At 37.3% G+C, this 115372-nt stretch overlaps 16 protein-coding genes and 3 pseudogenes across 22 annotated transcripts; 12 read left to right on the top strand and 7 right to left on the bottom strand.

Annotated features, from left to right (window-relative positions):
* Window positions 1-503: 503 nt before the first annotated feature.
* On the top strand, window positions 504-4208 carry LOC121746900. The gene is made up of 9 exons (XM_042140855.1): window positions 504-851; window positions 1398-1579; window positions 2002-2180; window positions 2336-2620; window positions 2702-2760; window positions 2854-2890; window positions 2970-3041; window positions 3114-3438; window positions 3678-4208. Exons 1-9 carry the CDS (start codon window positions 740-742, stop codon window positions 4086-4088), a joined length of 1662 nt encoding a protein of 553 aa, XP_041996789.1. The 5' UTR covers window positions 504-739; the 3' UTR covers window positions 4089-4208.
* Window positions 4209-4820: 612 nt separating this feature from the next.
* Window positions 4821-9537, top strand: LOC121746526 (sulfhydryl oxidase 2-like). The gene is made up of 11 exons (XM_042140405.1): window positions 4821-5302; window positions 6382-6406; window positions 6481-6573; window positions 6753-6934; window positions 7138-7207; window positions 7308-7376; window positions 7466-7539; window positions 7623-7761; window positions 8089-8129; window positions 8464-8610; window positions 8689-9537. Exons 1-11 carry the CDS (start codon window positions 5055-5057, stop codon window positions 9167-9169), a joined length of 1569 nt encoding a protein of 522 aa, XP_041996339.1. The 5' UTR covers window positions 4821-5054; the 3' UTR covers window positions 9170-9537.
* Window positions 9461-11261, bottom strand: LOC121746525 (wall-associated receptor kinase-like 8). The gene is given in 3 exon segments (XM_042140404.1): window positions 9461-10357; window positions 10516-10779; window positions 10781-11261. Coding segments are annotated over 3 exon segments (1632 nt in total). The 5' UTR covers window positions 11252-11261.
* A 2205-nt stretch (window positions 11262-13466) lies between these two features.
* Window positions 13467-16145, top strand: LOC121747744 (wall-associated receptor kinase-like 3). Its single transcript, XM_042141842.1, has 2 exons — window positions 13467-13662; window positions 13744-16145. The coding sequence occupies exon 2, from the start codon at window positions 13765-13767 to the stop codon at window positions 16069-16071; it is 2307 nt and encodes a 768-aa protein (XP_041997776.1). The 5' UTR covers window positions 13467-13662; window positions 13744-13764; the 3' UTR covers window positions 16072-16145.
* Window positions 16146-17039: 894 nt separating this feature from the next.
* On the top strand, window positions 17040-26314 carry LOC121748202 (annotated as a pseudogene).
* Window positions 26315-26458: 144 nt separating this feature from the next.
* Window positions 26459-29478, top strand: LOC121748200 (pentatricopeptide repeat-containing protein At4g02750-like). Its single transcript, XM_042142429.1, has 2 exons — window positions 26459-28108; window positions 28540-29478. Exons 1-2 carry the CDS (start codon window positions 26591-26593, stop codon window positions 29344-29346), a joined length of 2325 nt encoding a protein of 774 aa, XP_041998363.1. The 5' UTR covers window positions 26459-26590; the 3' UTR covers window positions 29347-29478.
* Window positions 29479-29535: 57 nt separating this feature from the next.
* Window positions 29536-31533, top strand: LOC121748201 (annotated as a pseudogene).
* Window positions 31534-32875: 1342 nt separating this feature from the next.
* LOC121749523 (ATP synthase subunit beta, mitochondrial-like) lies at window positions 32876-36310 on the top strand. Its single transcript, XM_042144095.1, has 9 exons — window positions 32876-33402; window positions 34024-34099; window positions 34187-34275; window positions 34390-34507; window positions 34589-34692; window positions 34783-34941; window positions 35031-35255; window positions 35336-35647; window positions 35862-36310. The coding sequence occupies exons 1-9, from the start codon at window positions 32944-32946 to the stop codon at window positions 35973-35975; spliced, it is 1656 nt and encodes a 551-aa protein (XP_042000029.1). The 5' UTR covers window positions 32876-32943; the 3' UTR covers window positions 35976-36310.
* A 735-nt stretch (window positions 36311-37045) lies between these two features.
* On the bottom strand, window positions 37046-39027 carry LOC121748531 (CAX-interacting protein 4-like). 3 transcript variants are annotated; one of them, XM_042142946.1, is made up of 3 exons: window positions 38900-39027; window positions 38596-38655; window positions 37046-38155 (listed from the first exon to the last, which is right to left on the bottom strand). In XM_042142946.1, the coding sequence occupies exon 3, from the start codon at window positions 38103-38105 to the stop codon at window positions 37236-37238; it is 870 nt and encodes a 289-aa protein (XP_041998880.1). In that variant the 5' UTR covers window positions 38106-38155; window positions 38596-38655; window positions 38900-39027; the 3' UTR covers window positions 37046-37235. The 3 variants fall into 3 exon arrangements, with proteins under 3 accessions (XP_041998880.1, XP_041998881.1, XP_041998882.1); XM_042142947.1 differs by having other exon boundaries at window positions 37046-38119; XM_042142948.1 differs by having other exon boundaries at window positions 37046-38119; window positions 38596-38658; window positions 38904-38992.
* A 5586-nt stretch (window positions 39028-44613) lies between these two features.
* On the top strand, window positions 44614-48532 carry LOC121748993 (2-oxoglutarate and iron-dependent oxygenase domain-containing protein CP2-like). The gene is made up of 9 exons (XM_042143599.1): window positions 44614-45173; window positions 45795-45842; window positions 46207-46383; window positions 46472-46622; window positions 46715-46801; window positions 47083-47207; window positions 47374-47492; window positions 47613-47724; window positions 48241-48532. The coding sequence occupies exons 1-9, from the start codon at window positions 44844-44846 to the stop codon at window positions 48274-48276; spliced, it is 1185 nt and encodes a 394-aa protein (XP_041999533.1). The 5' UTR covers window positions 44614-44843; the 3' UTR covers window positions 48277-48532.
* A 5617-nt stretch (window positions 48533-54149) lies between these two features.
* Window positions 54150-54955, top strand: LOC121746870 (E3 ubiquitin-protein ligase RHA2A-like). The gene has a single exon (XM_042140820.1). It carries the CDS (start codon window positions 54235-54237, stop codon window positions 54703-54705), a length of 471 nt encoding a protein of 156 aa, XP_041996754.1. The 5' UTR covers window positions 54150-54234; the 3' UTR covers window positions 54706-54955.
* A 3747-nt stretch (window positions 54956-58702) lies between these two features.
* LOC121747291 (zinc finger CCCH domain-containing protein 15-like) lies at window positions 58703-60919 on the bottom strand. Of its 2 annotated transcripts, none has more exons than XM_042141302.1 (3): window positions 60804-60919; window positions 59733-60674; window positions 58703-59429 (listed from the first exon to the last, which is right to left on the bottom strand). In XM_042141302.1, exons 2-3 carry the CDS (start codon window positions 60354-60356, stop codon window positions 59103-59105), a joined length of 951 nt encoding a protein of 316 aa, XP_041997236.1. In that variant the 5' UTR covers window positions 60357-60674; window positions 60804-60919; the 3' UTR covers window positions 58703-59102. The 2 variants fall into 2 exon arrangements, with proteins under 2 accessions (XP_041997236.1, XP_041997235.1); XM_042141301.1 differs by lacking the exon at window positions 60804-60919 and adding an exon at window positions 60675-60791 and having other exon boundaries at window positions 59733-60406.
* Window positions 60920-64997: 4078 nt separating this feature from the next.
* LOC121749564 (lipid phosphate phosphatase 2-like) lies at window positions 64998-67983 on the bottom strand. 4 transcript variants are annotated; one of them, XM_042144135.1, is made up of 9 exons: window positions 67814-67983; window positions 67654-67692; window positions 66860-67084; window positions 66681-66768; window positions 66454-66575; window positions 66274-66367; window positions 65911-66099; window positions 65755-65814; window positions 64998-65373 (listed from the first exon to the last, which is right to left on the bottom strand). In XM_042144135.1, the coding sequence occupies exons 3-9, from the start codon at window positions 67073-67075 to the stop codon at window positions 65258-65260; spliced, it is 885 nt and encodes a 294-aa protein (XP_042000069.1). In that variant the 5' UTR covers window positions 67076-67084; window positions 67654-67692; window positions 67814-67983; the 3' UTR covers window positions 64998-65257. The 4 variants fall into 4 exon arrangements, with proteins under 4 accessions (XP_042000069.1, XP_042000068.1, XP_042000071.1 ...); XM_042144134.1 differs by lacking the exon at window positions 67654-67692; XM_042144137.1 differs by lacking the exon at window positions 67654-67692 and having other exon boundaries at window positions 66466-66575.
* A 4928-nt stretch (window positions 67984-72911) lies between these two features.
* On the bottom strand, window positions 72912-75483 carry LOC121748465 (lipid phosphate phosphatase 2-like). Its single transcript, XM_042142839.1, has 8 exons — window positions 75113-75483; window positions 74475-74699; window positions 74295-74382; window positions 74097-74206; window positions 73808-73898; window positions 73514-73702; window positions 73348-73407; window positions 72912-73202 (listed from the first exon to the last, which is right to left on the bottom strand). Exons 1-8 carry the CDS (start codon window positions 75164-75166, stop codon window positions 73036-73038), a joined length of 984 nt encoding a protein of 327 aa, XP_041998773.1. The 5' UTR covers window positions 75167-75483; the 3' UTR covers window positions 72912-73035.
* Window positions 75484-78448: 2965 nt separating this feature from the next.
* LOC121749840 lies at window positions 78449-81862 on the top strand (annotated as a pseudogene).
* A 4310-nt stretch (window positions 81863-86172) lies between these two features.
* LOC121748967 lies at window positions 86173-88622 on the top strand. Its single transcript, XM_042143562.1, has 2 exons — window positions 86173-87455; window positions 87582-88622. The coding sequence occupies exons 1-2, from the start codon at window positions 86245-86247 to the stop codon at window positions 88450-88452; spliced, it is 2082 nt and encodes a 693-aa protein (XP_041999496.1). The 5' UTR covers window positions 86173-86244; the 3' UTR covers window positions 88453-88622.
* A 4913-nt stretch (window positions 88623-93535) lies between these two features.
* LOC121746875 (uncharacterized protein C24B11.05-like) lies at window positions 93536-95430 on the top strand. Its single transcript, XM_042140827.1, has 8 exons — window positions 93536-93640; window positions 93878-93949; window positions 94056-94121; window positions 94215-94312; window positions 94396-94521; window positions 94619-94885; window positions 94980-95045; window positions 95135-95430. Exons 1-8 carry the CDS (start codon window positions 93538-93540, stop codon window positions 95285-95287), a joined length of 951 nt encoding a protein of 316 aa, XP_041996761.1. The 5' UTR covers window positions 93536-93537; the 3' UTR covers window positions 95288-95430.
* A 7700-nt stretch (window positions 95431-103130) lies between these two features.
* On the bottom strand, window positions 103131-106028 carry LOC121746903 (receptor protein kinase-like protein ZAR1). The gene is made up of 2 exons (XM_042140858.1): window positions 104255-106028; window positions 103131-104136 (listed from the first exon to the last, which is right to left on the bottom strand). Exons 1-2 carry the CDS (start codon window positions 105711-105713, stop codon window positions 103463-103465), a joined length of 2133 nt encoding a protein of 710 aa, XP_041996792.1. The 5' UTR covers window positions 105714-106028; the 3' UTR covers window positions 103131-103462.
* A 1851-nt stretch (window positions 106029-107879) lies between these two features.
* On the bottom strand, window positions 107880-109051 carry LOC121747426 (reticulon-like protein B9). The gene is made up of 5 exons (XM_042141459.1): window positions 108895-109051; window positions 108576-108756; window positions 108356-108479; window positions 108197-108266; window positions 107880-108126 (listed from the first exon to the last, which is right to left on the bottom strand). Exons 1-5 carry the CDS (start codon window positions 108998-109000, stop codon window positions 107957-107959), a joined length of 651 nt encoding a protein of 216 aa, XP_041997393.1. The 5' UTR covers window positions 109001-109051; the 3' UTR covers window positions 107880-107956.
* Between the last annotated feature and the right edge of the window lie 6321 nt (window positions 109052-115372).

Below are 115372 nucleotides of genomic sequence, written 5' to 3'. Positions count from 1 at the left end.
ACTATAATTTCTTTTTAATTAATTTGGAAATTTAAATTATTTAAATATGCATGAAACCTACTCCTATATGAAAATATAGTCCACTTTATAATACTATGAACATGTTAAAATAATAACAATAACCATACTCCACTATATGAAAATATAGTCTACTTTGCATAACTGAATGCCTAAATCTATTATGAAATACCTGATCATAGACTTATTCTTTATCGACAAAATTTGAATTTTTTTAAAATGAAATATTAGTATAATACTAGATAGCTGCCACAAAATTAAAACAATTGGAGTATAATTTTCAGCATATAGAAATATACTTAGTAATTTTTAATTCACGTACAAAATATAAATTTACTAAGTTAAAATTTTGAGGTAATAATGCTTATAATAATAAAATAAAAAAATAAAAAACCACAACAATGAAGAAACGACTAGCAACTACAGACTTCAGTAGCTCTATAATTCCATTCATTTTCTCTTATTTGCATCTGCCCCGTTGGCGCCTATATATACATAGACATGATCATGATCTGTTGTTGAGAGACTGAGATCTCCGATAATCAGGGCCTCACTAGTCTAGCGACTTAGATTTGCTCACTCCTCATTAATCTAGAAACTGCTAAATAAGAAAATCAATGAAACGTCCCTTTCATTTGTTTGCCATGTGCGATAATAAGTAACTACACGGATGATATGATTATCTCCAATTGTTGCAGTGAGATTTGCTGCTGCGGTGAAGATGGGGAAGTGGGCTTCTTTGTATTTTGCTGTTTCTCTCATTGCTGTCTCCATCTTCTTCAACTCAAGTTTTGTGCTTTGCCACCCCAGTGATCCTCTCAACTCCATTCTAGGTTGGTTTTTTATTGCTCCTTTTGCATATTCTTGAGAATTTTAGTGTTATTGCTGCTGGGATTCTTGATGCTTTGCTTCAATTCTTATTCGGTGATTTAATTTGCCTTTTTTTTGAGGTAAAAGTTTGGATTTTGATGGGGATTGTTTCTGTTAGTTTTGCTGATTGTAACCTATTAGGTTCTTGGAAATTATACTTGTCGTTTTCCAAATACTACTGTACAATTTATACTACTGTTTAGAATAATCAGGTTTCTTGATAATGCAACAGTGGGACAGATATCTCATTATTCAGTTAAGTTCATATTTTTCATGAAATGGGACGTTTTTAGCATGTTTTCTATGTAATAATAGAGATGGGGGCTTAATTGTGTCACCAAATGACTTGATTCTTGAGAGTATGAGGTTTCGTTTGTTTGGAGCTTTTGAATCATGTGGTTTCTGAATTCTGGTTTTATATATCGTGTCCTGCCATGTGTTCTCTAATTGCAGTGAAGATTTCATCTTTGTTTAGCATAAAATTATGAATCAAAGTGTTGAATGTGTAGGTCAAGAAAATATGGGATCTTGGAAGGATCAAGCGTTGAGTTCTAATGGAGAAGCTCTGGGGCCTGCCAATGATGTAAGCACACTTGTATTGGCAGCGAACAGGACAAAGAGGCCTGACATTCTCTCTAAGTTTCATAAGTACAGAGGTGGATGGGATATTGCCAACAAACATTACTTGACTGTGAGTTCCCTTTCTCACTGTTTGCTGGATTTCGTATGCGTGGGGGTTGATCTTTCTTTTGATTGCCTGTGTTCATGTTGATATGGTGGAGGTTCTTATTATATATGACACTCTTTGCTAGAACTTGGTGTGTGCTGATGAAGTTCACATAATTTCTGATGAATTGTTTAGATGATTAAAGCACGTTTAGATGTGATCTTGATATAATTTCAAGAAACGTGTTAGTTTTGTTTGGTCTAATTCGTTTTCTGTTGCTAGTGGTTCACAGTATTTTAAATTTGGAACAGACTCCCCAAATACCAAAACTGTTCAGCTATATCTTGTTATCCCTAATCTTGTAGTACTTCTTTAGTTTGTTTGATGAGTACTATATTTGAGGATGTGAATTTAATGTATCATGTTTCTGACCCTCGTTTCTTTAGTCTGTTGGATTCACAGGTGTAGCGGCTTTTAGTCTTGCTATTTTATGGTTTGTTTCTTTCGGTGTGGCTCTTCTGGTGCACTACTTGTGCGGATGGAAGATAAACATCTCCGGCAATGAAGCAAGCTGGTCTCTCAGGATATGCCTTTTACTTCTCATTCTCTTCACCTCTGCTGCAGCGTAATAATCTAATCTTGCACCTTCGGCTATTGATCATCTATTTTCTTAATCATAGAATGCAATGTTGATCATTTGATAATTAACTACCATCTTTGCCTTTGTCAAGAAATGTGAGGTTGATTCCTTTGCTCATGATCTACATTCTCTCTCAACAGCATTGGGTGCATTCTGCTTTCCGTGGGACAAGTCGACTTTCATGGCGAAGCAATGCATACTCTGGATTACGTTGTGAATCAATCAGATTACACCGTGGAGACACTTAGAAACGTCACAGGATACTTATCACTGGCAAAAACCGTTAGTGTGGCCCAGATTTTCCTTCCATCAGATGTCGAGAATGATATTGATCGGTTAAATGTAGAATTAAACTCTGCAGCAGATACATTGGAGCAGAAGACTAAAGAGAACTCAAGCAAAATCCGGAAAGTCCTCAGCAAAGTGTATGTTTTCTGCTACAACAGTAAACAAAATTTTGCTGCATTTGCATACTTAAGCATTAATTAACCTTTTGCTTATTGTAGGAAGTCTGCATTGATCATTATCACTGCTGTGATGCTCGTTGTATCAATCTTAGGTCTCGGTATGTATTGGTGGAACGGAACACCTTTGTGACCATTCTTTCCACTTCTTGGCTTCATAATCTTGTTAACCTTCACCTTTACTTGTGCTGCAGCATTGTCTATCTTCGGCCATCAGCACGTGATGCACGTGTGAGCCTCGTTTCTTGTTCTTCGTCTTTAATCTCTTTACGCAGTTGATGATCATTTTGTTACATCTTTAATTGTGCAGATTCATTATCTGTGGATGGCTACTTGTTGCTGTCACTTTCATCCTTTTGGGGGTTTTCATTATTCTCGACAGGTTAGGAAAACTAGCTCGTTTTCTTATTTCGTAGCATAGTCACCGTTGCCTCTAATCTGCGTCTGTGCTCAGCGCGATTGCTGACACGTGCTTGGCGATGGGAGAGTGGGTCGAAAATCCTCACGCAGAAACGGCTCTCAGCAACATCTTGCCTTGTGTCGACCAGAGAACTACAAATCAAACCCTTTACAAGAGCAAGCAGGTTATCAATGATATTTCGAATATGGTCAATGGATTCGTGGGCTCGGTTGCCAATTCGAACCCTCCTCCCCAGGCCGGTTCAAGTTACTACAACCAATCCGGCCCGGTCATACCTCCTCTGTGTTATCCCTATGATGCCCAGCTGCAGGAACGGATATGTTCAGCCGGGGAACTCTCCGTGGAAAATGCTTCCACAGTAAGTGGTCTCGTTTACTTTAGTAAACTCAATTCACACTATAAGGATACAAAAATAGAGACACAAAAGTCAAAAGAAAGCGTCCCCAGGTTGGGGACAAATAATCTTAATATTTTGCTTTATTAGGACGCTTCTGTTTGCTGTCTTATAATTTTAGTTACGACACCAACAATAAAGACGGTTTTTAAAGCGTTAGTGGTATATTTAGAAATACAAATTAGCATCCTTGATGTTTACAGGTGTGGCAAAACTATACATGCACCGTATCCTCGTTTGGCCTCTGCTCTAGCATTGGGAGGCTGACTCCGGCCTTGCACGCGGAGCTGGTGACTGCAGTGAACGTGAGCTACGCCCTCGAGCACTACACTCCGCTGCTGCTGAATCTCCAAAACTGCAACTTCGTGCGGGATGCCTTCCGCAACATCACCTCAATCTACTGCCCCCCTCTAGAGCACTATCTCCGTGTGGTGAATACCGGGCTAGGGCTGATCTCGGTTGGGGTGATGCTCAGCCTCGCCCTGTGGATACTCTACGTTAACCGCCCCCAAAGGGAGGAGGTGTTGGCAAAGATCTCTTCACATATACGCCGCGGCTGCAGAAGCCGGGACGGTGCAAACTCTGCAGCCGCGGCGCCTCGGCGTGGAGTTTAGGTTGATATAGACACTAGTCATGTGTTCTTAGGCCGAATTTGGAATGGGGCGAAGCGCCATTTTAAGTTACGTCCGATTGATGTTGTACCAATATTAATTTTATTTCATTTACCTCTTAAATATTCACTCAAATGAGAAGGATTTCTAATTAAATTAGTGAAAAAGATAATATAATGATGATATAAATAGAAAGTTGCGTTACAGTTTTGGATGGAGAGGAAAGTGAACGGAATATTGAATAAAGAGAAGATGTTGACATAACACGTTACAATTTACCTGAATGGAGTAGGAATTTAAGCAACAAACCCCCATAAATTAAGATGTATTCTTAGATTCTAAAAATGATTTCCGGTTATGGCAAAAACTAATTTTGTCGGTTTCATACTATTTCGTGCTAATAATGGAGTAATATTCTTCAGTAAAAATTTCTATATAAATCCCTAGTATAATATTTTGATTATCGTAACAATCCTGTCATTTGACATACAAGCAAGTCCACTATTTGAATTTTGACGAATTTAAGATAATTAAAATATACTAATTTATTGAAAAATAGGAGTAAAATTTAGTCGGACTCATTATATTTATGTCGATCATTTATTAAGGCGATTAAATGAAAAAGTTTGCTTATAACGTAATAATAGAATTGATTTAAAGTCAACTCTAATCCATAAATAATGTGCGAAATAACTATTAATTGCCATTTATTTAAGTAGACGTACAACCATTAAAGCCCAGGGTGCCACAAAAGTATCATAAGCAGGAAGCTGGTGTATCAATGGAGTACAGTGACGTTACTCTTTGAATTCCCAATATTTTCAACTTTCCCTTCGCCGTTGCCGTCGCCATCGCCAAAAACGGCGATCGCCGGCTATCGAAACGGCACCGTATCGCCTCTAACCACGTGGACCTCTGCGAAATATACACATACGCGATTTTGTATCTATATACGTCAGTGTTAATTCCATGTCGTCTGTAACCATTATCACTCTGTTAATCCAAACGCTGTTTTTATACACCGGCGCAGCGTCTCCGGCGACGGATATTTCGGTTCTGGCGCCGTTTGCAGCTGGATCTCGTTCCCTGCTGCGATCTATCGACGGCGATCAATCTGAAAAACCTGATTACGCGGTGGAATTGAACGCCACGAACTTCGATTCCGTGCTCAGTGAAACCCCCGCTACTCATGCTATTGTCGAATTTTTCGCTCACTGGTTCGTTTGCTCAATTCGTTTTATTTTTCACAAGTTACTGTCTTTCTCTTCGTCTCTTCTGTTTAGGCGGAAATATGCTTTCTTAATTATGTGAATTGCGTTGGTGTTCATTGGATTTGGCTGTTTAAGTTCTGATTTGGTTTGGTGAAGTCTATGGCTATTGCGAAAACTGTGATTTGTGGAGGGAAATGGATGTAATTTTGAAATTAAATCGCACTGTGCATAAAGAATCAAGCTAGGGTAAGAAATTTGAAGGTTTAGGTTGGGAGAAAGATGTTTGATTTCCAGCTAAATAGTGACTGACAAGGTTGGATCGCATGCATTAATGAATATAAATACAACTAAGAAACCAGAGAATGCCGGATGCATCGAGTTAGCTAGAAATTCTGCCATCATAAGCTTAAACAAATTTGATATTTTTTATTTGCTTTCCTTTGCTTTGAGTACTATTTTTGCATACGACACGGTTAAAGGAAGTTGAATTTTTCTCTATTATAGTGATCCCAGGTGATGAAATGTTCCCTGCAACAACTAAGTTCCAGTTATTCTAAAAAACCCATTTCCAAAGTGCTAAATAAAAAAATAATAGTACTGGCTGCTCACAGAATGTGATTTTCGCATGGATAATGGAGTTTGTGCCTTATTTGTACTAATATTCTTTTAGTTATCTTTAAAAGGCCTGTTTTCAAGTTGCAAAAGAGGCATTGCTCTAGTTAACTCTAAAGTTTAGTATGGAAATCCAGTTTTTGCTGTATTTGTCTGATGGAGCTTGTAATGTTCATCTAATTGGTAAATATATAAGTACAAAGAAAGAAAGGGGTACGTGCTGCCTTTTCCTGTTCTTTTATTTGTGAAGCTGTGCTTGACTGAGAATACTGGTTGCTGAATTGACTTTGTGATTCCTATTGTGAATAATGAAGAAGCATGGTGTGTCTGTTTGTTTTTCTGAACACATGTATCTGCTGCATGGTGTGTATAGTAAATGTCTGTGTAGGTATTCTTTTAAATTACAGACAATAGGAAAGCAAAGTTACATAAATTCACACTCATAACATGCTTATTGTATATCTCTTTTGCAGGTGCCCAGCTTGCAGAAATTACAAGGTATGTTAGGTTTTGAATGTGTTTTTCTTCCACGTGCCAATAATGGTTGGTAACATAATTCAGAATTTGTGCAGCCCCAGTATGAGAAGGTTGCAAAGATTTTTAATGGAGCTGATGCTGCCCATCCGGGAATTATATTGATGACCAGAGTAGACTGTGCCCAAAAGGTTCTAATGCTATATGCTTCTTCATGAAATTAAGAGCTCAGATGTTTGTGAAACAGCATAGGGATAAAGAAATAGGTTTAGCTTGTAATTCTGTTTCGTTGACACCCAAATGCTGTGAAGATATTTGTCAGATTATATGTTCTTGATTGTTTCTCCAACTTACATGCTTGGCAGTACAGATAAATACTAATCTTTGTGATAAGTACTCTGTCGGGCACTACCCTACACTTCTGTGGGGACCACCTTCTAAGTTTGTGCACGGAAGTTTTAACCCAAAGCAAGGAAAGGGTGAAATTCTCTCTATTGAGGATGGACGAACAGCCGAGCGCCTGCTAAACTGGATTAATCAGCAATTGAACAGGTATAAAACCTCGCTTCATGTTGGCAATTAACTTTGTTTATGGAGTGGTACCCATTTATTTGCTATTAAGTACTGGTGTTTATAACTTTGGAGCATATAATGCTTGGGTAGTCGAACAAAGGATATATGTATTTCTTGTATTTGACAGTGAGGGCACATATTAGGGCCTAATATATTTTTGTATCTTCATTTTTACATTACAGCTCATATCTGTTGGATGACCAGAAATATGAGAACGATCAACTTCAGAAAAATTCTTCAGATATTGGACAGGTGCTTTTAGAACATCTCCTAAATGCTTAACTAAATTTATAAAAATATAACTCCAACTTTGTGTTTACATCTGACATATTCTTATGTTTTCTGGAGAAAGATTGCGCGTGCTATTTATGATATCGAGGAGGCAACATTCACTGCTTTTGACATCATTTTAGACCACAAGGTGAACATCTATTGTGCATTTATTTTATTTTATTTTATCATTTTATTTTTGCTTTTTAGTGCTAGTATTTAGCAAAAATCATGTCTCAGATGATCAAATCAGAGACTCAACTGTCGCTTGTGAAATTCTTTCAACTTTTGGTGGTCCATCACCCTTCTAGAAGGTCAGCATCCATTCTTTTTTTCTTATGCTTTGGTTGGTACTGTGCTTTTTTGCTTGTAACATGGTTTTGGATATTCTTGTTAGATGCCGGAAGGGAACTGCCGAAATACTTGTTGATTTTGATAATATTTCAGTCAACAAGAAGGAAGCTGAAGGTGGCGTCGAGAAGGGAGAACCCAGGCATTATGACATTTGTGGAAAAGATGTACCTCGTGGATATTGGGTAGGTTTTGTTTAAATTTAAGAATTTGTTTTTATTAGCTACATGGTAGCTATCTCGCCTTAAGGTGACTATATATATTTTCACCCTTGCTGTGAAGCGAAGATCACCTCCAATGTTTGTTTAAGCATAGTTAAGTAGGTGGATTCCAACCTATGTATATTTGATGTCTTGAGAAGGCATCCATATACCTACATGTGAAGGATGCCATATTCTTAGATATTTTAGTCTACTCTGTTTGGTTCTCTATAAACAAAAATTTCCATGTCATCTTTTCATGTGTTATTATTATTTAGTAATTTTCTGAATGTGGCGATTATTTCTATGCAGATGTTTTGTCGGGGAAGCAAGAATGAGACAAGAGGTTTTAGGTAAGCGCATTTATTATCTATTCCTAATATCTACAGTGCAAATTGCATATTCATGTGTTTAAGATCCCAAATATAGTAGAGAGGGATTTATATATTATAATATGATTGTTGATGGGGAGGATTCTATCCTTGTAACTGCTAAATATGGCCAGATCAGAGATTTATAAACTGCAACGCATCCAGCAGCTGGATGTTAAGTACGTTCTTTCAGTTATTGAGCCACATGCCCATATTTGGTTTAAAAATTCACAGGAAACATAGTGAAAATCTCTAACCTTCTTCTGTTACAGTATCAAACATATGATAATCTACTGATTCTTTGTTTCTGTTGCAGTTGTGGTTTGTGGGTTTTATTGCACTCGCTCTCTGTAAGAGTTGATGATGGAGAAAGTGAGTTCGCATTCTCTGCCATTTGCGATTTCATTCATAATTTCTTCATCTGTGAGGAGTGTAGACAACATTTTTACAGCATGTGTTCAAGGTAATCAGACTAATGCACTTACCTTACAGTCAATATTTTTTTTAAAATGTCAATTAACTGAAAGTATCAAACCTGCAGTGTTTCTAGCCCTTTCAAGAAATCCCGTGATTTTTCCCTCTGGCTATGGAGTACGCACAACAAAGTTAACGAGCGACTCATGAAGGAGGAGGCCTCTCTTGGAACCGGTGATCCAGAATTTCCCAAAATCATCTGGCCTCCAAGACAGCTCTGCCCTTCTTGCTATGTGAGTAAGAGTGGGAAAGACAGTAATAAAATCGAGTGGGATCACGATGAGGTGTACAAGTTTCTGAAGGGCTATTACGGGAAGGCACTCGTAACATTATACAAGGAAAAGGAACCTCTTGTAGAAAAACGATCAGTTGGGTTGCTAGCTGAGGATTTGACAGCTTCAACCTCAGTGAACGCCCTCGTTGTTCCACTTGGAGCTGCATTGGCCATCGCTGTTGCCAGCTGTGTGTTTGGAGCGCTTGCCTGCTACTGGCGCCAGCATCAAAAGAGCCGGAAGTATAAATACCTACACTCATTAAAGGATATCTGACTGAATATGATAAATCTGAAGGAAAAGGGTGTTTGTAACACTGGGGAGTTCTTCACGCAAATGTTTCAGGCCAAAGAGAAGCTTGAAGTTAAATACCTAACTGAATCTATACACTGATGAGAAATGGACACTTTTTATTCATGGTTTCGGAGGGGTGCGGTCCAGTGGGGTTGGAGGGGAGAGCTTGCCTTTCTTCTCAGGCTGAGTTCCTGATTGGAGGTACAGATTTTGTTTGTATCGATATGGAGAGATTTGTAGGGAAAGATTACATAGTGCCATCATGTTTAAGTGTTATTGCAAAGATTTGTTAGGAGATATTTTTGTTATTGCGCGATATTCGTCAACTAAGAGTATGTTTTTCGACTTGATATTGCGGTGATAGATAGGAGCTGATGCAGAAGAGTGCAGGTAAGCAAGTGAGCCTGCTACTTCTCTTGCAATTCTCAGTCTCATTTCCCATGTCAAGGGAAAATCATCACTTGGCTCATGAATGTGTTGGAAAAGGGTTCCATTTGGGATGAACTCGTAGACGAGAAGTGGAACTTCAGTCTCGAGACAACATCCTAGTAACTTAACCACATTCCTGTGGTTCACCTGTGATAGAATAACCACTTCATTAATGAAGACTTCAAGGTCACCTTCATCTACTTTCTTCGATTTCTTGACTGCCACGATCTTACCATCCTTTAACATTCCTTTGTAGACCGTACCTTGGCCACCATGGCCAAGTATACGGTTCTCGTTATAGCGACCAGTAGCCAATGTCAACTCTTTGGAGCTATACAACCTTGTCTTATCAAGGCCATTATCAGTTGCAGAAAGTTGTTCCAGCAACAATCCTCCATCTCTCTTGAAAAACTTGCGTCTCCGGTTGGCCTTGATTCTTCTTCTAATGGCTTTGGCCGACCTCCATGCTACAAGGAGTAGAATTAGAGCGCCGAGACTACTGCCTATACTGATGAATGCTATTTTCAGACGAGCTTCATATTTAGCATTCTGATCAATACATCGAAAACTCCCTCGCAGATTGTTACAAGACAATTCTCTACCGCGATTTAGTGTTTCATTCAGGCACTCATTTATATCAGTACAACGTCCGGGTAGATACGGGTTACCTTCATACCCGTCAGGGCAAGAGCAGTATTTGATTGAAGATGCATAAACAAATCCTTCATTATAAAGTACATGCTGATACTCATAATCTGCACTATATGATTGTAAAACACTATCAGATGGCGATCTGCATTCATGAGCCCCAAACTTTGAAGGATACATGTTACATTCATCTTCCAAATGTTTACGCAAACAAAACCCATAATTAGTAACATTTCATATCCCACATTCACCAGGATAAGAGAGGCAATAATCACAGCATATGTGCAAATACTATCACTAAAACCTTTCAGTTCACCAAATTCCCACTCAAGTACCAGAGGGACAAATCCGAAACCTCGGTCTAATGCTTTGAAGCTCTTGTAGTCATTCGCTAACCATATCTTCTCAACTGGGATAACATAGCCACAAGAGCTATCATTGCAAGTTTCAGTCATTTTGTACTTATACTCGAGCTCTTGGAATCTTCACGATGGAAGTGTTATTTGGCAGCTGTTTAACGCCATTGCAACTAGTTTCTTTGGAGTTGGCAGCACACATGGATGTACATCCTCCTACAATATTTGTCTTATCAGCTTGCAACCACACTGAATTCTTGCATCCCAACACGGCCAATTTGTTGAAGCTTGCTGAGATTGTAAAAGGACTTCCTTTGAGGGATGTCGAGAGATGACCTGTAGTCATATTAGGCGAGCAACTCATAGGTGAAGGCACTGGCTGCTTTACTACAACTGTGCCTAAGATGGAAATATTAACTACTTCCATTTTGATGCTGCTCAAGAATGGTGTTTTGGAGCTGCAGATGATAGTGAAGGAGGCATTCGCACTACAGTTGGAACCAACCCTAAATGGATAGGGAATGATGACATCTCCACACTTTTGATCACAATTAGGCCTCGCCAAAGATACTGACGACGACATAGTCAAAGTTATGCCATAGCTTAGCAAGGATAGCACAAGAACTATCATCAACACCTTCATTCTTCCTTCCTATTTCTTGAACAATCAATATGCTATAAACTTCGAGAGTTAACGGAATATCTATACTCAGCATGATACCATATACGATTGATGATGATCTCTCGAAAGGGACTAAATATATGAATATTGATCAAACTATATGGAAACCATATGAGAAATACTTGATGAAGCAACATGTAGAGATATTCAAGAAACTTGATGATTTTATATAGAATATAGGATAATAGTAATTAGTATTATTCACAGTACAACGTATAGTTTACATGTCAATAATCTATATACATCCAAAATTATTCCATCAACCTCATATTCTCAAAAGGAAGCATATAAATTTAGTTCAAGAATGTCCAATGTACCCTTTACTGCACCAAAGTGTTTCAAATTTAATTTCCATCAAAGTAATCGATTTGTGTTGTACTCCATATAGTAGTATATGTTTGATCAGCTTATTTTTCTAACTAAGAGATTCATGCAGTTGTCTTATTTTCCTAGTATATAACATGTTGGCAGCCATAAAAACTCTTACAAACCAACTGCTAATTGTTTCAAATATTTTAGTACTATGGGATTCTGATAAAAAGATAGAATAATAGCTACATATAAAAACTAATAATGGGAAGGCATTGAGTTATACTAAAATTAATATAGATTAGCTACAAATTGTTGCTAATCTATAAATAACTATAATTACATTTACATAGTATTAATTAAATTAGCAACAATGCATGCTATTTAACAGGAAAGTTCACATACCTGGTTTCTTCTGCAATTATGGTGTGGATACAGGGCCGTCCCGACAAAATCAGAAGCCCTGTGCAAAAATCTAAAATGAGGCCTACCACTATAGAAAAAAAGACAATGCATTTTAAAGCTATATGATAATTAAAGAAATATACCATTTCGAACGTACCTGCCCTGATGGGATGATCGTCGTCTCGTTGAACAAATTGATGCGTTTGCGCTGCTCACAATCGCAATGGCCGACGATGGCAGGCGCTGCAGAAGCGATCAACGATGGCTCTGGTGAGCTGGTCCCTGTTGCGGCGTTTGTCGATGAGGAACACCGAACACGAACAGGCGGCTCCCAGGTCTACGATCGGGAAAAGAAACCGATCAGAATTGGAGTCACGGTGCTAGAAAAAGGCCTAGGCGTTGCTTTACAAGAGAAATAGCTTTGTTGGGCTGAAAAAATAGAAACACATGTATATGGGCTGAAATATTTCAGAGGCCCCTGAAAATTGGGGGCCCTGTGCGGTCGCACAGGCCGCACGGGCCAAGGGACGGGCCTGTGTGGATAACTTCCAAGTGCAACCGCACGGGCCAAGGGACGGGCCTGTGTGGATAACTTCCAATTGAGAATGATTGAGATACTTATATCCATTAAGTGGGAAACAATATTTTTAAGTAGTAGCTAATATATCTTGAGATAAGATTTATTTACTTTGTTGTGTTGTTTCTTGGTAATTGTTGAGTGGTAAGATGGGCTGTCCAACTTTGAACAAACCCATCGCGTGTATTTGTCACACTATCACCTTTTTTATTTTATTTTTATGGATACACTATTGGGAAAAGAAACTTTTGTGGACGGCGAAGACATTTTTTCATACACATAAACGTGTTTATGTAAAGATTTGTTTGGTGGCGCGACATAACTTAATTCCATCTTTCATTGTAATACTAGTATTTTTTACTCAAATGAAAAAAAAAAACTAATTTGTAGTATATTTTATCTGGATCTATTCGAGATTAATTGATTGTAATATTTGGGAAGTTTCCATTAACAGTTATTTTTATTTTTTTCTTTTCGCTCTATTGACGCAGTATCAACAACGAAAATATTGTCCAAACATACCATTATATTCATGAAACTTCAAAGGTTTTTCCAAAACCTGATAAGTCACAATAATGGACTAACTTATAATATAGGGAATATATGTGTATGTATATGAGAATGATCAAATGAGAATGCTAAATATTCGTGAGAAATGAGAAATATGCGTAAGCATGAATTACGTTGCATAAACACATATAATCCATGAATAATAAACGAACGAATAAGCATCAGAGTTCAAATCCCATTTAGAGCTAATTACTGGTTCATCTCTAATTTATGGAATTTATATGTTTATGCATGTGTAATTCATATATATTCAAATTTTCTCATCTTACCAATGCACAAATTTTCCAAATACGAATGGCGGAAGTTTCCCAAAACTCTGTTTTGAAAAGTAAGACCTTGGAATGAGTCAGAGTTTGACTAGTACAAATATGGACTCAATATCTACTTATCATAACCAACCTCAACTCTACACTATCAAACATTTTCCAATCATAAAAACTAGAAGCTGTAAACCCTGAGAAGCAGCACTTCTGATTGATCAGCAAATTTATCACGAGAGGTATATACAATTAAGCATTCTTTCTAATCATGTCACAGTTAAACTTAAACTAGTACTTAAAATTCTTTCATCCCTCTGCAGATTGTTTCCTTAACACCACTGATGTTTCCCTCAATCCTCGTGTTCATTTCTTTCCTCTGTCTAACTACAACAAAGTCCCAAGAAATATCTTGGACTATCAACAAAGACTGTCAGACTAAGTGCGGTAACGTCACCATACCTTACCCTTTCGGAGTTGGCCCCGGATGCAGTTTCAACGCCTCCTTCACCATCACCTGCAACACCACCACCACCACCACTCCGGAAAGACCATTCCTGAGCAGCATCAACCTCGAAGTATTGAACATTTCTGTGCACGGCGTAGTCATTGTAAACCAGCCCGTCTCACCCGTGAATTGCTCAGCTGACCGGAGATTAGAATCCATGCCCATGTCCCTCCAAGGCAGTCCATTCACAATCTCACCACGCTACAACACGCTGGCTGTGCTAGGCTGCACTAACGCCGTGTGGATTACTACTTCTAGTGGCACCGCTACAGTTGGAGGATGCATGTCCATCTGTGAAGCCAACAGCAACAGCAACAGCAGCAGCAGCAGCAGCTGCGATGGCCTCAACTGCTGCAAGGCCACAATCCCAGCCGGGCTTAAGAGCTTCCAGTTTAGCTACAGAAGCATACAAAGCAACAATGAATTCTGTGGCTACGCCTTCCCTGTATACCAGAAATGGTTCCGGCAAGACTACACAAGATACAGAGGCCTTCAGATCAACCAGTCCTACCCATATGATCAAAATTTTGTGTCTGCACCACTTGTGCTCGAGTGGGAACTCGACATCCCAGCCATCGACGACAGCCTTGTTGTCTGCAAACTTGCTGCTAACTACCGGTACCCTACAAGCAGTGACGAATACACCGATCCTTCAACATCATTTTATCTTTCAAACTATTATAACGAATACGCATATGGATACATATCCTCCACCAAATACTGCTCTTGCCAAGATGGATACCAAGGCAATCCTTATGTATTCCAAGGTTGTATTGACATTGACGAATGCGCCCTTAACGAAACGAGAACATACGGCAATGTAACCAGGAATTACTACTGCAGCACAGGGACTTGCATCAACAAAATTGGGAGCTATACTTGTCGCTATGCAGACAACGATGCCAGCACCAAACCTAAAATTGCCCTCATCACCATTGGCGCCGTGCTGGGCGGCCTGCTTCTGGCCTTGGCGGGCTGGAAAGCCGCAAGGGCCATCAGGAAGAAAATCAAGGATAAGAGGAGGCAAGAGTTCTTCAAGCGCAACGGCGGCTTGTTATTACAGCAGCAGCTTTCCTCAACCGACAACAGCCTCGACAAAACCAAGGTGTTTACCTACAAGGAGCTGTCTAAAGCCACTGATAACTACAACGAGAATCGCGTCCTTGGCCGTGGCGGCCAAGGAACGGTCTACAAAGGAATGCTGACGGATGGCAAGATTGTCGCAGTCAAGAAATCCAAGATGGTGGAAGAAGGGGATTTGCAGGATTTCATCAACGAGATTGTGATTCTCTCCCAGATCAATCACAGGAATGTGGTCAAATTGCTGGGGTGTTGTCTAGAGACCGAAGTTCCTCTCCTCGTCTACGAGTTCATCAACAATGGCACACTTTTCGGGCACATCCACGATCCGAGCGAGGATTTCCCCCTTTCCTGGGAATTCCGCCTCCGAATCGGGAGAGAAGTCGCTGGAGCTATTGCTTACCTTCATTCCGCTGCTTCTGCGCCTATCTATCATCGTGATATCAAATCAACAAATATTTTGTTAGATGATAAATACAGAGCTAAGGTTTCGGATTTCGGAGCTTCACGAACAATATCCATTGATCAAACTCACGTCACCACACGAGTGCTGGGGACGTTCGGGTATTTAGATCCAGAGTATTTCCAGTCGAGCCAGTACACAGAGAAGAGCGATGTGTACAGCTTTGGAGTGGTTATGGTTGAGCTTCTCACCGGAGAGAAGGCGATATCTTCGATTAGAGCGGAAGCAGGGAGGAGTTTGGCGACGCAGTTTTTGGATCTGATGGAGGAGGATCAAGTGTTTGATATTATTGATGAGAGGGTGGTGAGAGAGGGGAAGAGAGAGGAAATCATGGCTGTGGCTCAGCTGGCGAAAAGATGTCTGCATTTGAATGGGAAGAGAAGGCCGACGATGTATGAGGTGGCGGCGGAATTGGAAGGTATTCGGATGGTGAAATTGAGAGAGGAAACGGAATTGCAGCAAAATGAAGATTGTGGTAAAGAGAGTGAAGCGATTGAGGTTGATGAAATGTATGAAGACTTCTCTTCCATCACCGGAAGCATGCGCTTTGATTCCAGCTCCATCACCGTGGATGATGACCGGCGATTGCTAGGTTCATAAATCATGATTGCTTGTATTTGTGAAATGTTTGATTATTGGATTGCATTGAATTGAATAATGCTGCTTATTTATCTAGTAAATTTAATTTGATTACAATTAAAAAAAATTTAAATTTGAATTTGAGATTGAGATCGACAAATTCCGATCAGGTGGAATAACTTGGGTCCATAAATTGCTCGTCCAAGTCCGAGATAACATCCGGACCCCCGACACCCCCACCAACGATAGCATCTGCAACGGACTCAACTACTGCAAGGCCCCGATCCCAACACCACTACAAACTTTCCAATTTACTTACAAAAGCAGTAACAAGGACAGACCCGGGTCGCGTGCGGGTACGCCTTCCCCGTCGACAAGAAAAGGGTTGAGCAAGACTACAATGGCCTTCACACCGACCAATATGATCAGGAACTCGTGTCTGCGCCACTCGTGCTCAAATGGGAACTCGACCACCCCAATATCAACATGCTTGCTATATGCAACCGCGCTACTAACTATCGTTCCTTTTCAAGCAGCAACGCCTACACTGATCCTTCAACGTTGTTATATATCGTATGAATCACTACAACCAACGAGAACACGAATATGTGCCCTCAACCGGGGTACTGCACTTGCCTCCCATACAACGGTGACATTTCTCGTCTGCACGAGGGAAGGAGATTGCGCATCGTGAACAGAACAATTGATTTCCAATGCGGGTCGGGGACTTGTATTAACGAGGTTGGAGGTTTTAGTTGTCGGTATTTAGAGTGATTGATTATTCGAAAACCAAAATCACATTTTTTTTGCCAAAAGTCGAATTGACTCAAAATTATCTTGGAAATTTCAAAATAGTAAAATGATTAGAAACATTGAGTATCTACCAGAATGATTTTTGTTTTTTTCCAGAATTTTTTTAGTAGAATCTTCATATTTCAATATATTTACCAATAAAAAATTATGGAAATTTGTTACTCCAATGACTCAAAGGTGCACGCGCCTCACTCAAATTAACCAATTGAAACTCTATTCATATCAGCTACACTTAACCAAAATCGCTCCTCGCGTTTGGTGATAAATTCCGGCCAAATCTCCTCAACTCCGGCCAATCCCCGCCGGAGTTGTTGTATCCTCAGCTACGACGTCATTTGAATTCACTTTCCTATTTGCATGAGCCTCCTTTGTCTCCACTTTCCCCCTCTCCATTTGCACTCCAAAACCCTAATACCTCACACCGCCGACCCTCCACCGGCGCGATTACTCTTCAGAATGAAGGACCGACCGCCGTCTGCTTACGGCGGGATCTACGTGCCTCCGCACCACCGCTTCCCATCTTCGAACACCGTCGCAACCGCATCCGCTTCGAATGATTCGAAGTCTATGAATGTGACTACTCAATGTGATGCTGAGAAACGAGAGTCGTTTAATAGTGTAAGAGTTACCAGTAATGGCAACAGTGAAGCCGCAAAATCTTATCCTTACTTGCCACCTCATCACTATCAGAAGCAAGTTCAGCAGCAGAAGGAAAAGTCAGGCCGCGAGGAGGTGGCTCAGCAAGTTTCTGATCGCCCAGTCGTGTTTTCAGCACAAACTGTATGCTAATTTTATTTATTTATTAGTATTATTATGTGTATTTTACTTGTTTGCCTAATTTGTTTGTGTAAAATGGATTTGTATCGCAACATACATCTTATATATGCTTAGTTAGGGTTGATCACGATCGATGCCAATCGTGGTTTCCTTTGATATATAATACAGAATAATGAAATATGTCCGTTGTTCATTGCAAACACATTTTAGCTTTGAATCGTACCGTTGGCTTCGAACTTGGATGACCTCTCACTATTTTTTGAAGTTAAATTTGTCTTTGACATTCTTTTTGGACCTACATGCTTTATGCATGCTGCATTGGTGCTCTGCTTGTGTCTCATGTAACAAATTTATCTACTACAGTAGTTTTTTTAACTTTCTTTAATTTCAGGGTTCTTTATCCTCAGAGAATGCTAATACATGGGAATGGAGGTTAAATGCCCTGTTACATGATAACGATAAGCAAGAGGTAGTGTCAAGAGAGAAAAAAGATAGAAGAGATTTTGATCAAATAGCAGCTGTAGCTAGTAGAATGGGCTTATATAGGCATCTTATCTGTCTCTTCTATTGCACTCCTTTGTTTTTAACTTTTTGAGTTTTTAACTTTTAAACATGTACTCTACAGCCACCTCTATATGAAGGTAGTTGTCGTCAGTAAATTCCCATTGCCGGACTATCGGTTTGATCTTGATGACAAACGTCCCCAGAGAGAGGTACTTGCTAGCTTTTGATCTTTCACCTGTTGTTTATTTGGTTCTGCTTTCCTAGTCGTTTTTCTTGAGTTATTTTGATGACCTATGCATGAGTGGTTTCTTTTGCATTCTTGTCATGCTATTAAGCTTTATTAACTCTGTGATAAATTAAATAATACTCTTTCAACAGTTATCTCCCAATCCTAGGTCCTAAATAGTACTCCCTCCATTTTCCTTTTTGGGCCGTTTCCTAAAAATATAAACGCTCCATTTTAGGAAAGTTCTTTTTCTCTATGAGGTGGGACCCATTTCCACTAACACACTTTTTCTTTCTATCTCTCTTACTTTACAAATTTTGCATTCAAATCCATGTCATTCCAAAAGTTCCTATTTTTAGGAAACGGAGGGAGTATTAGAATAATAGAAAAACTTGTTAAGAAAAAGAAATGAGATTCAGAGAGTCTGAGCAGATGTGCACACTCCAATGGAAGTCTCTGTTTAAATGCTCCATTTTTGTGGGACAATCAGGTAATCATGGCTCCTGGTCTGCAAAAGCGTGTGGATGCATATCTTGTCAATTACATTTCTGGAAAGCGTAAGAGCATGGATGCTAGTCAAGATCAAGTAATAGTAATGGTAGCATTGCTACCGATGACAGCCTTTTTGAGCAACCAGAGCCACTTCCACATAGCAAGACTGCCATGGAGAAAATTTTCTGGAGAAGAAGTATGGAGATGTATGAGAAACAACGCAACTGGCAGGTTCAGTTATCTGATTTCTAGTCTCATTAATTGTCTACGTAATCCAAACACTGATTTAACCCATAATAAACCTCTTAAGATGTTTTGATTTCTTGACCTGACTTAATTTATCACCAAATTTCTCCCATTAACGTTCTGTTTATCGGGGTCACTCGAGTGTAATTGGTAGGCACAACTATTGTATCATAGTTTCATTTGTTACAGGAATCTCCTGAAGGAAGAAATATGATGGAGTTCCATAGAAGTCTCCCTGCTTACAAGGAGAAAGATGCTATGTTAAGTGCCATTGCACTGAACCAGGTATTTCATGTTTGATGTGATACCAGTGTTAGTTTTTATTACTTCTATTAGTATGGTTTCAAACCAATTGCTTTATTTTGTTAAATAATGAATTTTCATTCTGATGCTTTTCTGTAGCCAGTTACGTAATTTAATATTTGGCCAATGAATTTAGCTTAGGTCCTTTGTTGTTGCTGCCGTTTGTATTTCCATGTTTTCTTGGTCGTTACCTGTATAATCCTCTAAATACATCACTATTGCGAATAAGAAGTGAATTTCTTGCATGTCTTTTTCTGATCTCTTAAATTTGAAATACTATCAATTACTATGGAGAGAGTTATATTTTTTACTATCAGAAAGGATCCATTTACTTCGTAGCTGTCTTTATTTCCCATTCTCCTCTATGATGGATTCTTCTCGTCCAGTGCCTTGATGCATGCATGGGTGGTTTATGAATTCTATTTACATAAAATTATTCAAGTGCAAAAGCTTTATGGCTGTCTTGAACTCACATTACAGATGATTTCTAATATCATTATATAAGTTTTGGTTATTATAATTATGAATGACAATTTGGAGCTTTTTAGGTTGTCCTCATATCTGGTGAAACTGGTTGTGGTAAGACCACCCAAATTCCCCAATTGATTTTGGAATCCGAGATAGACTCTCTGCGTGGGGGCATGTGCAATATTAAATGTACCCAACCTCGAAAGATATCTGCCATGTCTGTATCTGAGAGGATTGCAACAGAGAGAGGGGAGAAATTGGGGGAAACAGTGAGTCTCTTATTTTCATTATTACCTGTACAGGTACTTTTTTTTGGCATGTGTGAATCCCGTGTAAGCATAACTACATGTTCCTACTCTTGGTATCTCACTCCAGATTGGATATAAAGTTCGGCTAGAGGGTATGAAAGGAAGGGATACCCACCTCCTCTTTTGCTCAACTGGCATCTTGTTGCGCAGATTATCACTCGATAGAAGCTTAAAGATCGTAACACATATTATTGTTGATGAAATTCATGAACGTGGGATTAATGAAGGTATTTGTTCTTTACCTGCTTTGTAAAAGTTAAGCTGGGTTTAGTGTCATTCTTAACTCTTATGTTTTGTGACAGATTTTCTGCTTATTGTTTTGAAAGATCTTCTTCCTCGTCGACCGGACCTAAGGCTTGTCTTGATGAGTGCAACCTTAGATGAAAAACTCTTCTCATCATACTTTAGTGGGGCTCCAAGGCTCCATATTCCTGTTAGTCTTTGGTTTAACTGTATACTATCATCTCATTTGTAGACTAATAAATAATTACTTATTTTCTACGATTGATTTTGGCTAAATTTGTATGATTATTAACATATTTCAAGGTTCAGAGTTTTTCACAATGGATTTACTTAGAGGCATACTCCCCCCGTCCCAACTAAGTTGAGTCGTATTCCTTTTTGGGATGTCCCAACTAAGTTGAGTTATTTCCTTTTTTGACAAAAACAAAACATCCAATCACTCTTACTTTGTTCCATCACCTACTTACTTTTTACTCTCTTTCCTATTTTATTCCTCTCTCCTATTTTTCAACACAATTTCTTAATCTCTGTGCCCAAAAGTTTTGACTCACCTTAGTTGGAACGGAGGGAGTACAAAATAATGAAGGGACCCTAATTCATTTATGTTGTTACTGTTAGGGATTTACTTATCCAGTTCAGACCTATTTCCTAGAAAGTATTCTGGAGATAACAGGATACAAGTTGACGCCCCATAATCAAATAGATGAATATGGTATGGACAGGGCATGGAAAATGAGCAAACAAGTACCTAGAAAGAGAAAGAGCCATATTGCTTCGGCAGTTGAGGTGATCTGCGTTGTTGTTTACTCTGGTGAAATTATGGTTTATGTCTTTGTGGGGTGTGAGCAATATATCTGTGAAACTGAATCAGGATACACTTAGTGTTGCTGATTTCAAGGACTATAGTGCTCCGACAAGGGAGTCTCTGTCTTGCTGGAATCCAGATTGTCTTGGTTTCAACCTTATAGAATATCTTCTGTGCAAGATATGTGAAAACGAAAGACCAGGTTCTGTTTTAGTGTTTATGACTGGGTGGGATGACATAACAGCTCTGAAGGACAAGCTTCAAGCTCATCATGTTGTAGGAGATGCAAATCGAGTTTTGTTACTGGCGTGCCATGGTTCTATGGGCAGTGCAGAACAGGTTATTTGAACATTACTTGTTAAATGTATCTGCTGTCTTTTGATTTCTTACTGAGTTAATTAGTTGTGCGGTGTGCCATATATATCAGTTTGTTTGTTACATGAACATTTTGCCTTTCTTTCCTTCCTCTAACAAACCCATATTTTTGCTAAAGATTATTGCATGTATAATCTTGTATGCTAGATCACTAGACATTTTGTGGTTTGGCCATTTCCTTGCAGTTTCAGCTATGCAGGTCCTCAGGTTAAAAAAGGAAATGTTGAAATGGGTGTCATTAAAGTTTTACCTTTGACATTCTTCCTGATTGTCCATTGTCTATCGTCATATAATCTGATAACTACCCAGTAACCTCTCCCAGCATTCAGTTGCTCAAGGACATGATTGCGTGAAGTGTGCCCTTTTAGCTTGTAATGCCATGTACAATTAAATTATTTTCTTGTATAAATCAAAATAGGTCCTTATTTTTAGCAGTAAAATTTCATTCTGTTTCCTGACCATGATATATATAAGTTGCCTGTTCTTGTGCTATAATGCATGGGTTTAAGGGTATAAAATTTTAAGTTAGCATACTTTTTTTAAATATATTTTTTTACCTTGAACATTGCAGAAATTGATTTTTGACAGACCCCCAGATGGAATAAGAAAGGTTGTTCTAGCCACAAATATTGCTGAGATTAGTATCACTATTGATGATGTAGTTTTTGTTATTGACTGCGGGAAGGCAAAAGAGGCATCATATGATGCGCTAAACAACACTTCTTGTTTGCTTCCTTCCTGGATCTCAAAGGTTTCAGCCAAGCAAGTATGTAACAGCCAGCTTATTTTTCAGTTGTCAGCCATCGGCACCAATAAGTTCTTTAACACTGTGTGATATTATCAATGCTCTTTGTTTACCACAATCTAACCATAGAGCATATTAAGCTAATAGAGACATTGATAGTGCAGACAGTTCTGAGATAAACACTTTTTGGTATTGGTTTTTGAATGCTATTTAAATAAACCAAAAGTAAGTATGAAAAGAGAGTGGTGACTAAGAGGATATAGATGGACTAAAACTTTACCTAAAAAGCTTTGCATGGTTTTAAAGCACGCTAAGGTTATATTTTCGTAGGAGGTTCTAGTGATAGAACTTTCAGCATTCACTTGGGTTGCTTTTTATTTCCTCTGTTAATTTTCTGTTTCCCCCTTTCCTTTTTCGGTGTTTTAAATAGAGAAGAGGAAGTGCTGGTCGTGTTCAGCCAGGAGAATGCTACCATCTCTATCCAAAATGTGTATTTGATGATTTTGCTGAATATCAATTACCAGAGATTCTGAGAACTCCACTGCAATCCCTTTGTTTACAAATCAAGAGTCTAAAGCTTGGGGGTATCTCTGAGTTCTTATCTAGGGCATTGCAGTCACCTGAATATCTTGCGGTAATGCTTACATGTTAGCTGGAACATGTTTTCTTAGCAGTTGGCACTATTCACAAATGCATTTCCATCAAATTCCCAGCTTTAATGTTGTCATGACTTTTTACTTGTTTCATGTGTCTGCCTCTTATAACTTCTTCTCTTTATTGTTAGGTTCAAAATGCTATAGAATACCTAAAGATTATTGGGGCTTTAGATGAGAGTAACTGTTTTGGGTAAGTTAACAAGCAATTTTACTTATTCGTCCATTTTAAGGTTATGTGATGATGCACTTCCGTTCATGAATCTACCTCATCTGTTTTGTAGGTCTCTACTTGACAATGCTTCCCATGGAGCCCAAACTTGGGAAAATGCTTATATTAGGTGTCATTTTTAATTGCTTGGATCCCATATTAAGTGTTGTTGCTGGTCTAAGTGTCCGTGATCCTTTCTTAGCTCTCCATTGGATAAGAAAGATGTAAGAGACATTCAACTATTGCTCTTTAAAAGGACATTTTTTATACATAGGGCTTAGAGGGCCCTGGTAATTGCACTTCTGTTTTTATTGGTCATACATGGGGCTATAATCAAATCCAAATGTGCTCTAATTCTTTATTCATAAGGGTTGTCAAATAATCTTATAATTTTTTTGCGTGTCATTTACCAATGAACATGGAAAGTAAATGTCTGAGGCATAAAGCTGACACAGAACTAACAGCTCATAACATTTTTTCCCTTTATTTGTTATAGCTGGCAGAGGCGGCAAAAGCTCAGTTTTCACATGACTTCAGCGACCATCTTGCTCTTGTCCGAGCATATGAGGGTTGGAAAGTTGCTGATAAAGATCTCAATGCATATGAATATAGTTGGAAAAACTTTCTGTCTGCACAATCAATGAAAGCTATTGATTCCCTTCGTAAGGAGTTCTACTCTTTGCTGATGGACGCAGGACTTGTGGATAGCAACCCAATTACTTATAATGTCTGGAGCTATGACGAGAATCTACTCCGTGCAGCTATTTGTTATGGCTTGTATCCAGGGATTTGTTCTGTTGTGGTAAGCATGATTTTCGATCTTACAAAGATGTTAATGTTGATAACATGGTTGTGTTTTATTTATTTTGGCTGGCCTGGCTATGTAATCAAGCTATCTTTAATGGCAATCTTATCTTCCAAGCCCTTAAATGAATAATGTATTAAGCATATTTACTACTCCCCCCGTCCTCAAAAAATAGACCAACTTATAAATGGCACGGGTTTCACTGTGCAATTGGTAAAGTAAGAGGGGGGAGGTAGTGGAAGGAGTGTTAGTGGGTTGTGGGGTCCACATTATAATGTGTAGGATTATTATTTGTTGAAAACTTTCTATATTTAGACTTGGTCTAATTTTAAGGGAAGGCCCAAAGTGTTAAAACTAGCCTATTTTTTTAGGACGGAGGGAGTACTATATAATTCATAAAATCAGTTGACAATTACTTGCTGATTTTTTATTTTTTAATTGCATGATATGAACTCACTGACAGCACAATGAAAGATCCTTCTCTCTCAAAACAATGGAAGATGGGAATGTGCTTTTGTACTCTGTAAGTTTTCAGCTAGCTTGATGTCTTAAATTGCGTTGATGCTTAGGATTTATAGACTAATGGAGAGTCCTTTGGTTCCTTCCAAATTGGCTCAGAACTCTGTGAATGCACGTAACACAAGAATACCATACCCATGGTTTGTTTTCAATGAAAAGATCAAGGTGAACTCTGTGTTTCTGCGTGATTCAACAGCTGTATCTGATTCCATGATTCTGTTATTTGGTGGAAACATCTTGAGAGGTGGCACGGTAAATTTCTCAAACTTCGTATACATTGTAATCACGGTGATGGCATCTTGATCATGGAAATATATGCCGATGAGAATAATTTGAGTTCACATGATGGCCACTTAAAAATGTTGAGTGGATACTTTGAATTCTTTATGGATCCTGCTCTGGCAAAAATGTTCCAGAGTTTGAAGCTGGAGCTTGACGAATTAATTCAGACGAAAGTGAGTGAAAAGAGTTCAACTATCTATTTTATGTACACTGTCTTCAGTGTTTTTTCTATGTTTTTTTCAAGCTAAACTGCATTTTCTTGTATATTTTGTGGATGTTTAAACTAAAATCTGGGTTGCTTGTTTCATGTGTTAATTCATTAATTATGTATACTGTTTTGCAGCTTCTAAACCCCACGATGGACATACACTCGTATCACGAACTCATCTCTGCCATCCGTCTGCTGATCTCGGAAGATCGTTGTGGTGGCAGATTTGTGTTTAACCCTCAGTTGCTGCTGCCTTCGAATCCACCCCTTGCAGCAATGACAGAAGCTCAAAAATCAGCTTCAGTACACAACACAGAAAGTGGTCCTGGTGGCGATAACTCTAAGAGCCAGCTACAGACGTTGCTGACACGTGCAGGCTATGCCGCACCCAGCTACAAAACTAAGCAACAAAAGAACAGCCAATTTCAGTCGACAGTTGCATTTAACGGCATGGAGATAATGGGGAAGCCTTGCAACAACAAGAAGCTAGCTGAGAAAGACGCAGCAGCTGAGGCTCTGCAATATCTGCTTGGAGGGAACGGATCATGTCATGACCATCTCGACCTTGTGTCGATAATGTTGAAAAGAAGCAAGAAAGATCACAAGTAGTCTTGCATATATTGTGGCATCCTGCAGGCGGCAAGGTATCACAGATAGCTCCCACCGTCCCTAGCTAGATATGATTTACTGCAATGCGAATTCCCAAGGTGGTCGTGAAACATTATCGACCTTGTGTCGATAATGTTGAAAAGAAGCAAGAAAGATCACAAGTAGTCTTGCATATATTGTGGCATCCTGCAGGCGGCAAGGTATCACAGATAGCTCCCACCGTCCCTAGCTAGATATGATTTACTGCAATGCGAATTCCCAAGGTGGTCGTGAAGCATCGGAGTCCAATGCTGAACCATCAACCAAGAAAGTTGCAGGTTCGAGATGAAGTCTACGATCGAAACCTAAATCTTGTGCAGAGGCTGCTATGTACTGTTTAATGTTGTGGGTGTTGGTACAACTGTGGTTTGCTGCATCTACTCACTGAGGACCAATGGTTTTTGACCGATGAAGTCTAGGATCCCGTTGGACTCGGAAATGAACGCGAAGTTTTGCCTCTAGTCAAGAAATGGTAAATACTTTTAATCCCCTTGATCCCTCCTTTTTGTATACTAGTCGTAAATTTTAATGGTCGATTGTATCTTTTGCTTCATCAAACAGTCAACCGTTTGTATATGAATACTTACAACATGATTTTCCCATTTCTTCTATCAACAATTAGTTGTCCTTTTAGGTTGAGCTTGTTGTGGAGTATGAAATTTGGTTATTTTGTCACAAAAATTGATAGAAAGAAAAAGAAATTGTTAAGTGGACCATGATCCTTCACTAAAAATATACACATTCTCTTGCTTTTTCTACTTTTTAACTATTGCGATTTGTGTCGAGGTACTGCTACTATTTTGATACGACTATATTGATTTGTTAGATGAATTTTATAATTTCGAATTTCGAAAGTAGCACACGCTTTTAAGGATTTTTTTCGAAAGTTGGTTTTCCTCGTATGATTCCATGCGTTTCAGACATTTCCACACCACCATCATACGCTCGTCGCAGAAAAGAACAAGAATTATTTCACGGAGTGCTACGCCGCCGCGCCGCGGTGCTACCTACTTCTTCGACCCACCGGCCAGTAGGGAGCCGCCGAGGCCCAAAAGCAACAAATTTACAGACTCCGACATAGTGAAATGCAACATTGCTATCACAAGCCACTTGCGCAATGGCCAATGCGACGCCGCCTTACACTTGTTCAACTCCATGCCTAGCAAATCAACGATCTCCTACAATACTATGATTTCCGGTTACTTGTCCAATGGCCAATTTAAGCTAGCCCAACAGGTATTCGATGAAATGCCTGTGAAGGGTTTGGTCACTCGGAATATAATGATAAGTGGTAATATTAAGAACAAGAATCTCGGAGCTGCACGGCGGCTGTTCGATGAAATGCCAGAGAAGGATGTTGTTTCGTGGAACGCGATGTTGTCTGGGTATGCACAAAACGGGTTCTTGGATGAGGCCAGGAGAGTTTTTGATGCGATGCCGGAGAAGAATGAGATATCTTGGAATGGGATTCTTGCAGCCTACGTTCAAAATGGGAAGATGGAGGAGGCAAGGAGGTTGTTTGAGAGTAAAGAGCATTGGGCGCTGGTTTCTTGGAACTGTTTAATGGGAGGCTACTTGAAGAAGAAGAGGTTCATTGAAGCGAGACAGATTTTCGAGCATATGCATGTTAGAGATGAAGTTTCTTGGAATACGATGGTTACATGTTATGCACAAAATGGGAATATGAAAGAAGCAAGGAAATTGTTTGAAGAATGTCCAAGCCGTGATGTGGTCACATGGACGGCAATGGTTTCGGGTTACATACAAAACGGGCAGTTGCATGAAGCAAGGAGGATTTTTGATGAGATGCCAGAGAAAAATGTCATTTCGTGGAATGCAATGATTGCAGGATATGTGCAGAGCCAGAATATGGATTTGGCAGGAGAGTTGTTTGAAGCAATGCCGAGCAAGAATATTAGTTCTTGGAACACTATGATAACTGGTTATGCTCAAAACAACGATATTGCCAAAGCTAGGAACTTATTTGATAGGATGCCACATAGGGATTGCATCTCTTGGGCGGCAATCATAACCGGGTACATTCAGAATGGTGATAGTGAGGGTGGATTACGGATTTTTATTGAGGCGGTGAGGGATGGGGAAAGGTTAAACAGATCTGCATTTGTTTGTGTTTTAAGTACATCTGCCGATATTGCTGCTTTTGAGCTTGGTAAGCAAATACATGGGCGTGTAGTTAAAGCTGGATTTGAGTCTGGCTGCTATGTGGGAAATGCTCTTCTTTCCATGTACTGTAGGTGCGGAAGAATCAAGGAGGCCTATGAAGTTTTTGAGATAATTGGGGATAAGGACGTGATCTCGTGGAATACAATCATTACTGGTTATGCAAGACATGGCTTCGGCAAAGAGGCTCTCCAACATTTTGATTTAATGAAACAAGCCTCTATACAACCTGATGAAGTTACAATGGTAAATTTCAATTGCATTTTCTGACTTCTTGCTTCCATTTACTGATTTACTTGAGTTGAGACTGCATTATCTCAGAATCAATTTTCGTTTGTGATGCATCCTGTCTCCAAGTTGATGATTTCACAATACTTTCTGAAATGTAAATTGTAGATAAAACAAAAAGTAAAAAAATGGTTCAAAAACAGAGTCAAGAAAAGATGCAATTTTATCTGAAGGAAAGAACATTGGAGGTGTGTATTAAAATCTGTCTTTCTTGATCAATTTTCTTGCAACACATTGGAGGTGTCTTTCTTGATCAATTTTCTTAAGGTAAATTTTCTATACAAGTGAGCGTGGAAATTTTCATTGATCGATTGTTCTTTATGTGAGAAATTCCTGTCCATCCATCTGTTGATCAAAAGTATTGACTTGTAGAGCTTGTTTTGATATAGGTTGGTGTTCTATCTGCTTGTAGTCACACCGGCTTGGTGGACAAGGGAAAACATTACTTCTACTCCATGAGCAAAGATCACGGCATAGTGCCAAACTCAAAGCATTATACCTGCCTGGTTGATCTCCTAGGTCGAGCTGGGCGCCTAGACGAAGCTCAAAACCTAATGAAAAGCATGCCCTTTGAGCCAGATGGAGCAACGTGGGGAGCTCTCCTTGGCGCTAGCAGGATTCATGGAAATACAGAACTGGGAGAAAAGGCTGCTGAAATGATCTTTGCTTTGGAGCCATGGAATTCTGGGATGTATGTTCTTCTTTCCAACTTATACGCAGCTTCAGGGAGATGGCAAGATGTTAAGAAGATGCGTTTAAGAATGAGGGATACGGGTGTTCACAAAACTCCGGGGTATAGCTGGGTTGAAGTGCTAAACCAGATTCACACGTTTTCTGTTGGAGACTCGACCCATCCTGATAGCGGTAGCATCTATGCTTTCTTAGAAGAGTTGGATTTGCGGATGAAAGAAGAGGGATATGTTTCAGCCACAAAACTGGTACTGCATGATGTGGAGGAAGAGGAAAAGCAGCATATGCTCAAGTATCATAGTGAAAGACTAGCTGTTGCTTATGGGATTATGAAGATACCGAGTGGGAGACCTGTTTGCATTTACAAGAACTTGCGCGTCTGTGAGGACTGCCACACCGTGATCAAGCTCATAGCCAAGATCACGGGGAGATTGATCATCTTACGTGATCCTAATCGCTTTCACCACTTCGAGGAAGGATCATGCAACTGTGGTGACTATTGGTGAATGCAGCTTCGGCACATTCTTGCTCTTGCATTCCTGCAGTGAAAGAATATCAAAATAGGCCATCTGAAAAAAAGAAACCAGGACTGGTGAATTATTAAATTTTTTGTTTCAATTTTTATATACTTCTGTACACCAATTTTGTTTAAGGTTTAAGTCTTATGTGAATAATAGTAACATTTAGAAAGTATTCAAGAAATTTAGGTTTTCGGAGAAAAAAAGAAAGAAGAGAAAATCGATTAAGTGAAAGCGATCAATTTTGGCCATTTCTTCCTATAAACACGTTTTAGGTATTTAGCATTAACCAATAGAGGCGCGCATAATAGCCCACCCATGATTCTGCTCCCTCCCCCAACAATGGCGACTGCGCTCATCTACCATCCTCATCTCAGCAGAAACATGCTCGATTTCAAATGCTCTAACTCGTATTTTCTCTCTAGAACTCTCAAGCAGACACCGCCCAATCCTCGGAGCTTCTCTAGTAGGAAGCTTTTCAAGCGATTCGGAAGATTGTCTTGTTCTGCTGTTGAAGATGTGACGCAGAAACAACAAGAAATTAGTACAACCAGCAATGGTGCGTAGAAACTCTTAATTTTGTAGTTTTATTTTCACAGATACAACATGAATTGGTAATTTGTAGGAGTTAATTTGATTGCTGAATGAAAACCCTAGCTCTTTGAACAAAATTTCAGTAAGTTAGAACTCGAATTTCTGGCCCATTTTTTACAGTTGGGAAGTTTGATCGTCGAACCTATTTCATCTGGTATTTTATGGGAAATGATTATGCAATCTGTTATACGTTGAATCTATTTTTAATTGAAATATTTCTGTCGTTTTGGTAGAGATGTTAACATCATTGCATATTTTTTGTTCGAGTATCTAAAACACAAACTAGATGGAGAAATATTTGAACTACTATGATTAACCTCTGTAATTACAGAGGCTAGCAATGATGCAGAAGAAAATCCTTTTCTGAACAATAAGTTAGATGATGAGGGAAATTCCATCTACAACATTCTTTATGCGAGCAAAGAGCTTCTCCCAGACGATGTAGAAATGAGTGTATACGACCATTTAGAGGTGCTGAGGCAGAGAATTATTGTCTCAGTTTTGGCTGTTGGAGCTGCCATTGTTGGTTGTTTTGCTTTTTCAAAGGATCTCATCTTGATTCTCAAAGCTCCGATCAGTGCACAAGTCGTTCGTTTTCTACAACTTGCCTGGAGAATTTTTCTTCACATCTCTTAAGGTTTGTTTGTATCCTCATATAATTGATCAGTTTAGTTTCAGTAAGACAACTGACGTTCTTCAATTTGTGTAGCTCATCGTGTTATGAGTTAGTTTGTGATAGAATGATGAAATCATTTTCTCATTCATTAGTTTTTACTGTAATATCCATTCATGAATAGGAGTGAGTAGCATATTTTGGACTAAAACTCGAAGCAATATCACCTTCTTTTACAGGTTTCTGGATACTGTGGCCTTCTAATAGGGATCCCTGTGATTCTCTACGAGATCATAGCTTTCGTTCTTCCAGGTTTAACAGTGGCGGAAAGAAGATTTCTGGGGTCGATTGTCCTAGACTCGTCTGTCCTCTTCTATGCAGGCATCGCCTTCTCCTACCTCGTTCTCACTCCAGCCGCCCTGACATTCTTCGTTAGCTACTCCGAGGGGGCGGTGGAGTCACTGTGGTCAATTGATCAGTACTTTGAGTTTGTGCTTGTGCTCATGTTCAGCACTGGCTTGTCTTTCCAGGGTTTTCTCATTCTTTTATGCCAATTTGCAATGTTTGTCTACTTTTTCTTGAAATGTCTGTTTTATAACATGTCCATTCATGGAATGATTTTCAGGTCCCTGTTATACAACTGCTTCTTGGACAATTGGGGTTGGTTTCTTCGGCTCAAATGCTGTCGATATGGAGATACGTTGTGGTAGGCTCAGTGGTTGCTGCTGCTGTGCTCACACCCTCGACCGATCCTCTAACTCAGATGCTCCTCGCTGGCCCTCTTATGGGTCTCTATCTTGGTGGCGCGACGATGGTTAAAGTCATCGGGCGATAACTGTTGCTTGCAAGAATAGGCGTTTCTGGCTGTGTGTGTGCTTGTATAAAGATTTTTTTTGGTAAAATCGTAGAATGTGTATACAGTATACGTCCATTTGAAGAAATCTTGAAATTATTTGAGCTTTTTGATATATATAGGTAATCAGATTTCAAAATAAAATGAAGAGAAAGATAGGTATAGGTAGTGGGCCTAAATTGACGAAGATTTGATTCAATCATATTCATGTATCATACACATACGTGAACCATTTTGACATTTCTTCGGACTCGAGAGTCCTATCGCAGTGGAACTCCTTTACTTTAACATATTGTATCGTGATCGCCGTGCCACTAATAATTACTACTCGTATTATTATTAAAATATTTTTATGTAAATGCATCATCACCTTTCAATAAGTTTACCAGTAGTATGATTTTTCTCCCAGAATATTCTTAAAGTTAAATACAAATAGACATAAAACGAACTTAGTAACTCCAATCAAATGAGAAGAGTGTTTATATATTGAAATTAACAACTTGCATTAGGGTTATTTTTATGATTGTTGATTATAAGAATATACTCCTACATTAACATAAATTAGGGTCAAATGAATTTATGTTTTGAGAAGCTTACAAGTTGTTACATGTTAAAGGATGTTTTTACAGCTTATATTGTCAGCATGGATTAACAGCAAGTTTGTAAAAGTTACCAATTAAAGCCCAGATTTCAAAACTGTTAATTAGTACATGTAGATTGACATTAGTTTCATTTATGCAAAGACTAACTATTGGTTGCAAAGCTGTGGTGTTATTGTGTTCAAATCAAATACTTCAAGTTATGCATTGTTCACAATCAGTTTCCAACTTGTAGTTTCTCTGATTCAACGAAGCATCAGCACACTAGATTTCAACTTCATAATACTCACTTGTTTGTAGACTGAGAATTGAGAAAGAGAGCATGCATCTGAGTTTCAAGTCTTACTACATGTTGTTGCATTTTTAAGGTTCACAGTGAAATTTTCACTACAATCATGTTATTTGATCCAACGATTCGCTGATATGCGCAGGACCACATCACATAACACACTGCAGGCCGATTTGATTGAAGAAGTGTGGGCACGTAGGGGAGATGGTGGCGCAGTGTAAACATGTTAGTGATTTGTACTAGATTAAATGTAGCGGGTAATTTTAATTTTAATTTAGTGTGTAATTTTAATTTTAATTTTACTTCGTATAGTCGTGTTCTTCTAATTACGTATAGCCCGATAAATTTGTTCATAATTACTTGAAATATTATAAAATGAAGTTGATTATAGAATTTGAGGGCTATTGGAGGTGTCCACTATAGTGACGGATACAAAATTTTTGGGCTATGGACAACAAAACTGAGGCTATGGATAAAAACTGAAATGGGGCTTGGGTGTGTCCGCCTTATAGTGGACACTCTAAGAGACAACGTTTCGGATGACTTATAACCAACCCCCTTTGACACAAACCCTAGCACCCATTTCTCCCCACCATTTCTCCATTCTCTCCAAATCTCAATCATCAACTCCTCCGCCATGGCTTCCCGGAGGCTCCTGGCCTCGTTCCTCCGATCCGCCGCCGCTCGCCGCCCTAGATCTCCAATCCCCTCGGCCCCGAGGCCTAGCTCTCGGCCTTCACCCGCCGGCCACTTCCTCCATCGCTTCGCCAACCACTACGCCACATCGGCAGCTCCGGCTGCTCCTCCCTCCAAGGCGCCATCCAACGACGGCCACACTGGGAAGATCACTGACGAGTTCACCGGAAAAGGCGCGATCGGGAAGGTCTGCCAGGTCATCGGTGCCGTCGTCGATGTGAGATTTGAGGACGGTTTGCCCCCGATTCTGACGGCGCTTGAGGTTCTGGATAACCAGATCAGGCTTGTGCTTGAGGTGGCTTCTCACTTGGGTGAGAGTGTGGTGAGATGCATTGCTATGGATGGAACTGAAGGGCTTGTTAGAGGCCAGCGCGTGCTGAACACGGGGTCTCCAATTACTGTGAGTTTTAATGTGTTGACGTCGTATTGGATTTACATTTTTTTAATTTTGATTTTGTTATTGAGATTCTGTTTTGTTATATTGTTTGAATTAGAGTTTTGTTCTTAGAGATTATACTGAAATCGAGTTTTTTTTTAGATTATACTGAAATCGAGTTGAATTGATTTGTATTGTAGTATTGGTTTTATCCTGGTGTTTTGTTTGATGGTTAGATCTGAGGATAAGCTATTCGTTTCTCATGGTCAATTGATGATAAATGAGCTTTTTAAAACGCTTTGATTTATCATATTAAGTCTTTTTGTTCATACATGGGCTTGTCTGAGATTTAAGCTTTCTTAACTTTATAATTTCATCAAAGCAATGAGTTTGTTGTTCTCGATGACACATTTTGTCACTTGACTGAAATTATATGATCTAGTAAAAGTTTATTTACTGCCAATGGGGGTGGCATTTGTTGGTCTCCTGATTTTGATTGGGGTTACTTTACTTGAGCAATTTCCACTGGCTCTTGTTTACCTAGAATCAGGTGTAAAATAACACTTTTGGTTGTCAACTGTGCCAATTGCTCAAGTCATTGTTGTAGGTATATTGTCAATTAACAATTATATTGCATGATTGTAGGTTCCTGTTGGTAGGGCCACTCTAGGTCGCATCATTAATGTCATTGGAGAGCCCATTGACCACAAGGGTGACCTTAGTAAGTAATATTGCCTTTTGGGAAGAAGTCATTTCTTGTTGGTGATTGGAAAAAATGTAGCTTTACCAATGAACTGTTGTTATGCAGAGACTGAGCACTTCTTACCCATTCACCGTGAAGCTCCATCCTTTGTGGAGCAATCTACCGAACAAGAAATTCTTGTCACTGGTATCAAGGTACTTTTGTACTGGTCATTGCAGTGATCCTCTTGAACGGCCAAATTTACCTCATTCTTCTCAATCTCAGTGGGTTTCTCTTAGACATTACTTTTCTAATTTTGAAATTTCCAGGTTGTCGACCTACTTGCACCTTACCAAAGAGGAGGAAAGATTGGGCTTTTTGGTGGTGCTGGTGTTGGAAAGACGGTGCTTATCATGGAGCTGATCAACAACGTTGCCAAAGCTCATGGTTAGTTCTTGTTGGATTGCTGCATTTTAGTGATGCATCACTCAACAAATATCTCATTGTTGTTGCTGGTTTGTCTGTCAGGTGGTTTCTCTGTCTTCGCTGGTGTGGGAGAACGTACACGTGAGGGTAATGACTTGTACCGGGAAATGATTGAAAGTGGTGTCATTAAGCTAGATGAGAAGCAGGTCAGCAACTCAGCAGCTTATTCTGGATGTTTTCTATTATCCAGTTTGGTATTACCTTTTTACTGAGGTTTTGCCATCTTACTTGTTCAGGCTGAGAGCAAATGTGCTCTTGTCTATGGTCAAATGAATGAGCCCCCGGGTGCTCGTGCTCGTGTTGGACTTACTGGGTTGACTGTGGCTGAACATTTCCGTGATGCTGAGGGGCAGGATGTGCTTCTGTTTATTGATAACATTTTCCGTTTCACCCAAGTAGGCTTAATTTGTTATAACTATTCATTGTTTAGCCAATTTGTATTTTGCATGTTACTGATGTTACATATTGTGTAATATTTTTCCAGGCCAACTCTGAAGTGTCTGCTTTGCTTGGACGTATTCCTTCTGCTGTCGGTTATCAGCCTACTTTGGCTACTGATCTTGGAGGTCTTCAAGAACGTATTACTACGACCAAGAAGGGTTCTATTACATCAGTCCAAGCTATTTATGTGCCAGCTGACGATTTGACAGATCCTGCTCCTGCAACCACCTTCGCTCACTTGGATGCCACCACTGTGTTATCACGATCGGTATGTATATTTGGTTTATAACTTGCTTCAAGAAATTTTACGATCGTTTTTTTATATTATTTTTCTGTCTGTACTTGTAGATTTCTGAGCTTGGTATTTATCCTGCTGTCGATCCTCTGGATTCAACATCTCGCATGCTTTCCCCACACATATTGGGAGAGGGACACTACAATACAGCTCGTGGTGTCCAGAAAGTTTTGCAGAACTACAAGAATCTTCAAGATATTATTGCCATTCTCGGAATGGATGAGCTCAGTGAAGATGACAAATTGACTGTTGCACGTGCTCGTAAGATCCAACGATTTTTGAGCCAGCCTTTCCATGTCGCAGAAGTTTTCACGGGTGCCCCGGGAAAGTATGTTGAGTTGAAGGAGAGCATCACCAGTTTCCAGGTAAATATTGTTACACTCTTGTCTTTCATGAGATCAGTAACTCTTATGTGTACTGTTTGTCAAGTGCTGTTGCTATGATACAGAGTGGATGTGTATATTCCTATCTCCCTTCTGTTTATATTATGCTGATAGACTCGTTAATTTATGCACCTTTGAATTACATGGTTCGTATATTTCATTATTTGATGTGTCTCTCTTGATTGTTCTGTAACAGGGAGTCTTGGATGGTAAGTATGATGACCTTTCAGAACAGTCATTTTACATGGTTGGAGGAATCGAGGAGGTGATTGCCAAGGCTGAGAAGATTGCCAAGGAGTCTGCTGCTTAGATATAGGTCAAACTTTCTCTTTTGATGACATCTTGCTCTGCGCTGCTGATAATTGCGATAATAATTTAGCTCTTGGCAATGCAATGCCCACATGAAAGATTTTTCTATTTTTGGGGATATTACATTTCTGTTTTTGTTCTATATGTGCGGGAAAATGTTTCAATGGCTCTCTGCCAAGCCCCCTATCCGATTGTCTTGTCGTGTGACATAATAAGCTGGGGGGACATCAGCAGACTTGTATATTTTTGCTTCAAGTTGTTTCCTGAGAATTGGATTCACCCCACTGCTATGTTGTTTCAATGTGTTTGGATATCTCAGCATCTTTGACATGTTTACATTTCTGTTGTCGAAGAAATGATTCAGCTTTCTGCATTATGAAATCTCAATTGATTTGTTCAAAATCGGAAGATTGTGTTTGAAGTTCACTATTTGGCTCCTGATATTTATTTGAAATTTAGCTACAGTTTTAATGTTGATCCCACATGTTTATTTAAATGATATCAACCATTGATATTGTACCAGACTACCGAGCAACTGGACTTATCTTAAAGTCTAGAGACAGTATATTAACCTATAAACGAATCAATAAAAAATGAAATAAATAAATCAAATTATTTGCTCTTATGCGGTTAATTATTAGGTTACATGTCCTTGTTTCAGTAGGATACATTCTCAAGGTTTCATCACCATATTTTATGAAGCATGTTATACTATTGGACTTCTAGAAAACCGTAAAATGAGACTTATTAGTTATTCCCAATTCAAGAAACGTAAATATGTGAATTTAGATCTGATAAACTCAAAAATAGTGTAGTAGTAACAAAAAACATTTGTTCTATTGGGAATATTAAATTTAAATCCCGACACATTTTGTCAATGCTAGTTGCCAAATTAAGAGAAAATCGCATCCAACTGACAATTGGCTATTATTACTCCAATAACATAAGTAATTGACTAATAATTTACCAATTCGGTTTCTCTAACCTGTACATTGGTTTCTCACGATTTGTTTTCTATACAAGTTATACCTATTTGATTATTTAGGTTCATATAGATACATAGTCGAGCACTCGAGCAAGATCGTAGTCAGTTTTATAAGAAACGAATGTAAGGTTCCAAAGCAGATGACAATTTTGAAAGTAGTCAAGATACAGACATTCTAAGAATCAATGACCATGGAAGTTTCGTGCTAGCCTAGCACAATAAATTACAAGATAACTAGAGCAAATGACCAGTTGTTTCTTTGGCTTTCCATAACATCTAATCTTGGCCATTTATATTGGCATTTTTATCTTCAATACGCTGCAAGGCTTCATCTTTGTTGGGTGTCATCAGCTCATGTGACCGTTGGCGACCATTAGTGTGATCATGATGGTCGCCTTTTCTGTTATCATCATCAGATGATCTCCCCAGAGACATGCTCCTCCTACCCCACCGGTGCCTATCAGAATCAGACTTGTTGTGCTTATTACGCTGTTCCCTTCTGCCTGTCTCCTCACTCCAATCAGAATCACGCACTCGTCCATGATGATGATGGCTGTGGTGATGTTTATGATGCTTTCTACTGCTTTTTCTTCGAACAGCATGACCATCCTCGTCACTGTCGGAATCAGAACTTGAAGCTGAGTGTGAATCATGCCTGCGTTTCCTATGGCCATGCCTCCTCCTTTTCTCTCCGAAGTCACTGCTATATCCATCACTGCTGTCATCATCCGATCGCTTTGGCTTCTTCCTCGATTTCCTATCCTTCCTCTTCTCCTCCTCCAAGTCGTACTCATCGCTGCTTTCATCATCAGAGTCATATGATCGTCTCTTTGGCTTCCTCTTGGATTTCCTATTCTTCCTCTTCTCATGGTCTGAATCCGAATGGCTGTGCCTTCTTCGCTTCTTGTGGGACTTCCTAGTCCTCTTTCTCTCCTCACTACGATCACTATCACTGTCGGTATCAGACACTGATGTAGACCTTCTCTTGTGCTTGGCAGCTTTTGCCATCCTCGCCTTGGCTTCAGCATCAGCCCGTGCCTTTGCAGCAGCTTCGAGCTTTTGTTCCCATTTCAGGGGTGCTTCCTTCTTGGCCAAAACTCTCTTTTTCTTCTCCTCAACAAGCTGCATAAATTTCTTGGCATCCATAAACACAAGTCTCGCTGCATTTGGTATGATGACGACGACCAGAAGTGCATCTCAAAGAGAGAAGGAAATAATGTTAGTTCCTCCAGCACTAACACCAGACTATTAAGATGTAATGCTAGTAACAAATACTACTAGAAATCGGATTCCACTTCAGAATATAGATCTGCCAGTAACTTAAGTGACAAAATTAAACCAATCAAATCAGTTCAAGATTCAACATATACAACTACAACAAACTTATCATGTCTATGGCAGTTCAAATTCTTGATCATAAATCTAAGTGAATTAATTCAACCAATTAAATCAGTTTAAGATTCAGCATATACAACACAACTATCACAAACTTATCATGTCTATTGATATTCAAATTACTGTTCCTAACTGACAAATTTCAACCAATCAAATTACCTTAGAATCACAACAATATTCTAGAATCGTAAAATATATCTAAACAGCAAAATACGATGTCTAATAGTAGCACGTTTCTCACCTTTTGACAACCAAGGGAAATCACAAAAGCCCAAGAGTAAGACCACCTCTCCGCCCTCAACTGTTCAAACAAGAACATAAGCTTCAAATTATTACTAGTAACCCAGATTTTTTGGGGGGGAAAACCAGTCAAAACACAAAATTGAAGAGGTCGATTTCACACTATTTAAAACATAAATCGGCAGTTCAAAGATTCAGTCTTTTCGCAAAACCCTAAATTATAACAATCCGTTCGCAAAGAAACTATAGATCCAAGGCAAAACAAGAAACATATAGTAAAAGAGACGGAATTCAAGAATCCGCACCTGAAAAAAAAAACAGATCAAGATGAAATCGGAGGAGGAGCTGATGTTCTTGACTAATCTCGTGAGCTGATTGACCTTTTCTTTCTCTAGAACGTTCCCGAATTCAAATTTACACTATGACTAACCCGTTCTGCTAAAACATATTTATACCCATCATATAATAAACCAATAAATTTAAATTCTCTAGTAATCGCTCCGTCTCAACTAAGTTGAGATAAAATTTTTGGGACGGAGATTAAAAAATTGTATTGAAAAATAAGAAAGAAAAATAAATTAGAAAAGATAAAGAGAATAAAACAGATAGTGGAATAAAGTAAAAGTGATAGGATATTTTATTTTTTATTTAAAAAGGAAATGACTCAACTTGGTTGGGATATCCTAAAGAGGAATACGACTCAACTTAGTTGAGACGAAAGGAAATACCCAGTAATCCCTCCGTCCAATAATAGATGGCATACTTGGGGATTGACACAAGATTTTAGAAGATGTTGTTTTGTGTTATGTAGAGAGAGAAAATAGTAAATTTATATTAGTGTGAGAAAGAGCTTTTAAAAAAAGGAAATGTGATATATTTTGTGGGACAAAGATTGTTAGATTACTTATTTTCATATGTAAATTTATTTAGGAAAAATTGTGAATTAAATCATCATTTTTGTTTGACTTCTGGTCAATTCCATAACTTATAAAAATAACTAATTAAATCATAATTTTCATACAAAAAAAGTTGAAACCCCCACCCTAAGGGTCCCACACATCCCGGTCCGACAGTATTGCGAGGGGTGTTAAATCAGGGTACGCAATGACTTGCTAAGGGGGAGGGCCTAACCCACTGCCTGCCAGAAGCCCACCTCCCAAGGCCTCACACTTGTGCATGAGAAGTGTTGCAACTACACGACAGTAGTGGAATTTGATCTTTGGCCAATCATACAAATATGCCCCTCCGGAACCAACTGCACTATGCCCCTGCGGACAATTAAATCATAATTTTGATACATTTCTCAGTTGTCTCATTCAATTAAAATTTTGATAAAATTTGTTGTGACTTTCACCGATTATATAATAATCATCTAAAATCGATTATCATAATATTGAGCAAGATTAAATTTATCTAAATGGAAGCACTACAGTGACATCATAGTTAAAATGACAACCTAGACAAGCAATCTGTAATACATATCCAAGCAATCTGCGATACGAAATCAGAGCACTATTGTAAAACTATAGTTAAAATGACAACCTAGATAAACAATTTGGGATACATAAACAAGCAATATTATACATGGGCAAGCAATCTACAATATATAAGCAAACTACTCGGCATATGGTTCCAAGCAATCTACGATCCGAAATCAAATATGATCAAGCAATATGCGATACATAGACAAACAAGCATGCCACGTGACAGGCTAAGGTTTAATTTACTCCAAAATCTAAGGATTCACATTGGTGGTACATCGTCATTTTAATTGTGGTTGTTATTTTAGTATAACCCTTTATCCAAAAAGCTAACTAAAAATTGTGATTTAAATGACAAATTTCATCAAAATTTTTATTGTCTAGGACAATTGAAAAATATACTTCATCCGTTCTATGTTAATAGAGTTATTTTACTATTTTGGAAAGTTCCAAGTTAATTGAAAAATATACTCCATCTCTTACTTTATTCTCTCTTACTTTATTCATCATCCACTTAACACACTATTTTTAAACTTCGTGCTAAAAAGAAACGTCTCTATTAACAAGGTGGATTGCTGAAATCGCTCAATTGAAGCCAAACCGGGTTCCTCGATAGAGTCTATATTATAGGTAAAAGCTATATATCCGTGTAATATTACATCATAATTTAGCTGTTATTTTCTCTAAATTCATGTCACAGTTGGAAGATATATTTTGACCATGAAGTGGACTCTGATTCTGTTTCCTGATCAAGTATACTTAATTAATTTCAACAATTTCTTATTTCCTAAAACCGGATTATCTCTATAGATTAATTTCCTCAAAGATTCCATGAGCTAGTTTTATAGTGTACGTAGATCAATTTAAATTACATATTAAAACATTTTGTGTATGAGCGTAATTAGAAGTTACCACCAAACTTCCATTATAGTAATATCTACTTAATTGTATTTGATTATGTGTCTTGACTCATAAAAAATTAGTGAGCTATTAACGTTGGTTGACGTATCAATTTCATTTTCTTTATTAGATATTATGGAGAATGGAGAGTCCCACGAATTTCTCGATTCAGGTGAGATCCAATGTAGATCCACTTCTTCCTTGACTATGGGTGGCGTGAGTATAAAATTACTATGATTTGATTAGTTACTTTTATAAGTTATGGGATTGATTAGAAATCAACAATTTTTTCTATTTAAATGGCAATTTTCCATTTATTCAATGTCGATACGCATGGAATACTTGGAAAATAATTAAATTAATACTAATACTAACATAATAGAAAATTCAAAATCCCGAAATTCCATCATTCAATCCATTGACTTGGAAATTACACCAAATTCTTTCGTAAAATTATAAAATAAACTGAATACTTAATTATATTTACAGTTTAATTCAGTCACAACACCCACAATAAATGCATCGATCGGCGCCTATTGTAGCCAGGCCACCAATCAACGGCATTCTCCCACCGACGTGCTCCCGTCCGCGCCCGGATGCGATCATCGGTCGATCGACACTCATTGCGGCGCTCACCGCCGATCTTGCGGCCATTTTTTTTTATTAATTACAGTATTTTTTTTATCATTTTCAGTCGCTGTATCTATTTCATTTTTACGTCACACCTCTCTATTCTTTCATCTCTACTTAAAGACCATGTTTGGTTGCCAGGATTCTGTCTGGGAAAGTAATCTGATTCCTTAAATTTTAAATTTCTGTGTTTGTTTCTGTTTTTAATCAAACTGGGAAAGTAATCAAAATCCTGAAACAAGGAAAGTTAGTACAACTTTCCAGGATTCTGAATCCTAACTTTTCTTAGGTATTCTTTTTTCTAGTTTTAGTATTCTTACATATATAATGCAATATAGTACAGTTTATTATTATTATTATTATTATTATTATTATTATTATTATTATTATTATTATTATTATTATTATTATTATTAGATTATTATTATTATTATTATTATTATTATTATTATTATTATTATCATCATTATTATTATTATTGTTATTATTTATTACAATGTTTTAAAAATAATTAAAAAGTATAAATCATACTTAATTTCAGAATAATAAATAACTATAATTCAAATTATCATAATTATAACTATATTATTAATATTTATTTTTTTATTATCATAATAATAATAATTTATTAAATAATTAAATATAATTATAATTATATAATAATATAATATTATTAATTTATAAATTAGTAATTAACAATAAAATTGTAGTGAAATTTTAAATTATAAAATTTATTCAATTAAAAATTAAGTAAATATAATGATAATAATAATCTTATTTATTATTATATTATTATATATTATGATGTATAATCCATATTTAAACTATCCATCGTAATAATAAATAAAATAATATAATTATTATCATTTGTAATTAATAATTTATTAAATAATATGTATTATTATTTTTTATAAATAAAAAATGATAAGTATATTTTTAGTTTAGTGTTTAAATTAAATATATACTTTCAAATCTTGATATTTTCCAAACACGAGAAAGTAAAGTTATTAGAAATCATATTCCCAGGATTCATTTTCCCAGGAATCATTTTCCTTGCTAACTTTACTTTCCCGCCAACCAAACATGGCCAAAAAACTTTCTCTATCTATCTCTCTCTTACTTTACCAATAATGCATTAAAACTCATGCCAAACACAAAGTTCATACTCTTTGGGGACGGAAGGAGTATATTCTACGTTATTATCTATGTTTATTTTCCAACAACTAATATAGAGCCTTTGATGCGAGTAGGAGAAGTCACGAAGTATAGACGATGGGTCCCATAAGACACCAACCAATGGTCGTGGTTGTTGACACCACACGTAGGATGTAGGCATCGCCGGGTGTGGCTGAGGGTGAATAGGCGCATTGGGCGGGGACGAGCAAGACGACCGGGGGACACAGGGGCAAGGCGCAAGAGAGGCATGGTATTGAGCGCAAGCCAAATGTACCTTGGTCATGCGGCCGAGCAGTGAAAGCATAGCGGTTAGTGACCTGTCGATGTCGGAGCAAGCGGACAACTAGAAGGTTAGGTCATAGGTGATGCTAAGTGGTTGTTGCTTGGTGCATATCAAGAAGATGTGGTTCCTTGAGAGTTCTCAATCTCCAAGTTGGAGACTATTGAAGTATAGAGGGTGATGTATTTTAGATCTAATATATTTTCTAACTTGTCTAGAATTTGTTTTCTTAGAATATACTCCATTTTCTAGTATTATCATGATTAGTGTTCTTTGTATTGCTTATATATAGAGTTGTTTCCCAATTGTAAACGGCGTGACCAAAAATGATATGAGACCTATAGCTTTTGGCATCGCCTACACATTGTATAGAGCTAGATAAATGAGCATACTTGTATTCGACTCTATTATTTGTTATCGTGATTATACGTTTTAATTTCCTAAAATTGAAAAAAATATCATTTTTTCCAAAATTCACATTTATCTCCTTATAATATATTTTGAATCTTATATGATGCTATGACACGACGAAATTGATATGTGACATTTCTTACATATAGTAAAATATATGATGTTGAGCTATGTAACAAGAAAGGTGTGATTTGAAAAATGTGTTTAAGCTACCATTACAATTAGAATATTTTGGAGATGTTTTAAGAATTAAGAGTATAATTATTGTGACATATACTATATTATAAACAAGTAAGAAATGCTACATGTGAAACCAAATAATCATTCATTCAGATGGCGAATTTTTTGTTGGAAATGAACGTGAATTCTCGGAGATACTTAATGGATTTGCAAGGATTTGTTGTTGGAAATGAACGTGAATTCTTGAAGATACTTAATGCGATTTGCCAAAAAATTTTATTGGATTTTCGTTGATACTTAACACGATTTTACAGTTACACATATATTGTGAGATGTGTATTTTCGAAAATACTTAGTGTTGTTTGCCGAAATTTTTTGTTGGAAATGAACGTGAATTTTTTAGAGATGCTTAATACGATTTTAAAGTTACGCTTATAATAAGATGTGGATTTTCGGAGATACTTAATGCGATTTGCCGAAATAATTTGCCAGACATGAAGGTGAATTTTCGAAGATACTTAACACAATTTTATAGTCGCGCTTATATTCAAATATAACATATTCATATAACGATTTCTTAAGTATAGAAAATACTTATGCGGCTTGCCGAAATATTTTGTTAGAAATGAAAGTAAATTTCCGAAGATGCTTAACACGGTTTTACCGCTACGCTTATATTAAGATGTGAATTTTTGAAGATACCTAATGCGATTTGCAGAAATGTTTTATAGGACATAAACATTAATTTTGAAGATACTTAAAACGATTTTACAGTTACGCTTATAATGGAATCTATCATATTCGTATAACAATTTGTATGCAAGATAACTAATGCGATTACCGAAATACTTTGATGGACATGAACATTAATTTTCGAAGATATAACATGATTTTACAATTACGATTATAATGAAATTTATCATATTCGATTTCTAAGAAGAAATACGAATCAATTAACTTATATGGGGTCAAATTCATCTTATACAATCCTAAATTTTGCATAACCTGAAACCCTAGCACTCATCATCATCATCCCCTTCACCAAACCACCTGCACTTTCACCTCAGCCCTAAACGCCGCGATTCAGCTTTCCGTTCCTCCGAAAATGCCTGTTTAAGCTCCTATATCAATCCTTCCAATCCACACACATTTCGCAAAAATCCGGTGGAAACATTTGTTGATCGATCCTCGATGTCTTTCGACGGTGCACGTACAGCAGGGGCATCCGGCGGGAGGCCCGAGCGAGCAATTGGCCGTGCCAACGGCGGCGCCCTTGCCCCGGGGCTAAAAAATGGCGCCGCGCCGCCGCCGACGTACTTGACGCACAGACTGAGGCTGAACCCCAATTCGGATCACAGGCCAGACAATTATGAGGATTTGGACCTCGAATTCAGCCCCTTGATCTTCAGCTCGCTGGAGAGGTATCTCCCGCCAAATCTGCTGCATCAGGCGCGTGATGTGAAGCTGAATTACATGCGCGAGATCCTTCTCCGGTACTACCCCGAAAACGAGCGAATTAGGGTAACTGTTCCTACGCCATTCTCATTTATTTAGTGTTAGTGTTAGTGTTAATGTATATGCATTAGAGTCTAATTAGGAAACATGACACGTGATGTTCTGACCACTCAGTGAAAAATTTAGCTTGTTACTGAGTATAACGGATATCTGGTTTTTGATGAAAGGGATTTTTGCTAAAATTTCAAATCTTTGGTTTTTCCAAATATTTATTGCTAAATCTCCATTATATGAGTGTTTGCATGGGGCATCTGGACAGAGCATTTCAGCACGGACTTAAAATTGCATGATTGCTTACAATAAGAACCTATATGATTTAAACAAGCAAACAATGATAACAAGCCAGGCTACATGAAACTCGACTATTGGTTGCTAAAAGCTTGTTTATCTCAATAAATTAGATAAGCAAACAGGTTACTACTATTGCTCTGCTATGTTTGTTTTGCTTTTCTTTTTTTCTTGTACTGATTTTTAATTCTGTTTTAGAATAAGCAAACTTAGAACGATTTAGTTAGAAAAATAAGGATGTTATGTTTGAAAGATCTAGCTATTCGAGTATGATTAAATATGTAAACCAAGATCATTGCTCAACAATGACATTGACCTTTTGACTTCTTCATTTAACAGCTTCAGAAGCATCGGGAGTACAGACAGAAGATTATATCCAACTATCAGGTATACTTCTCTTAAAATCTAATTCTCATTGTATCCTTACCACACACACTTATTTATATAGGATCGTAATCATTTGGTAACCAATTCTTATTGCAAAACTACTAACCATGAAATTTTATGCACTTGTAATGAACAATGTATGGACTTGTATGCACTTGTAATGTTCATGTGCATAAAATGTTCATTACAAGTGGATAAAATGTTCATTATAAGTGCATAAAATGTTCATTGTTTGTAGTTCTGCAATAAGAACTGTTTGTATTTTAACCCACCCTATATATCATCATTTCTTTGCATTTGAACTCCTGTCCTAGGAAATATCTTGTTATTCTAACAAATAACCACACCATCTTTCTCTTTTCAGCGTCTCCACCTTGGCCTTTATAATATGCATCCGACAAACTTTTTCGTGCCTTCATTCCTCAAGGCTATCAACGAAAACACTGAACAGGCTTTTAGAAACATAATGTCGGAGCCCTCTCCCGGAATATTCACGTTTGAAATGTTGCAGCCACGGTTCTGTGAAATGTTGCTGGCCGAGGTATTCCCTTATTTTCAATTATCGTTCAGCATCTTAATATTATTCTTCCAACTAGTTTATATTCTCTTACAATGTTTCAATTGCTTAGGTGGAAAATTTTGAGAAATGGGTGCACGAGACGAAGTTCAGAATCATGAGACCCAGTACAATGAATAAGTACGGTGCTGTTCTTGATGATTTTGGCATGAAAAACATGCTTGAAAAGCTCATGGAAGATTTTATTCGCCCTATGTCAAAAGGTGGCTTAGCTTTTTGGTGACAAGTTTGAATACATCTAACGTTGTTGGTACTCGGTTTGATACTAATTAGCTCCTGTAAAAATCTGTTTCAGTTTTCTTTCCTGAGGTTGGGGGATCAAACCTTGATAGCCATCATGGTTTTGTCCTTGAATATGGGATTGATAGAGATGTTGACCTTGGTTAGTGACTGTGTTCTAGTTTGTTCTTCATTTTACATTTTTATGTTTTGTATGTTCAATCATTTCCCAATTTAATTATTATTTTCTTGCCAGTGGGTATTATTTTATGCTAAATTGATACAAATGACTTTCTTTTTGAAGTACGAAGCTATTGTTTAATTACCTATGCCCTGTTCTGATCTGTGTACTTTACAGTGCAACCACAGTGCCACTCTCTTCAGCTGTTTTAAGTTGTATAGTATTTGATTGTAAAAGTTCTCTTTCAATATGAAAACTCGTAGGTTTCCATGTGGATGACTCAGAAGTGTCCTTGAATGTCTGCGTGGGTAAACAATTTTCTGGGGGAGAACTCTTTTTTCGTGGAGTACGATGTGATAAACATGTAAATACAGAAACACAGCCTGAGGTAAGTAGTTTGAGTAGTGTTTCTTTCTTTTTGGCGAAAAATACTCCTATTTAAACACTGAAACCTTCATTTCGTTTGATGGTATTGATGAAAATTTATGTCAGTATTGATTGTTATAACTGAAAATAGGCTTCATCTGTAGGGCTTTGTCTTGTCTGTTTTGTAGGAGATATTTGACTACTCGCACGTGCCAGGACATGCCGTTCTTCATCGTGGTCGTCATAGGCATGGTGCTAGAGCCACTACATCTGGAAATAGGATAAACCTATTGTTGTGGTGTAGAAGGTTTGACTACTATTCTCTTTCGCTGTCTATTGTGCCTTTGACTTCTAAAGATATTCTGGTGAGTTAAGTGTAGATCTTTCCTTCACCTTATTAACACAACTGTTTGATCTTGCAATACAGTTCTGTATTCAGAGAATCCAAAAAATATCAAAAAGATTTTTCCAGCTGGTGTGCAGAGTGCCAACGCGATAAGAAAGAAAGACAACGGCAGTCAGTTGCTGCTATTAAAATGGTAATTCTAAAATCCGTAGTTTGGGATACACTGCTTTTCTCTTTACTATCTGGCAAGGACAACACCGTCCTGGTTTCCTCTTCAATACTAACAATTTATTCAATGTCCGTAGCTTTTAAAACAAACCAGTGAAAATTGATCCAAATTCTACATGGTGACTGTTGCTGTTTCAGTTTTTTGCAAATTATAGAGCAAATAGTGTCATCAGAATCTAGATACTAAATTGAGGGTGTGGAATTGGTATTGGAGCCTTCAATTCCAAATTAGTGTTTGGTATCATAAAATACTTGGAACCTCCAATTCCAAATAATTTTAAAATTAGATACCTGCACACATTTTGCACTGCACACACTGCAAACACATCCTTTCAGAGGGTTATATGTGCTGAAATTATCAGTTATTAGAAAGATGGGGTATGGTTGTTTTTGAGAAAGAGATCACAGATTCAAAAATCAAATAGAGATTGCCATAGTTAACATTATCATGATAAAAAAATGTAATGTGTTTGTTTTGCAGGATTTGCTGAGGAGGGAGGGGCAAACTGCTACCTGAGCTGAGGTGGTTGTATATTTTGTTGTTGAAGCTGTGTATTACTTTAGAAGCCAACTCATAGCAAATATTCACAATCAGCAGCATCTAACAATGATCATTTTGTTGTCTGTTTCATTTGCAATCCAAGCACATATGTAAAAGGAATTAGTTAGGTGCAAGAATTCTGTATTGGTCCTATAAAAATACTCTACAATTGACTCATGCGGTTAAAAACCAGCCAGCCTTGTTTTGTATCCAATTGTTTCGATTTTCTTTATTTGTGCTTTATTTGAAAAGAACGTATACAACGTATTAATTTGGTTATTAGACCAATGGTATTCACAGCGAACCCAGTGATTATATCCTGATTTGTAGGTAGGTACCTCGAAGATGGAATAACTGGGCAGGATTTAGAGTTGCTCCATACCTAAAGGTGGGCGGAGGGGCGGATCTATGTGGTGTATTAGTGGGGCAATTGCCCCTCCTCAAAAAATATATATCAATGCTAATTTTTTTAAATTTACCAATTTACTTATGATTTTCTCTTAAATGGTCATTCTCAATATTTCAAAATTTGTTGATAATATATTTTTGCCCCTTCTCACGTCAATTTCTGGCTTCGCCCCTGAGTGGGTGAGATAGTTATCCAAGGATTTAAAGCTGTTTCATACTCGAGTCTACTCCCCATATTCAAGTCCACTCCCATGATCATTATTTCATTTACTAATTTTGCATTAAAAACTTGTGTTGTCCCTAAAGTCGAGACAAAGAGAGTACTCCCTCCGTCCCAAGATATTAGACTCATTTCTTTTGGCACAAGAATTTAGGAGGTTTTGTTTAATGGTGTAAGTGGAGTTGATAATAAATTAAAATTTTACCATAAATAGAAATTAGGGCTGGCAATTTTCGACACGACACGATAATCTGACACGAATCCGCACGAAATTATTGAGTTGGGGTCAAGTCTTATTGGATCCGTGTCCTTATCGGATACGGGTAACCCATTAAAAATAATAATATTATTTTTATTATTATATAAAAATATATATATATATATATATATATATATTACTTTAAATTTTAAATTTCTTATAAATTAGGTTTAAATAGTATAAAACGAATTTTAATTATGTAAATTAGGTTAAAAATTAAGGTTTAATCGTGTAATATTAGGTTTTAATTGTGTAATATCAGGTTCGGGTTGTTATCGTGTCGTGTCAACCCATATTATATCGTGTCGATAACGGGTTCGTGTCGGGTGCGGGTCATGTTCGGATTTGAAGGTAGCAGGTCGGGTTCGTGTTCAGATTTACAGTTTCCTTAACAGGTCGGGTTCAGGTTAGGCCTTATTGGGTTGGGTCACTATCAGGTTGACCCGATAACGACCCAATCCGCACGATTTGCCAGCCCTAATAGAAATGACTCAAGTATGTTGGGACACCCCAAAGTGGTTGATGCGAAGCATTTTTCCATATTTTTTCCCCTTCGTTCTTCATACTTTTATACAAATTATGACTCATCAAATCGTGTTTTCATCGGAGTTTAGGTTGTGAAAAGTTGTGTGGAGACTCCAGAGCTCATCACTCAGTCGGGTGAAATTGTGGGTGCAAAAATTCACCCGGCCGGGTGCAATTTGGAACACGTAAGGAGTCCAGATGGGAAGGAATTGCTATCACCCGGTCGGGTGAATTTGTGGAGTTAATATTCCACCCGGCCGGGTGAAATTCATAAGGCGTGAGGAGTCCAGAACAATCACCAAGTCGGGTGATTTCAAGTGTCAAAACACCCGGCCGGGTGAAATTCATTATGAAGCTCAGAAGCAATTCGCCCGGTCGGGCGATTTTGACTATCAAAACACCCGGTCGGGCGTCGGGTCCTTAACTGCAATTTGGCAGTTTATTGGCAGTTTGGCTGAAGAAAAAGGAGAAACGAGAGTGAGAGAAGGTTTTTTTAATAGGAAATTAGAGAGACGGCGGACGAGAAATGAGTGGAAAAGAGAGGAGACAGGAAGAGAGGAAGATTGGAGGTGCAATCATTCAACTTCCATCATCCCCGAGGAGATTTGCTACCATCTACACATCAATTTCATGAGTTCTATGGTTCTTCTTCTTTGGTTGTGGATGTGTAACTAAACTCTTACGTTGCTCCTAATTTGTGAAAGATGTGAATTACTTTTGGATTCTATGGATTAGTATTTTTTTATGATCTTTTTCTATGGTGCTTTTTACATTGAACTATAATTCCGGCCTGATTTATTGTTCAATCATGTCTTTTAGCCAATGTCTCTTTAACTTGGTTAAAATGTGGAAACGTAGATAAAGAGTTTGCGATTTGTTTTGTGTTCAGCATATGAATCTTGGATAAGTTAATTTACATGTCTTTACAATAATTGTTGGACATTTACTGTGCTTCCGTAGGAATGTTCAATTGATTTTGTGAAAGAATCATGTACGTTGGAACTTAGAAGTTGGGTTAGAGCTTACTATGCATCTGTAGGAGTGATAATCCGATTAGTAAGAATTTGATCTTAGTGTCCAGCAAGGTTAAATTCAAGCATCTATGAACATGTTCAGTGTGAGTAGAATGAACGAGATTATTACAACTTTCATTAGATTAATCTTTAATCCATAGGTTAATTGGTCCATTAAGTTAATTTACATCTGGAGCATATTAGGAGCAATGTTCTTTATCTCTTGAGTTTCTCTATTTTCGTACTTTAGTTCTTAAATTTAGTTTATTAATCTTGTCAATTCTTGTTAAATAATCAAACGCTTCCCTGTGGTTCGACACTCTTTTACTACAACTACATCTGTACTCTTGCAGAAATGTTGTAATTTTAGAGCTATTTGATTTACTTGTGTGTTATTAGTTCATTGATATAAACGCTCGAAAAATACACATCAGTGGTATACGAGTCTAATATCTTGGGATGGGGGAGTATTTGATTAGTACTAGAATGTGTTATACTCAGCCCAATCATAGCCTAAATTCTCTCTATAATGTTTTTTCTTACAAATACTTTTTCAAAATTATTTTAAGGCCTTTCACACTCAAACTAATATTTGTAAGGACTAAATGACAACACATCCTTCACAGCTTGAGTTGAACTGGATGTGTTTTGATATCACGTGACACGATAGCGACTTACTCGCACGAATTGAACCATTATCACGTGAATTTTAATACATTTGGGCCCATTCCATTGAAAATCCAGCCCAATAATGGGCCCATTTCAGGGGGGTCTATAGGGAGTATAGTTGTAATGAATGCTCAGAAAGATAACGTCGCTGATTAGTAGTTCTCTTTTATCAAATATCAATTCACATTTTAATATTTTATTCACTTATCACTGTCACTCATTGTCAAAATTCATCCACGACAACCTCAAAAATCCCATCTTGAATTTTCTATTTTCAACTCATCTACAGAAAAATTCATATTAAATGCCCAATTATTACAAAGTTAGTGGAAGAAGATAGAGATTAGAGTTGTAATTAAATATAGGTGCTATCTCTTTGCATCCCACTTGTGCAACAGCTTTTATTTAATCAGACTTTTAAAGAATTGCTTCTTTGTTTCTCAACATGATTTTGAAGAATTAATTTGTGATTCGTGACCCATTTTGCATTAGTGATATGGTATACAGTTAGTTAATCAGTCGAAGATTAATTTAAGTAATTTTTATTTATATGCTGATTTACACTACCTGTTTATCTTGTAATTGTTATAAATGATATTTTTTGGAAATTCCAGGGGTGCAAATAATAAAAATAATTAAAATTCGAGTTTAACAAATTGGACGATTCCCACAGCTATATATTTTGAGACATAGTATTATCTTTACTTAAACCCTATTTCACATAGAGCTTGACTATGATCATGACCTGACCATGATAATGATATATAGATGTTGAGTATAATTTGGTTTTAATATATATAAGGAAAAAATACAAACTTAATAAATATATAAATCAAAGAAGCTGGCAATTAGCACACTCGGAGGTGGCATGGAAAGTTCCACTGATGAAAACATACAAAATTAGTGAATTTTATTTTATATCAACTTGAGTAATATTTTATTACAGTTTGGGACAAATAAATGTGTGGTCGGCGGATATGAAGTCTTTGAAACAGATGGTTTGCTTATATATAAATTCCCAATTAGCTTTAATTTATCTAGAATTCTTGCTTAAACTCTAATGATATCATGTGCCAATACTTAATTTATTGCTGCAAGTTGCACAAGAAATCTTAGCAAATCTTTTTTTGTCAGATGGTCGTTTTCTAAACCACTTCATTGTCACCGCCCTAACGCGTTATTTTCTCATTCTTAATTATTTTTTAATTCGAGTTTTATTGTAAAGTACATTATTAAGTTATCAATGCTCTCTTACGTTCCAACTTAGAAATCTTGCGTGGCTACAAATTACAAGTGGAGTGTTACTCTATTTTTAAAAAATACATATTTGCCCACTAAGAATACTGTGCAAGAATTGACTTGTTACGACATCCACAAATAATGTACTACTACTACTACAAAAATATATTCCCTCCGTCTCAGATAATTCGTCTCACTTTAACTAGGCACAAGTTTTAAGAAATGTAATGAAAAAGTGAGTTAAAAAAGTTAGTAGAATGTGGATCCTACTTTTATATATTAATTTTATAATAAAATGTGAGTAGGAATGAGTTAGTGGAATATGATGTCCACTACCAAAAACGATAAAAAGTGAAATGAGACAAATTATGTGGGACGGACTGAAATAGAAAAATGAGACAAATTATCTGGAACGGATGGAGTAATGTACTACTACTACTACATATTTTCTTTTTTGAACAAAACCTCTTTATAATTTACCGTTTACAATATTCCTTATTTACAAAACAAGTCTACACACATTCTACCATCTTAATCCACTACTAGATTCAATTTATTGTTTTTTTTATTTCGACATGCATGTTGTAATATTATTTCATTTGTAGCTGCATTATTTTTTTGATAAAATTCAAGTTGTGGATGATTTCATGCCGTTCACAGAAGATACCAAATATTGATTAGGTGCAACTAATTAAATTCGGTACAGCTTGATCAGCTTATAGTATAATATTACTCCTTGTTTTGCTTGATTAAGCATAATTTGAACATATTTGAAAAAGCCATACGCGTAGGTTTCGAAATGAATATAATAGTAATAATTTTCGCCAAACAACAAAATAAATGACATCACAAATTGAAAATCAAATAATGATTTTTTATTGAGACCGAATAAATGGAGGTTTGGAAAGAAAGATGGAAAAAATTATAGCATATGTGCTACGAAGATCTTGTTATTTCTATATATATACAACCCCAATCAAATAAAGAAGTTGCCAAATTCCAAAACTTTATGCAGCAACTCCACAAATACAAAATGCTATGGATAACAACATTATTACACGAAGTAGAGTAGCTTAAAATATGAAGTATAGTACTATAGGTATTCAACTCCCATTCTAGAAAACAAAAAACACAAACACAAACACTAGAGGGTTTCTTCCACAATCTATGATTCTATGTCATGAAAACCCTAATCATGATGATAGTTAAGAAGTTATTAATGAACTCGATTCAACAAATGACTTTGATATCAAGCTATCCTATTTAGGTGATATAGTACTATAAACTATAGTAGGAGTACAAGATTAGTATAAACTCTACACAAATTAAATATCTAAACAAATGAAATAGCAATGATGGCAAATTACACATGAAAACAAAAACCCTAATTAAACAACATAATAGTTGATCACCAATTTTCACATGGGCCTTCACCTCCAACTTGTTAGGCCTTGACTTGTCCACTTATATCTATGCATTCTCTCTCATAATTCATTCCCCCTATATATACATACACCACACATTTACATACACAATCACTTATCTCTAACCCCAAACTTCCCAAAGCCTTTTACTCAATTGCATGAACGAATAAATCAAAAATGGGTTTGCAAAACCAGCTCTCCGACGTGTCATCCGAATCCATCCTCATACTCACAGTGGTGCTAATCGCCAAAAGCGTACGTTATCTCCGATCCCTTCTCTCCACTATCTTGCGCACAATCGGCGTATTCTCCCCCGACCGCACCCATTCCGGCGCCGTGGGGTCCGGTCTGGCCGGAGTCATCCTTCTCTGCGAGCAGATGAATCTGAACCGGGCCTATCCCTACGCGAACCGGTCAGGCCAATGCGCTTCGGACTGCGTGGTGTGCCTGAACCGGTTCGAGGATGGGGAGGCCGTGCGCAAGTTAGCGTGCCGCCACGTGTTCCACAAGGACTGCATCGACGGCTGGCTCGACCAGCTGAACTTCAGCTGCCCACTCTGCAGAGCGCCGCTCGTGGCCGAGGAGCGCGTGGATCGCATGAGGAGGCGCGTGGCCGGCGACGTCCTGGCTTGGTTCCCCTTTCAGTAACGAATCCATCGGTGGCGCGTGGTGATCAAGTCGCCCCTTTTCGGTTTGTGCCTTGTTTATTGTCAATGGTTTTTCGACCATTGACTTTTTCATTTAATTTTTCGTTTTCTCTTTCTTTTTTCCCTCTTTGTTGAGCAGCCTGAGAGGGTATTTTTTTTCCTTTGTTTTTTGAAGAGTCGCGTAGGCGACTCTTTTCTGCAGCTGTACAAAATATTAGCCGGCCGACTCTTTGATAATGCTAATTTAAAAAGTAAATGAGTGATTGTCCTTCTTCAAATTTTAATGGTGGAATATGCTTTAGCTTAATTAATAAGTAGTACGACTATATTCAATTAAACTCTACTTAATCATAAAGAGGTACTCCCCATACAAAATTTAAAGACCTCAAAAAAGAAAATGATCATATTTACCCATTGCATATTGCCAAACATAAAAAAAATGGAATATTGAAAATATCGAGTAACCAACCAGCCAAGCTTCTTTCATTTCATGTGTAGAAACAACTCTAATTTAGCCTTTTCAATGTTAAATCCGAATATCGAAATTGAACTATATAAAATTGGAATATATTACGATTTTAATTTAAATATACATCTACTAATGATACAACATTTATAACTGAACTCAATATATTATAAAGATAATTTCATATACTTGTATATGATGAAAACCATATTTATTACAGGAAAATTATTTTTTGAAATCCTTGTTATAGGGAGTAGTATTGAGTGTAAATTGTGTACTGTAGAACAATACAAATTCAGTTATTGCATACATGATCTGCAGGTGTAAATTTGCATCATGTATAGACAGACCAAAATGAATAAAGAGTATGATGAAAATACAGAAGCTCCAAAAAAAAGAAAGAAAAGTTGGAGAGTAAAAAACAGCTAAAATGTCACTACTATACATATTTGCTTTGCACCGGTTTATCTATTTATTTTATTTTTTATTTGTCCCTATTTGCATAAATGGACCACTAAAATTTCCAGAAGATAAAAGAATGCCTTTTGAAGCTCACTATTATTTGTTTTACTAAAAAAATATGAACTTTATACTACAAGAATTAGACAATACGGTGATATATTATCGTCTTTTAACTTACGTTCGCAACCTCCATGATTTCTTTTTCGATGTATATTTTGATCAACCCTTGGTGATTGATAGTTGTGCAGCAACCCCTTGGATTTCTTTTCCATTTTTAGGGGTTTGAAAAATGAGAGTAGAGAGACCTTTCCATTTTCTTAATCATTCATTTCTTCCCAGTTAATACAGATCGGTAATTGTCACTTTTTTCCTCTCAAAAGAAACCACATTAAAGAATTTATGATCTCTATTTCTTCTCCTGAAGATATGCCAAGTTTCTACACACATAACGCATATACCAAGTAAACCATAAAATTTAACCCAAACATTATGTTACGAAACCCATATATTAGGAAATCCCAATTATTTAGTTACCTTTTGTTTCACATCTTTGATTTCTTATTCAATAAGTTAGGATAGTCAGGGTAATAGTATTCTAGTATTATAAATATGCGAGATTGTTATCATTTTAATCATTCAAATGAATATATTATTTTGGCCAAATACCTTGCGATATGCTTTGAATCCATAATTCCCTACGCTACCTGCTGCCCGACGGAATCTCTCCGCGCGCAGCCGGAACGTATATCTGATCTGTAGCTGTTGTCCGACGGGTTAGAACCCGCGCACAACCGCCCAGATCCTTATCCCCGCCGACCCTCACGGGCGCCGGATTCTCTTATCTTGTTATTTTTCATTTTATCGGTTCGTTAGGGATTTAAGTCCTTAACAACTGGTGCTTTCATCCGTGCTCATCCTCTGTCTACTTCATCCATAACTCATATCTCACCAATAAAAAAAAAACCTTCTTCACCAAAAAAATACCACCGAACCCCTCCACTCCAACTTCATTCTTTTTCTTATTAGTTATGCGTATTCACCACCAATATCAGCCCCCGCACCAGATGTACCCTATTTTTGCAAAATTTGATCGCCTATTGGACATGATGGAATCCCGTATGGCGCAGCAGATCGGTGCGTGGAAAACCTTCGTCGGAAAAAATACCCCAGCCCACACCAATATGGGCGGTCAGGAAACATCCCCCACGTCTTTTTCAGCCGCCATCTGGAGGATGCAGCCAATCGCTGCGTTGGCTACCCTCGTGCACCTCCTCTGCCAGAGCCACCGCCACATCCGACTCCAGCCCCCCCGGTACGCACAACGAACCCGCCGCAGCTATCTGCCCCACCGTCAGCCACCGTCTGCACGCTCTAATTCAACAGGTATCCCGCCCCGGAATGTCCACCAGCCGCCGCCCATCTCCTTCCCTGCTGGGGATCGGTTCGGGGATCAAGAGCTGGGCCGAATCCCTAACCCGGGTAGTTTTTCGTCAGAGTCGCACCAGCTACAGTTTCTGCCATCAAAAAAGCCGACTTGCCGGGACCCGCCAATTCTGAAACAGTATGTGGGGTTTCCGGTCGATGATGCTCCACGGACACGCCCAATCATGTGTGGGGATCCGCCAAAAAAGTGCATTCGGCTGCGAGTGTCAGATTACAAGCCACGGCCCCCGACCGGCTGGCCTCTGCGACCACAACAACCGCCCTTGCATCAGCCCACCTGTTAGGACCCGCCGAAACAGCAGGAATACTCGTCACATGAACCACCAACACATGTGGATCCCCTTGATCGTGGGTTTGTAAAATTCCGACCTTTGCCGCAGCCACCACTGCATGCCGCTTTCAGAGTGAGGTAGATGAGGGCAGATGTTATGGAGAGGTCGTTACTCACATGCATTCGCCAACACGAGACGGCGACGGGGAGCTTTGTGATTCAGAGGACTCCATCATAGATGCAGAGCTTTGTGATTCAGAGGACTCCATATTAGAGGAGGGGCGTTGTGATTTAGAGAACTCCATATTAGAGACAGTAGCAAAGAAACTCATGGATCGTGGCTTGCCTAATGAGAATCGGGGATCTAGGGAAGGTAGAGATGGCAGACTCGAAGACCAACAAGTTTCATCTTTTGATGAAATCTACCCACAGTGCAGCCCCGATATGAGTAAAGAGAAGGAGGAAGAGGCATTGTTAGACGATGTAGAGGAGGACGATTCCACTGATGAAGTGAAGAAGGTCATCGCCTCACTCAATGTTGTTCAAGTGTCATCCAAAAATGTTGTTGGAAATTGTTGGGGCAAGAAAGGAGATGGTGCTTACACCGATTTGCCCGTAATTGCTTATGTCTATGTGGATTTGAATGTCGGTGATGTTCCAAGTATGAATCATCGATCAACATCGCTCGACACAGATGCAAGGTTGATCCCTCCGCGTAATGACATGCCATGTTTGAGCATTCTGGGAGGCATGGACAAGCTTTTCGATTTGGTAAGGAATTTTTCGACAACGTTGGGTCTCCTTTGTTGATTTTTTATGAAGGTGATAAAGGGAGACGGAGAGGCCTCGCCAAAGTTTTTGCTTTCAACTCTCGTCGTTGGTTTGTGGCTTCAACCTTGAGGACAAGGTGAATTTCAATGGTGGGGGAGTTGTTACGAATCTCATATCTTAGGAAATCTCAATTATTTAGTTATCTTTTGTTTCACCATATCTTTTCCATATCTTTGTTTTCTTATTCAATAAGTTAGGGTAGTAGTATTCTAGTATTATAAATAGGCGAATTGTTATCATTTTAATCATTCAATGAATATATTATTTTGGCCAAATGCCTTACGATATGCTTTGAATCCATAATTCCCTACGCTACCTGCTGCCCGACGGAATCTCTCCGCGCACAGCCGGAATGTATATCTGATCTGTAGCCGTTGCCCGACGGGTTGGAACTCGCGCACAACCGCCCAGATCCTTATCCCCGCCGACCCTCACGGGCGCCAGATTCTCTTATCTTATTATTTTTCGTTTTATCGGTTCGTTAGGGATTTAAGTCCTTAACACATTATTAAAAAGATAAGAGTAGAATATGGAGGCCTTTGTCCATTTAACATATCAAATCTGGATGGGCCACTAAGGGATCAAGCTACCAGCCCACTATATCATCAAAGTAAATACAAATACTTAATTGACATTATATGGCACACCGCACACACATTAATATCAATGTGTGACAATAAACAAGACACAACAAACATTGGCCACAAATGATTACACAACTGAAAAATGCTCTAATAATCAGCGTAGCAATGCATTATTACGACTAATGACATTTTAAACGTAAAGAAACGTCACAAAATGATGAAAGCACACAATAATTCTATGTTTCAGATCCTAAGCCATTCAACATTCTATGGAAAGAAAGCCTCTCTGTTTGATGCTTATTTACTTACAGCATCGAATCCCATTCTACTTAAAAGAGTAGTTACCGGCAGCTCATAGGTTGAAGAGAGTTGGAATTCCTGCCCCTCACGAGCTCCTCCTCCTCGGTGAGAGTGTGGCGGAAGTGGCAGCGGTGGCCATAAGGGCAAGGGACGCCGTGCAAGATCATGCGACAGACCTCGGTCTTGTAACGAGGGTGGCGGATGACTGGCCGGAGCTCTGCAATGCCATGAGCAAACTGGCAGTCATCTCCATAAGGGCAAGCTCCAGTTTGTTGCCATTTGTTGCACAGCTCAGTCTTCAACATACCTTGATTGTACACTTCCAGTTCCACCGCTTGCTCCTCCTCACCTTTCACATACACCTTTTGCTGCATTCACAACATAAGAAGGCCTATATAAGATCGACTCCAAACAGAATCAGGAGCTACAGAAAATGCCTTTGGATTTCATGAATAATAGATATAATGTTATCATTCAAAGGTCTATTAGACGAATTTGGTTAATAACAACAGCTATTAGACACAGTTTATTCTCAGTCACAAGTTCCTGTTTAAGAATACCAGTCTCTTGATGAAATCAATATATAACAATAGAAAGCTAGCATAATCCAACATGGCAGCATATATATACCATATAGTATATTGAAACTATGTAAAGCAAATTTTTTTTACCGTCCCATTATTTTCGTTTGATGGTTTGACAACTCCAGAGCCGCTGACATTGCCATAGGCCCGCGCTGCCTTAAGATAGCCATTAGAACGAACTGAAATACACTTTGGAAAATGAAGCTGTTTCTCTCCTAGTCCACCCTGACCGGAATCCATCACACTAGTGGGGCTCTGCGCCACCCCCACCGCCTCATTCTCACTCGTCCCCTCCTCTTCCGCACTCATCTTCCGAAACCTGTTCAGTATGTTATCCAAACCAGGAGGATCAGACTCCACGCCACGAAACGGTGGCAGCGAATTGAGTAGCAGATTCAAACGATTGTTCAAGTCAATGTTGGCCATTTTGAGATTGACGTTCTCCTGCCGGAGCGTCCGCGCCTGCTTCGCCACGCTGCGGAGGCGTGACAGGACCATCCGGTGGCGGATCGCCAAGTCCTGATTCAGCAGCTGCTGGAATTGGGGCAAGCACGGAGATGACGCTAGGGCTCTCTCGCTCTCCGCGGAAGAGTAATTAGAGGATTCGTCGCTGTGAATGTAATTTGACGAGTACATCGACGGATCGAAATCGAATTCGCCGTTGAAAGGCAGAGTGGAGATGCCGGATGAGATTGAGATTTCTCTTTGCATCGTTCGTGCGTACGAATTCTGCGAACTTAGCACTGCTTCGCAATTCACCACTACCAGAGAGAAGAGGCAAAAACATGAGATTTCATGAATATTCTTATGATATCCGTAGCTGTGTTTTCAGAAACTGAAGCTATTTCTTTGAATAACCGAATTAAATCGTAGTGCATTGAAGAAAAATTGAAATTGAGCACCATGCGAACAATATCAAAGTTCTAAACACCGCAGAATTGATCTGTTCCAGAGCTAGATCATAATCTCATCCTTGAATTGCGTCGATGAACTGAACTAGGAGTCTAGTACCAGTTTAGATGAGCTCACCTGATTAAAAATCAAAGTTCACGCGTAAGCTCAAAATTGATCTCGAAAATACCTTCTGCTCCTATACGAGAGAGAGAAACTATAAAATCGATAAGTGGAGAGGATGAAGAAGAAGGCGTAAATTTATACAGTGAGACATTTAGTTGTATCAGACGCGACGTGCCCTTGCAATTGCATGGTGAGGGTGAGCGCTCTGCGATTGCATTAAAGGGTACTTTCGTCATAAAAATTGCCTGGATATTACTATGTGGTTTGGCGGGAATGTTATGAATTAGATTAATAAGTATCATATTAATGTACTATCATTCTTATGGATTGATATATTATATCAAGCTAATAAAACAAATTTCGTATTATTAAACTCTCCTATTTAAAAAAAATTCTTTAAAATATTGTTATGTGATTGTGAAATAATTCATGCAAAAAATTTAGCAATTTAAAAGGATAATTGTGTCATCATACTAACAAATACAGTAACTCTAGCGTAACCCAGTTTGTCCATCAAAGTCACGCATTTTCACGTTACTAATTTACTATTACACCAAGTCACCAACTATGTATTAAAGCATGTATGTTGGCACTTAATCTCCATCCGTCATTAAATATCTCATATTTGACTGGGACGGATTTTAAGAAATTGTTTGACTTTATGAAGTAAAGTGGGTAGAAAAGTTAATGGAATATGAGACCTACTTTTATATATTAGTTTTATAATAAAATGTGAGTGATATGAGTTAGTGGAATGCACGTCCAATTGGTAAATATGGTAAAAGTGAAATAAAACATTTATTGGTGGGGGACGAAAAAAGAAAAATGAGACATTTAATGGCGGACAACTGGAGTATAACCGTATAAATTTCATGGATACTAAGGGGATGTTTGAGTTATGAAACAAAAATACAAATGACATCAAATTGTACGATTAAATGTGGGTTTGATGCGGCCATTTCCCCTATTAATTTTGACTTCTCGATGCTTCAATTATTTAATTTTACACTTAAACATGCATTTACAAATGGTGATTGGTGATTGGTGATTATCCTTTTCATTTTTATTACTACTATATTTTTTTAATCTGGTTGTATAAAAAAGTTATCCATCTTTTAAAGCACCAAATTATAATATTAAGCAATTACTAGTTGTTAACGTGCGGGATATATATATATATTTGTGAAAATAGTTTGTTAGGGGAACAAAATCCATCATATCTCAATCAACTCTTTTCATCGATCTTACTCAAAATAATTTCCAGTTAGTTGAAAACCACAGTTACAACACACGTTGTAGTTAGCAAACACCCATTTTAATTGATTTGCCTTTTTCATCTAGCTTGTTATAGAATTTACAATGTTGTGGGCAAGACTAAACCCTGTTGGTGAGCTTGCAAATTCTCACATTTTGTATCTTTATTAGAATTTTCTCATTGGAAAGCTGGATTAAATTAAGACAGAAGCCACTTGTAGCAGACAAAACACTCATGATTGTGCTCGAGCGACTTTGCTTCTTTAACACAACATTAAACTATCTCTTAAGATCTGGTGAAACTTAGCAATTATCTATTTTGATTTGGACCAATTACAAGTCCCTTTTTGTTGTAACGTCATGGTTTGTTAAGCTCCTGCTATTTTTCACTGACCTTCACATATAAGTTTCATCTTCCCCAGCATTAGGGTTATAGTCCGGATCCAGTTCGATGATTGGTACCAGTGTACCATGTTTCATCTCGTATTTTATTTGAAGCTATACACACAGAAAGCACGGCACTAAAGGCGGATTAACGACGTTGTCCAATGTCATGGATTTCATGAATGATGATGTCAGGCCGGAGTGTGGGGGCTGCCAAGGCAACAGAATCGCCTTTTTTTGCTGCAATGGATTTCATGAATGATTTATGACGGCATTTAATTAATTCTAACTATATGCAAAATTGTGGGATGGAGAAGGGTTCAAATTAAAATCTTCTTTAAAATTAGTATACATTGAGAAGTGAGAACGATTGCATTGAATGTATAAACATTATGCACTAGTCTAATGCATAAAGTATATATATATAATGGGTCATGTTAGGTTGAGATTTTTTAGCTTAATTGAGAATTGAGATGCATTTTCATCCACTCATTCATAACATTTTCGAAATATCAACTGCAAGTAGATTATGTGAACTCGGGGGTATTATCGTCAATAGCATGCACATCAAATGTCAACAACTTGTAGTTGACATTATATGTGTATAGTTGACATTATATGTGTGTAGTTGACATGGATTGTACACATAGTTGACATTATATGTGTGTAGTTGACATGAATTGTATATGTAGTTGACATTATATGTGTGTAGTTGACATGAATTGTATATATAGTTGACAAAAAAAGTTTTGAAAAAATATTTAAAAATAAAATTAAAAAATTAATTTTTTTAAAAAAATTAAATTAAAAAAAGTATTTATTGAATAAAATGTACCATGAAATTACCATTCTGCCCTTTCATAATTAATTAATCTAAAAATATTTTCCATGTGGCAAATTCTGGACCACTCATTTTTATAAAATGAGTGGTCCAGAATTTGCCACATGGAAAATATTTATAGATTATTTAATTATGAATGGGCAGAATGGTAATTTCATAATATATTTTATTCAATAAATGTTTTTTTTTAATTTAAATTTTTTTAAAAAAAATCATTTTTTTTGTCAACTACATATACAATTCATGTCAACTACACACATATAATGTCAACTATGTGTACAATCCATGTCAACTATGTGTACAATCCATGTCAACTACATATACAATTCATGTCGACTACACATATATAATATCAACTACATATACAATTCATGTCAACTATACACATATAATGTCAACTATAAGTTGTTGACATTTGATGTGCAGGCTATTGACATTTGATGTGCAGGCTATTGACGATAATACCCCCGAGTTGACATAATCTACTTCCAGTTGACATTTCAAAAATGTTGTGGATGAGTGGCTGAAAATGCATCTCAATTCTCAATTAAGCTAAAAAAATCTCAACACAAGAGAACCCTATATGTATATATAGTTCTACTTTGATATATGCATAAAGTATATAGTTGCATTTTGATATATTATATAGAAGGTGTTTTAATTAGTCATTATAGCTTTCTGATAATGCAAATATTTGGTACAAATACTTCTTATATTAAATGCAATGTTTTCATATATTCTCAAGACAAGAATGTTCTCACAACCAAACTCTTTAATTATATTATTACATAAAGCATATAGTTATGAAGATTTGAAGATGTATGGACGTTTCAACAAAATTTGGAGGTACAACTTTGCATTACGTACAATGAGAGAATAACTTAAACCATTTTCAACCAAGCTTAATACTATATCAGTTTTAAATAGTTTGCACATTTGACATGTACACTCAATATCATGTCTTGGTTACGTACATTAATATCTCAAATTCATAAATTCAAGAATATTTTGGTATGATAATTTAGATTCAAGAATCTTATACACTATTTGTTTATAGGAATTATCTCAATTGATGCGCTTTATTTTCCGAGAAAAGAGCTAATCTGGAGCAGTGGATTTTCATGGATTCTGAATAAATAAAAGCAAACTTATAAAGCGCACACAGAATAATTCAGGCAGATGCTTCTCAAGATGGAATAGTTTAAATTGATGTTCATCAACAATTATTGAAAAGGTAGAATCTTCTCAGATTTAATTATGTATTTCAATTCGACAAAGAAACACCAGATTTATGAACACATAAAAAGATACTCAAAATATTTGTTTATCACTTTATAATGGAGAAAATAGTTTGTTTCATTTTTGCATCAATTGCACTCTTTTCTACAAAATTCTTGTCTTGAAGAGTTTCGAGAGATGGATCATGAAATACAGCTCCTACCATTTTTCGAGGCCTTCGGATTCCACTGCTTGATGGTGAGATACAGATCGTTGTTACAATTAGCACCACAATTGGAAAATTATTCCTATTGAGGTACATGTAAGTTTCCTTTTTTCCCTCTTCATTTAATATACTTATATTGGAGAAATTTAAAAGATATGAACTGTAGATGTCTGCAATATGCAAGAACTTCAAATTTCATAGTAAAAGTTTTGCAACCCTCAAAATTTAGATAGTATCGATTTTTTCTTTCCTTGTCCCCATTGTCCTTTTGCTTTCTTGTTGGATACTTTTGTGCTTTTACTCATGTTACTATTATCCACAATTGTTACTTTTATTCATAACAATAGCTACCACCACTGAACTACCCACAATTGAGTTGTCCATTCCCAAGAATAGCAGATCATGGCTGAAATTGAAATGCAAGAAATGGACTGTTTCAACTTTCACGTTATCAAGTCCAAAATATCTATAGAATTCAGCAAGTAGAAAAAATCTAGTAGCAGCCATACTTGACAATCTTCATAATACTATTAAAATCTGCGAGTTTTGCTACTGATCATTGCCAAATCATCATAGTAAGAGTAGTTCTACTTCTAGCAAATGTAATAGCCTCTCTCTACTATGTGCATTCACTAGCTCATTTTCTGGACTCCCATACTTGATATAAGAGACTTACACATTCTCAAATTCCGACTCTTGTACAGCGAGATGGATTCCATGGTTCGAAGATGCGTGGTTTGCACTCTGTGACTCTGCCACCATGTCGAGATATGCATGAGGTGCCCAACCTGCATCGTTATCACAAACGAGAATTTACAAGCATTTCGTTTTAACCTATATCCTAAGGTTTGATTTCGGAAAATTCTGTGATCAAAACATACAAATAAATACTCCTACCATTCCCTATTCTAGGTTTGAAGATGAGATGGCACATTGCGTTTATGAGGGAAGATAGAACATATAAAGATGGGTAGGCAAATGATGTAGGCCTTAATATTCTATTACTACTACTTCACAGCGACTGATGCTTAACTTTATCACATCTCTAACAACATTAAGCATTTATTGATAGCTATCAACCATTCTCAAGATATTAACTTGAAACAAAAAACAAAATTTCTTTCAAACTCTAGCAATCACTGACAGAAAATAAGTGTGGAGAAGAGTACCGTCTATGTCATATGGTGGAGGAAAAAATTGCAAGTAACAAAATGAAGCAACTGTCAACCCTGCATGTAGAGCAACCACAGATTATTAGTAAAAGAAAGTAAAGACCTAAACCACGTAACTGAAACCGAGGATACCCAAGATTGTTTATGAAATACCTAGTAGACCTCCAGCAAAGACATCCTGCCAGTGATGCCAATAATCATCAACTCTTGAAACTCCCACTAATGCTGCCAAGAGTAATGGAAAAAAGACGAGACAGAGCTTTGCTACATGGCCTCTGCGATCAAACACTTTAATTTTACCAGACAAATACCAGGCCAGGAAGCCAAGCCCAGCAAAGGACCCTAAGAACAATAACCAAACCAGTATTTGGTTAAGACAACAAAGCTCGTGTAACAGCATTAAACGGAAATTTTAGTGTTCACTGATTAGTAAATGTAGATAGCAGCGACAGCATATGAGACTAAGAGACTGATTTCTTGCAATAGGAGTATCAGGTGTCACAAGGAATCACTCACATGAAGTATGTCCACTGGGAAAACTTTTATGACCTTCTTTTATGACACTCTTTGATCCAGTGCACTGGACATTCCCTGTCACATTATGAAAAAGCTATCCACCAAAGTGAAGTACAGTCACTGAATGCTAGTGGCTGCAAATGCAGTAGAAGTTGTTGCGGGTCTAAAATCACAGCATACCAACAGGACTACCGGTTTACCATCAGGGAAGCAACGCCAGTAGAAGTCTGGTCGAGGTCGGCCAACAGCATCTTTAATTGCATCAGTGAGAACACCAGTGATAAGTACAGAAAAAAGCAGTCCTGAAAGTGGATGCACACAAACAATATTACATCAATTCTAAGCTTTTGATCAATGCGATTGGCAAAGGAAAAGAAAAAGGGCAGGCAAGAAAATGAGAGCCATACCCAGCAGAGCATGGTGTAAATCATAGACATTGTGTCGAATGAAGTAGAAGACAAGAATGACAGTGAGAGGCAATATTACTGCAATTATCTGTCACATATTTTATTAGAGGAAATAGTAATCAGTCTAAAGGTATCACAATTTATATGCAGTAATACACCGATTTGAAGACATTGCATACTGGAACAGCCCAAATGGGAACGGTGTTATCTTTCAACGGATACTTGAGGTCAGTCATCATATCTTGACCAACAAACCGGTGAAATGGTTCGATGACATTCAGGCTGATGTCGATCGCCACAAGCAGAAAAAGTATAAACCAATCATGCATGTGAAACCTGGCTACTTGAGCACCATGAGATCTTAATGTGTGAGCACCCAACTGAATCTCCGGCATCTTGACAGCCTAGAACAAATTCAAAATAGTACAAAATTGTAGTAAATGATTCAGACACTAAACCAAAACTTTAGAGGTTGCCGAAAAATAAATTCCTCTGTTATCATTTGAGAAGAACATATAGCAGTTAACAATCACATAAACACTAGTTCATGCAGGCGAAAATGCGGGAATCAAATTATATTTACATTAACAAGCATCTGAACAAGGTAATTATATAATCAGTTCAATTTCTTGCAGCACAACAACACTTTAGTCGCTAACTCCTTTCTTCCACTGAGATTTCATTTTTGAATTTCTGATGTTCCTGAAAAATTCCGTTTGTGAATTTCTAACGTCGGTATTTCGATTGATAGAGTTCACTTTTGCTATCAAAAAACACAAACAACAAACTGTGCCAAATTTTCATTATTGCATTTTTACTCCAGCTGCGATCGATTACATCGGAGGAATTCGTAAGTTCGTCTTTGCTCTCCAAGCATAAGAATAACAAAACTGTGCAAAATTTTGTTCAGAATCACGTTTGCAGCAACCAAAAAAGTACTCTGTACAAAAGAAGCAACACGCACAAATCTCACCAAGAAAAAAATTCATGTGTGAGCGGCTTCGGCGAAAAGCTGATGAATGACAATTGATTCCAACCAAATATTCAATTAACTCCAAGAAGTTATTATTCAAAAAATAAAACAACAGTATTTGACGATTTTAAAACAAAAGCAACAGTGAAACATAATTTACCTGAGAAGAGCGGCACTACATGAATGCGCGCTCGAGAGAGACGAATAAGATATACGCTGAGCACCCAATCTCTATCAATTTTGCGAAATTCCAAATTTCGAATTCAGAGAGAGATTGTTGATTGCAAATATTCTTGAGTCAAATAAAGAAAGCAACCCCAGTCCAATGCAGTCCAGATATTCTGACTTTTAACAGAATAATCGTTGATTATTTAAACTCGATGAAAATTCACTTGATGCTTAGAGCATCCGCAGCGGTGCTCACTGGCACGGCACCTCTCTGCTCGCCGCTGGCACGGCGCTACTCGATGCATCGAGGTCGTCCGTGCCGTTGAGCAGGCGACGTGGCATGTTTCTATTCGCCAACGCATTTTCCGTTGGAATTATTTTTTTTTAAATTGAAAATAATACCGAAAATAATACCAAAAATTTTTAAAAATATATTTTCAGATTCCCAAAAATATAGCCGTTTTTTATCGTTTTTTGGAATTTTTTTTGTTTTTTTATTTTTTAAAACCTCAAAATCATCTATAAATACACACATTCATCATCCATTTTTCACATCAAATTTATCTCTCATTCATCCTTTTTTCATACAACTCATCTACATCTTCCTCTCTCACTCAAACACTCTCTAAAAATGGATTTTACCGATATCATGGCTGAAGCGGAGCTCGAAGAACAAGAATACTATGAACAATATCGTGTCGCCTATGAAGCCTATGTCGCCGCCACCACCCCCGCCCCTCCTCCTCAACCAACTAGATCAATTCGCCGCTACATCCCTCGTGACCGGGAGGGAGCCAACAAAAGGCTCGTTGCCGACTATTTTTCCGACCAGCCGCGGTTTTCGGAAGATTACTTCCGGCGCCGTTTTCGCATGTCAAAACGGTTGTTTATGCGTATTGTCAACATATTGTCCGCCCGTGTTGAATACTTTCAATCAAGTAGATACGCAACCGGTCGGCAAAGTCTCTCGACGTTGCAAAAGTGTACTTGTGCCATCCGACAACTTGCTAATGGACAAACGGCTGACCTCTTCGACGAGTATTTGCATGTGGGTGAGTCAACTGGAATCCTATGCCTCAAAAATTTCTGCGACGGCATTCGTTCTGCTTTCAGTGAGTAATTCCTTCGGGCACCCACCACCGAAGATTGTCAACGGCTGCTTCATCTTCACGAAACAGTCCACGGTTTTCCCTGTATGTTTGGCAGCATTGACTGCATGCATTGGAAGTGGAAGAATTGCCCGACTGCTTTGAGGGGGCAATACTTAAGCGGCCACAAAGGCGGAGGCCAAACGCTTATCCTTGAAGCGGTCGCCGACTACCGCCTATGGATTTGGCATGTATATTTCGGTGTTGCTGGATCCAACAATGACTTTAACGTGATCTATTCTTCACCACTCTTCAATGATGTTTTGAATGGTGTAGCACCGGCGATCGACTTCACCGTCAACGGAAATGCATACCACACGGGTTACTATCTCGCCGATGGTATCTACCCAAGGTGGTCTACTTTCGTGAAGACGTTCAGCAATCCGCAAGACCCGAGACGGGTTCTTTTTTGCGCAGCGTCAAGAGTCGGCTCGGAAAGACGTCAAAAGAGCTTTTGGGGTCCTTCAAGCCCGATTCAACATTGTGAAGGCCCTGTCTCGGCTATGGTACGTTAAGAATATCGCCGACATCATGTACACGTGTATTATCTTGCACAACATGATTATAGCTGACGAAGGACCGAAGGCGGCTAACTTTTACGACGAGGATGAAGCCGGAAGCTCAATCGCTAGGTCTCCCCCACGCCGAGGTGTGCATACGTCGGTGGGCGAGAGGATCGAAACAAGACACACAATGCGCGATACCAGAACCTACACTGAGCTACAAGAAGACCTAATCAAACATATTTGGGCGAAATTCGACAACGAGTAGTGTGTTTTTTTAATATTATGAATTTAATTATGTATTTTTTAATTTTTTAGTAATTTGTAATGGTATCGGATATTTTTAATGCATTTTAATATTGTGAAAATGTTTTTAGTAATTGAAGTATTTAAATTAAATAATAGAATGGTGGGACCCTTGAGCACGTCCTTTTGGAAGAGCATGGATGTGGGTATTGTGCTCTTGGGGAAGAGCAGGGAGAAAAAAAGTAATCAATGTGGGTCCGGGCAACATCCGTGCTCTTTGGATGCTCTTAAACTTAGAACCAAATTTTAAATCAGTAAAACATAGGAGTATTAAATTCGGCTAAAATTTACTACTCCATGATATTAGAAATCAATAGTCTAATTTAATTTTTTTTTATCATTTTTTCATATTTTACACCATATTTGTTTCAATTTTTCAAATATTTTAGATGTTTTACCATAACATTTCAGATCCAAATTATCTCATATTTGCATTTAATTAACAGGATTTACAAAATAGTAGTACTTGGAAGTCTCCCAGAATAAAGTTTCACAATGGGTAAAACATGTCTGATGGACCTTCGATATAGACCTTCGATGGTCTATTGCCGAAAATCAAAGAGCACACGAAAAATAGAAGCTGAATGGAAAGAGATAAACTAGGTGCTAGGTGATGATTTCTGCCAGAACCAAGAATGAGAATAAGTTTATACTTTATTTCTTAATGAATTAAAATTTTATAGAATTTAATGAATCAAAATGTTATAGAATTTTATTATTTATAGAATTATAAACTCTAAACATATCTTGCTAATAGATAATTAAATAAAAAGAATACAAAATATATGGAAATTAAATAAAGATACCTAACTAAAATAAAAGATATGAAATTGGGATGATCTTCGGCGAGATTTGCTAAATCGAGGACCAATGTCACAATAGATTAAAGATCTATTAATACATTTTAAATGTCACAATAGATATTATTTTAAATTTATTAGGCAACTTAAAATTATAAGTGTGATATATATCATGCCGATGCGCACCATAGGCGCGCGCACACACGAGTTTTGGCGTATTTTAAATAGGAGACTAACTCTTTATCAAATTAAAACCGTATTATCAATTTTCAGAAATACTTAAAACTTATCATAACGTAGACACAGATTTTCTCATAATTCGAATGAGATACATCATATATTTATATTTGTACATATAAAATATTCATAATTATATAAATCATAGACAAAATTAATTTTAGAATATGTTCTCAAATAAAAAATACTGCTACTATTATTCAAACCGTCCTAATAAAAATGACTCATTTCTAAAAATTGAAACACAATTATCTAGGGGTGGGAAAACGGTTCTCGGTTCTTGGTTAACCGAGAACCGCTTAACCGAGAAAATAAGGTTAAGGTTCGGTCTCGGATAGTGGGTTTAGGATTTAGGTGGTTATCGGTTCTAACCAAGAACTGAAAGGTTATAACCGAAGAACCAATTAGTAAGTTTAATTTTAATTTTTGTAGATTCATTTTAATTTTATAAACCCTACACCTTTCAAGTTTCAAAAAACAATGTTGTGATAGAAACCAAAGTCTATGTCCTTTTAATTTGTCTGCATTTCAAACAAGAGAAAACACAAATCAACTCTCTGATTTAATAACCAATCTCATGACAGCAACTTTGTTTATTAAATTTGAAACTTCAACGTATTAGATAAATATGGAGCATTAGCAAATAACTTAAAATTCCCATACTGATATAGATACATTGACTTATCTTTCATGAAAAAATTATCTAGCGTTTGCAATGAAGTCAATTCAAATATCTCGTGAGCTCTCTTATCTAAATTCTCGTAGCACACCGGCACCGCTACTCTCTCCCACGCCGACGACGACGAGGCTGCTGCTTTCTCCTCGCTGCGCTGCTCTCTCCGACGAGGCAACGAGAGGCTACTGCTCTCTCCACACCGCTGCTCTCTTCGACAAGGCTGTTGTCCAACTCTCCACGTCGATGCTTTCTCCTTCAGTTCCTTTGGCGGAACCGAAGATCCTGTTGGTTGGGACCGATCGGTTCCTCAAGGAACTGGACCGACTAAAGGTTCAGTTACGGTTCTCGTATTTGGAAAAATAGGGAGTCGGTTAACCGACTAATTGGTTCTGTTAGAACCAAACCGATCGTTTCCCCATCCCTAGAGGTTATCCTCTTATTATATTCTCTTTTCACTTAAAACACAAAACAACACTCTGTAAATCATACCCTTAAAAATTGATTCATCTTCCTTGAGACGGAGATAGTATAATATAATAATATTATTATTACATTATAAAAAATAACAAAGTTATTGGTCCATAATATTACAAACTTTGAATGTATTTAGTATGTTTTTTTACGGGGTTTCATAATTTTGTGCAATCAAATTTAAATTCTCAAAGATACCAAATTTTGTTCAAAGTTTTGATTTTAGTACTCCCTTAAAAAATAATGAAAAAGCATTAATTTTGAATCTTCAAATAGGATAATTTTTCGCTATACATTGTTACATTTAAATTAGGTTCATTTTATTTTGTAATGGAAATTAATTATAATACGATTCTATTTCCGAAAATAGTTGAATACTTTCAACTGTCGTCACCCACCACAATCGGCAGTTTCATCTGACTCCACAATTAACTTAGCGTCATATTTGTGTTTACTCAATGAGCTTACTTGGCTAATTAGCAAAAAAAAATGTATCAATTTAGAAAAAATATATGTAATTTTCTTTACGTAAATTGCCAAATTCAATAAAAAATGAGCGCCATCATTATCACGATTGGATTTATATATCACGCCTTATTTCCTTTAATTCCTTTAGCATGTGATAAAGACAAAGCTATTCCAAAAAGTAAAAATTGCTTGAATCCCTTACACTCCTCTTTATTTTCTTTTAAGTCTTTAAGCTATATGATCCTTCTGCACATTCCTCAAAGAGCCTTTATTTTTCATAAATCTTCATTTAACAAATTTAGAACTTGTTGAGTCGCTAAACGAGTCATTCGCAGCTTGATCGAGCCACAAACCAGCTTAATAACGCTGGAAGTAGTCATCCATGAATCGAGCTCAAACCGGACACAAAGCTTAATAGCTTTGGTTCGAGTCGAGCTCGAGTGTGTTTGAAGCCCTATTTTTTCACTCGAACAAAAGTGCATAGGTAAACCGTGGATATCAGGTTGATGATAATTACGCTTTTGGTTAAGATGATTTACAAAAAAAAAGGGTAAAACAAAGAAAAAGAAATTTGATAAAATGCCACAAGAGTTGAACAAGTAGTTTTACTTTCTTCCTGTCTCCATGGCATCAAAGGCTGAGTCAAGATTGGAACCAACGACGCTCGTTGCTACTCGTTGCTGGTTCGTTCCTAGCATGGTCATCGCATCTGGTGGTAGAGAGTTGGAACGAAGGTCCTCCACAGCGCGGAAATAAGCATAAGGACCCCATCCTAGCAAAATCCCTCGTTACATACCGTGTTTTTCTTTTTGGGTAACATTAAATTTAAAGACCACGCCGCAGCAGAGGCATTAACCACTCTACTGCTAGGCCAACACACATACATTTTGTGTTTCACTACAAGATGAGAAGTGTACCTTCATTCTGGTATGGAGGTGGGAAAAACTGCAGGTAGCAAAAGGTAGCAACTACAAGACCTACAATTAACAACAGTTGTGAAGAAAATCTGAAAATGTGAGCAGCATTTGTAGTCGTTTGGTGAATTTTCAAACTGTTGCGGTGTCAAAAGGGGAACGAACGTACCTAGGATGCCGCCGGCAAACACGTCTTGCCAGTGATGCCAGTAGTCGTCCACACGAGAAACACCAACGAGGCAAGCAGCGAGGATAGGGAGGAAGACGATGCACAGCTTTGCCACGTGCCCTCTGCGATCAAAGCATTTGATTTTTGCTGACATGTACAAGGCCAGAAAACCTAGACCTGCAAACGACCCTGCAAAATATCGTAGAATAATGAAGACCATGAGCTTTGATCTAGACCATAACACGCGCGTGTCTTCCTTTTTATGTTTGTTTTGAGTGGAGAAGGGGTTCTTACATGAAGTATGACCGCTCGGGAAACTCTTGTGCCCTTCTTTTATGTCACCCGGTTTTCCATGGCACACCACGTTGCCCCAACGATCATACTCCTGTCGAAGAGAAGATAATAGTACAAGATAAGATAGTATGTTCATCTCTGTCCAAAACATGAGCCCTTTTGTTTTAGCAAATAAACAATCGTGTCACTGTGGAGTCGAACATAATGCCTATGTATTGGTTTTCAAACCAAAAAACAACACTCCAAACTCATATATAAACTCAATAATGCAGATATTAAGACGACATACATCACGTCCATCAGGAAAACAGCGCCAGAAAAAGTCCGGTCGGGGCCTGCCAACTGCATCTTTTATGGCATCCGTGAGAACTCCCGTTATCAATACAGAGAAGAGCAGCCCTGCAGTTACATCGCTAGCTTTTCTTCATTGACCCAATAAACGAAAAGCCTAAACTTTACTAGTCCCAAAAGGTCGAAATAACTATACCTAGCACGCTATGGTGCAGATCATACACATCATTTCTCCGAAGGTAGTAGAGAAAGAACACGGTCATAGGCAGCAAAACTGCATACAGCTAATTCACCACAAGATATACACAACATGATTTGAAACAATTTTAGCTTATGGTGGTAACCTTAAACAAACTACTAAGATGTTTCTACTCACAGGAACTGCCCAAACGGGAACAGTGTTTTCCTTCATCGGATACTTGAGATCTTCCATCATGCCTTCTCCAACGAACCTATAGAATGGGTTGATGACATTCAGAATGATCTCTATGACCACGAGTAGCAACAAAATGAGCCAGTCGTGCTTGTGATCTCCAGCAAGTTTCCTCCCGTGAGACCTAATAGTGTGTCGACATTCTAGCTCAATCTGACTTGGCCTAACCTGTTTGGTAGCGCGCAATACATATAAGTCTCGTGTCATTCGTGAAAGTAAAGACTAGCAAACTCAATTATTCGACAAAGTTGGATCACTCTTAACCATATGTTACTGCATCAAGAAAGAACTTTTAGTGATCATATATGGTACCAACTGAACAAAATTCTTGATAAACCATTAACAAAATGAATACAAATTCTTGATAATCAATCTAGAGGTTGAAACCAAACACCTCTAGATTTTTACACCATATTCGTGAACACAACACCACAGTTTTATTCATGTTTTTTGGTTGTTGGTAATTCTAGAAATTGAGTTACAGATAATCCAAGCTAAGTTTTTGGCCACTAAGAGCAAGTCATATTTTCAACAACCAACTGAACAAAATTATTGATAAAGAAAAACATAAACTAACAAACCTGAAACATTGTCCGGAGATTCGTGTTGGGACAAAAAGAAATCTTCCAACCCATTTGCGCCCAATAATCGAAGCAAACCCACCAAACCAAACCTCAAAAAATCAAGAATTTTGAAGGAGAGCTGACCCACAAAAAAAAGCAGAGTGGGTAAAACGTTGTTTAGAAAAGACGGTAAATAATTACAAGACGCGTAAAGATACTGAACCCAAATAGCAAGAAAAATAGAATCTTTTTATCCTTAACAGAACAACAACGAATGGCATTGCGATTTGGTGGTAAAACCAAAATAAGTGATTCTCCTATTTAAGGAAATTTTGGATGGAGATATTTTTCTCATGTTGCTGTCTAAACTTCAAATTGATGGACCCCAACTTCATCAAATCTAGCCTACAATCATTAAGAGCTTTTACTCAAAGAGGGTCACTAATTATCACGATTAGTAAATTATTTTTAGAGGTAATGAGATATTGGAAAACAACTCCAGAAATAGAGCGAGGGAGAAATGATGAAGACTTGAAATTGAAGTGGAAAAGAACTGATGAGGCGCATGGCCTTCGTTTGGGTCATGGGGCAGTTGTACCAATCAAATATCAATAATGATTTTGAGTCGGTAAAGGCCATGTTGTGTCTGTCGTGGAACGGGTATTCATTGAGTTTTATTTCATTTTATATTTATTTGAGAAAACCAGTTGTACTTAGGCATGCACAAACCGAACCGGATCGCCGGTTAACCGACGGTTTGAAACTGCCGGTTCATGAATATTTTGTGTTTCACTTTCGATGTGGGACAAACTATGTTGAATTATTTTCTCTTATAAGTACATGTTTAGATCATTCATTTATCTTTTTCCACGTAGGATACAAAACTTTCATTTGTTTTCTATTTTTCTTTATTTTTTACTATATTTTATTATTCACTAATTTTATCTTTATTTTTGTTATGATTTATTTTCTAAGACAAATTTGAAGATAATAATAAAATCAAATAGAATAGTTCAATTAAATTTGAATGTTGCATGTTGCTCATAATTTCTATATTTATAGAATGTGGATGTGTTTAGATAATAATAATAATTGGATTTAAATGTGCTCACTTTTAAGAATTCTAAGAAACCATTCTTGGTTGTTTCTCTTTTATAGAGACATCCTTGAATATTTTTTGTTTCACTTTCAATGTCGGACAAAATATGTTGAATTATTATTTTTATAACTACATGCTTAGATCATTCATTCATCTTTTTTCAACGTGGGATACAAAATTTTTATTGTTTTCTATTTTTTTTTATTTTTTACTACATTTTATTATTCACTAACTTTATCTTTGTTTTTGGTATGCTTATTTTTCTAAGACAAATTTATAGATAATAATAGCATCAACAAGAATAGTTTGATTAAATTTGAATGTTGCATGTTGCTAATAATTTGTATATTTATAGAATGTGGACGTGTTCAAATAATTGGATTTAAATGTAAGTATATTGTTAATTTTTTTCAATATATTGATTAAAATGTGAAAAAATAACAATTAATATAATTGGTATAATAATGATAAAAATAGATAACTAAAGAATGATTTGTTTAGTGGTATAATATAGTTAATATATATTAGTAGTAGACTAATAGTATGATTTTGTATAATAGTTGTTATTCTAATAGATGTAGTATAATTTATATAAATAAAATTATTATTTGTGAATATATTTTTGATAGATAAGAATAAACAATTATTGAGTAATATGATTTGTATATAGATAAATAATTATTCATATTATAGTTATCACTAGATTAATACAATTTGTATAATAATTATTCTCTTAATGTGTATAAATTATAATGGTATTTATTAGTTAATATACACATAAACTTATACACAAACAAATCGATAATGATAAAGAATTAAAGAATAATACTTTATGTAATTATATTTGTTGTTAAGTTATAATAATATAAGATAGTTAAGATATAAACTAATATAAACAAAGATGATGGGGATGTATCATGTAGTTATAAATAAGGAGTTTTATCCCACATTGAAAGAAAGAGCAACACATCTAAGAACATGTAGCTATAAAAGAGAATCATCCAATACACTCTCTTTCAACCCAAAAGCTCAAGTCCAACATTAAGTGTAAATTGTAACTTATAAGTTGTGACTTGTAGTCTCGTTGAAATAAACACTAAAACGAGAAATGCAAAAAAAAAATAAAAATTTACGAACCACCTCGTGAACCGGAGATTTTTTTAACCGGAACCGGCACCGGCGGGACCCTTGGCGGGCCGGTTCCGGTTCATGGGAATGATGAACCGTGAACTGCCGGTTCATGAACCGAAACCGGCGGTTTCCGATCCGTGTGCATGCCTAGTTGTACTCCTAGTTCACATTTACCCATGAATGATTTTCCCTAAATGATTAAAATTAGTAAAGATTTTAGCGTTATAGATACATTTGGAACGAAGGTAGTAGTAATAGAAAAGGATGACGAGATAGTCATCCCTTCGAAATGTAAAATGAAAGTCTCATGCACAATTTCAATTTTGATTTTCGGCCTTATGGTAATGATTCTTTTGACATTGCGATCTTCTTTATCATAATGGTGTTATCTAATAAGTAGATCATACTCCTACTGTTTTATTTATTGGACGTCTATCTTAAGTGATAGGATGAACTCATACAAGATTTAGACAAGTCATTGTTTTTATAGGTTTTCATGAAAAAATTAAACTGCTTTACATATTTTTTTATTGTTGGGGTCTGGCCACAGAATTTCCTTGCACGAAAGAGTTCAAATACTAGTAGGAGTACGTTTCTTCATCGAAGTGCAATTTCAGAATTTACCGAAATAAACAAAATTTAAAAATTGAATAACAAATTAGTATAAATAAAATATATTTAGCAGGGGCAATTGCTCCTTAACCTCTCTAAGTAGATCCTCCCTTGTGGCAAACAGAAAATACTATATAGATAAAATATTCAGTTACTTAAACAACGTCATTTAATAGACATAGTCAGCTATGTCTTTAATTTTTATATATTTATACGTCACATCAATAAAGTCAGACACGTAATACGCCATAATTTATTGTCGTGATACAATTTAAAAAGAATAACAAAATTATAATATAAAATTATGGAATTAATAAAAAATTGGCAAACTTGACATTTTGACCCTTTCAAAAAAATACAACATTGTAAATTAGTACTACTATTGATCATCGACTAATATTGGGCCTGTTTATACTATCATAAATCAGCCCGTATTTTATACTCCATGAGCCCAAATCTTGAGCCCAAAATCATTTTTCTGTCGCTTTTCTTCTACAGAAATTCTCAAAACATTAAGCTAACTAAATCATTAGTCAAGCTCCATCAATGGAGTCCTTCAATCCCAATAGGCACCTTAAAAAACAGTGAGTACAGTCGAAAACTTGATCTTTACTTTCAGCTCCTTTCAAAATTGCCGTGCTAATTTGAAAAGTTTATGAGATTTATCGTCAAAAATCATTACTTGTTACAAATTCGTGAGTAACTTAACGGGCTCTTCGAAGCTTGAAATTTTCTTTCTGATCACAAATCTTTCGGTTAGTATTTAGCTATGCAGTGTTCTCGGTTTTATTGTTTGCGTCGTGAGCTCATAATTGTTTTCGTGCTCTTCAGATTTTGGTTCTTATTAGACGTTGCATCGGATTCAACTGGATCAGTAATGGTAATTACATTGTTGTGGGCGCTAATGACAGTTTTTGAATGTTCGCAGTTGTGAATTCTCTTTGTTGTTTTGTTCATTTCGCATGATGACTTTAGTTTAATTTTTTCGGTCATTTTTGGGGAAATTTAGGCCATCCTAAGAAAGATGATAACGTTGCTGGTGGTGGAAAGAGTTTCAATGCTTATGTTGCAGTCTTACTTATTGATTATCTCTGCATTGCTATGCCTTATATTTTATATCTGACTGTAAGTACTCAAAATCTACAAAAGAAAACTTGAATGTTAAGGTACAGTGGAATTCTTTCGGTGGTTTGTAGTTAATGGAGTGACTTGCTGATAACAGGTTTTGGCACAGTCTTGATGCTTTTGCTGCTGTTTTGCCTGAAAACATTTGATAGGTAAAATTGTGAAGATTCCTATTAGGCTCTTTTTAATACCAATGATGGAGTAGTATATAAGATTCTTGTGAATGTTAGTGGTTCTAATAGTACTTCAGTAGATTTTGCATTTCTCATGTTTTTGGAATTAATTCAATCTTTAGAACAGAAATCGACCTTCATTCTTGCAGGAAGGTGGTGTAGACTCTATTAGGGAAGATATCACATCTTACAGGGTCTCTATGGTACATGGTCAAACTTTTGTTAATCAAATACATTGTTTTCTTTACTGTTTTAACAAGGATGATTTAGTGCAGATGCTTGTTACATGCTTCTCTATTTTGGCTGTTGATTTCAAGATATTTCCCAGAAGATACGCGAAAACAGAAACATATGGGACTGGCTTGGTTAGAATTATGTGCTTACTTTAGCATAAGTCCTCATTTCGCGTGTTTGCTTTTATCACCGTCTGCAATAGTTTTCACTCTTTTGTCCAACTTTGAGCTTCTATTAGTTTGGGGATAAACTATGATATTCTATTTGCATGCTAGATGGATCTTGGGGTGGCGCATTTGTAGTAGCAAATGCCTTGGTTTCACGACAGGCACGTGGCATCGCAAATATGTAAGAAACTAAAGTGCTTTTCCACTTGTGTGCTTGATTGCTTTCTATATCTCGCGGCAGTCCTTGAGACCAGAATGACTTGGTTCTGGTCCCAATTAGCTTAGTTTCTTAAAGTTGCAGTTGCATTTATCTATTGACTATTACCAAGGTACTCTTAATTTCTTGTATTATTCAATGGCTGTTGAGTTAGATTTTAGTTGCCAGTTCTGCAGCATTTTGTACAATATCTTTTGTATGTTATTATAATTGATCGGGTACTCTTACTTTCTAGTTCATTTGTGCCAATCTAGGACACTGAGTACTGGTCTTCGTTCAACTAGCCCGTTGATTATTTTGGGGTTTGCTTGACTTGTCTCTACTTCAAGTGTGAATTACCAGGTACAGTAATCTGGGATTTTCAACTTATTTACCCTTCTGCGTTCGATGATCATCCTCTGAATTTGCTGATCCCACGCCCCTAAAATGATTGTGTTTGCTTGTTTTCCTTCATTTTAGCTTGTGTTTTTTCCATATAGGTTCATGTTGGTGCATATGGTGTCCATTGGAACTTCTTTTTTACTCTAGCTGCTGTGGCTATCCTCACATTAATTGTTAACGTCCATCCCAAATACTGTGGCATTCTAGGTTTGTTAATCCTAATAGGTACTGCCCAATTTCCAATTTCCTGTCTATTCTAGCTGAGGTCCTTAGCTATAACAGTTGTATAAATCATACTCCTATAACTTGTTTCGTTTAACATGTGTAGACTGTATGTGATATCAGGTTATCAAGCCTTACTATTGTGTGGGATGAATTTATATCTTCTTTCTAAAGAAAGGAAAAGTGACATCTTTAGCCAAAACAAGGAAGGGATTTTTAGCATATTTGGCGAGGATCTCTCTGTAGTTTGGGTATTCCTTGTTGCTTGTCCTTCTCTGTTTCTTCTTTATACATTTCTCCTAGGAAATATTGTGAACATAAACATTCTCCCATAAATGATATGCAATTTTAACTTTATGCCATTGGTTTGTTCTTGGTTTCAGGATATTGGGGTATGTATCTTATTGGTGTTAGAATTGGAAGCTATGCCTTCTTTGGAGACAATGCTGATGCTATATTGAAAACTAAGACATGGACGAGAACTAGAGTTTGGGTTCTTTGCATGTTTTTCTGGTAAGAGGACTTTGTTTTGGTCCCAGCAGTTATTTCTTTATTGTTTAATTGAACAATTTACCAAGTCTTTTGGTCCTTTTCTTCGTCTTGTTGCAGGTCACTAACTTTGCTTCTAGACTGGTATGTTGAAGCAACATCTCGCCGAATGGTAATGCCCACTCTGAAATGTCACACTCTTACACTTGTAATATAACCAATGTGTATCATCCTATAATGCCGTCTTGAAAGGATAGAAGATAATGACTTTGAGATTTCTGTGCAGTGCAACATGGCATATGTTTCTCTTATCTTGGCTATCAACCTTCAGGTAACTTTTTCGTATTTTGATTCATGAAAAAGATGATCCTGTTAAATTATTTTAATCATGCATAAATTTGTATACTAATTTCTTTATATTCTAGTACATTGATGTTACTAAATTGATATCAGTAATGAAAACTGTCTTCTTTTCTCTGCATAATTTTTGCTGCTTCCAATCAAGCAATAACTACACATCACTCCCTCAGGGGTTAGGCATTGTGATGATGTTCGACTGTGTCCCGCGATGCAAGAGTTCAGCCATGGAAGAAGCTTTTAGTCGAAATATGCTGGCATCGTTTCTACTGGTTAGAGAGATAGTAGCACCCACCCTTGCTCATGGTTTGCATACATATGATGATTCAGGTCTCGATCGAGCGACTGACCACCAGTTTTCTGAATGTGTGCAGGCTAATGTTCTTACAGGATTGGTGAACTTGTCCATTGACACTCTATCAGCTTCATCGATCTCAGCTCTAGCGATCTTGTTTGCTTATGCCTTCATTTTATGTTTTGTTGTGGGAATTGCAAATTTTTTTGGCATGGGGTTCAAGTTTTGGTAGTCAAAAATCTCATCACCGTTTGCTTGCTTTCCAATCTTGCTTCACAGTCTTTCTCTCTCTCGAAATCGATCCAAAATACGGATTATGTCGTTAAAGGTGATAGATGTGATAATCTTTTCAAATATTCGAATATAACTTTATGTAAATGTTTCCACAACCGATAATAGCATAAACCAAAATAATCGAGTTTTTAATGATAAAAACGGACTAACGGAAAGGTAACGTATCCTTTTCAAGGGGGCATTTAGTTTTTCCAAAAGAGATGCAAAAACAACAAATTGATAGTACTACAATAAACTGCAAGTGAAGTGGGTCACTTTCATGGTGATCATAATCGCAAAACGAATTTAATAAAATAATATTAATATTCCCGTCATACTATATTAATTTCTCAAAATCCTGAGATATTAAAAAACAAAAATTATTAACACATAGCAGAGTCAGCAAGTACGTCCATAACAATAGCTTCTCCTATCGGACTGTTGATTTAATTATATACTCCTATCACACAACGACCATTATCATTTATCAGGTATGATAAAATAATATGGCTTCATTTATCTTATCCTTATATACGAATACTTCAACACAAAGAAAGTTGGGAGATAAGATGATCAATTGATAATTTCAAAAGTATGCTAGCTATCACTATCATGCGCAGTTTCACTCTCCGATTTTGCTAAATTGTTTGAATTAATCAAAGTTGTTCAAATTATTGGGAATGACACGCGATAATGAAATTAAATTGGATTAGTATACACTATTCCCTCTGTTCCACTTAAGATGACAAGTTTTCATTTTTAGTTTGTCCCAATTACGATGACACATTTTCTTTTTAAGTAACTTTTTTTCTCCAATTAATACACTCAGTCACTTTTTCTCACTCCTATTTAAATATTCATCTTTCTTTATCTCTCTATTTTAATCTTACACCCATCTTGTCTCTCTCTAATTAAATACATTAACCAATAACTCCTAAAATCATGTGCCGGCTATCTTAACCGGGAAGGAGGGAGTATTACACAATTAGCATCTTTCGTGAGTCTCCCTCATTTAGTACAAATTAATTGTGTATTATTTTCAACCCATTTTATTAAATTAATATATTAAAATTATTATTTACATTATTATCTTTTATAAATTATACGTATAAAAATAAAATATTAGATTATGGAGTATATTTTATTTGTAAATTTAAATAAATGATTAAAATATTAGATTATGGAGTAGTATATTTTATTTGTAAATTTAACTAAATGATTAAAAAATGTATATCGGCTTTACAGATACTCATATCTGTAAATGTACCTATCACAGCTAATATAAAGATTAAGGAGAACTGACATTGGAATCGGAGAGGAATATTTAACTTTTAATACTAAAAATTTGATATATCTATCATACAGTTATTAACACTGTTATAAAGTTGATTAAATAAGTATGACGTGAAAATCGCGATGCACGGAAAAGTGTCGCCAATGACGACAAAAAATCACCTGGCGTGTTACCCCAACCAGCATATTATAAAATAAAATAAATAAAAGGAAATTTCATAAAATTTTCTATCGGTTAAATTTGATCAAAACTTATATAGAATTACTTAACTACAACTATTACTAAATTTAAAATAGTAATATATATTTAATTATGAAAACTAAAATCAGCTCCTAACCATATAACTCCCACGAATATTCCATTTCTACCCACAGTTTGTAAACGCACGGACAGGGTGCAGATCTCCTATTGAACGTAGAGCACGCGAATTCCAGGGTTTGGAGGTTAGGGTTTTACCGAGACATATACTATGCCTATTTGAATAGCCCATTAAATTTAAAGAATTTAAAAGTATAAATTTTTAATCTTATAAAATTTTAATTTCATTTTGGAAAGTCCATGCAAATTAAACATTTCCTTACAAAGATGCATTTTATTTTTCATTATAAATATATCAGTATTTTTTTATTTCTCTTTTATTAATAAGGCTATTACTAAGGCCATCCACAATAAGAATAACCCAGCAATAGTCTAACCACAAACTCCTCATGCCACATCATCAACACTAAAAATCCTCCTGCCACATCATCAAAACAAGCAAATAACCCAGCCATAGGCTAGCCACATCACTAATAACAATTATATAAAAATAAAATAATTAACAATCACACAATATAAGGAATTTAATTTACGAGACATATACGGGAAACATTAATAATACTATTAAAATTTTTAAAAGTACAATAATTTTAAAAAAGTACAATAATTTAAAAAAATTACAATAATTAAAAAAAGTACAATAATTCACTCATCGCCTTCGTCGTCGTTTCCTCCGTCGTTGTCGCCACCATCGCCGCCGCCTCTACTCCCGCCGGTATCCCTCCGTGCCGCCTCCAACTCGTCCTGCATGCTCATGAGAAGAGTTTGAAGCAAACTCTTCTCCACGGGGTCCACCGCCGCCCGCCATTCGACCAACGTCTCGACCATCTGATTGCGCGTTTGTTGACGCGCGAAGAATTTGAGATCCGCTGTGGATTGGCCAAGGGGGATGCCGACTGGACCTCCTGTGAACCCCCGGCTGCCCCCTCGCCTCCCGTTGAGCCCGCTTGTGCCCAACCGGGCGAGTTCGGCGAGGGAACGAACGAGGGGTCGGGACCTCCTGGGCCGTCTCGTAGAGGTCGTGGGAACCACCGCTGCTGCCGGTGTAATCACCAGTATAGTTCAGTCGTTGCTTCTTCGGCCAGCCAGCGTCGACACCTATTCGGAACTTCTCGGAGTCGTTCAGCACAACATAGCAGTTCCAGTAGGTGAAATCCTTATACAACCCTTTCTAGGGGAAGACTTTCTCCGCTATCCTTCTGCAGTCTTCCTCCGTTTGGCCACTGCTTTGCATGTGGAGGGCGTGGGCATACAACCCCAAAAATCAGGAGACGGCAGCCCTGATTCGGTCCCACCCCTTCCGGCAGTCCTCACCGGTGCGTGGCCTCCCCTCCGGACAAAATGTCTGGTATGCTGCTGCTATCTTGCCCCACAAGTTGACGATCCTCTGGTTGTTCGAAACGAGAGGATCGTCGCAAACACTCACCCACGCCTTGGACAGCGCGACGTTCTCCGCATCCGTCCACCTCCTCCGTACCGAGCAGTCGTCCTCACCCGGCTGCGACGACTCGCCGACCTTCTTCCCCTTGCCCTTCTTCTTTGGAGCGCCACGACCCTGCACTGCTCCCCCGTTTGAACGGGCGTATCCGGAACTCCGAGAATATCAAACCCCAACTCCTCTAAGGAAAAAGCATCAAATTGCGTGAACTGCGCATCCGTTGGGGTCGATGTGTGCGAAGAAGCAGTCGAAAAATCAAAACTGGGTCGATAGACGTCCCCCTCCCCCGGCGTCCCCTGCGTCGCCGGTACCCCCTGTCGGGTGCTGCATCGCCGTCCCCCCTCCCCCTCCCCCGCGGCATCATCTGCATTCCTGGCGCCCACCCCGACATCATCTGCATACCGGGTTGCATCCCTGGTACCCCCTGCCACGCCGGCATACTCCCCCCAGCTGCCATCCCGGGCATCATGCCCTGCCACGGGTACATGTTGTAGTACCCTGGCATCGGACCCCATCCACCTCCCACGGGTACCGGGGGAGTTTGAGACCCGCTCGTCACTGGAATACCTTCGTTGGTGTTCTCAATTCTCGGTGTTGATCTTGTGCAGAAAGTAAGATAGAGAGAGAGTACTCGTTAAAACAAGTGGTGCGAATGAAAATGACGTGCAAACCGCGTATATATAGTGTTTCGAAAATAAAAAAAAATTCCGCTCGGCGATCCGGGAGCTGCAATAGCGCCGAGCGGATCGCCCAGCACACTGCCTAGCGCCGCGAAACCGCCCAGCGCTCGGCAATTTTTAATTCCGAAATCCGTTGGACGGTTGCAATGGACCGCCTAGCGGACCGCCTTAATATTATTAATTACATTACTTTTTTATAATTATATAAATATAAAAGCTTCATTTATTCATTTTACTATATACTAGTAATACTCCATCTATTAGGCCATCCGCAATGGCGCCTAGCGGACCGCCTAGCGCCGGCGTTCGGCTAGGCCGTGCGCTTGGCGCCTTTGCGGATGGCCTAATAGATGGAGTATTACTAGTATATTACTATAGTAAAATGAATAAATGAAGCTTTTATATTTATATAATTATAAAAAAGTAATGTAATTAATAATATTATACTTGTTTTTTAAAATAATGATAATATGAACTCAATAGAAACAATTCTCATAGATTTACCATAATATTTCAATTATTTAAAACAGCAGGAAGGAAGGTACTATAGAAAAATATAAAGTCCTCCAAAAAACCTACTCCACAAATAATTAATATTCTCATTTCTCAACTCGATTCGACCTTCTATCTTAACTCTCTCCTTCAATGGAGGCCCCACCACCACTCCTTCCCGCCGCTCCTCCCGCTCCGGCGCCCACCGTCTATGCCGATTCCGTCGACTCCTCCCCTCGCTCCCGCCACACCGACTCCTGGGACACTGAGCCGCCTCCCCCGCCGCAGAAGCTCCGTCTCATGTGCAGCTATGGCGGCCACATAGTCCCCCGCCCCCACGATAAATCCCTCTGCTACATCGGCGGAGACACTCGCATCATCGTAATCGACCGCCACACCTCCCTCTCCGACCTCCGCCACCGCCTCTCCAAAACCCTCCTCAACAACCAATTGTTCTCCCTCAAATACCAGCTCCCCAGCGAGGATTTGGATTCCTTGATTTCGGTCACTACCGATGAGGATCTCGAGAATATGGTGGAGGAGTACGACCGCCTCAATAGTCCTGGCGCTGCCGCCGGCGGGATGAAGCCTGGCCGCATCCGCCTCTTTTTGTTTCCCCAATCGTCGGCGAATATTGAGCAGCTCCTCGTTGAGACGGCGTCGACTAAATCGGATGATTGGTTCTTCAACGCTCTCAACGGCAAGTCGAGTACGATGTCGGCGGCGGCGAGTGATCGCGGATTTTCCGAGTCTTCTTCGGTTAATTGCCTACTCGGATTGGACGATGAATCGATGGCGAAGGCGACGGCGGCAGGAATAGATGCGGAAGGTCAAATTGAGGTGGCGAAAGTTGGGGGGAATGGAAACAGTGGAGCGAATCAGGATGTGCACTCTGTTCCCGATTCTCCAATGCTGGAGACGACGTCATCGTTTGGGTCGACTTCTAGCTCGCCATCGGTGGCGAATTTGCCGCCGATTAGGGTTCATGTCGATGAGAATCAGAAGATTGGGGCGGTGGGAATTGAGGATCAGTTTCAGCAGGTGACTGTGGGGGTTGCGGCGAATGTCAATTTTGCAGCGACTACGAAGACGGACGAGGCAGGGGGTTTCGTGGCGGTCGGAGTTTCTGCCGGTGGGGTGGTTGCTGGGGTACCGATGGTGGTTGGTGGCGATCCCCCAAATCGGGTAATATCAGACGATGAGAGATTAGATCCTGGAGGATACATGAGGGTACAACAAATCCAGACGCATGTACAATCACCAATGCAGCAACAGCAACAGCACCAGCAGCAGATTTCTCAGGCTCAGTTTCAGCAGAAACAGAGTGGTGGCTTTGATTTGGCTTCTCCAGATTCCGCTTCAAGGTATGTTGTTCTATTAATTTGTGGCAATTCTTCAATAGTTATCCTAATTTCGTATAATTGATGCTCTTACTTACACTATTGCGTGGATAATCTGAATCGGGCTTTTTGATGATTTGATTCATACAGTGAAGGAGGTATAAGAAACCCCCTATCCAGCCAGAGACAACCTGTTTATCAAGAGCAAATCTTACAAATTCAATCTGGAAACAATGTGGTTGCTGCTAATCAAGCTGAATTGAAATCTGGTGATCAGAATGCTAATAAGATTCAGATGCAGCAACAAGTTCAAGAATCGGGCTACGTTATATCGAACCAATATGATCAGAATCACCCCCAAATGCACCATCCCCAACAATTTGTTCATTCCGGCAACCAGTATATACCCGCTGGAGCGATGCCGTATGGGTCATACTACTCCGTTTATCCTTCCCAGCAGCAGCAGCAGCACCATCAACACCAGCAGCCCGTGCTCGACCAGCAGCCATTCTACTTCGTCCCTGCTAGACAGCCACAACCTTATAACATGCCTATACAGCAACAAGGTTATAGCGAAATGGCCCCAAATGCCCCTTCCGTTCGCCCTCAGGCTCCTCCTGCTGCTGCAGCCACCCCTCACGTGGCTTACAGCCAGCAAGTAAACGCTCCTTCCTCCAAACTCGAGATGGCTACAGGGGTGTACAGAACGGCAGCTGGAGCTACTCAGCATATGGTGCAAGTCCCGTCTAGCCAGCAACATCAACCTCAATATGTCGGGTTCACTCCGATTCATCATCAGTCTCAAATGATGGCTCCATCTTCAGCATCCAATTCTGGTTATACATATGAATTTACTGACCCGACACAGGCTCAAATATATTTTACTCAGGCTATGCCGCAGCAGTTCTCTGCTCAGTACCAGACCTTGGCATCAGCACCTCAAGGCGTTTCGCCTGATGCTTCGTCTCATGCTTCATCGGAGAACATGAAGCAGCAGCAAGTTAGGACTATGCAGCAATAATGACAAGTAAGTTTGGGTTATTGATGAAAATTTTTGCAGCAGTGGGTTTGATTTTATGTTTGGAGTTTATATTATACAGTGTCAACAAAGTGTTTACTACTATTCTTCTTATTGGTTTGTGGTATGTAAGTTCATTAGTTAATAAGAAACTCGTATTTTACTTCTGTTTATATTGTGTCTGCCATTACTGTTATGGTGTCTGATATCATACTGTAAAAGTTGAACCTCAAATTTACGCGATCAACCTTATAGCACTTATTGAATAAGTATCAGAAACTTTGAACCAATTTAGTGAATTTACTCTATTTGGTTTCTGAGCTCGGGGTTTTATTGATTGCTGATGTCCAGTATCATATCATACTGTAAAAGTCGAACATCAGAAGTTACGTGATCAACCTATATAAAACTGTAGACCAACTTCATTAAATTACTCTGTTTGGTTTTCTGAGCTCAACGGGGTTTCAGTGATTGCAATCTTGTTTCAAGTACGTTAAGACATCGTGTTCTTGCATGAATCTTCTATTTGAAGCTTCAGTTAGGTGATCCTATAATTTTCTATAATCACATTTCTTGGATCTTGCTTTGTATTTCGGACTCAGTAGTTTTACAATTATTATTATCATCTGGCCTTTGTGGCAAATCTTATCTTTAACGACAGGTTTAGTTAGCTGCCTCTATGATTTTTATGGTGCAGTTGAATCTGTGTGGCTTATTATCTGTGATATTCTATATAGCTGGAATGGCTTATCTCACAGATCATGCATTTGTTGATGTTTTGTGCTAACATTGCATATTTCACGTGGTAATGAATGAACGTATGCTTGAAAGCATGTCCTAAAGAAATATCTTTAAGACATCTGCAGACCCTTTTTTAATGTTCATGAAACCTTCTATTTTAATTTGTATTGTAGTTTTCTATTCCCACTTGACCCACACCACATACTAATACTATTGAAACAGTAAATGTCCAACTTGTTTTAGATAGATGGTTTTAACTGTTTATCTCGTTTCAAAATATAGATTGTTTCTCTAACCAGAACAATTTTTTCTTAAAGTTATCCTTTGTATTCTTGTTTAGTTTGTCTTCTATGGAACACTTGCCTTTCTGTGTTAATCCATGAGTTTCTATTTGCCTTCTGTAACACACTTGAATCCATGCTAGTTTCTTTGGTAGTAGTAAAAAGCTGGAGCTGGAATTTCTGAAAATATTTTATTTTTGAGCAATTAATTCGACGATCAAAATGCTGTGTCTATTATTACATGTCAAAAGCAGATGCAATTGGCAGACATTTTTGGATATTTTAATCCTGCATCACGTTTGATGCATTTTGCACGTCAATAGTCTTTGAACTTTAAAAATTAAAAATATCATGAGTAGTCGATGGACTTAAGTGTAATTACATTCATTGTAATTTTTCACTATTATTTTTGAACTTTCATAAAAATGAGATATATAGATATTGAATATGATATTTTCTCTATCTTTCTCTAATATTAGATATGATATGTTCTTATAGTTTGAGTGTCTGGAATGATATTTTTCACTTCACATTTTCAATCACTTTATCTCAAATCATCGTCTAGTTAAACTTTTAGAAAGTAAAAAACTAAAATAAAAAATACGGAGTATGATTTAAATATATTAATTATAAAAATTAAATTTATAAATATAATTGTCAAAATAACTTGTAGCTAAATTTAATTTTGATTGTGATTCAATTATTTTTTAATATTATAAAATTAAAAATTAAAATAATTGAATCACAATCAAAATTATAGTATCACATTTTTTATTTTAATTCAAGATTATATTACTTTAATTTAATTTTAATTGTGATACCTATTAATTGCCCTTTATGATCTTAAGGGTATTTCTGAAGGGAAAAAAAGTAGCTCAAATGATATTAAATTGAAGTTGACGGACCTCAAAAGATATTTTCAAAATTTACGAACCAAAAATGATAGTACTAGTTTGGCAAAGTCACGGACTAAAAAAATATTTCTTCTTTAAAATAAAGTGTACTCAATAGTAGTACAAGGAATGCACAAATATATCACTCGATTATTTCGTGTTGGAGAATTTGTGGATTAGTATGAAGAACAAATCAAACGGACAACAACAGTAATTTCAAAGTCCAACATTCGACAAACCAGCAAAAAATGGGGGACATAAAAAGTAGACAAAATGTTCCAAAACCAGCAAAATGATCTTATGCGCATGGCATGGGCCAACTAGATCGAATATTTGAATCATAAAAAGTGCCAAAATATTCAGTCAAATACACTGAATTCAAAACTTCGCTGATTCGTTCTAAACTTATGAGATAAGTAAGATTTATGGTTAGATCTTCTGGATTTGGAGTGTTTACTCGGTTTCATGTGAATAAAATATGAGATTTAAAATGACCACAAATTCTAGCATTGTAGAACGCGTGGAGTCGAGAAATCATCAAAATTCCAAGCTCAAATATGACGGCTTTCAAATTTAAAAGTAGTGGAGAAATATGAAGGATTAATGTTCAGTGTGATAGACTATGTATAATGTATTTTGTATGTATGTATGTATGTATATACACAGATGCATGCACTTTATTTATGAAAAGAACGCTACATGTGATCTGGTAAGATCCATTTGGGTCACAGGGGCATGGTCAATCATACCTCATAACTGCTTCATCTTTAGTAGTTTCACATTAAACATACTACTACTAATAGAGGAAAATGAGGGAGAGGTTTAACCTTTTAAGCTTGTGATTGTAGCTTACCTTTGTCGCCTTGTCGGACTTAAATTAGTTGGGATTTGGGAAAATGAATATCGATTTGCCAGCCAATTGTAGAAAACAGAAAAAAGTCCTTGATTTTGGGAAGGGAATAATAGCTCACAGGCCGGGATTACTTCAAAATTCAAATGGCCCATATAAAAACTTTCTTGAGCCCAACACTATCTCATTGGGCTTGTGTCTACTGATCTGAATATAATAGGATAATTCTTCTTGTTTTAGCTTTTGAAAAGATTTACTTTAATTAAAATTATGGGTTGTAGAACTATATTTTCAATAAGATTTATTTTGGTTCACTTGGCAGACTATATAATAAGAGGATGTTTTTATTATTAGTTTCGTATGAGTTTCGGAAAAGTGAAGAAGAGAAGTTGTTAAATATTTTCTTAAAATATCCAGAAGTAATCATCTATCATAAGTAAGGGGAAAAAAATAAACATTTTTGCTTATTAAATTTTGCAGATTTAATTTGCCGTGTACCATGTATACAAAATATTTAGATTCAATTCCATACACAGCAAAAAAGATATAGATAAAAACAATCGGTTTAAAATTCAGGAAGAGATGAACAAACCCAAAACTAAAAAGAGACCAAACTCAGTTTTCAGTTTCACTTTTTTCATGCTTTATTGGAATGAACAAAACTATTTTATGTGCATTTCTAAAGTCATCCACATCTTCCGTTATATAAAAAAGGTGTACAAATCTTCATAAAATATGGAGATCTATTTTTGTATTTAACAAGTATAGCAAATCAGCTTTGCGTGTTCAGAGTTCAGTGCTCACAATAACGTTTATGCATATTAAAACGTGCAAGTAAAAAAATAAGAGACACCAAACCTAATCCGTCATTGAAAATCAGTGTGTAGAAGGAATCACTTTAATTGTTTAATTGCCTAATAAACAATTACAACACAATAATTCATCATATACAAATACTATACAAGCGTATGTGAGTAGCCAATCATGCAATTAATTATTAGTTGAGTGTCTATTTTTTTGAGGGGATAGCAAAGTGAATCAATACTATATAAGGTCAATTATATTTTGTCAGATTAAACCTCATTTTATACTATCCACAATATGTCATATGTGAAAACTATTTTTCTCTAGCTACCAAAAGTTGTTACTAATGAACATGCTCTGGGGTCTGGATATCTCGATTTAGTATAAAAACATGTCAAGATATATTTTGTAATTTTTGTTCACTAATTTGTTGAAATTGATAATATACCGTGTGTTTGTTGAAAGTTCTCTTAGGTTCTATGCATAAAGATCTAACACAAAGTGTTATGCTTGATACCCAGGATTATACTTTATTACCTTACTCGTGTAATAAAGAACATATCCTCGGCTGCAAATATTCTTATCTAATATCCACTATTCTAATTACTTTGTTTTCTGTTTAGAGAATAAAAATACAAGTGGAGACATACCAAGCAAGCAGTTTCTATTGCTAAATCCACTCATATCATATCACTATGAATCATCACAATTCTTTTCTCACAAGTCCTGCAATACTTTTTTAGTGTATAGTTTTTTATGACAACCTAAATAAAGCATACAGAACCAGAATAAAGTAGAAAGAGGTGTGGTGTGGATCATGCATTAGATTATGACACACATGAATCATTATTTGGCTATTAAATAGTATTACATGATTTCCTTGCTTGTGGTCTATTGCTTCAGATTTGGTCCTTCCTCAGTATTTCCTCTTAATTGGTAAAACAAAGAGCAAGTAGACTAAATATTTGACATAATATAGTATTATGTATAAGTTCTCTTTGGGGATTAATCATTATACTAATTACTTTCTGTGGACAAGTGTCACTTTTCCCCCAGGAGAAAAAAGACTGTTACAGAGCAATCTTGTTCTAGATGGCAAGCAAACAAATTTTCTGGAGTTTTTTTATGCCAGAATTATTCTATTCCTGTAATGATATCTGAAACCAATCAAGTGAAAATGAAATCTAATAAATTTCATTATTTATACTCCGAAGAAGAGGCCATTTTCCACAACAATTTTCACTTACAAGGTGGATTACACACCTAGAAGATTAATGGGGACATACTTTATAATACAAATCCTGAGATAAAAATTATTATTATAGCCTATCTTATGAAGTTTCTTAATCATGACTAATATAAAATCAATAACAAGATAACGACCCATATAGTCATATAGAATTGATTTAAAAAAATCTCTTATAATAGTGGCTACACATGCTTGCCACCTCAGCAAGTGCATGGTATAATTGTAACCTCTAATTATTCTTTATAATGGTGGACACTCCATTATCAAAACATGATCTTCTCCTACTCAGCTATAAATATGTGCCCCCACTATGGCTCATATCCATTGTGCAACAAACTAAGAGCCACTTCTCAAAAAACAAGCTTAGTTCAAGGTAATCTTATTGTGTGTTTTTTTTCATGTTTCTTTCCTATCAAAGTTTACTCCTCTAGTTTCCATGCATGGATTTCATCAAGGCATATACCTATTGCCAGATTCTATCCTGTGTCAGTATACCTCGGAACAAGATCATTTGTCTCGACAAGACACCTACGGAAAAATATGTTAATTTTTTGAGTAAAACTATGGATGCAGATATTGAAATACTAAGGTGAAAGTGAATGTTTTTCAGGTTTTGGTTTTACTCTTACTAAAATGGAAGGTGGAAGCTCTAATGGTCCTAAATATGAGTGCTTGCTCTTCGGTATGCTGCTGATCCTACTCTTTTCTCATTACAAATCTTTTCCTTCAAAATTTAAGTCTGCAATATATAGCTAACTATTGAAAATGATTTTCCTGTTTTTCATCAGATATGGATGACACTTTATACCCTTTGAGTTTGGGGATCAATATGGCCTGTCGCAAGAATATAGAAGGTACTACTGGCATCCTTTCCTATGCCCTATTTTGAATGGATTAAGTGAATTCGCAATGATTGATTGCCTAATCATGGTTCACCTTAATTTCAGAGTATATGCTGCATCATATGCAAATTGAAGAAAGTGAGGTCCCTAGGCTGTGCTTAGAGCTGTACAGAGAGTACGGGACAACGATGGCTGGCCTTAAGGTATATAAACAAGTAACAGAGATTAAGCTCAGGTAATATGGAGTTAAAAATGGAATAACTTACATCCATGTCATTTCTTGCAGGTGATGGGATACGAGTTTGACAATGATGAGTTTCATGCTTATGTTCATGGAAGATTGCCATATGAGTTGCTAAAGCCAGATCCAGTGCTACGTAACCTCCTGCATTCCATGCCCCAACAGAAAATAGTATGTTCAAATTCCTCCATTAAAAGAGTACTATATGTTCAGTCCAAGAGATGTATAGATGGAAATATTAAATTTACCACTTGTTTTCTGGCTGCAGATCTTCACTAATGCAGACGAAGCACACGTAGCTCAAGTGCTTAGCAGGATGGGATTGGAAGATTGCTTCCATGGTGTGATATGCTTTGAAACTCTGAACCCTCCTCCATCAGAACCAGTTAAAATCAAGGATGGGACTGTTGAAGTTAAAGATCCACCTGAGATGAATAATGGAACCTCGAGTCGTAAGACTCAAATCCTGTGCAAGCCATCTGTGGAAGCAATGGAAGCTGCTATTCGTATAGCAAACGTGGACCCAAAGAAAACAGTTAATACAAAAGCATACTACTACTAGTTAACATATTACTAACTTTATGTGAAAGCATATGTGACTAATGAAAGTTTCTCTTTTTGATACTCAGATATTCTTTGATGACAGCGTTCGTAACATTGCTAGTGGCAAAGCAGCAGGGCTCCACACCGTAGTTGTAAGTTCAACAGATCTCCCAGGCATATTCCTACAGCACGAGAAGTCGAGAATTATTCCCCTTTCTAACCAACTTGAATGAAAATGCAGGTGGGAAGATCTACTCTAGTTCCGGGTGCAGATCATGCTTTGAACAGCATACACAATATAAAAGAAGCCTTACCTGAGATATGGGAAGATGAAGTGGAGCACTTGGAGCAAGTAATCCAATCTTCTGCAGTAGAGACTGTGGTCCTAGCATAGTCAACACTCATATGAACATGCTATGTGCACCATAAGAATCACAAAAAAATGTGACACCTATTAATTAGAGGAGACTACTTACCAGATATACTGTAATGATGTATTGCCTATTATTAATCAATAAAGTTCCATTATTAATAGTAGACTAAAGTCCCAAAATGGTCCTTAACATATGACGTTTTTTTTTTTGGTCCAAAACATTATCTTTTGAATTTTTCGGTCCCTCACATTTGAAATCTGGCCACATTTAGTCCAAAATTGACGGAATGTGAGGGTCAACGTAATTTTAATCAATTTTGACCAGATTAAGATTTATAATTATGTTTTATTAAGGGCTAATATCTAATTAACCTAACCTAAAACTTAAAATTTTAAAATATAAAATAATTTAAAAAATAAAACATGAAAATAGATTAGGGCTCTTTCTCTTCACAATCGACGTAGCGTCCTCCACACTTCACATCCACACTTCGAACAGATTAGGGTTCCTTCTCTTCTCAAAATTCGAATAGATTAGGGTTCTTTCTCCACATTGCACATATCACCACTAAACACACAACAATTTGTTACGCGAGGAGCAACAAATTCAGTAAACAAAAGACAAATTCCCAGATAAAGAAACTCGTAAAACGAAAAATAACAAGCAAACCACAAACGCATCTAAAAACCCAGATCAATAAAACGCAATCCACGCGACAAAAACCCAGATTCCAACCGAAAAACCCAGGTCAAAAAGGCAGGCTTGGAACTCGAAATCGAAATCGAAATCAAAATCCCAACAACCATCCATGATCTACGAGTAAATCAGAAATCCAAAAAAAAAAGATGAGAAGCAGCGGCAACTCACAGGTGTGGAGGCATTCGATAATCGTGGTGGCGTCGCGGAAGAGCTTATGGCAGAGAGGGCATGTCAGACGAAGAAGATGAATGAAATAGAGAGAGAATTAAAACTAGTTTCATAAATGAAAAGCAATTTATTTTATTAAATACTATAATTTAGCCCTTAATAAAACATAATTATAAATCTTAATCTGGTCAAAATTGATTAAAATTACATTGACCCTCACATTCCGTCACATTTTAACTATTCCGTCAATTTTTGACTAAATGTGGTCCTATTTCAAATGTGAGAGACCGAATAATTCAAAAGATAATGTTTTGGACCAAAATAAAAAAAAAACGTCGTATGTTAAGGACCATTTTGGGACTTTAGTCTTAATAGTATGAAATTGGCATGGCCACAAAATCAGCACAAAAATTGCTAAAGCAATTAGCTATAACAACACTCTGAAACTTGCATCTTCCACATTCATGCTTCCAAAGCTCATTAGTACTACAAGCTAAAACCATCCATATTTTATGACAGATTCAGTATTTATTAGTAAAGCACTAGGCATTTCAAGTTGTAGATGAGTACTCCAATCCTAAACAGCCACCAGGAATATTGATATATAGCAATAGCATTATGCAACAGAGGATCATCTATCACCTAATTTGCAGTATCAAGTAAGCTAAGTTCCTTGATCTCTCTACTTACAAAGTAATCCTTTCTTCAAATTCATTGCTCAATACACAATCACTGGCTTCCCCGATTCTAGCAGCATTGCAACCATCACAAAATGATAACAGATCACACATGTATTCAAATAAGGTAGCCTCCTGAAAGTCACAAAGCCTTTTTTTCAGATGGATTACAAATCGAAAGTACTGAAGTTGTTACTATCTGGGTGAAGTTTTCGATCTTTTTGAGGATATGAGACATCTCCATCTCCATCTCCATCTCCATCTCCATCTCCATCTCCACCTGTTTAGAATTTACAGCTCTCCCTTTGTTTTACGCAATCTGGAAGAGAATTCTCCAATTCACTAAAAAATCAGTAACGAAACTCGATTCGTAGTTTAACACTGTTGCTTCAATGCTTAGAAATCTAAAGGCAAGCCCAGCCCATAAAGCTGATAGTTAATAAGGCCCATATTAGTCCACTTAGTGTTTGATGGATTTGATTTATTTAAATACTCCAATATTCGAATTATATATTGTAAATTGTTTTTATTTATATTCAAATGCTAATATTTTATTTTTATTATTTTTAGTAAAAATGAAATCATATACTATTATGATTATTATTAATAGCTAAATTCACATTTTGCATTTTTATCTCCCTAGAAAACCGGAATACAAATTCCAGTTATATATTTATTTATTTTTATTACGTGAATGTCATTATTTTTTTTCTTTTGTAATTACCATGGATATCCACGGTAGGGCATAGGGACTAATCTATTGGAGAATTTTATATTTATTGTCATTTTCTCCACTATAATCAAACGGACCATATCATATTCAGTCTCAACTTTCAAGTTGCTGCATGATTAGCGGCAGCGCCGTGGAGTCCTAGTATAGGTAGTAAAATTCTATGACTGCATTAGGTAGAAATCCAAATTTTGAAGACTATGTCATTTTTTTCTAATAACCTAAGGTTAAAGTCAACAGTTTCAAACTTAAAATGCATTCAATAGGCAATGCAATAATTAAAAATGAATTCACTGTGATTAACAAGGAGTATCACTTTTAGAAAAAGATGAGGTTTACCAAGAAAAAAGTTGTATTAATTGTTTAAAGATTATTAAACAAATCATAGTTATTTTAATTCAGAAATTAAGAAATGAATATTTTAAAAATTCTATTCACACGCACGCAATCATGCTGAGTCAATGGCCCTTTCTTTTCAGCCCTATTATGAAATCTGGCTAAATTTTTGCTACATCACACATGTGCGCTGAGTAGATCCTCTGCTGTGGCAAAAACACAGCAGCTAGCCACAACAGAGGGCGTGCTGTGGAATAATACGACGAAGTTTTAGTCAATATACGAGTTGTTAGAGCATCCACAACGGTTGAATTCCGCCGTCCGTCCGTGCCAGTGGCAAGGACACTCTTGTCCGCCGCTGCGCTCTTGCCGCTGGCACAGCGCTGCTCTTAGCTAAGAGCACGTCTGTGCCAGCGAGCAGGGCGACGTGACGCGTTTCTATTGGCCGTTGGCATTTTCTTTTTAAAAAAAAACGAAAATAATACCAAAATTTAAAAAAATATATTTTGGATTCCCAAAAATATAGCCGTTTTATTACCATTTTATAAAAAAAATTTGAAATTTTAAAAAAAAAATAATCCCAAAATCATCTATAAATACACACATTCATCATCCATTTGGACGAAATTCGGTCACTTATGAATTTAATTATATATTTTTTAATTTTTAGGATTTAAATTATGTAATTTTTAATTTTAATACTTTAATTATGAAATTTGTAATTTTTAGGATTTTAATTATGTAATTTTTAATTTTTTTAGTAATTAGTAATAGTATTTTGGGTATTTTTAATGCATTTTAATATTGTGGAAATGTTTTTATTTAAATTGAATAATAGAATGGTGGGACCCTTGAGCATGTCCTTGCGGAAGAGCACGGATGTAGATATTGTGCTCTTGCCTAAGAGCAGGGAGTAAAAGTGGGTCCGGGCCCACATCCGTGCTCGTTGGCAAGAGCACGGATGTGGATGCTCTTATGTTTTTCTTCTTTCTACTATTTGTGATTTTGCTTCTTTTGTTATTTTTTCTTTTATTTATATTTTGCCTTTATTATTTCACTCATTTAACTCACCGATTTAGTCATTTAGTTCAAACGTGAGCTGATTTATTTCAGATCCTTCTGTTGTTAAATTTCATACAACTATTAGTAAGGATTTTAGTGTTTCAATCTTTTAATTTCATATTTATTCTTTCATGTTTTTGCTTTTTTTTCTTTCACATAATTTAACTTCGCGATTTTCTTATCAATAAGGGTGCTACTACTTTTTATTTTCAGCTTAAAAATGTGGTGATAAAATATAACTCATTATTATTGTATAAGCTCAGAAATTATTTATTATACTGGCGTAGAGTTGGAGTTAAAATCACAATATTCAAAATTATTGTGATGTTTATGAATTGAAGAGTAACATATAATTTTTCGCTTAATGTTGGACTAATCTCGCAAGTTTGTTAAAAATAATTTTATCATGATATTCGATTTAACTAATCTTAGAGTTCATATACTCTTTCCCATTTTGCCATTTTCTTCTATCTATTAGTAAATTTTCAATTTGCTTATTACTACTTTTGGTAATGGATCTCACATTCCACCAATTTCATCTCACTCACTTTTTATTACTATAAAACTAGCAATAATATATAAAAGTATGATCCATCTTCCCCTAACCTTTTCAACCAACTTTTTACTGCATTTATTAAAACTCGTGTCGAGTCAAAACTCCCCTTGTATTGATGGACGAAGAGAGTATTATATGCTAGTAGTCCCAAATAAGATTATCACTAGATTGTACAATGTGATCATTAGTGTAATATTTTAAGTTATAATTTATACTCCCTCCGTCTCCAAAGAGTACGAAATTTGGGATCGACACGAGTTTTAATGCATTATTGGTAAAGTAAGAGAGAGATAGATAGAGAAAGTTTTTTAAGTATTGTTAGTGTAGAATGGATCATATCTAATTAGAGATAAGAGAGTTTCCAAAATTAGAATGTTCATACTCTTTGGGGACAGACGAAAAAGGAAAATAGTGCATACTCTTTAAGGAGAGAAAGAGGGAGTATCATTTACAATATAATCTTGTATAATGTGATAATTTTATGTTATTTAAAATATAATTCTACTGATAATTAAATAATTTATGAATGTAATTAAGTGATAGAATTATTTATAGTATTTTGCACGATTAGGTAATTTATGAGCTTATACGGTAAATAATTCATGAGCTTATCAGTTATAATGAGTCATCTATATTCTTCAATTTGGAAAATAAATAGCACCACTCATTGATAAGACAATCGGCAAGTTATATGAGTGAGAGAATAAAGGTAAAATATAAATAAAAGAACAAATAATAAGAAAAGCAAAATCTCAAATAGTAGAAATAAGAAAAACAAACAGCGCATATATGGAATAAAACTGCGTCGTATTATTCCACGGTATCCTCTGATGTGTTTTAGCCACAAAGGGGATCCACTCCCCATGTGCGCACCTTACTATCTAGGTCGTACACGAAAATAATAAATGTAGGATTGAAATTTCTCATACATAAATCTTATCTTGTTTGCCGACATATATCTCAAATCATTTTCAGCAATTAATTCACAGAAAAACACACCCAGTGTCCATTGAGGATGTATTGTAAGACCCAAAAAAGAAAATTTTCAATTCATATATATCTCCACGACCATTAGTAGATAGGGTTAGGTTTTAATTTAACATAAATGCTAAATTATTCAAGTAAAATTGCGTCACATTACTAAGCATAAATTTTAACATGAAATTGGTAAAATAAAATTTTAAAAAAAAAGGAAAAAATAATTGATATAAATTTAGTAACATTGAGACCCTCATCTATAATGTGTGGTGAATAATTTTATAAAAATAAAAGATAGACCATTTTTTATGGACGGACTAAATGACAAAAATAGAGTAAAGAGTTAGGCCATCCACAACGCTGTTCATATACCGTTCCTATACCGTTCCTTAAACCACTATTTAAGGGCCCCACTGTACTTTTTTACTCCATTCCTTAACTAAGGAACGGAACCTGCAACCCTCCGTTCCTTAACCGTTCCTTAACCGTTCCTTAAATTACTATTCATTCAATTTCATTTTTTTTATTTCCAACCCAATTCAATTTAAATAAACACACTTTATTAAAAAACACACAACATTAAAAAAAATTACAACTTAAACTTAAAAAAATAAAAAGCACACAATTAAAATCCTAAAAAAAATAAAAAACACACAATAAAAATCCTAAAAAAATAAAAGTACACAATTTTAATAATTTCATCCGCCAAAATTTGCCCAAATGTGCCCAATTAGATCCTGTTGGAGTTGGGTGTGGGCACTAGATCGCGTGTCCTTGCACGAATAGATAATCGTTCTTGTATAGACGGATGCGCTCCACTTCGAGGCGGACTACTTGCGGTTGAGCTTCCGGGGGATTCGTCGTCGAACCAATTTCCTGCCTCGGGTCCTTCGTCTTGGACAATCATGTTGTGCATGATTATGCACGTATACATGATGTCGACCATGTTTTCCATGAACCACGTACGAGACGGGGCTTTGATGATGTTGAAATGCGCTTGGAGAACCCCGAACGCCCTCTCCACATCCTTGCGAGCAGCCTCCTGCTTCTGCGCAAAAAGAGCCTGCTTTGGGTTCGCAGACCCACTGCACGTCTTCACGAAGGTAGGCCACTTCGGGTAGATGCCATCGGCGAGATAGTACCCCATTTTATAAAGCCGGTTGTTGGCGACGAAGTTGATGGCCGGCGCTTTACCATCCAAAACTTCGGTCAAGAGGTCGGACTGGTGGAGCACGTTTACGTCGTTGTTCGACCCGGGGACCCCGAAGTACGCGTGCCAGATCCAAAGTCGGTAGTCGGCAACGGCCTCGAGTATAACGGTTGGGTGGGTGCCTTTGTGGCCTCTCGTGTAGGACCCCTTCCACGCCACCGGGCAATTCTTCCATTGCCAGTGCATGCAATCGACGCTGCCGAGCATCCCGGGGAATCCGTGCACTGTTTCGTGAAGGTCGAGCAGGAACTGACAATCGGCCGTGCTTGGCCTCCGGAGAAATTCGTCGCTGAAGGCTGCCCGAACGCTTTTGCAGAATTTGAGCAAGCACATTCGCCCAGTGCTGTCTCCGATGTGGAGGTATTCGTCGAACATGTCGGTCGTTTGTCCCGTCGCAAGCTGGCGGATTGCTGCAGTACATTTCTGCAGCGTTGTGTGGCTGGGACGGCCGACCGCGTCGAACCCTTCCTGGTAGAACTCTTCCCGGGCTGCCAAAGTATTCGCGATGTGGAGAAATAGCGGTTTCCCCATGCGGAAACGACGACGGAAGTACGTATCTCCCCAAACCGGGTTATCGCAGAAGTAGTCGCGTACTAACCTTGCGGCGGCTTCCTCCCGGTTACGATGGATGTACGTACGGGAGCGTCGTTGGGGCGGCGCGGCTTCTTCCGCCTCCCGTCGTCGATCTTCTTCAAGTGATTGTTCCAATATTTGACGCATTTGTTCATAAGGATCCATTAGTTTGATTAAATTTGGGAGAAGGAAAATAGAGTTGATTTGAGATGAAAATTGGGGTGGAAATAGAGAGGAATAGATGTGTGTTTGTGATTGAAATGAGTATGAAATAGGAGTATTTATAGAGTAAATAAATAAAATAAAAATTAAAAATAAAATAAAAAACGGATATAAAAAAACGGTCTCATTACCGTTGCAATTTTTTTTTATTAAATTCGAATTTAAAAAAAAATGAATTATTGCGTCACCGGACGAAGCCCACTCGCGGGGCAGCGAGTGGGCTTCACGCGTCGAATGGGAGGCCGCCACGTCGCCTCGGCGCGTGGCGGAACGTTCCGTTCCGCGTTCCTCCGGAACGGAACCCGGCACGGCATATGAATGGCGACGGCAAGGAACGTCGACGGAACGCATCCCGCAACGCGTGCCGCCGCGGAACCGTTCCGCCGGAACGGCATAGGAACCGCAACGGCACAGCGTTGCGGGTGCCCTTAGTGCAATAATAAGTACGAGTACTAGTATTTACTCTAATTTTTGTTACTAATTCTTTTCATATTCCACTTCCCACACTTCCCACAAAATGAGACTTGAGGCATTCGTAGTCCAAACGGTGTAAGCTTGTTGACAACTTCACATGCACAAAAGGAAAAACCATCTACAGACTACAGCTATAAAAATGGGTGAAAACTGAAAGGTAGAAACATAACAAATCAAAGACAAACAAATTATATAAATTAATAGCACTAATAATAAAAAAACAAAGACAAAGTGACAAACTGACTAAAATCACAACAAACAACAAACAAATAATGAGGTCTCCAATAAGAGTAAGAACAAGACAACTAAAATCACAGCATCCTTACACACACAGAATCACAACCACCACCAATGCTCTCAAAATATACCTAACCTTCAACTAGACCTTTTTCCTAGCCATGGAGCAAACGAGATTCCATAGACTTTTTCATCTGAAATGTGACTTGTTTGATCACAATAGTCACATTCAACTTGCTCCAATGAGATCACCTAGCTCAAAAATCTACTATTTCAACACTCGGAGGGTGCCGGCAGTCTCTCTAGGGCGTCTAAGACGTGCCTCATCGAAGGCCTCTTCTCGGGGCTGCTTGAGGCGCACGCCATTGCAATCTTTAGAACCGCGATCATCTCCTCTTCCTTGTCAGCGTCCTGGGCCAGGTTCGGGTCCAGGACATCAGAGACAGGCCTCTTTTCCTCGATGCAGAGCTGCATCCAGTGCACGAGGTCCATCTCCGACATGCCAACTTGGATCAATGGCGTCTTGCCCGTGATCATTTCAAGTAAGATCATCCCATATGAGTAGATATCCCACTTTTGGGACGGCTTCACTGCTTTCATAACCTCGGGGGCTTGGTAGTAAGAGCCAAACGAGGCTTTTGAGGCGAACGTTGCAACATCTGAGGCCGAGCTGCTCTGCTGCCCTCGTTGAGGCTTCTCATAAACCATCCGGTTGGATTGCAAGGTTGGAGAGCCACCAGCTATGTTAGCAAGCCGGCCTAGCCCAAAATCTGAGATTTTTGGCTCCATTTCATGCCCAAGTAACACGTTCGATGGCTTGAGATCACCATGGACATATTTCTTCGGACTGCACTCATGCAAGTAAACTAGGCCCTTTGCAACTCCTTTCATGATCTTCAATCTCACACACCATGAAAGAGGCGTGAATGCTACCAAACCGGGCTTTCCTGCAAGATTACAAACGCAAAGCAGTCCAAATTATGACTAACAAAACGCACAAGAGACTAGAATCAGTGATCATACTCAACAAGAAAACATATTTAGAGAGATGTTTTTTAGACAAACCATGGATAGCAGCAGCAAGATTTCCATTTGGTACGAAGTCGTATATCAGCAGCTTCTCATCCACAGACCAATAATAAGCTCTAAGAGTTACTACATTAGGATGTCTGAGCTTCCCAATGGCTTCCACCTCTGTCTGAAACTCCTTAAACCTTTGCGAACCTCCCTCGCCCAATCTTCTCACAGCCAAGATCACTCCATCTTCGAGCACAACTTTGTACACGATTCCTATGCCACTCTTTCCCAGCACGAAGGCAGAAGCCTTCAAGAGCTCATCAAGATCAAACGCCACATGTTCATCGAGAGGCACTAGATCACAATGCTCTACATTTTCAGACAATGTCTCTGACTCATCCTTCCTAAAGCATAAGCATTCCTTTGACCTTTTACGCCCTTTCTCAAAACCATAGCCACTCTCATCCTTACCCTTCCCACAACGACATATCTTCGAGTAACAATACGAGAACAGCAGCCCAATCACACATATCCCCACAACATCTCCAACAATGATGGCAACTATGCTGGCCTTAGTCAAACCCCTCCCACCACCACCATTCTTCCCCGGAGGGTAGTTGCTAGGCAAGTTTGGAAACGAAGAAGGTGGATTCGCCTCACTGTCAGACGAACAAAGATTCTTCAACGGAGGACCACAGAGTCCCGGATTCCCAATAAAGGCCGTAGGTCCTCGGTTTACAAGAGCACCATTCTGAGGAATTGGGCCCCTCAAATTGTTATAAGTGAGATCAATGTAAACCTTCTCAGGCAGGTTACCAAGACTAGCCGGAATCGAACCGTTAAACTTGTTATAAGACAAGTCAACAGTTCCTTGTAAATTAGAAAGATAGCCCAAATCACCAGGAATAGAACCACTAAAGCTATTGTGGGAAAGATCAAGTTTTTCCAGCAAAACCAAATTCTTTCCAAACTCACTAGGCAAAGAGCCAATAAAATTATTCTGCCTAAGACCAAGATTCCTCAACCTCTTGCACTTAACCAATGAAGATGGCAATGACCCATTAAAGAAATTCTCAGACAAATCTAATGTTATAAGATAATCAAGATTGCCAACCTCAAATGGCAAAACTCCAGAAAAGGAATTTCCATAAAGAACCAAACTTTGCAGCCCCTCAGCCTTGAAAAGATCAGAGGGCAACCCCCCAAACAACCTATTACTCCTCAAATTAACATGCCTTAGCTCAGAGAGGGATCCTAGAGAGGACGAGAGAAACCCAGAGAGTTTCTTTTTGGGAATGCTGAGAGATACAACTCTCTGTTCATTGCATGTAATGCCATTCCATGAACATGGGGTTTCATCTGAGGTGTTCCAATTACTAAGAGTTCCTTCAGGGTCCAATGTGATGGAATTCTTGAATGATAACAGAGCTACCCCTTCTTCATTTACAGAACTCACAACACCAAAATTTAGCAAATTGAAAAGCAAGAAGGCAAGAAAAGCTAACATTTTTCAAGAAAATGACAGTTGCAAATACACCTACAAGATTGAAGAAAAGGGTAATCTTTACCTTTTGTGCAGCAGGAACCAAGAAGATGAGAGAGAGAGAGAGAGAGAGAGAGAGAGAGAGAGAGTAGGTTTGTGTGAAAGCTTTGACAGTAGGGAAGAATGTATGGAGAAGAGCAAAAAAAAAAGTCGTTTTGGGGAAAAGGTAAAGTTGTTTTCAGCTATGCAAAGTTGTTTTATCCGAGAGATAAAACAACAATGCAAAAAACGAAAAGGAAGCACTGAATGAATCCATCCATCCATCCATCTTGGTTAAATTTGGCAGTGTACTGTGTTAACTCTGTAGCGGGAAATGCCAGTTGTGATAATAGAAGTCACTGTTAAAAGATCTTCTGTATCTATTTTTACAGGTGAATTGTACGAGTATGAAGTACTACTCCATTTATTAACGAGTAAGCTTATGGTCCTTATTCATTTTATTTACTTTGAATATTAAACCTATTAGTACAGGGATATTATTTTTTATTTTGAAATAAGAGATGATAGCAAATTTACAATTGGGAATGCTACACTAGGGAATGGAATTGGAGTTAAGAATGGACTGCTGTTTCCCAAGGATTGGCTATTTTGTTGGGTAAGTTAATTGGATTGTAGTTTCATTAAATAATCTGCAATATAAGGTTAGTAGAGTTGATTATTTGACCAAAAAATGACTTTGAACTTTATTTGTTTGAAGTTTGAACCGAGAATCTCGACTTTTGTGATTAACTTTAGTTCACATTGACAGAGTTGTGAGTAGATAAATAAGGATGGACTAGTTGTCGGATTTTATATGTTAAGTCCAAATCTTTAAATTTTCCATACTTATCCTATGGGGAGTGAAGACTATTGTATTCCCTCCATCTCAAGGTAGATGGTATATTATTTTAGCAGATGTTATTTTGTGTGTTAAGTGATGAGAGAAAATATAATTTTATAATTAATGTGAGAAGGAACTTTTTTTAAAAGAGAAAATGTGACCTATTTTGTAAGACAAATTAAAAAAAAAGAAAAAGTGTGACATATATTATGAAAGATGAGAGGAGGGAGTAGGAGTATATTTTTTTTTCGTCAAAAAGCATGAGAGCAATAAAATTAAATGCAAATAGACATGTACTAGTATGCTATAGTGTAGCGTGTACTATTTTTTCACCATAATTTAGTTTTAAAATATTTTGTGTAGATTCGTGTAACTTAACATAAAGAACCTCATAATTTTGGAAAATCAAAGAACTTAATCAGGGACTAAGAAAAAACTAAATTGCTGCAAAATGCAGACAAGAGACAAGATAATCAAATAATTTTACGAGCAGAAAAAATTAAACTAAAGTGCCTACATTATTTTGTTTAACTTGAACCACAAAGTTGAGGCACGACAACTTGTATAAAGTTGGATTAAATCACTTTTGCTCATAAAAATATCGTTTTGTTGATAAAAAAAATGCTATTGATCAATCTGGCCATTTTTATCTAATGGAGTGTTTTTTAGTTACATATTTTTGGGTTTAGACAATATTGCAAAATACTGGCCATATTTAAGGAACAATTAAAAGTAGACTCGCTTTGACACTCTATGTTGTCTAAAAAATTATACTCCAATAAGAGAAAAATAAGATTCTTCTAATTCCATGATTAGATCACATGCCTATTTTGATGCTTCTACAAATTTAGAAATATGCGGATTAGAAGCTACTAGAGTAATTAATAAAGAAAATAAGGACGGTTATTAGCTGTTAAATTGTTACCAACAATATCGACCATATTCCGTCAAGGATGAAGAATAACGCTCACTGGTAAAATATTAGTATTATGACAATTATTATCAATGTATTCCTAAATTATTTCGTAGCGTTTATTTATATGTCACATTTCAGAAAACGCGATATGTTACCATTTTCCCCTATCTTTGTAACCTTTCATTGATGACATATTCTATTTTTTGTTTCAGCCTTGTTAAAATTACAAATTTGTTCTGATTTTTCTTTAACACAACAAATTCGATTTAGTCTCACTTTATTTAATATGGAGAGAGTAACGCATAATTTCGTGTTAATTTTTACCGAAAGATTGATAAAATGCACAAATTTTTATATTATTGATGAAATTGCAAGTTCAACCAATTATTTCAAATTTCCAATTAATATAACAATCATTCATTCCACCAATTTCAAATATTTAACATACTGTATAAGGATTAGTAGTATAATTCAATATTTCTTCTTATCCTTGACTGGGCCTCTTGGAATCTTGTTAAGAAATCTACGATCAATTTTCCTATACATTTTCTTGACATCCCTGCTTCCTCTTCCCGCCAAATAATCCACCTCATCTTGATACCGTTCGTACAGTGCCGGTAAAGTCATCACGCAAACAAATCCTTCACATTTTCAATCACTCATTTATTATTTGTTTATTATAAATTGATTTATCAAAACAATGTAGCCTACCAAGGTATAACAGGTTCAAGGAGCTGAAGTAGTTTCCTATCCCCGATATTATCCACAGAATTGCGATCGTCTGCATCCATAGACGAAACGAGATCTAAATTAATGAAAAAGTATCACCCTATTCATAAATTTATAAAAATAAATAAATAAAATTAATACCACAAAGAAAGTCTTCAAATCTTGCCCACAAGAAATGTAATAAAATTTGTATAAAAATCTATTGATTTCTGCAAACAGCCATCGAAATGTGGATTCGGGGATCGTAATTGGCCGAGGAGGATTCCTGGACATCAATATATACCAAATCATTTTAAACATTTCTTTATTATACTTAGTGGGAAACAATTTATGACAGATTAGTATATGTAAAAAAAATTACCATTCAATTATGCCTGCACCCGAAGACCATATGAACAAAATTAACATAGTAGTCATGAAAATATAGCAAAGAAGAGTGATGAAGTTGTATTCTCCAACTTCAAATAAAGACCAAATCACTGTCGATCCAATTAATATTGCTGCTGATAAATTCTTCTCTCTCCATAGCAATATGTCAGCAGCTGCAATAAATTAAACCCCTTTATTTAATTGTGAATATAGGAGTATATATGGTCACCTTTTACTAGTATTTACCCAATTGAAATCAATTGAAAATATATAATGCATAGAGAATCATGAAATTGGTAAGTGAAATAGACCTCTCCCTCCTCCGAAAAGGGAATGCAATGGCTTTTCTCTTCCAAACAATCTTCTTGGGATTGAAGGCGACTGTGCATCATCTGAATCTGAGGAGTAAATTGGCATTTTGTTGTGTTACTTTTGAAGATGAGAAAGAATAATTGTTCTAGAATGTTGTTGTGGTAAGAGTAAAGAGTAATAGGTTTAAATAGGAGAGGTAATAATAATATGCCAAGATTTGACTCCAAGGAACTTTGTTGCTACAAAGAAAGGAATGGCTTCTCCATGTCTTGAAAGATCACCTCCAAGTTTAAGACAAATGGTTTTTTTTATAAATTATTTAACATGATGTTTTTTCCTCTTCTTCTTTCCTTTGCCTAACTTACAATATCTCAATAAAATAAAATTGTAGAGAAGTGTTATTTATATTTCTAGCTCGACTACTATTCTATGCAGGAAGGAAAATTGAAGTTGATAACAAGTGTTCGTGTAAAATTTTTGAAATTATATGAGGAAATAAATAAAAAGAAATGGGAGAAAAAAGAAATCAGGGAATGGTGGAATTAGCCTGGGCTTAACGTAGTCCACGAGTGAAATAAGTTAAGGCAAAGATAAGACCAAAGTAGCCCAAATCACAGCCCAAACAGGCCCAATAAAGAACCTACACTCAACTGTTCATTTTCGTCGGATAATAACTCAAGCTGGACTCACTAATTTTTATAGGTCATCACTCACTAGTTTGCTTGCTAAAAAATGAAATGGAGAAAGGGTAAAGCAAAAGAAGAAATATAGTTTTTAATAAAAAATGAAATGACTCAATTACTTTGGAATAAAAAAAAAAATACAACTCAATTACCTTGGGACCAAAGGAGCATAATATTTATAATTAATTGAAATATAATAGACACTCATATATTAAAAATAGTACTACAATAATAGAAAATAAAAACAATTAAATTTAAATGATAATTTTAAAACATAGTATTACTCCATAAAGAAAGAAAAAATAATAAAAAGTAAAAAAGCAATAAGTCCTTGACCTTCACTTTTTGTGGGTCACAATTTTGCATTTATCATTAATTTTAAAATTATTTGTTCTACTAGTACTAGTAATTTTATTGTGGATGACTCTCATAGACAACATTGTAGGCTGTGTAAAGACAGTAGGTGTCAAGGAAAAGAAAAATGCATTTTTATGTAATTAAAGAGTTTGGTTTATACAATTAAAATGGTACTATACAGTATCCTATATGGCCACCAAATTTGATTCACGAAGATATTTGCTCCTTCAGTCCTTCTTCCCTAGAGTTGTCAACTGGGCCGGGCTAGCCCAGCTCGGCCCAGGCCCGACGAGGCCCGAGGGTGTTGAGGCCCAGCTCGGTCCAGGACCAGGGTCTGAAACGAGCTGTGCCGGGCCGGGCTTATTTTCATATATCTCAACCCAGCCCAGCCCAGACCCACTTGGTCAGTGGGCCGAGCTGGGCCGGGCCGAGCTGGGTTGGGCCGGTCTGAGTTAGAATCTCTCTTCCACTCTCTTTATCACACGCACACGAACTCACGAAACGGGATACTGAAAAGGGATGAGTTTGATTATGGCTGAAGCCGACGGAGGAGGGGACGCGAAAGCACTGTTAAGCTCTTCCATCCCTTCCGGAAAGGACACCGTCTGGTTTGATGTCTCGTCTCTCTTACATCGCGCCTGCCACAGTCCGTTCCTCTCCATATCTCTTTCTCAATTGCGATCACTATATTTATAAATTGGACTAACAGGGTAGCCCCAGCCTTACTCCGTTTAATACATTCGCTGATTTCTTAATGTATGTAGTTAATTCTTTTCAATTGCTGTATGGATTCCCGTTTTCCGGTGTAAACGATGTATTTTCTTAGGGAATATTTCTATGTATGTATGTTTTTCCGATGCAGCAAAACTAAGCTGGAGTTTCCATAGGGAATACAATTACATGCATTTATAGGAGTGGGTTGAAGCTGGGCTGGGCTGGGCTGGGCCTGGGCTCGGGCTGGGCTGGGCCTGGGCTGCTAGCGTGCCTGGTCCTGGGCCGGTCCTGGGTTTACAAATAGGCCCAAATAGAGCCTGTTACACTCAACAAGCCCAGCCCGAGCCCGTTCCATTTCTCTAACGAGCCGGGCCTGCTGGGCCCAGTTGACAACTCTATTCTTCCCCTCTTGGAATCCTAACAACTTCTAAAATTACTTATTTATTTATTTATAATTCATATATTCCATTAATTATGAAAATTTGCTGCTTCAGCTCTCAAATTAGTATGGCATGAAAAATTAATCAAGCCGCACATGTCAAATTATTAGCTCTGACGTTTGACCAGCCAAACGTCGCCGTTTCAACTAAACTTGGAACCTTATTAAAGTTATTTTGATTTTTAGTTTAATATAATATCCACCACCTCATACAGAGAATCAGATTCATCATTAAGTACTCATTGTCAATTCACAGTGGAGAGAATATCCTTTTCTTTTAAGTATTTTCCAATATTTTCTCATTGATATATAGATTTGTATAGATAAAGTGCATTTCGAATATTTAAAAGATTGATCATATGCAAAATTAAAATATTTGAGCAGTCTCATATGTTTTGAAGTATACTATTAGGGGTGTTCGGTTGGCAATATTAAATCTCATGATTAAATATGTATCATGTTTGGTTCATAAGATTGAACCCTTCAACTTAATCCTAGATGGATAGTCTCATAATAATTAGTCATAGCCTCCCCCTCCAACTAAAATAATCTCACAACTTAATCCTAGATGGATAGTCTCATGATATTAGTCATGGTAACCGAACGCCACCTTACTGTACTGAATTAAGAGCATCGATAAAAATGTATTTTTATATTTTGATGAATAAATTTGGAAGATGAGATATGATTAATAACGGCGCACGCGACTCATCACCGTCCACCGAAAAGTAATGTATGCTGCCAGATTAAATTAATCCAACCTGTTGGGCCCTAACCTTGGTCAAAGTAGACCCCAAATGAGTTTTTAATAATTTTTGGTAATTTTTTTTCATATCTAACTGATTAATTTTTTATATTTGGCCTTCGTGTCTAATTGTATATGAGGTCAATATTTGAATCCAAAAATTCGTAATGAAAAAGATGTCACAAACACCATCTAATATATCCCAGCTTATCAGATAACTTAATTCAGAATTTTTACGTAATACTTATAGACTTCTAGTTGTTAAACACTTAAAATTGACTACTTACATTTTTATTTGTGCTAAAAGTTATAGTACTATAGTCTATCGGGAGTATGTACGAATTGTAAAACTTGTATTATTTTGGGAGCTTTAGATATAAGTAGGAGTACACTACTTTAAATTTTATGTGAACACAATATGTAACAAAAATGCCAGAAAATACTTAAATATGAGAATGAATTAGTCGTAAAATAAAGGAAGAAAAATGGAAGGGAAAATCGAAAGGTGAAGGCAATTCATTGCTCCAAGAATGATTAAACACGCATATACGGGTATGATGATGGATATATAGTGTATCATGATTATAAACCATCATTTATAAGCGTGACTTACCCAATGCCAACAAAGTCATTCCATTATGACTTTAATTTTTCTCATCATTTTATTTAATCCTCATTTGTGTGCATACAAGTATTATTGATTTTGCCCACACAATGCATGTACGTATATATGTACTTACTTTCCTATTTTATATGGAGTACTATATTCTTCTTTATTCGCCAAATTTTTAGCATTACATATTTAAATGTTATCCGTCAATCATCGTTTAACAAAAAATAATGATCTCATAATAGCTCTAAGCCAAAAGAGAAGTTCTAATAACTAATATCAAAATAATTACTAATTGTTACCGCTTATTCAAACATTAAATGCAATTCAGGCATATTGAGTGTCGTCTACCTAAATATAGATATATAGATCATATTAAGCGTCGTCTACCTAAATATAGACATATAGATTTTATAAATTGACATACTTGGATTTTACATGATTTTAGAGGGTGGTTTTGTATGAATGTGATCATATTTCGTCTATTATTAGGCGTGTTTATATCTACTTCTCTATTATGTTGGTATGTTGACCTTTTTGTTAAGAATGTGTAGAAAAAGGTGTAAAATAGGTGGATATGCAGCAGCCTTGGTTTGAGACAATTCTTCTAGAGATTTTGAATTCCAATTAACACCCACTGCATATCATTCTCTTCGTCTTCGAAAGAGCTTCGCGTGGGTATCTCAAACGCCCTAATCGGAGTTCGGATGAGAGAGATATGGCCGATTTACGAAAGCCGCGCACAGGTAACCCGGCCGGGTTAATTTACAGTGCAAAAATACAACCCGGCCGGGTTGAGCCAGAATCCAGCAACTGTCCTAAAATGGTGACCCGGCCGGGTTGAATTTCCAGTTCAAAAATACAACCCGGCCGGGTCGGATTGTCTGACGCGTCTGAAAGCTGAAAACGCGATTTTTGAAGGGAAATAAGAGGAGAAGAAGCCTAGGGTTCATTCTATTCCACACCTACCGCCCCTACACACACACATACCCTCAAGAACACCTTTGAGAGAGAGAATTGAAGATTGAAGAGTCCACATCGGAAGATTGAAGCTTCACTCCATAGATCGATCTCACAGGAGTACTTAGTATCTTTATTTCATGTTTTTGTTGGATTACTTTGTGTTGAACATGGCTTCCTTTATGAACATGAGTAGCTAAACTTTTCTTGTAGAATTCTTGGTGATGATGCACTAATTTCATAGTTTTTATCCGATTGATTTTGTTCTTACCTTGCTCTTGTAGTTATTTGATTGTTCTTGAGTTTATTCCTTTCAATTGCTTGATCACCACTTGATTCTGTAGGATTAATTAGATTAATCGGGAGATGAAATAATTAATCCGGAAATAAGAATAATTCACACCTTAATACAATATAACTCGGGAGAGTTGAGGTTTTGAGTGAGGTCATTGACCTAATCGAGCTTTTGGGAGTTAGGAGTTTAGGATTAGAAGGGGACTTCGATCCTAGCACCTAATCTACAGGTTTTTCACCTCGGGAGGGGGTTTAATCTATAATTGTGGTCGGCTTAGTAACTCTAGAGACACCAAAAGGTAAGGCAAATCGATTGGATAAGAGCTTAGAATTGTGCATCGGATCCTTGAGTTCTGCAATTTTCTCCATATTATCTTTTCTCACCGTGTCTCCGTGTTCTTAGTTATTATTTGCTTATTATATGCTTTTATTAGTTGTTAGAACAAACCAAACGCTTCTTGATTGTCTAGATAGTAGTTAATCTTTGTTCGTGGTAGTTAAGTTGATACGAAATTGTCTCTGTGGGATACGATACTCTTGCTTACTAATTGCTACACTAGCCCCGTACACTTGCGGGTATCACTTGTGTAAAAATAAGTTGAGTCAAGTTTTTGGCGCCGTTGCCGGGGACAATTGTGTGTCATTATAGCTTAATATCGTGATAATAATTGAGATTACTAGTCTAGATTTTACTTGCTTTATTTTTACTTTTTATTTTGAGTGCTCTAATAGATGTGTTTCCTTGTTCAGGTTGTATGCACACGCGTTCTAAAGGTCCACCTTTAGAGCCTATCGATCCCGAGATCGAAGCAACCAACAGAAGGAGGAACGCACAGAGAAGGTTAAACCAAAGGAATCGGGTTTCTTCACCCGCTCATAGGCGACTACCTTCTCCTATCCAGAGAACTCCATCACCCAGTCCATCTCCACCTCCATCACCTATCCAGTACGAGCCTCATTCTCCAATTCTAATGGATAACGGGGAGGAGAACAACAATGAGGATCCTGTCATCCGCCAACTCCGTCTACAGCTGGTTGCCATGCAGAGGCAATTGGATGAACAGAATGTGAGGCCAGTGCCCGTGCAAAATCAATTTGCCTATAGACAGGTTGCTAATCCACCAGTCAACAATGCGGGGATAGCGGCCAACAGCTTCGAATTGAGACCGGGGTTGATAGACAGAGCAGAAGCAAACGCATTTGGTGGGACAGGTTCAGAAGATGCCAACAAGCACCTCACCAAGTTCATACAGATCAGCAACACAGTGAAGGCGAATGGGGTCACAGATGAGCAAGTCCGCCTCCGATTATTCCCATTCTCTTTGAAAGATGAGGCAAGGGACTGGTATGACAGCATGGGTCCTAACTCTGTGCCTACATGGGATGCAATGGTGGAGCTGTTCTTGGAGAAATATTATCCACCTAGCGAGGCACTCAAACGCCAAGCTGAGGTCATTCAATACAAGATGCACCCTCAGGAGAATATCATGGAGGCTTGGAAAAGGTTCAAGCAGCTGATGAGAAGATGCCCCAATCACGGGCTAACTCCGGGACAACAGATCTTAACCTTCTACAGGGGAGGCACGCTGGAAGCAATGCGTGAACTGAACATGAGCGCCGGAGGATCTCTCTTGAAATTGGGGGAAGCTGAAGCACTTGAAGTGATCGAAAGGGT

The sequence above is a fragment of the Salvia splendens genome, chromosome 9 (genome assembly GCF_004379255.2).
Source record: "Salvia splendens isolate huo1 chromosome 9, SspV2, whole genome shotgun sequence".
NCBI classification, from domain to species: Eukaryota; Viridiplantae; Streptophyta; class Magnoliopsida; order Lamiales; family Lamiaceae; genus Salvia; species Salvia splendens.
This window is presented reverse-complemented; position numbering and strand designations above follow the sequence as displayed.

What these genes read in the sequence shown, in the direction of transcription:
- LOC121746870 (XM_042140820.1), top strand. Translation starts at nt 54,235, where the DNA reads ATGGGTTTGCAAAACCAGCTCTCCGACGTGTCATCCGAATCCATCCTC.
- LOC121748993 (XM_042143599.1), top strand. Translation starts at nt 44,844, where the DNA reads ATGTCTTTCGACGGTGCACGTACAGCAGGGGCATCCGGCGGGAGGCCC. An exon ending in TGATAGAGATGTTGACCTTG is followed by an intron (nt 46,802 to 47,082) that starts GTTAGTGACTGT and finishes GAAAACTCGTAG; the next exon opens with GTTTCCATGTGGATGACTCA. An exon ending in CTATTGTTGTGGTGTAGAAG is followed by an intron (nt 47,493 to 47,612) that starts GTTTGACTACTA and finishes CTTGCAATACAG; the next exon opens with TTCTGTATTCAGAGAATCCA.
- LOC121747426 (XM_042141459.1), bottom strand. Translation starts at nt 109,000, where the DNA reads ATGCCAATTTACTCCTCAGATTCAGATGATGCACAGTCGCCTTCAATC. An exon ending in CCTTTTCGGAGGAGGGAGAG is followed by an intron (nt 108,757 to 108,894) that starts GTCTATTTCACT and finishes AATTTATTGCAG; the next exon opens with CTGCTGACATATTGCTATGG. An exon ending in CTTGAACCTGTTATACCTTG is followed by an intron (nt 108,127 to 108,196) that starts GTAGGCTACATT and finishes GAAAATGTGAAG; the next exon opens with GATTTGTTTGCGTGATGACT.
- LOC121746903 (XM_042140858.1), bottom strand. Translation starts at nt 105,713, where the DNA reads ATGTTAGCTTTTCTTGCCTTCTTGCTTTTCAATTTGCTAAATTTTGGT. An exon ending in TCTTGCTGCTGCTATCCATG is followed by an intron (nt 104,137 to 104,254) that starts GTTTGTCTAAAA and finishes GTAATCTTGCAG; the next exon opens with GAAAGCCCGGTTTGGTAGCA.
- LOC121748531 (XM_042142946.1), bottom strand. Translation starts at nt 38,105, where the DNA reads ATGGATGCCAAGAAATTTATGCAGCTTGTTGAGGAGAAGAAAAAGAGA.
- LOC121749564 (XM_042144135.1), bottom strand. Translation starts at nt 67,075, where the DNA reads ATGCCGGAGATTCAGTTGGGTGCTCACACATTAAGATCTCATGGTGCT. An exon ending in TTCCCATTTGGGCTGTTCCA is followed by an intron (nt 66,769 to 66,859) that starts GTATGCAATGTC and finishes AATATGTGACAG; the next exon opens with ATAATTGCAGTAATATTGCC. An exon ending in GTAAACCGGTAGTCCTGTTG is followed by an intron (nt 66,368 to 66,453) that starts GTATGCTGTGAT and finishes TTTGGTGGATAG; the next exon opens with CTTTTTCATAATGTGACAGG.
- LOC121748967 (XM_042143562.1), top strand. Translation starts at nt 86,245, where the DNA reads ATGGAGGCCCCACCACCACTCCTTCCCGCCGCTCCTCCCGCTCCGGCG. An exon ending in TCTCCAGATTCCGCTTCAAG is followed by an intron (nt 87,456 to 87,581) that starts GTATGTTGTTCT and finishes TGATTCATACAG; the next exon opens with TGAAGGAGGTATAAGAAACC.
- LOC121748465 (XM_042142839.1), bottom strand. Translation starts at nt 75,166, where the DNA reads ATGGGTTGGAAGATTTCTTTTTGTCCCAACACGAATCTCCGGACAATG. An exon ending in TTCCCGTTTGGGCAGTTCCT is followed by an intron (nt 74,383 to 74,474) that starts GTGAGTAGAAAC and finishes GTGGTGAATTAG; the next exon opens with CTGTATGCAGTTTTGCTGCC. An exon ending in GTTTTCCTGATGGACGTGAT is followed by an intron (nt 73,899 to 74,096) that starts GTATGTCGTCTT and finishes TCTCTTCGACAG; the next exon opens with GAGTATGATCGTTGGGGCAA.
- LOC121747744 (XM_042141842.1), top strand. Translation starts at nt 13,765, where the DNA reads ATGTTTCCCTCAATCCTCGTGTTCATTTCTTTCCTCTGTCTAACTACA.
- LOC121748200 (XM_042142429.1), top strand. Translation starts at nt 26,591, where the DNA reads ATGCGTTTCAGACATTTCCACACCACCATCATACGCTCGTCGCAGAAA. An exon ending in AACCTGATGAAGTTACAATG is followed by an intron (nt 28,109 to 28,539) that starts GTAAATTTCAAT and finishes GTTTTGATATAG; the next exon opens with GTTGGTGTTCTATCTGCTTG.
- LOC121746875 (XM_042140827.1), top strand. Translation starts at nt 93,538, where the DNA reads ATGATCTTCTCCTACTCAGCTATAAATATGTGCCCCCACTATGGCTCA. An exon ending in AAAAACAAGCTTAGTTCAAG is followed by an intron (nt 93,641 to 93,877) that starts GTAATCTTATTG and finishes AATGTTTTTCAG; the next exon opens with GTTTTGGTTTTACTCTTACT. An exon ending in ACGTGGACCCAAAGAAAACA is followed by an intron (nt 94,886 to 94,979) that starts GTTAATACAAAA and finishes TTTGATACTCAG; the next exon opens with ATATTCTTTGATGACAGCGT.
- LOC121746526 (XM_042140405.1), top strand. Translation starts at nt 5,055, where the DNA reads ATGTCGTCTGTAACCATTATCACTCTGTTAATCCAAACGCTGTTTTTA. An exon ending in ATGTACCTCGTGGATATTGG is followed by an intron (nt 7,762 to 8,088) that starts GTAGGTTTTGTT and finishes ATTTCTATGCAG; the next exon opens with ATGTTTTGTCGGGGAAGCAA. An exon ending in AATGAGACAAGAGGTTTTAG is followed by an intron (nt 8,130 to 8,463) that starts GTAAGCGCATTT and finishes TTTCTGTTGCAG; the next exon opens with TTGTGGTTTGTGGGTTTTAT.
- LOC121746900 (XM_042140855.1), top strand. Translation starts at nt 740, where the DNA reads ATGGGGAAGTGGGCTTCTTTGTATTTTGCTGTTTCTCTCATTGCTGTC. An exon ending in CGGAAAGTCCTCAGCAAAGT is followed by an intron (nt 2,621 to 2,701) that starts GTATGTTTTCTG and finishes TGCTTATTGTAG; the next exon opens with GAAGTCTGCATTGATCATTA. An exon ending in TGTATCAATCTTAGGTCTCG is followed by an intron (nt 2,761 to 2,853) that starts GTATGTATTGGT and finishes CTTGTGCTGCAG; the next exon opens with CATTGTCTATCTTCGGCCAT.
- LOC121749523 (XM_042144095.1), top strand. Translation starts at nt 32,944, where the DNA reads ATGGCTTCCCGGAGGCTCCTGGCCTCGTTCCTCCGATCCGCCGCCGCT. An exon ending in TTCTTGTCACTGGTATCAAG is followed by an intron (nt 34,276 to 34,389) that starts GTACTTTTGTAC and finishes TGAAATTTCCAG; the next exon opens with GTTGTCGACCTACTTGCACC. An exon ending in CCACTGTGTTATCACGATCG is followed by an intron (nt 35,256 to 35,335) that starts GTATGTATATTT and finishes CTGTACTTGTAG; the next exon opens with ATTTCTGAGCTTGGTATTTA.
- LOC121747291 (XM_042141302.1), bottom strand. Translation starts at nt 60,356, where the DNA reads ATGCAAAGAGAAATCTCAATCTCATCCGGCATCTCCACTCTGCCTTTC. An exon ending in CAAACGAAAATAATGGGACG is followed by an intron (nt 59,430 to 59,732) that starts GTAAAAAAAATT and finishes TTGTGAATGCAG; the next exon opens with CAAAAGGTGTATGTGAAAGG.